This window comes from Phyllostomus hastatus, unplaced genomic scaffold, assembly GCF_019186645.2.
Source record: "Phyllostomus hastatus isolate PE091 unplaced genomic scaffold, TTU_PhHast_1.1 phas_contig_477, whole genome shotgun sequence".
Classification (NCBI taxonomy): domain Eukaryota; kingdom Metazoa; phylum Chordata; class Mammalia; order Chiroptera; family Phyllostomidae; genus Phyllostomus; species Phyllostomus hastatus.
This window is the reverse complement of record NW_025333889.1, coordinates 597,196-707,632: the sequence shown is the minus strand read 5'-3', so window position 1 is coordinate 707,632 and position 110,437 is coordinate 597,196. Positions and strand designations below refer to the sequence as shown.

At 68.0% G+C, this 110,437-nt stretch overlaps 3 protein-coding genes across 23 annotated transcripts; 1 reads left to right on the top strand and 2 right to left on the bottom strand.

Moving 5' to 3' along the window:
* Positions 1-2,024: 2,024 nt before the first annotated feature.
* KIF1A (kinesin family member 1A) lies at positions 2,025-68,812 on the bottom strand. 21 transcript variants are annotated; one of them, XM_045845536.1, is made up of 51 exons: positions 68,717-68,812; positions 54,173-54,341; positions 50,749-50,825; positions 49,574-49,753; positions 48,937-49,002; positions 48,235-48,413; positions 47,413-47,524; positions 45,875-45,952; positions 45,226-45,291; positions 44,815-44,832; positions 41,941-42,016; positions 41,144-41,222; positions 40,238-40,380; positions 39,847-39,873; positions 38,383-38,594; positions 37,321-37,400; positions 36,990-37,065; positions 36,327-36,406; positions 35,961-36,067; positions 34,987-35,070; positions 34,430-34,610; positions 34,221-34,293; positions 33,904-33,997; positions 33,168-33,316; positions 32,666-32,844; positions 30,951-31,088; positions 29,924-30,184; positions 24,867-24,985; positions 23,275-23,360; positions 22,659-22,797; positions 22,295-22,466; positions 22,083-22,173; positions 20,878-20,996; positions 20,691-20,746; positions 19,944-20,052; positions 19,651-19,717; positions 19,460-19,544; positions 17,963-18,068; positions 15,768-15,794; positions 12,436-12,459; positions 11,178-11,292; positions 10,212-10,345; positions 9,540-9,601; positions 9,028-9,173; positions 8,357-8,557; positions 7,879-7,956; positions 7,418-7,548; positions 6,402-6,557; positions 5,700-5,892; positions 5,480-5,598; positions 2,025-5,183 (listed from the first exon to the last, which is right to left on the bottom strand). In XM_045845536.1, the coding sequence occupies exons 2-51, from the start codon at positions 54,276-54,278 to the stop codon at positions 5,141-5,143; spliced, it is 5,499 nt and encodes a 1,832-aa protein (XP_045701492.1). In that variant the 5' UTR covers positions 54,279-54,341; positions 68,717-68,812; the 3' UTR covers positions 2,025-5,140. The 21 variants fall into 21 exon arrangements, with proteins under 21 accessions (XP_045701492.1, XP_045701497.1, XP_045701493.1 ...); XM_045845541.1 differs by having other exon boundaries at positions 38,383-38,516; XM_045845537.1 differs by lacking the exon at positions 68,717-68,812 and adding an exon at positions 67,929-68,029.
* A 16,488-nt stretch (positions 68,813-85,300) lies between these two features.
* AGXT (alanine--glyoxylate and serine--pyruvate aminotransferase) lies at positions 85,301-93,524 on the top strand. The gene is made up of 11 exons (XM_045845669.1): positions 85,301-85,634; positions 85,729-85,921; positions 86,811-86,875; positions 87,488-87,588; positions 88,502-88,572; positions 89,652-89,736; positions 90,729-90,827; positions 91,440-91,509; positions 92,339-92,434; positions 92,582-92,710; positions 93,198-93,524. Exons 1-11 carry the CDS (start codon positions 85,404-85,406, stop codon positions 93,303-93,305), a joined length of 1,248 nt encoding a protein of 415 aa, XP_045701625.1. The 5' UTR covers positions 85,301-85,403; the 3' UTR covers positions 93,306-93,524.
* A 2,500-nt stretch (positions 93,525-96,024) lies between these two features.
* MAB21L4 (mab-21 like 4) lies at positions 96,025-104,744 on the bottom strand. The gene is made up of 5 exons (XM_045845823.1): positions 104,104-104,744; positions 100,424-100,649; positions 98,813-98,966; positions 97,245-97,601; positions 96,025-96,460 (listed from the first exon to the last, which is right to left on the bottom strand). The coding sequence occupies exons 1-5, from the start codon at positions 104,594-104,596 to the stop codon at positions 96,368-96,370; spliced, it is 1,323 nt and encodes a 440-aa protein (XP_045701779.1). The 5' UTR covers positions 104,597-104,744; the 3' UTR covers positions 96,025-96,367.
* Between the last annotated feature and the right edge of the window lie 5,693 nt (positions 104,745-110,437).

The window sequence follows — 110,437 nt, the reverse complement described above, 5'->3', positions numbered from 1 at the left end:
GGCTCCACAGCCTGGCAGCTCCCTGCACCTGGGCCGGGTCCCCACCTGGGCGAGGGTCCCTGGCTCTGCCTGCACCGGGGCCACATGCCACCAGTCCCCTCCGTGGAGGCAGCCATCTGTGGGGCCAGGCCCCCCGCACAAGGGAACCAGGGGGGCCACCAGGGCTGGTCTGGGCACCCCCGACTCAGAACGAGCGGAAGGGCCCACCTCCCACACGGGGTAGCTGGTCTGCGTGGCGACCGGCGCAGACAAATGCAGGTGCTTCTTCAGGAAAGCCGAGTGGCCCCGCAGGGGAGCTCAGGGGCTCCGACCCCAGAACACGACGCACTTGGCACTTGGGGGAGAGGCCGGTCGGCCCCTTGGCAAGTGGGGGTCACCCGTGAACGCCACCCACAGCCCACTCACAACACAGAACGACGTCCTCTTTTCCTTCTCGTGCCCCGCTGCCTGTCACGTTGCCAGCACGGTGCTGACTGGGACGGGCGAGGGGACACCGGCCTTGTTCTCCCCCGAGGGGGCCCTCCAGGGTCTGCTCGTGGAGTATGCCGTCCGCCGTGGGACTTCTGTAGCTTTCTTTGCCAAGTCCAGGGAGTTCCCTCGATTCCTGACTGGTCCCTGCCCCCGAGGGCCTTGCTGGGGAGGGAGCTCCGGGTGCAGGCCGTGGCCATTTCTCTTCTGTCCCCACAGTTGGTCTTTGCACCCCAGCGTGAAAACTCGGTGGGGCTCTTGGTGGTGAAACCCATCACCGTGTGAGGGTCCCCCAGCCGCGTGCCCCCACGGCCAGCCACGGCTCCAGCCACATCTGCCCCGGGAAAGCCGGTCTCAGCGGTGACTCTGTGCTTGTTACTCCAGGTTTGGGGTGCGGCCTGCCCTGCGCCCTGGATGTTCCGGCAGGTGCCAGAAAACTCAGTGACTGTCCGTGTGTTCGGCCTTTTCTCAGGGTGAGGATAGGACTCGAGTCGGCGGCCAGACTCTTCCCGGGCCCTGCGGAGGGGGGGGGTCCCCGAATGCTTGCACCTCTTTGGGAAGACCAGCACCCACCAGAGGGCGCTCACGTCTCTTCTCCGCCGCCCCCCTCCCTGCGGGTTTTGTGTTTGAAATGGGGCTGTTCTCTGTCTGGTTCCCGAGTCCCCGGGGACTGTTCACCTGCGCTGGACGCAGTCACGGGCCATCAGCGAGCCTTCCCGTTCCCCCGCAGCACCTGTCGGACGTTGGACCTTTCTGCCGACGGCGTCTGTTTTTTCTCTTTTCTTTCACGGATCGGGGCTTGGTTTCCTGTGAAGTCTTTCTCTGCCCTTGGGTCCACAAAGTCCTTCTCCCAGAAGTTTTATAGCCTTTGAGTCACATTTACACCTATTGTAGATGAGCTACTGTGAGTTCATCTTGAATACGACCTCAGGTTTATTTTTTTCATATAGATGCTCCAAACTTTTAAAAAACATTGTCCTTTTTTCCTTAAATTGCTTTTTAAAAAAAAACATTCATTTTAGAAGTTATCAGAAGTGATAGTGACCTATGTTTTCGGCCCATGTACAGCCCTGGGAATTTAGAACGTGTGAAGATAGATTTATGGCACCAGCACCGTTATGAGGGGACAAAAGCGTGCTGTCACCCAGAAGGCCCCCAGGCCACGCCCCTGACCACGATCCCTGGGGACCACTAGCATGTTCTACACCAACCCGTCTTTTTGAGGTTGTCATGTAAGAGGGGGCCTGCACAGGGTCCCCTTCAGAGATGGAGTCCCCGCTAGCACCCACACTCAGCAGTGCACGGAGGGATGGACCGGACGGCCCAGCCACTCACCTGCTGAAGGACGTGGGCCGTAGCCAGGTGCGGAGGGAGGTGGGCAGGCGCTCCCACGATCAGCACCCTCTGTAGCTCCCACCCCGAGGCTCTCCACCCCCCACGTCACCCCAGGGGAGGCGGGTGCTGTCCCTGGCAGCGCTGACCACCTGGCCCGCGACCATTCTCGCCTCCACTGACAGACGCCGCAGGACACACAGAAGAGGCCGGCAGTCGGGTGCTGCGTGGGGAGTGAGTTTATTTCTCAGGTGGACACACACAGCACGGGGCCTAGAGCCTAGCGCTCATTCGGTTCAGGACGTCAGGGGGCTGGGGCCACTACATCGGGATGGATGGAGGTCACGGAGCAGGGGCCGGGGAGTGCCACACAACCACGCGGGGGCGAGCCACAGGGGACCTCGGGGGACAGGCAGCCACGGGGCAGACAGGCCCGGGAAGAAGCCGCAGCCTGCTGTGGGGAGGAGCAGCGGCGTGGCCGCCCCGCTCACGGCTCCCGAGCCCTGCACCAGCCCCGCCCCCAGGGCCGGGGCCCTGGGTGTGTGCCTGTGTGTGCGAGCGCGTGTGGCGGTGAGAGGAACATTGCCGTCTTGTGAGTGATTCCTCAGAGCGGGAGGCCTTGCCACTCACGAGCACCCCAGCAGCCCCTGGAAGCGGACAGGCCACTGGAGCCCACGCTCCACTCTCTGGGGACTCTCCCTAGGCTGACCCACCCCCACCCGGGACAGAGAGCCCGCTGCGGACGAGGATGACCATCCCGCAAACAGAACAAGGTTGTGGCCGGGGCAGCGTCCAGCATCCAAACAAGACCCTCCGAGAGAGGAGGCTTTCCGGACCCTTCTCCCTTTCCCCACTCAGCAGAAGCAGCGGCCTCAGCCCAGCCTGACTCTGCTCTCTGCACCCCACGAGGGGAGGACCCTCAGGGGCTCCCGATCAGCCTCACTTCGCAGATGTGGAAACTGAGTCCCAGTTCACTGAACGCTTGTCCCAGCTGACGTGACACGTGGGGAGTTCCAGGCATGGAGGCCAGGCTTCCCGATCCTACACGGGTTTCCGTCCAGCGGCTCTGGGTGTGCGGGCTCCCCCCAGGCCCTCCCAGGGCAGCAGGCCGGTGAGGGGACACCAGGCGGGCCACCCCTGGCTCTGAGTCACGGCCAAGGTGGCTCCAGGCCAAAACCAAACCCTCCCAGGGGCCTCCATGGCTGTGGAGGCTCCTGACCTTGGGGTGACTCCCAGGAACCCTCGAGGGGCCCCTGCCCTGGGCCCCGCTGGTACAGCAGGTGCTCTGCAGGCTGGCTGGCCTCAGGCACCTGTGCGCGGGGCTGAGTCCTCAGGCTGGCTGACCTGAGGGGGCCGGGGCCGGGCTCTCGGGAACCTGGACGTCTTGGGACAATGCGCCACCTCTGTTCCCTGCCACAGGGCGGTCCTAAAAGCCAGAAGGAGTCCTCCGTCCAGCCCACCACCTCCTGCAACGCCTGTGGGGGGCAGCCCAGGCCTGTTTCTGGAAAATGCTTGGGTTCAGCTCAGGAAGTGACCCTCGCCTGGGATCTCCAAGGACAGCAGCTGAGCCTGCGCTCCCCCTGGCATCGTCCCGGGCCCTGGCGGACCGAGGGGCGTCTCCATGAGGAGATGAGCCCGGGGCCGGGGGCGGCAGGGAGCCGCGGGGGCCACCCTGCACCCCGCCCGAGCCCAGGTCTGGGAGGGCGCTGCCAGCCCCCAGCGGTGCACGCGGGCTGTCGGAGGCCGCCACCACAGACCGAGCCCCCTTCCCAAGGAAAACCCCAACCCTGTCACTCGGGCGGGAGCCAACACCTCACGTCCCCAGCAGAGAGACGGGTCTCCAGGCTCAAACTGTGAGAACGTCCCCAGGTCACGTCAGTGCCACCACGCAGGACAGTGTGGGACAAGGCAGGGCCTCAGAGCTGCTGGCTTCAGGCTGGGCTGGGGTCCTCCCAGCCAGGTGGGGGCAGGTGTCTGTGAGCTGTGCCCAGGTGGGTGGGCAGGGGGCTGGAAGGTGCCAAAAATGCCACGGACAGCGAGGCTGGGCGTGCACCTGGGGCCGGATGACACGGCCCTCGGCTGGCCACAGTGGGGACAGTTTTACAGTGTTGCTTTGTTTCGTTTTGTCAGCAGAAAGACGCCAGATGTGCCTTTGGTTGTGGGAGCAGGTCACGGAAGACCCTCCAGGCCCCGCTGGTTTCTCTGATGGGTTCTGGTTTCTCTGATGGGTTCCGCACCCAGGCAGGGCATGCGGTCTGACTCTGCGCTGGGCTGATGCCTCCGCTGGCCTGGGTGTCCCATAGGCACAGGGTCTGTCGAGGGGACCCAGGGGATCTGGGACAAGGCTGGAACAACCGGGGACAGAACCTCTGACCAGAAGGGAGAGCCCAGCATCACGTGCCCTCACTGGCCCGACCCGCGGTGTCCGACTGCCCCCCCTCCCCCGGGAGCTCTCTCCTCTGGGGGCACCGGGGGAGTCAGACCTTCTCCTCTGGGGCAGCCCTGCGCTCGCCCCGCTTCTCACAGCAGCTGGAGGGGCTGCGGCACAAGCCCCTCGCTGCCTGGACATCACCCCGGACAACTGCAGCGTCGCCGGGCCACAGGACTCCACCGTGGGACGTGGTCCCTTCTCCCAGGCCTCCCGGGGCAGCCCCCGCCGGCCTCCCGGTCTCCCACAGGTTCCCGCCGGCTGCCGTGCAGGTGTGACGTGGGCTGTGCCTCCCGCCAGAAGTGACACGCGCCCTTCTGTGCTGCGTGGACGTCGGGCAGCAGGGCCCGGACACAGGCACACCCCCAGGGTGAGGGCCGGGCCCCGAGGTGCCGGCCTCCCTGGGGTCTGCCGTGGCGGCTGCCCAGCCTGTCTGTCCCTACGAGGCTTGGGGGATGCGTGTGGGAACAAGCGGGAAGGGGTGCTCTGAGTCCTACAGGTTGTTAGAAATAAATACTTATAAATAGAACACAGTCTTAGAGTTAATTTCTGAGTGGACTGTCTCCGTGTCGCTAACTACTGTATATTAATTATAAGTCTGTCTATGCTTAAAAAAATATTAGAATGTCAGCGATGCCCCCTGACTGGGGCCCTCCGGCCCCCCCCCCCGTGTCTCCCAGCCCTTTCCCCCCCAGGGCACGTCTCAGAGAAGAAATGACAACCAACGAGGCTTCCGTGGAGACAGGACAGGTCCGTCAGGACAGGTCGTGTGGCGCAGGCCCCCCGGCCAGCGCAGCGTCCCTGGGAGGGGGGCGGGTTGGCCGGCCGGGGGAAGGGCTGGGGGTGAAGACAGACGGACGGTGAGGGGCAGGCTGGGCCCACTGGGTGTCGGGAGGGCGGGGTGTCTTCCGTTCAGACCCTCATCTGGGCAGCCCTCCTTCTGGAGAGCTTGGAGCTGTGAGAGGGTCAGGGGAGAGGCCGAGGTCAGAGGGTGTTGGGCAGAGGGGAAGCCGCAGCCGCCACCCCCCCCGCTTGGTGGGGGGGCCCTCTGGTTCCCTTATTCCCTGAGAGACGAGATCTCTGTCACTTGTCACTGTGACCCCCTAAGTGACAGGTGTGGGGGGCTGCCTAGTCCCTGCAGGAACAGTCCCGCCCAGCCACATGCACCGATGGCCTCGGGGTGCCCCCAGGCCTGCACCCTCCCTGTGCCCTGCGCAGGCGGGAACCCCGCGGGGGCCCGAGGCGGCGTACCGTATGGTCCCGGCCAGGAGGGGGTTGAAGGCGTACAGCCAGTCGTGCATGTCCTTGTCGCTGCTCGCCTGCAGCAGGATGCCGCGGTGCTCCGTGCAGACCGCGAAGGTGTGGGGCGTCTGCGGGCACCGTGCGGTGAGCAGGCGCCCCCTGGCCCCGCCCCCGCACTGGGGCAGCCCCTGCCCCGCCCCTCCCCCCACTCCCGCTGCCGCCGCCGCACCTTGAGCATGGCCTGCTGGTCCTCGCTGTACTCCACCTGGGCGGCGGACAGGTTGAGCACGAACCGCTCCACGGCGTCCTTGTCGCTGTTGTACATGTAGGCATAGGGCCGCCGCACCACCACGTAGCGCTTGGCCCAGCCGGCGGTGTGCGGCTCCAGGAAGTGCAGGTACCCCTTCTTGGAGACGATGGGGCTGCGGGATGGCACATCTGCTCGCTGGAGCCCTCCCGGCAGCCAGTGGGCCGTCCCCCCCCACCCCCCGCCACCCCTGACCCAGCGGGGCCACCACGGCACAGGTCAGAAGGGGGCCTCCGAGAGGAAGGGCTGTGCCCGAGGCACCAGGGCCGGCGGGACCCCCACCCGGGAGGCTGGAGACTACAGCCCCCAGCCTGTCCCTGAGCCCCAGTCCCCGGCGGTAAAATCTAGAAGCTTTAAAAACACCGAAGCTGCCCCGACCTGCCCCACAACCACGACCCACCCCTGAGGCATCTCGGGCCACCAGGGCCCTCGGACGGGGCACAGGGGCCGCACTGGCCGTCTGCAGACACAGTACAAGCGTCTTTCTGCAGGTTTCTGCTCTGCGTCCCTGGCCTGGGGCCTGGGGCCTGGGGCCCGGCTCTGACCTACGCGTCCTGCCAAGGTCAGGGGACGGGCTGGCCGGTGACGCCTCGGCAGAGCCCGTGCGGGACAGCCCCTGCGCACCTGACCCGGATCTCCTGGATGTCAGGCACCAGCAGGCGCTGGGGCTCCTTGTCCGCCTCCGGGGCCCGGGCGGGGGAGGGGGTCTTCTTGGAGTCCGCCTCCGGTGCTGGCTCTGGCTCCGGGCTGGCAGGTGGGGGGGACCTGGGCTGGGGGGTCCTGGGAGAGGGGAGAGCGGAGCTGCCGCACCCGTGCCGAGAGCCCCTTCACTGGGCCGGGGACCACTCCCTAGCAGAGCGCCGTCCTGTGGGCCCTCGAGCCACCTGCCTGCCGCACCCACCGCCACCGCCTGGCCCACCTTCCTGATGCCAGGACTGTGCTGGGCGCGGTGGGGCGGGTCCCAGCTGCAAGGGGTTCCGCACCCTTCTCCCGGGCGTCTTCTGCCCCTGCCCTGTCCCCCTCACAAAGGTGGCTGCAGTGGCTCGTCACCCCCAAAAATCCAGCTGAAGTTGCCCCGACGTCCTCAGGGGCCATCCGTGCAGAGGGAGCCACTGGGCCCTGGCACCCTGCTGCCCGAGCGACAGGACCCAGGGGCCAGGAGGCCTGTGACAGGGCTCGGTGCCATTTTCCAAGCTTTAAGCAGGAAACTGAGAAATGCGGGGGGTTTTAAACTCGGGTGCTCAGGCAGAGGCAGGCGGCGTTAGCAGTGTCACGGGGGCGGGTCTCTGCCCCGCCCCGCCCGGTGGCCCGAGTCCTTGTTTGCAGGGCCAGCTCCCTCCGGGTCGCCCGAAGTCCCTTCCCCGCCTGTCCTCACTATTTCACGGTCGCCGCCGTGAAAAGTTTCTCGTTTTGGGCTGCCCTGGCCCCTTCCTGCTCTCACTCGCGGCTGACGGAGTGTAGGCTCCGGCAGAAACGGGCCCAGAAAGAGGGTGAGGACGCCACGTTCGCACGGGCCAGCAGGGCGGGCCCCCGAGACCTGGGTGTCCGTCTCGAGTCGCCAGCCCCCGTGCCCCGGCACAGACACCGGCAGCGGTGGGCTCGAGGCACCGGCTGCTGCTCGGGAGCCGGGGCTCACTCACCTCAGGTCTGTGGCTCCGGCTCCGTATCGCCCTTCGACCAGGGAGGGGCAGGTAGAGGAGGGGGTGAGCGTGGCTGCCCCCAGAGGGGACACAGACGGGTCCCGCAGCAGGGTGACGGACATCTCAGAGAGCTGCGGGGGGGGGGGAGAGTCATTTGCGGGGGACACAGGGAGGGGACAGTCTCTGGATCCTCGGGGAGGGGACACCCGTGCAGTGGCTGCCTCCTGCCCCTCAGCTGGCACGTCAGGGTGCCGCCACCTTGACCACAGGCGCCCCCCGCCTGGTCCCCCCAGCCCCTCGCAGCCCCGCCAGGGACTCGTGGATGCAGGGACCCGAAGAGCAGCGAGGACCGTGCTGGGTGGGGGTGGGGGAGGCGTGGCCGAGCCCCGACCTCAGGGTGTGTGGCCCGAGGGCGGCAGGGACGCCGGCGTGGGGGCCGGGCCGTGAGCCGGGGCGCCCACCTTGCTCTCGCTGGCGCTGACGCAGACGTGGCTGTGCGTGTACTCTCTGTTGAACGTGTGTGTGAGGAGGCGCAGGCACTGTGGGGACAGCGAACGCCCGGTCAGGAGCCTCCCGGCACCCGGCCCGGCTGACAGCTGGGTCCCCAACAACATGGCAACTGGCCAAGAGGCCTGGCATTGCAGGTCACCGTGGCCGGCACCTCCAGGCCTCCAAGAAAATGGGGTGAGCTGGGGAAGCCTCTTTGGGGGCTCCCAACCACGAGAGGGGCTGGGATGGGGTGATGAACTCCCTGTCAGTTTAGGTATTCAAGAGAGGGCATGCCACTGCTTGGGAGGATGCCGTGAAGACCCCCCAGTTCCAGTGTGGGTGCAGTGGAGGCGGGGGGCAAGGGGACCCCATAGACAGATCCTCCTCCTCCCGGCGTCTCCCAACCCCGACAGGAGCCGACACAGACAAGGCCAGGTACCAGGGCCCTACCTTGACGGCCAGCTCCCGCTGCCTCTCGTCAGGGGTCTCCAGGGGCGAGGGTCGACCGTCGGCCGAGAGCGGGGAGGAGGCGCCAGAGGAACTGCGGGACTCTGAGTCCTCGCTGGAGGCGGGGGACAGCGTCTCGGGGACGGGCCGCTGGGTGGTCTCCAGCTTCTCCCGCAGCAGCAGGTAGTGCCTGGTCTTCTCCACCTGCACACGGAGCCGGGAGGCCTCACCTGCTGCGCTGGAGCAGCGGCGGGAGGGGGGCGGCGGGGGGGGAGGGGGCGGCCGCCAGCAGCTGGCTGAGCCCGGGAGCCCCAAGGCAACCCCTGGGGGAGCCGACTGACCCGAGGCCAGGCTGCCTCCAGGACGCAGCCCCCACCTGCACCGTGCGGCCAACACAGCACCCTCCCTCCGTCCTGGCCTTGCACCCAGCGTGTGCTGGCCAAGAGCAGGTGGGCGTGGGCACTCCAAAACCAGCTTCCCGGGGGGCCCGAGGGCAGGCACGCTGTCCGTGGCGGCTGGACACCAGTCCCCTGACCCAGGCCGCACAGGCGCTGGCCTGCCCCCTTGCCCTTCTGGCTGTTCCCTGCATTGAGCCCGCCTGGCCTGTGGGGGTGGCCAGTGCCCCACGCTCTGCCCGCCGCGGCCTGGGCCCCAGGGCCCTGGCACAGACTCACCTCCTGCAGGAGGCTCAGCTTCTCCAGCTCCCACTGGTGGTCCAGGATGAGGCTGTCACTGCGCGGCCTCCAGCCGGCCAGGTTCTCCTCGCCCCGCACGTAGGCCACGGACGTGTCCAGCACCCGCCGGCGGCGCCGCTGCATCCCTGCACAGGGGCACCCGAGGGGCCACGTCCCGACTTGTGACCACGCCCCCTGCCCCACCGCCCGCCCTTGGTGCTCCCCGGCCTGCAGGGCCACCCACGCTGGGCTCACCCACAGGAAGTCGTCTGGCACCACGTCCCGTGGGGATCACGGCTGTGACCTTCTGCCTGCCCGCCCTCCCTCTGCTGGGCCTCTCTCCTCACTGTCCCCAGCCCCTCAGAACCCCGGGGACCTCCCAGGGAAGGGGCCCCCAAGTGGCAGCTGAGCTGAGGTCGTCCAGAATGGCCTGAAGACCCCAGGTGAGCGCCTCAGAGTGCCACACCCCCGCCCCCACCGCCAGCGGCCGCAGGGAGCAGGGGGACGCCTACCTGGGCTGCCTGCGTCGGCCACGTGGCACAGGCTGAGCTCGTACACGCCCGTCACTCGGTTGCTGTGGGAGCAGCGGGCACCGTCACCAGGCCCAGCCGTCCACGCGGGGCGGCCGGGTGTCAGGTCCCCACGCTGCAGCCCTGCACGGACTGGTCCCACCCCCGACTCCCTTTCCTCCGGAACCACCACTCCCTCTGAGGGCAGCCCACCACCCCTCACGGAACCCCCTGGCGGCCAGCCCAAGGCCACTGAGTCCTGAGCCTACACTCCCTCCTCCCGCTGCGCCTGGAGTTGCCCGGACACGGGAGTCCACAGCCCAGAGCAGGAGGGAGTGTGGGGGCACGGCTGGTCCTGGCGTCTGGTGTCTGGCCCTCGGGCACCACCAGCCTCCGCCCAGAGCCCCTGCCCAGCCTGGGCCCCACGTTTACCCAGCCTCTCTCTCCCCGGACGGCAGATGCCCGTGGCCCCCAGGGAGGAAGGTCGGCTAGCAGGGGGAGCAGTCTGGCTTCCCAGCACCCCACCATCAGGGCGAGTGAGAAGGGCCCAGAGCAGGGGCCCAGCCAGGGCGGCCAAGCTGGCCTCTCACGCAGGCCGGTCCGTGCCCCAGCGCCCCCCCCAGGCAAGCCGGTCAGCCCTGGGGACCGGGACACCCGGCCCATCCCGCGGCTCACCTCTCAGAGGCCCGCAGGCTCCCGCTGCCGAACAGGTTGCGGATGGAGCGCGAGGCGGGCAGCTTGGCGTCGCGGGAGTAGAAGACCATGCAGAAGTCCTTGGTGACCACGGCGGGCTGGGCACAGTTCTCCATCTGCGGGGGCCGGGGCGGGGAGGGGGCTCAGGCACGCGGACCCCCTCGCCGGCCCCCACCACAGCCCAGGCCTTCCCGGCCCCGGCGTGGCCCCAGACGGGGGGGCGGGCAGGCTGAGAGTCTCTGCTCCCCACTGGAGCTGCCTGCGGACTGAGACGGCCGCCCTGCCCCACCCCCCCTCCCTGGGCCGCCGAGGGCCGCGTTTCTGTGCGGGGACGCCGAGGGTGCTGGACTCAGGCTTCTCCACCTCAGGCCTCGGCTGCCTCGGCGTGAAGTCGGGGACACGCCGCACGGGGCGTTTGTGAGAAGCACCCACGTACGTTCTTCGTTTTCTGGAAGCTCAGCCGTCACCGCTGACAAAGCTGAGGGCGCCAGCACCCGGCACGTGTCCGGGCAGAGCCCCATGCCACAGGTCAGGTAACCAGGCTCCTCGGGGAGGCTTTGCCCTCAACCCACCGCCAACCCCAATCTTCCAGGTTGGATTCTGGCTACTGCGCCTGCTGGAAACGGCCGTGCTCCCAGCCCGCTCCTGCGCCTCAGACCCTGGGGGTGGGAGGAGGCGTCTGTTTTCCCACTGCCTGGAACCCAGATGCAATGTCCGGTGGGGCTGCAGCCACCCCGCACTGCTGAGGATGAACCCACAGGGTGAAGTCGGCAGAGGGGGTGGGCTGAGCATGGCCTTCAGAGTGCAGGCCGTGACGAGGACTCGGGGAGGCAGCAGGGCTGCGTGGGCTTGTGCAGGGCTCACTCTGCCCTCCTGCCCCGGGCAAACACCTCGGGCGTGAGCTCTCGGGGGGGGGGGGGCGGTGGCGTCCAGGCAGAGCGGTCTTACCTCAATGTAAGCAGAGAGGGTCATGTAGATCTTCTCTCGGTACGGGGTGACGCGGTTCAGCAGCAGAGAGTTGTGCATGGAGCTGTCCCACGCGGCCTCAAACTGGTAAAAGGTCCTGGGGGCGGGGAGCAGAGCGGAGGTAAGAAAATGACGGGCAAGCCACTCTCAGGTGGGACGGGGACATGCAGAAGGACAGACGGACAGAGACGTGTGGGCAGCCCACCGGAAGCACCGCCCGGGCCACAGGTCTGGAGGCCCAGGGGGCGGGGTCCGGGAAGGGCCGGCCCTTCCTTACTCAGGACGGGGGGAGGGGCGGAGATGCCACCGCGAGGTGAGCCCAGCTGTCACCTCCGCCGTGGATGGGTGGGGGCATGCGGTAGCCCACGGCCCTCAGGCTGAGGGGCGGGGAGCGTGGAGAGGACAGAAGGAGGGAGAGAGGGCAGGAGGGGCCTGGGGGCAGGAAGGAGCCTCGTCTGAGGGGGGAGGCTCCACGGTCTCTCCTTGGACCCTACAGAGCCTGCCTGGGTCTGCACAGCCCTCCAGGGCCCATGTCCTCTGTCACCGACTCGCCTTCGGGGGGGACGGACCCTGGGGGGATGCTGGGAGTGGAAACCAGGCGGCTGACGCAGACCGCTCGCCCGCTGCCCACCGTGGCCAGGCTGTGCCCTCGGGTGGGGCAGGCAGGGCCTCTTCTGCTGCCATGGCCCGCCAGGAAGGGTGCTGAGCAGAGCCTGAACCAGGGGCCGGCAAACCCCCCGAGGCGGCGGCCACTCGGGCCACCGATGGCCGGGCCCCTGGGCTCTGCCTGCACGTCGTCAGGGGGAGACCGGCCTCCGTCCCCCCTGTGGCCGCCCCGTGGGCCCTGGGCAGCACTGCCAGCCCTTGCCTCGCCCTCTTTCCTCCCAGCATCCTCACAGAGACGCGGCTGAGGAGCACAGCAGCGCAGCAGCAGGGCCGGGGCACAGACCCCCCATGGCCCGGCCCGGCCCGGGAGTGCAGAGGGGGTCCGGGAGCCGGGCCGTGCGGAGCGGAGGCAGGGCTGTGGCCACCCGTCTCTCGGGGGCACAGCCCGGGGGCGTGGGGGAAGCAATGGCACGGGGTGGGGCCGCTGTCGGGCACATGTCACTGCAGACGGAGACCCGGAGGAAGGGGCGTGAGGACGGCAGGGTGACGGACAGACAGGGAAGAGCACAGGGAGCACAGGGAGATGTCGGAGGAGAGAGGAGCTGGAGGAGCGGGAGAGAGACGTGAGCTGTACCTAGTGTCACCTCCGAAGGAAACGCTAAAGGCGAGGCAGCAGGACACACGCACACACACAGAAGAGACCACGTGTCAGAGCTACGTCGTCACCCGCCCGGCACGGGCTCCCGGACACGGGCAGACACGCCACCGCAAGCCCCACCCACAGTGTCTGCGGGGAGGGCCTCGGTCCGTTCCCAGCAGGACTGGGCGGGCCCCTGGGGCTGTGACCGAGACCTGGAGGGGTGCTGTCCCCCCAGGGGTCTCCGAACACCTGGGCTCTGCGGGGCCAGGCCTGTGGTCAGAGCCGGAGGCCCGTGCAGCCCAGCCTGGCACAGACGTCCCCAGACCGCCCCGCTCCAAGTGCCACGTCCCAGCTGCCCCCACCCTGCCCCCGGCCCAGCAGTGGACACCCCTCCCCACCTCACAGAGACGCCCTGCAGGTTGGCCCGGGGCCCCGCAGCCCGTGTGACCATCACCACCATGGCCTCTCGTCCCTCCCGGGTGCTAGGAGAGGCCCAGCCCTGGAGGCCAGGATGGGTGGCCTGCTGGACCCTGGGCCTGCGGTTGGAGAGGCAGGCCTGCCTGTGCACACGGCCCCACAGAGGCCCCCAGCTGGGCTAGGGTGGGGCTTTGTCCTGGTCGGATGCTGGTGGCCTAGAATGTCTCGTAAACCCTGACTCTGGGGGGGTCTCCCATGTGGGGTGGGGTGGGGTGGTGTGGGGGGCCTTCCTGGGCCTTTCACTGCCCACCCCCCTGGCGCCAAGAAGGCCAATCAGACTGGTCCAACCTGGCACAGCCATAATGCTGCCCCCAGCCCCACGCCACCTCCTGCAGACCAGCCCTCGGCCCTCAGCCAGCCGCGGCTTCACGGAACCAGGGGCCAGACCTGGAGCCCAGGCCCCCGAGGCCTCTGCAGGGGGCGGGTCTCGCCCAGACCCCAAGTGAGAGCGGGTGGCAGCGGGTGTGCGCAGGACGGGGTGAGGGGCAGAGCGGCAACCATGCGGGACACCCCGGGCTTGCCGGGCACAGCATGGGGACCTCGGACGGGCACCCCTCAGTCACGAGGTGGGAACAAAGACCCAGAGCAGCCAGGAGGGTGCAGCTGGGAGGCCGGGAAGGCCACACCAGGACCCCCACAAATGGCACGGGTCATCTCGGCCTCCCTGGGCAGCAGGCCACACTGGGAAAGGGCCCCCCCCACACCACCCCTTGCTCTGTCCCCCTTGGCACCCAGCCCGTCGTCCCCCAGAGAGAGAGGCCAGGAGGATGTGCTGCCCAAATGCAGGGCCCCGGGGCCTGCTGCGCCCGCCACCACGTGGAGGCTGGTTAGACACTCGGAGTCCGGCTCCGTCCCAGACCCGCGGGACCCGCTCGCTCCCCACCTGCCAGGAACGGGGTCTCAGCAAGACCCCCACGTCCAGGCCCATCCTGGGGAGGCTGGGGCAGCGCCAGACTGGGCCACCAATCGGGGGAAATCAGACCCCACACTTGGTGGGATGGGGTGGGGGCACCAGGGGCCACCGGGCTCTCCCTCCACGCCACAGCGCTGGAGAGGGTCCCGGGGACACTTCTGCTCTGGGCAGGAGCGAGGGCCCCTGTGGGGGGCCGATGGAACGGGGCGGGGGGCTTGAACCCAGCGTGACGAAGTCCCCCCCCGTCCCCCTCCTGGGACCCGTCCAGGGGGCTCTGCCCGTGTGTAAGGGAGACAGACCCCTGGCACCCTAGTGCAGCCCCTCGGGAAAATGAAGCCGTCCGTATAAAAACGCGCTTCTGCTCAGAGGCGGTCAACGCCTCTCGAGTCAACAAGGGGTGTTTCTCACAAGGCACCGCCGGCACCACCAGGGCTCAGACTCACAGCCACTCCCGTGAGTCCCCGTGTCCCCGGACTGAGAGCTTCTGTGTGTCGTGCTGTGTGATCCCACTGCCTCAGGCAGGGGGTGTGCTAGCCCCACCGTGAGCAGCGAGGAGAACAGGGTTCTGGAAGGTTCTGCCACTTGTCCACACTCACACAGCCAGCCAAGGTCACAGCCCAGTGGCTGCAGCCCAGTCGGTGTGGCCCCTGGCCCCCGCTCCAGATGTCTGGAATGACACCCTCCACCACCGCTCCCACCGTCCACTTGTCCCCAGAACTGTCCAGCACAGTGACTCCTGCCCAGGACGGAGGCTGGAGCCTGACTCCGGGGGCCCTGACCTTCGGAGGACAGGGAGACGGCCTGGCAGGTGCAGTGCCTCAGCCTTCTGGGCCCCCTCCCGGACCGGCCAGCGGACCGCCTCCTCCAGCAAGCCCTCCCGGCTTCCTGGGAGAGGCAGGCCCCACTCCAGTCCCTGCAGGGCTGTGCCCCCTCCTCTGCAGCCACCACCTCTGCGGGGCTCTGCCTCACCAGGCTGGTGTCCCCGGGGAGGGCCTGTCGCAGCCGTTGTCACTGAACAGGTGCAGGTGTGCGCACGCCCTCGGGAACACCGCAGCAGGGACCCTTCACAGTAGCCATCTGGCCAGACCCGTCACAGCGGGGCCTGACGAGGACGCAGCCTCAGGCGGTCCTGCTGCGCCCACCTCCCCTCGAACATTTGCACCGGAGGCCGACCTGCCACGTGCTCTCTGGAGACGGCTGACCACAGAGCACCCTCCAGGACCACCGTGCAGAGCCTGGCCATACCCAAAGGGACTCAGAAGGCGATGGCCTTGACCCTCCACTTGGAACAGACTCGAGCCTCCCGGACACATTCTGGGCTGGTGGCTGCGGCTGTCTACCCCCAGGGGCCTCGACTGGGTTTGGCAGGGAGTCGAGGCCCCCAGCCCAGGAACCTGTGTCTCCAGGGCGTTTGGACCTGGGACCACCGGAGTGAGTCTGGAGCCTGACTGCTCTACCCACCCCTCCTTCTTAAAGCGGGTGAGGCTCACACCCGCAGGGGGAGAGGGGCAGAGGTGGAGGTCGGCAGGGTGGCTCCTGTCTGCCCCTCCCCCCTCCCTCTTTCCTCTGCCACCTTTCCAGGAGCCTGGCCGGCCAGCCTGCATGCGGGGCACCTGCTGCCCTCCGGCGGGGAGAGGTCAGGGCAGCACGGGGCGGGGGAGGTCGGGGCAGGGGGTGGGGGGGAGCCAGCCAGTGTCTATAGGAGGGCAGCCAACTACCAAAGCAGCAAAATCAAGAGTGGAGCCAGAGAGACTCAGCCAGGGAGGAGAAGAAGCAACGAAAAAATCAAGAAGGTGTTCCAAGGAAATGAACTGAAGGAGATGAGGCGGGAGGGAGAGATGCCCAGTGGAGAGGGGTCCAGAGAGCAGAGATGGAGTCTCAGGGCTGGGGCGGGGGTGGGGGGGTGCTGAAAGGAAACCGAGGGCACAAATGATACCTAGGCATGTCCGAATCAAGAAACTGCCTGCAAAACACAAACGGTCACAGGTTAGTGCGGCCCTGGGGCAGTGGGGGCGGGGCAGCGGCAGCGGCAGCAGCAGCAGAGGAGTGAGGGGCGGCCCACTCTGAGCCAGGGGGCTGCAAAGCACCGGGCCTCGAGCAAGCGGGGAGGCGAGGCTGTGGCGAAGCGTGCGGCCAGCCCGAGGCCTGAGCCAGGCCTGGGGTCGCTGAGCCTCAGCGTCTGAAGAGGGGGCAGGGCCTCCTGCTCGCCCTCAGGGCAGCGGGTCCATCGAGGGGCTCCGAGCACGTCAGCCAGGGTCAAGGAAGAGGGAAGGCCTGAGGAGGGGCCTGCTGGCCTGGCCAGCCACGCCTCACAGCGGCCCCTGCCCGGGGTCACCCACTGAGGAGGGTCCCCAGGCTCTTCCAGGCCAGGTGGGAGATGGGGCTGCCCCAGACGGGCCAAACCAAGCACGGGGCCTGCACCCCAATGGTCTGCACCTTCCTCTGTCCTGGGCCAGGGCCCTGACCTCAGGTGCTGATGGGGCTGATGGGCCCCGGGGCCGCCTCCTCCTACAGCCCCCATGGTGCAGGGCCAACACACATCAGTGATGGGTCCAGGGGCCTCCAGGCGCAGGGCGGCCCGAGGTCCAGTCAGGAGCTGCCGCCTCCTAAACCGAGGGCCGAGGCCCCCAGCAGCCAGAAGACCCACAAACAGCCCTCAGTGCAGGGCGGGAGGCCAGCAGGCAGCATGTCCACCCCTTCCCTTTGCCCCCCACTCGCTTCCTACCCGGCGGATCTAGGGGTTGCCAGCAGCCAGGGGAAAGCTGAGGTTGCCCCCCAGGCCCAAAGTGTCACTCCGCATGGCACACGGACCCCTCCCGGGGGCACATGCCCTCCCGGGAGTCCCTTGTCCAGGGCCCAGGCCAGGCGCCCACGTCCCTGCAGCGCCCCCGTGTGGATGGGCAATGAGGCTTTGCTGCCGGGTCCCTGGGTTCGTTCTCACAGTGACAGGCCCACCCCTGTGGGCCTCCCCTTTCTGCTACCCCAGGTGTAGCCCCAGCCTGCCTGTCATGGTGCCTTGTCCACGTGAGAACACCCCCCAAGACTCTGTCCCGTCTGTTCAGGACTGCAGGGTGAGTTCCTTCCGGAAGGTTCCAGGACAGGGCTGAAACCAAAGCCTCATCTGCCTCTGTTGGGGTCTCTGCCCCACACCCACCAAGCTGCCCTCCTGAGGGATGGGCCCCTCAAGCCCCCTCTCGGAATGTCTGGGCCCCAGAGTCAGAAGAACGGGAGGCGGCGCCCCCAGGACCCTCACCCTCACAGACACTGGCTCTCCGGGGATTCGGGCCTGGACCCTGCCCGCACACGCAGCCCCAGCCACGGGAGACACCCGAAGCTCCAGCGCCGAGGCAGGTGGAGCCCTTGGGAGCGGCCGGTCTGGGCCTGGAGCACCCTGCTCACCCCCCACAGCCCGGACGGCAGCCCCTCGGACACGGCTGAGCCCACCGACGTCCCCCCTCACCGGGCGTGCTCAGCTGTGGCAGTTGTGAGCCCCCAGCGCCCCCCCCTTGGCTCCAGCAGCTCCCCCTACATCCCGCCCCCGGCTGGTTGGTCCCCAGAGCCTCCAGTGCCTGTCACTGCCCCACATGCTGGGACTGCCCAGGCTACGAGGAGACTCTGGGGAGTTTGGAAAGGGCTAGCCCAGTGACGCGAGGAGTGACCTGGGGTGCCGGCCCAGGCTGCTGGCCGCCCACCCAGTGTGCCCCTGGTCCGACTCCGGGACCCTGGCCAGTTCCCCGCCAGAGGCCACAGCAGCACGGTTGGGAGACAGGGGACACTTGTCCGCCCACGGCCCGTGCTGCCCACCCACCCACCGGACTCCCAGACAGGACCCTGCTCACCCCCGCGACTGCCCCCAGCCCCTCTGCCAGGAGGCCGAAGAAGGAAAACGCGCAGACGGGCACCCAGGGACTCGAGGCCCAGCCCCCGCCCGCCCCCCTCCTGGCCCCTCAGGAGCCTCACAGGGGCCCAGACGCTTCAGGACCAGACGCCCCAGCCTGTGAGGCCGGGCCCAACATGTCTTTGTCAGCCAAAGGCTCTGCAGGCTGACATTGCCCCACACCCCGGGGTCCCCACCCAGACAGACCCGTCACCGGGGACTCAGGAGCAGTGCCCGCAGCCCAGGGCACTCACCGGTCGTCCTGGGGCGGGTGGATGTACCCGGACGAGAGGATGTTGAGGGACAGGATGTTGGGGTCGATCAGGGACTCGTCCGTTTCTGGCGTGTTCCGGATGCGACCTACAGCGAGGGCGATGGGCCCGGGTCACTTCCAGGAGGGCAGGGGGCGCTGCTGGGCCCCTGCTCACTGCCTCTGCCTGGGCCCAGCTTCTGAAGGAGGCCCATCAGGGAACCGACCCCCCACGGGCCCCAGAGCCTCCGGCCAACGGCCATACGGCGGCTGATGGGGGGCTGGGGTGGGGGCCGCAGCCGTGGGTCAGAGCACAGCCAGGCTCCGCTCTGCCGTCCGCCTCCCGCAGGCTAAGCTCTGAGTCCCCAACCCCGCCCCCTGCCGCCGGCACCCCATCCCCCACAGATTCCAATCGCTCAGCCCAAAACGCACTGGCCTCCTACCTGCTGGAAAAGAAAACGTTAGCAGGACGAGAGGGAGACAAGGCTCCCTCTTCTCGTTACATGGTAAGAAATAAAGGGAGAAAAGAAACACCGCCCACGTCATCACACGCCTCTGCGAGGGGGGGGGGTCCCCACAGAGCCCCTGAGCCGCCCCCTGCGCCGAGGGGGTGCTCGGTCGGCAGCAGGAGCCAGATCCATGGAGTCAGGGCCCTGCCTGGGGCCCCGCTTGTCACTTCGGCTCTGGCAGCCACAGGGACAGTGGCCCCTCTGCCTCTTCAGGACGGCCACGTCCCTGCCGCCCCCCGCAGAGCCCTCCACACGCCCCAGGGACGCAGCCACAGCCACGCCCAGGGCAGGGACAGGGTGGCGGCCTCCTGCTGATGGCACGCGGGAGTGGACAGTGTGTCCGTGCCCTTGAGTGGACACTGGGAAGAGCCACCCTTTACAGGAAGCAAAGGCAATGTCTCCAGGAGACCAAGTTCACAGCGTGACGTCACGGGAGCAGCCCTGCATGGACTGAAACACGCGCGGCAGCCCTGACCCCCGGCACTGCCGACGGCGACCTTCCGGAGAGAAGGGCCTGCGTGGGGGTGTGACCGCTGAGACGCGGTGACACTGGGACAGGAGCCCCGGTCTGGTCTGCCCGTCCTACAGGGAGAGGCCCCAGAAGGCGCATCTGTGAGCCTTGGAGCGCCTCGGAGCGCCCACCGACCCGCAGAAGCCACAAGAGGCTGGGGGGGGGACACAGCGTGGCCACCAGCCGACCCCCGGGTCTCGGACCGCTGCCTCCAGGGCTGAGAGAGGAGAAATCTCCGGTGTCTGAGCCACCCAGCACGACGCGGCTCTGCGATGGCGGCCCCCGCAAGCAGCCCCGTTTGGAATCAACCCTGCCGCCCGGGCTCTCTTTGGCAGGGTCAGAGGCCCAGAGAGACTGGGTGACGTGGCCCAGGTCACACAGCAGCCGAAGCAGAGCTGCGGGTAGAACTCAGCAGGGATTCGGTCCACGCTCTTCCCACCAACCTGGGCCCAGCGCCCACGGCCGACCCGCCCCCACTCACCCACGACCAGCTCGCGCACTTCCTTCCAGCGGATGTGGCTGCCCGTCTCGTGCAGCAGCGTCACGGTTATCCGTCGCTGGATGCCCTGCCGGGAGCCAGCAGAGGGGACGGGGTCAGGCGGTCAGGGGGCCTGGGGGCCGGCGGGGCGGGGGAGGGGCACGAGGCGGGCCGGGGCAGAGAGGCTCTCGCACCTGGTGGAGCAGGAAGGTCCCCACGCACGGCATGCCGCCGCGGTGGTCCACCACTGCAGGGATGTAACTGGAGAGAGAGGGAGGGGGAGGTGAGGCCGGGGCCGGACCCCTCCTGCCGCCCACAGCGCTGCCTCGGGGCCCGAGCGGAAGGGGTGAGCCAGGAAAGTGCTGGTGAAGGTGGGGTGGCCGGTCCGTGGAGACCAGAGTCGGCCAGCCCCAGGCCCTCTCCGCCCCCCACCGCAGCCCTCGGGGGTCCCAGGGCCCCCGCCAGGCACACGGGGCAGGGGACGCACTCGCCATCGGCCTCCAGCTCGCAGATCTCGAAGTGGACCAGCAGGTCATACTTGCAGTGGCGTGGCCCGGGGCAGGGCCGCGTCAGCGTGCTGAGCTTGGTGGCCGGCACTGGGGACAACAGGAGAGAAGCACGGGCTGACAGGAGGCCAGACCCACGGTGCGTTGAGGGCTCCCTCGAGGAGGGTGGGGTGGGGGCGCGGCAAAGGCAGCGAGGGCACTCCGCTCCACGGAAAACCACCAGCAGCCCCCGCCCCCCCGCCCCAGGACACGCTCGTCCGAGCACAGGCAGGGCCCAGCGTGTCTGGCTCCGGATGCGCACGAGCACCCGCTTCTCCGAGCCCAGGGGAGGAGCCCGTGGCCACACCCACTGATGAGAGGGTGGTGGCCGGAGACCCCAGAGAACCCCAGTGGGACCCCGGCTCCACCACGCTTGGGCCGCGGCCCGCGGCTCCTGGCCAAGCACGTCGTCCGCTCGGACGAGTCCCGCCCCCAGGCCAGATGGACAGGCTGAGACGCCCCAGCCCCACCCTGCCTTCCTCTCGGGGCCCCCACACTTCTGCCGCCGGCTCTAGGGGCCCCGGGGGTACACGACACCCTCTGGGGCGTCTGTCTCCGCCTGCTCCTCGTGCCCAGGAGGGGGCCCTTACTCCACGGGGACCCCCACCCCCGAGGTCGGGCGGGCGCAGGGCGGCCCCAGAGCCTGGGCGCACCGGCACCCCAGGCCGGCACCCCGGTGCCCGGCCTACCTGGCTTGGACAGCGGCATGACCCGTGGGAAGTGGCGGCGCGAGGGCCTCAGGGGGCTGTGGAGGAAGCGGCGCTCGCGTGAGGCGTCCGAGGGGGCCTGGGCCGGAGCAGGGAGCCCGGAGCCCGCCCGCCCCCCCTCCAGGCCCAGACTGGCCGCAAGCCCCTCGACCGGGAGGCGAGGTGGGACCTGAGCACGTCCTTGCAGAGTGGCGGGAATGGGCGCTGCTGGTAGTGGCCGAAGACCTCGAACACCACGGGCTGGCTCTTGACGTACTCGATGAAGGACCGGGTCACCTCCACCGCGATCTGGAGGGTGAGCGGGGGTGGTCGGAGGGCAGCGCCGGCCCCCTGCCCACGGCAGGGTCGGTGCTTGTCGCCCAGGCCCCTCCGGCCCCGCCTGTCCTCTGTCACCCCCCCCCAGTGGACAGAGCACTGGGTGGGCAGCCCTTGTCTCTGTTCCCAGTACAGATGGGGCTGGGCCGCTGGGCCAGCTGCCCTCTCACAACACAGCCTGACGAGGGGACTGAGGTGACCAGGCTGCCTCTGGGCTCTGGTCTGACCTCTGGGCAACCCCCCCCGCTCACCAAGAGTTGGGGGTTGAACTGTGTCCCCGCCCCCACCCAGCATCTGCACTTAGAAACAAGGTCTTTACAGAGGTCATCAAGTCGGAACGAGGGTGTCAGTGTGGTCCTAACCCCGTACGACCGGGGTCCAGGGTCCTTGTGCAAAGGGGCCTCAGAGCACCGAGGAGGCAGGTGCAGTGGGGAGACTCTGGGGGGACACGGGGCAGAGACAGCGCGGACGCCCCTCGAGGACGGGACCAGGACAGCGCCCCCCTCAGCCCCTCCCCTCCGGACCGGGGAGGCGGTGAGCTCCGGGGGGCCCAGTGAGCGCCCTCCCGGCCTGCCTTGTTCCCCAGCTCAGCTGACACCACGTGCCCCGCCCCCCGTCACGGCAGGGCCAGGACGGCCACACCGCCAGAGGTCAGACCACAAACCCAGAGACCGGGCGGCTGAGGTCAGACCCCCGGGCCGGGCCAACGGGTCCTCGCCACAGGAGCAGCCCCCACTCCCGGGGGACCCCGCTCCCCGACGCTCTCCTGACTCTCCCCAACCACGGCCACCACAGACACTTGGCGTCCAGGGTGCTGGAGGCTCCTGGCCGGGGGCTCTCTGGACTTACTGCCCCCACCCCAGTCTTCCACCCAGCGAACGCCCGCCTGGTGCTGGAGGCCCTGCGTCCACACGCCCCGGCGCGTCCAGCACCTGCTGGCACCCAGAAAAGGGGGAAGGAGCCGGGAGAGACAGGTGCGCGTTTCAGGGAGGCCTAGCGGAGCCGGACCCCGGAGGGCCCCGCAGCGGGCGGGGGAGGGGAGGGGCTCTGAGGACGTACATTCTGGACGTGGTAGAAGCCGAGCGGGGGGCCCCGCCCCGTGTTCTTCAGGGGCTCCGTGGAGAAGGCCTCGTCGTGGCGATGGATGAAGCTGCAAAGCGGAAGGATATGTTTGGCCGGGTCCCTGGGACGCAGCTGGGCGTTGCGTGGAGCCCGGCCGCCCGCCCGCCGCCTCCCCGCCGCAGGGCCCATCCCGGCGGGCTGAGGCTCACTTGAACTGGCAGAAGATGTCGGCGTACTCCGCGGAGATGCTGGACGCCTGCAGGACGGTCACACGGAAGGTGAAGGTGCTGCCCAGGCGCAGGTGGTCCAGGGCGGCGTCCAGGGGCCCGTCCAGGGTGGCCTTCTCGGGGCTGTCGAGCAGCAGGCTTTCCGGAGGCAGCGCTGTGGGCAGCCCAGGGCACAGGCAGGTGGCGGGACCCGGGGGGCTGGGGCCGGGGCCAGACCCAGAGCCCATGCAGCTTCCCTCAGGGGCCTGATCCCAACTGCTCTGGGCGGAGGTACCCCCCAGGGCCGCCCTGTGGGCGGGGCCAGGCGGCGGAGGCCCGCCCCCTCCGTGGGCGCCCCAGGACTTACCCGAGCAGGTGTTGTTGTTGACCTCGTCGGCAGAGGGCCCCAAGTCCGCACCCTGGCCCTGGCCTTCCACGATGCGCAGCTCTTCCTGGGAGGTCCCGGAGCGTGACATGCCCCCCGCCTGGCAGCACTCAGACTGGAACTGTGTGGGGCGGGGGCCGAGTTGCGGAAAGCTGGCAGGGGGAGGCCTGTGCGGGCCAGAGCTGGGCGGGGCCTTCACAGACACGCCCCCTAGCCTCAGGTGCCCAGGCTGTCCGGCCCACCCGGCCTCCATGGGGGGGGGGGGGGGGGGGGGGGCGGGAGGCCGTCAGCTCTGCCCCAGCCCAGGGCCCTCCCTCAGCCCCTCCCCCCTCCCTGGGGTCTTGGTTCTCGGGGTCCTTGCCCACCCGGTTCTCTGGCCAGGGGCACACGCAGTCTGCCGGCGCCCCTCTCCACCTTTGCCCCTCGCCCCTCCCGTGCATCCCCAACAGCGCCCAGCCCCCGTGAGAGGGAGAGTGGTGGCGGAGGGAGCAGACGCTCCGCCCTGGGCTCCAGGCGTCGGACACGCAGGTTCAGGACAGGGCGGCGGGCGGCGGCCGGCCAGTGGGGGTGGGACAGGAAAGAGCCGCCGGCCCGGTACCTTCTCGAAATGCTGGTCGTCAAAGGAGATTCTGGCAGTTCCCGACTGGCGGACACCCGAGCCGTAATCTGGGGCCTCTTCATCGGCTGCCGTGGGACCGAGCAGATGGTCAGGGCCCTGCTTGCCCCCAGGGGGTGTGGCAGAGCCCGCCCCCCCAGATCCTCCTGGTTTCACCGTGGAACGGCACCTGTCCCTCTGCCAGCACCCTCGCAAAGCCACCACGACCCCCAACCTGGACACAGCGCCCCACACGCTCCCGAACCCCCTTCCTCGGCAGAGGTCAGCAGCTTCCCACTGGGACAACATCATCCAGGCCCTTCTCCTGTCACCTGCAGGACCCTGGGACCTGCCTTCTTCTGCTGGTGTCCCTGAGCCCCAGCTTCAGCCACTCTGGTTAGCCGTCACCCCAGGAGGCCTTGCAAACCGGGGGGCCTGCCCTTCTGTTCGGGGGTGCCGGCACCCTGAGCTCTCCAGCCTGGCTGCCTGTGGGCGCGTCCCACCATCGCCCTGGCCAGCCCGGGGCCGCGCACGGCGGGGCACAGGGCTCTGTGCAGGGAGATCGGGGGGGCTGACGGCAGCCGTGGCCGGGGGTGGGGACAGGTGTGACTGCTGTGACCACGGAGGCGGGGTTTCTGCTCTGGGTTATTTTTATGTTCCTTCTTTTCCACCAGGGCCACGAGGCAGAGAGCGTCAGGTGCGGCCCCAATACAGGCAGCGTCACCCTATAAAGCAGCCTGCCCAGGGGGACCCCACCCAGCTGGGACGGAGCCAATCAGGAAGAAGAGGAAGAATGAGGGAGAGCCACCCAGCCCGCAGGGACAGGGTCCCCTCGAGGGGGGAGGATGGCACCTGGTACTCCCAGCATCCCTGCCCCCCCAGTGCCATCCTCGCTCCCCTCCAGGCTCCCCCTTCTCGGCAGGGTCCCGGGGGGCTCGAGTGGCCGGGGGTGCTGTAAAGAGGAAGGGCCCGGGCAGGGGAGGGAGGGCTGACCATCACAGCAGGAGCCCCAGCCCCAGGTCGGCCACGCGGGCTCCGAGCCTGTACTCTGGAATGATCCCTCTCGCCCTGAGTGACCTTCGGCAGGAAGTCCACGCTGGATTAATGGGTCAGTGAACCAAGCTGGGGGCCCAGGGGAGGGGGGGCAGTGGGAGGCATCCCCTCTGCAGCAAGGCCCCCCGGCCCAGGACTGAAGCCGAGGGATCCAAAGGAGGGGTTCCCGGGACAAAGGGGGGCTCCGAGGGCCACTGTGGGTGGGTGGGGCAGCCAGTCCTGGGGGGGCTCAGAGAGAGCGAAGGGCGAGTCAGGAGAGCGCCCAGCCCTGCCCTGGGCTGGGGTGTCCGTGTCCGCCTGGGGCTGCCTGAGGGGAGGAGGCGCCTGAGCCAGAACCGGCTCGACGGCCCTGGGCTTGGCCCGCACAGCCCCAGCGGGCCCCGTCACCCTGGGAGAGTCGGGGGGCCCGAGCCAGGAGCTGGGCGTCGGGGCTTCTCCCGGAGTCCCCACCTGGGGCCAGCAGCGGGGCGGGTGGGGGGCCCTGGGGGAGGCTGGCTGCTCGCCGACCCCACCTGTGAAGGAGCCCGCAGCCCCGCACACACCTGAGATGGCCTGGACGGCCACTCGGAGGAAGCCCTTCACCTCGCCCTTCTCGCTGACGATGGCTACGCGGTGCACCAGGGGCACGGGGTACAGCAGGTTGCTCAGGTACACGAAGGCCCTGGGAGGGGAGAGGCCGCGGTCAGGGCCGGCCCCGCGCGGCCGTGGGGGGCGGTGGCAACAGCGCGGCCGAGCTCACGACACAACACTGCGAAGCGGAGCGGAGCGTGGGGGCCGGGCAGCAGGCGAGGGCGAGGACGGGCGGGGGTCCACGGCAGGCGGAGGTGCTCAGAGGACGTGGGAGGAGGAGGCGGCGGCGGAGAGGCCCGTGCACAGGGGACAGAGGTGTGGTCAGCAGGCAGGGGCCACACCTGCGGACGGGCGAGGGGGCAGCTGAGGGGTGCAGCCTGCCTCAAGGAGGAGGACCTGGGGGCCCGGCCCCCCTGTGCTACGACACTGGCACTGGTGCTCTGGCAGTCCCCCGACACCCGCCCGCTTCCCAGCGGCCCCTGAGGCTTGAGGGCTGGATGCCGGATCAGGGCTCGAGACTCCTCCGGTGAGGGAGAGCGGGCGCTCCGCGGTGCCAGCCAAGATGGGACGGGCCCCGGCCCACGGAGGGCTGGCCGGACAGACACCCCTAGGCCCCACGGCACCGCCTGCTGTGACCCCACCAGCTCCCCAGAGTGCCCAGAGCCCTCCTTTCCCCCGGCAGTGCCAGCTGGAGTCAGGACAGGCTGGACAGAGGCCGCGTCACCCAGGCGCTGCTGCAGTCCCCAAGCTCGTCCATGGGCAGGGGTGGCACAGGCAGCCAGGAGGACAGATAGGACCTGGAATACCTGGTGCTGCCCTGGGTGGGTGGGGGCTGACATGGAGGAAGTCTCCCCCGCTGTTCGTGGGCACCCTGGTACAGAGAGGGCCTGCCCGCATGAGCCCCAGGGGACAGCCCTGCCCCTCACACTCCAGCTCAGGACCCTGCCTCCCGAGGAGCCCACGGCTGCTCCTGCTCCAGCCCCGAGGTGCAGACACCTATAACCCTGAGCTCCCGTGGAGCCCAGGGGTGGGGAGCCACTGGCGGAGGGGCAGGCTTTGACACGGGAGGGAGGGAGGTGTCGGGGAGGAGGTGCCCGGGAAGGGTGCGGGAGGCCCAGCCTCTGTAGGGGAGAGGGGCAGACGAGGGCAGCAGCAGGGTGGGGGCGTGGGGGACGGGGAAGGGAAGGCTGAGCCTGCTGGGCAGGTGGGCGTTGGCCCCCGGGTGCATGTCCACGAGCAGGACACAGCGGGGAGGAGCTGGGGGCTGTCACCTGTCACCCTGCCCTTCCCTCAGCTGCTCCAGGGTCTGACAGCACCCGAGCTGAGCCACTGGCCTTGCTTCCCACTGCGACCCAGGACGCTGTGCTGGACGCTGCTGTGACAGTGGACAGACAGGGCCATGCCGGGTACCCCGACTCCGAGGCCTGGCGCCCCCTCAGGTAGGGCTGCTGACCTTGACCCCCTGCCTGCCAGCCCTCCCCCAAAACCTGGGCACCATCCACTCTTATCTTCCAAACACATCGATTCCACTTCAGAAACCTCTGAAGTCCGTTGGCGGGTCCGTTACCACTAGCCACCCTTCTGCTCACCTGCGGCCCCCACACCTGAGGAGACTTGGGGTGCACATTGGACTCCACCCTCAGAGACATCCAAGTTCCTTGCTTCACCCAGCCCAGCTGCCCAGCTCCCATTCCAGCCACACAGGCCCTCCGTCCATCCCTAGCCCTGGCCACGAGGGGAAACTAAGGCCCAAAGACAGGTAGCCCCTCCAAGGGTGTCTACCAGGCAGGGACCAGACAGGTCAGGCTGGTGGGCTGCTTCCAGCCCCTGCCTGGGGATGGGGACAGTGGTGGCCTTCCCTCCTGGGCATCTAGGCGCCCAGCCAAGGGCCTTTGTGTGTACCTAGGTGGGGGCCAGGGGGCTGCCACCAGGCTGGAGGGGGAAATGGAGGAAGCCCAGGATGCAGGCTGAGGGGCCGGTGAGGACCCCACTCTGCACTCCTCTGCTAGGCCCGTGCAGTCCCACCGCACTGGTGAGAGCTAAGGGGGCCAGGCAGGACAGCCCGTCCCTGCAGGGCCCCTGAGTCCCACCCAGCCCTCCAGCCCCACCCACCATGGGGCAGGGCCCACTGCAGAAATCCAGGTGTTGGAGGCAGAGAGACACTGAGAAGGCTCCCAGGAGCCCCAGGTGCTCACAGAGGGGTCACAGCCTGCCAGCTCCCACCTGCACGCTGCGGGGAATGCATGGGAGGACCTTCGTAGGGACTGGGTAAGGGCACGAGGGCCCTTCCTCAGTGCAGCCTCAAGGAAGGGGGCCCGGGGCCCACAGCCAGCAGGGAGAGCCGAGATCAGGGCCACCTCAAAGCCCCTGGCCGGCCCAGGGCTGGCGTCCAGCGGTCCCCACATCCCCAATACTCAAACTGTACCCTTGGCAGCCGGGGCTCACCGGGGGCCAGCCCTGGGACCTTTGCTCCTGCCACACCCGGGGCGGGCGGCGCGCCCACACCTCCTGGACACCAAGATGCCCACCCTTCACACACCGGCACCGCAATCAGCAGGACCAACCCACAGCCCTGTCAGGCGCACAGAGCACACCGGGGACCCACAGACCCGGCTGCCGTGCTGGGGCCGCGTCCAGAGGAGGCAGAGGACACTGTGCGGCACCTTCCTCCTAATCCTGGTCCCCTCAGTGACAGTGACAGGCACACTCCATCAGAAGGGACCCTGGGGCCCGGAGGCCATTGCACCGGCCTCGAGGGATGGCAAGCTGGGGCAGAAAGACCCCACACCCCGTGCAGAGCCACCCCGATGGACAGCACTAGGACGTGAGGGACAGAACACAGTGCAGAAGCCACCAGACGTTGGCAGGGCCACCATGGGGGTCAGACAGCCCCCACCGGGAGGCCCTGCCCATACATGGGGCGGGTGGGGGGCAGCTCTCAGCCCCTCTGGCAAAGATTCAGGCTGTGCACCCCGGGGCGCAGGGCGCACCCCACTGAGGTCTGGCCTCGACAGCCCCGAGGGCAGAGGGACATGGGGCAGGTGGGCACCCTCCCTCCCATGGGCCGTCACCTCTCCTCCCTCCCCCAGTCCCCCCTTCCTGGGACCCGTGGGCCCCTCGCCCTCCTCTGTGCGCTCCCCTGCACCCAGGTCCTGAAAGTGGCGGTCCAGGCACGAGGGACCATGGGGCACAGCAGTTCCTCTGCCCGGTTAGCCCGCCCCCCAGCTCACCCAGCACCCCAGACGGCCCGCGGCAGGGGCCCCGGGTCGGGACAGGACTCGGGAGGCCCACGCGGGGGGCCGCCCACAGAGGGGAGCGCACCTTGAAGCAGGCTGGACCCGCCCAGGGAGAGGAGGCGGAGGCGCGGAGGCGGAGCCGTGTGGCGGGAGGGAGGAGGCAGCACGGGCCACGAGACCGGCGAGGCGCAAAGACGCATGCTGGGCCAGGACAGCCTTTCCGAAGGGAGACGAGAGTGGGCGCCCCCGTGTTGCTTAAGCTTTGGAGAGAGAGCCAGCAGCTACCGGAAGGGTTAAAGGAGACCAGGGCCGGTCCTTCTGAAGGCCTGGCCTGCGCAGCTGCTGAGCGGGGAAGCCAATTCTTGCCAAACGAAAAGATCAGGACATTTCCAAAAGAAGCCCCTGGCACGCCGCCCGCGGGCGGGGCCGGCCTCTCGTGGGCAGCTTTGCTTTGGTTTGGTTGTTTTGTGACATCACGGGGCCACAGAGGGAGGTGTTGGAAGGACCCAGCTCTTTCCAGCCGAGACTGCAAGAACCCACACCCTGTTCCTCCCGGTGTCCTTGCTCCCCTGGGCCCTGTCCCCATGCCTGCCTGTCACCGGAGTGACGCCTGGCCCTAGCGGCCAGGGCGTTCTGAGAGGCTGCCGCTCCCTGCTGGGCTCTGCAGATGGAAGCCCAGGCCAGGGCGCCCCTGAGGGGGAGAGGCACACACGTTCGTCCAGCGTGTCACGCGTGGAACCCTGGCTGGAGTCATCCAGGACGTGTGCCCCCGGTGGCCTGCTTCCTTCTGAGAGGACGGCCCCGGGACTCCCCGTGCCCGCCCCGCTGTGCGGGTTTGCCACAGCCCACAGCTCTCGGTGCTGGCGCTCGAGGTCAGGACGTGCAGAGCTTCCCTCGGCCTGGCCCAAGGAGGCCACCTCAAACCCTAGCACTGGGTGCTGTTAAGACTGTCTTACACCTCTTTGTATCGGAACCTGTAAAGTCCGCATTTCGTGAGCTGTGTTTCCTCCCACCACAGTGGGCTTCTGGACCTTTCCTTCGTCAGTCAGGCTTCCCTCCCTTCTGGGTGATAGCGGAGGTGGAGGTGGCTCTCTCTGCTCCCCACGCCCCCCGCCCTCACCTGCAGGGCCTCTGCTCCACCCAGGACACAGCAGCTGCTCCCCTCTGCAAGGGGCACGGCCTGCGAGGGCGCAGGGCCAAGTGCACGCCCCTGTCTCTGGCCGTGGTGGCCCGGGAGGTCGGGAGGACATGCCACCCTCACTTTAAGACAGACACAAGTCCGAGGGAGGCAGGGTCCGCAGGGCCCCGCAGCCTCAGGGGGAGGCCTTCCCACTGCCTAGGCAGCACCGGCCCTTCCTCCCTGCCCTGCAGCACGCCCCCTGCCCAGGGGAGTCCCCCCAGAGGCCTCCATCTCTTCGGGAAACAGGGGAGCATGGGGAAGCGGCCCGAGCTGGGGGTTAGGGTCCAACCCCAGGGCCACAGGACCTGAGGGGCGGCCCGCCTCCAGCTTCCCGCAGGCCCCTGCAGGGGCCCTGCACAAGCACCTTTCCTGGGGTTCCAGCGGCCACCCCCCAGGTTCTCGGGCCCCTCTGCCGTGTAGTCCCCCCTGCGAGGAGCTGGCTGGCGGCCACGCTCCGGGGCGGTGGAGGCCTCGCGCCCCCTCCGGCCCCTCCTTGGACGCCAGCCCCAAGCCCGGGGGCCGGGCCCGGACGGCGGTCGGACCGTGCCCGCAGCAGTGCTCCTGCGCCAAAGAGCTGGCTCCTTCCCAGCATGCCGTCCTCAGCCTCACCAACCTTCCTACTAAACTGAACAGGGGGGGCCGGTCGTAAAACGGGTCCCGGCCGTCGTGAAGCCCGTGCTCTGGGGAGACGTCGTCCTCCAGGTCCTCCTCCTCCTCCTCCTCCTCCTCCTCCTCCCCCAGGCTCTGCTCCTCGGCAGGCGCGGTGGCGTCGGAGTCGGGGCTCGAGGAGGTGGGGGAGGGGGTGAGAGCAGCCATGCGCGCGCTCATGCACGTGTTGAGAAGAGGGTAACTGCTGCAGCCAGAGATGACTGAGCTGGGGTCAGTAGGACAAGACAGAGAGAAGTTAACACCAGCCACGCGCGGGGCGCACGGGACGGGGGCTCCCGGGAGACCCAGGCCAAACACACAGACCACCAAAGACTCTGCCTCAAAAGACAAGGACTGAGAGTGCACCCCCCCCGCCCCCGTCCCAGGCTAAGAAGGAAACTGCATGTGTGGCCGGTAGAAGGTTCTGGAAGGTTCTGGAGGCAGCAGCGGTGTGATTCTGGCCTGGTGTGGCTGAGGTCGTACGAGGACCTCGTGTGCCGGGCCACGTGGAGGGCTCTGAACGCCATGCCCCATCTCGTGGGGTGCAGGGGCTGGGCCAAGACCCCAAACCAGGGCAGGGAGGCATGGGACTGGGGCTCTGGGGTGACATGACCCTATGTCCCCGCTCACACCCCACAGCCACCAGGCGACCCGGAAAGTCTAGCTAAGCCTCACACATTCACACACCCACGGACCCGTGGGACCTGGTGGCTGCAGCCCACAGAGGGCGTGGTGGCAGTGATGAGACCCCTCTGTGGCCCCTTCGACAACGGGGCCCGCTGATCAGACCGAGGACAAGGGCGGGGGAGTGGGGATGGGAGCAGGCGTCTCAGTGGCTCCTTCTCATGGGGGCGAGGGCCCAGTGGGGTTCCATCTTGGGAGGAGGCCGATCCTGCCCGCACTGCGGCCTCTCTCCTTCTCTGTCTCTCTCTCAGTCTCTCCCCATCTCTCTCTGTCTCTCAGCCCAGGGAGGGAGTGGGGGAGGCACCCACCTGCCCACCAGCCGGAACCAGGGGAACCGGTCGTAGAAGGGGTCCCCGCCGGTCACCACGTTGTCGCAGTCCTCGATGACGCTGGAGGGCACCTCGGCCGCCCGGTCGTACATCTCTCGCATGAGATCCAGGCGTTGCCTGCAGGGGCGGCGGAGATCAGTGTGGGCCCGCGGGGCGGCCACCCGGCGCCCCTCCCCCTGGGACGGCGGGCTCGGCCGTGGCCACAGCATCCCACTCAGGGTCATCTGAGGCTCAAGCCAGTTTCCTGGCAGACCCCTCGCGGTCCCCAGAATCAGTCAACCGTGAGCAAAGGACTTCCAGTTAAACCTACGAGGTCACCACTAACTCCTCCCAACTGCGGTCAGGTGACAGCGAGGTGGTTTCTGCAGCAGGATGGCCAGGAACCAGTGGCGGGGTGGGGGGGACACGGAACGGGAGGTGGGGGTGGGGGTGGGACGAGCCCACACGGAGGGGCGTGGGGAGCTCGGGATGCTCTGGGAACGAAGGGCAATTTGGTGACAGGGTGCAGAAAACGGCCCTTGAACAATTACTACCCCGGGAAAACCCACATGGTGAGGGAGAGAGGAAGTGCGGTCGTCTCCCTCCACGGCTCAGGCACGACGGAAGGTGGGCCTTTGTCCAAATGGCGGACAGCAGCCCCCGAGACGGGAGAGGGTGGTGAGTGAGAGTTTGTGTGAGTGCGTGTGCCACCAATGTGTGAGTGAGTGTGATCCTGACGGGGGAGGGCTGGTGTGTATGAGAGTGTGTGAGTGAGTGTGAATGTGACTGGGGAGAATCAGTGTAGGAGTGTGTGTGTGTGTGTGTGTGTGTGTGAGATGAGCCATACAAGAAAGGAAGGTGTGGGAGAGCCCATGGGTGTGAGTGTACAAATGTGAGTGTGTGAGTGTGCCCCAGGCTGTGTTAATTCTACTTCCCATTCTCTGTATTTGACGGTGTTCTGACACCTCTGGGGCTCGCTGGCTGGGGAGGATGCGCATCCCGGGGTAGCCAGTCCCCAGACAGTGGAACCCTGGGAGTGAGTTTCACACACACACACCAGCCGGCTCCCTGACCCCGTCACCCCGGGGCCAGGCGCCAGGCAGCTGGGGGCAGCCCTGCGCCCCAAAGCCCGCCCATCATCCCAGCTGGCCGGTCCTCGCTGCTCGCCCCGCCCGCCTCGCCAGTGGAAACCTTGGTGGGGGCCACGGCCCAGGCCTGTCCCTCACCCCCGTCCCCCTCCGGCCGCCCTGTGCTTCCCTCCGGCCCCGTGTGCTGGCCTTCCTCTCGTTTCTGGGGACTGTGGACAACGGGAAGCTTTTCTTCAGTGGCGCTGGCCTGTTGTGCCTCCCTCAGTCACATTTATAAATAAGGGCTGGACGCACGTCACAGTGAGCAAGCAGGGACCAGGGAGGCGGACCCTGGCAGCCCAGGTGGGCCCGTCCAGGCCCCGCGTGCCCCCTGCGCCACCTCCCTGCAGCCCCGCCCCACCCAGCCTCCTGCGTAAAGACACGCTAGGCGTCTCCACTGCGTGGGGGGTCCGGGGAGAACACGGGCTCTGTGTGAGGCCTACGTACTGATTTGCTTCTGATTTTAAGAGACGAACACGGGAAAAAAGCCGCCCTGAGACGTGTGCGCCGTGAAGCCGACGCCTGCCCCCCTTTCAGTGGCTCCCCCCACACCTCAGCCCCCACCTCAGCCCCCACCCGCCGCCACACCTGAGCTTCTCCAGCGTCCAATAGTGGGTGGCCCCGTTCTTCTGGTCCTGCACCTCCACGGCCACGATGGTGCGGGGGAAGGGGCGCGTCTCCCGGTCTTTGGCAGCCTCCGGGGGCAGCAGGTCCGGGGGCAGCGGGGAGTAGAGTGTGTCCGTGAGGAGGACGAACTGGAACTGGACCTGTGGCAGGCACCAGATGCCCACCCATCAGCCCCGTGGCGGACGGGAGCCAGGGCCCCAGGGGCTTCCTGTCCACCTCGCCAAGGTCACAGCTGCGCGTGGGGATCTCCGGCCCGCCTCCGAGGAGGAGCCACACCCGACCACCTCCTCGCCTGGGTCAGCTCCCCGCCTCTCTCCTCCAGCCAGCCACCCTCCAGGGGCCCGGGTCCCCCCGCCCCCCCCGCCCCCGCCATCCCCAGGAGCGGAGGAGCCCAGAGTTGGGTCCAACTGCAAGCAGGACGGGCGAGCCCACCCTCCGAGACGAGGCGGCTGGAGGGGCCCACCTTCTTCTTGAGCTCGACGCTGATGGCGTTGGCCTCCTTGAGGAAGATGGCGTTGCCCCACAGCAGGTCCCGCAGCGACGTGAACTGGTACCACTTCCACTTGCGGAAGGCCCAGAGCGCCAGCTCGCACTCCCTCTCTGTCCACTGGACTGTGGGGAGAGGCCGCAGGGTCACCGAGGCAACGCCGAGACAGCCCACGCTGGGCTGGGCTGGGCTGGGCTGGGCTGGGGGCTGAGTCTGGGTCCTCCCTCCCACCCAGAGCCCCCGCCTTTTGGGTAGTCGAGTCCAGACAAGAGGATACCAAGGTCACATAAGCACAGAGATGCTGCTGACCCGCAGACCACAGGCCGAGCTGGACATGAATCCCATGGCCACCCTTAGGCCCCATAGCAGTGCGGGGTCAGCCGGTGGGCCACCCCAGCTGATGACCAGAAAAGGAGTCCCGAGGGGAGGAGCAGTGAGCTCATTCCGGGGGAGGACCAGCCCCTGCGGGCAGGACCCGGGTGAGTGGGCACAGGACGCCCGTCCTGTCCTCCCCCTCGTCCAGGCTGCCGCCTCCAGAACCACACATGTGTGCACACATGTGCACGCATGTGGGGGTGCTTTCCTGCTGCAGCACGGCCTCCCTGGATCCTGTCTCCCGGGGATGAGGCCTCTCCCCGAGTGACAGGGGCACCCCAGGGAGCAGCCCGGGGGCCAAAGCACCTTCTGGGAGACCAGGCTGGGGAGCCCTCACCTTCATCCTCCGGCTCCTCCTCCTCCTCATTTGCCTCTGGGAAGAGCCTGGAGTCCATCTGCCTCTGCAGCGCCTCCAGCTTGCTCTCGTAGTCCTGGGGGGGAGGCAGGGCCTGGCTCCGTCTGCACCCCGCAGCTGCGGCCTCCCACCTGCCCAGCACCGGACTCGCCCCACCACAGCGACAGCCCAGGACGCTGAGAGTCGGGCTGTTGGCAAAGCAGGGACCCAGCCACCCCACCCAGGCGTGGTGTGGGGCCTGTGGGGCAGGGGGGCTTCGGGGGTGTGGGGGTCTGTGGGCCTGGAGGGGCCGCCCTCACCAGCCTCTGCTGCTCCAGCAGGTAGGTGGCCTCCTCCCGCTCCCGGCGGTACTGGTCCTCCAGCTCCTGGAGCCTGCGAGAGTGGGGGGGGGGGGTGACTGGGCGGGGTGGGCGACACGGGGTGGGCGACACGGGGTGGGGGGCGGGTGACCAGGTCGGGGGGATGTGGGGCAGCTCGGGCTGTGCGGGCAGGCTCCCCGCGGTGTCACCTCTGCTCCATCTCCTGCTTCATGTCGATGCCCTGCTTCTCCAGCAGCTCGCGCTGGGCGAAGGCCCAGTCCACGGGCTCCGAGGGCGTCTCCGCGCAGGGCGTGCGCTCTCGCTCCTGCCGCGCCTGCTCGGGGTGGTTGAACCGGAACACGTGGCTCTTTCCCATGATGATGCGGTTTCCTGGGGACGGGGGGCCGAGCTGGACCAGGGGGGCCTGCAGCCTCGGGGGCCTCAGGGCGGCAGGGGCGGGGGAGGGAAGGCTCCCAAGCACTGCGCACTCCAGGAACTGCCCCAGGGCCTCAGCCCCCTGGCACTCCCCCCTCCCCCCACCAAGGCCTGACCGGGCCTCCTCACTCGCTCCAAATTCCCCTCCTTGGCCCCACCCCTTTTGCCACCCTGGGGGTTTGCAAAGCACACTCCTGGGGCTTCTCCCGCATCCTCATCTGTTCTGTGGGCCCCTGAGTGCCACCCTCATGCCAGCCTCACCCCCCAGCCGGGTGCCCTGACCGGGCAGGCACCACCAGCAGAGTGGGTCGGGGCCTCCTGCCAGCCCTACCTGACCGCAGGATGCTGGGCTCTGTGACCTTCTTGCCATTGACATAGGTGTCTGCCCCCTCACAGGGCTCCAGGGTCACCACGGCTACAGGACAGATGGGGCAGAGAGGGGACTGTCAACGCACTGCCATGCCCTCTGCCCACCTGCAGGGTCGACTCCCCTGGCCGCCCATGTGCAGCCCCCACCACCACTCCTCCTGCGGCAGCCAGGCCGGACTGTGGGCGGCACCTTGTCTGGGCCCTGGAGAAGCTGGGGGGGTGGGGGGTGTCACGCTGATCAACAGATGAGGAGAGTGGTGCCCGAGGTGGGGGTGCTGTCAGAGAGCCAGGAGCCCGTGCTGGCCGACCATTCACCCTGTCAGGGTCTCCAGGTGGGCATGGATGGAAAACAGGGGCCACCACGTCCCCGGGAGTCCTGGAGCCCCTCTGGGGAGGGCAGGCTTTGGGGACAGAGAATTCTGGGAGAGCCAACATCCCCCGTATTGCTTCAGGCCACCACCCAGAGGTGTCCCGGTCACAGAGCAAGCTTCAGCCACCGGTCTGCAGCCCAGAGGCTGGCCGGACTCCTGCCCTGAGCTGGGGGCTGTGGGCTCCATAATGAGATTCTGGCCCAGCAGCTGCTGCCTGGAACATCACACCCCAGACAGGTCCCGTGCCCTGGGCCGGTGGAGGGGCAGGGTAAGGCACAGGTGACCACCCCACAGCCAGCAAGAAAGCGTGGCCCAAAAGTAATGCTCCACCCTCCACTGGCTGGCTCCTCAGGGCTCGCTGTCCTCCCGCCCAGGAATAATACCCCGACGCCTCAGCACGGGAGAGAGAACCCACACCCAGCCCAGCGCCAGAGCCTCTTCTGACGGAGGGGTTCCCGGGGCCGACAGGGAGCTGGGAGGTGAGCCACCAGCCCCGGCTGACCCCGCAGGCCCCCCTCAGGCCGGACACGCGGCAGCACCCGGTGGGGGCGGAGGGCAGCCATACCTTCACTGCCCCCTCTGGAGTCGCTGCGGAAGACACAGTGCTCCTCCTTGATGAAGTGCCCGCTCAGGACAATGTCCTGCCGCCTCTCCCCGTCCTCCCGGCCCACTCTGTGGGGGGCGGGGCAGGGGCTCAGTCAGCGACGACGGGACCGGGGCTCCCTCCCCACTCCCCCTGCAGCCTCTGGGGACACCCAGCTGGGTTGTTATGGGAAACACCCAAGACGCACATGAGTGGGGGCACAGGGGATGCCCCCAAACATGGGAGCCACGCAGCCCAGAGGAGCTGGAAGCATCGGGCTCCAGGAGCAGGGACGGATCCTCGCCCCCACCCCGACCCCACCTGTGAGCCCACCCCCCTCCACCCCACCTGGTGAGCCCGTCTTTGATGTAGTAGAGGAGACACTCGGACATCAGCGGGTCCTCATTCAGGTTGACGAGATGCGGTGTCTGGGGTGAGAGGGGGGTCAGCTGCTTTGCAGGGAGCGGGAGCCCAGCACTGGCCGCCTACCCGACCTCTCTCCCCATGCGCCAGACCACCACCCACCCTGGGTCTGGCCTCGTGGAGGACACAGTGTCCTCCCAGGCTGGCAGGGAAGGCAGGACACATGAAGGAAAAGGTTCCTGAGGAAAAGCCTTTGGCGGGCACCCCAGAGCCTTGGGTGCGGGGACAGCCAGGTGGCTGGCTGGCTGGGTGCTCAGCCTTGGCACTCGGGGAGCTGGGCTTCAGGAGCAGCCGGGAGCTGAGCTCTCAGCTGAGGGCCCAGGGGCACTTGGGGTGTGGTGGACCCTCAGATATGCAGGGTGCAGGCTGGGTCCCCACACTGGCCCCGTGCCACATCCCATGAGGTCCTGGGCACCCAGGAGCTAGGGCTCCCGTGGGTCCTCAGCCCAGACCTCGGCTCCTATGGCTCGAAGGGCCCCCTGGGGTGCGCCCCCTCCTCCCAGAGGCATAGAGGCCCTTCAAAAGGCTGCAGGTGGCCCAGCCACATTCCACCCACGGCAGCCCCACGGAGCCAGGACCTGCTCCTACCTTTTTGGGAGAGAACACACCCAGGGTGCCGCCGTCCTCCCTCATGGCCACACCCATCTCAGCCAGCAGGGCTTCCCTGGGGGGACAGAGTCGGGGTTGGTTCACGCCCCAACAGGCCACAGGACCTGCTGCGTCCCCAGCTGGATGGACGGGCTCCGGCCACACAGCCCGTGCAGCGCCCAGGTACTGTGACCCGTGTGGTCAGTGAGTTAAGGTGTCTGCTCCCCAGGAGGGACTGACCACCTGGTCAGGGACCAGGTCAGTGAGATCACAGTGGCCGGAGGTGGGGTCCCTGGGAGGGAGGGGCCAGCCCCGAGTCCCCACTGCCCACCTCTCCATTCGAATGGCTTCCGTCCGCCGCAGCTTTTCCTCCCAGGTCTCGTTGAGCTCGGCTATGATCTTCTCCGTCTCCTGTGGGGACACACAGAGCAGAGAGAGGTCAGGGGCCGGGCCGGTCTGCAGGGCACCAAGTCCCCAGTGCCCAGTGCACCCTGGCAGCACGATGCAAGAAGGATCCACGGCTGAGCAGTTAGTGTGTGCTCAAAACCACGTGCTTTTTAGCCCTGGCTGGTGTGGCTCAGTGGATTGAGTGCCGGCCTGAGAACCAAAGAGTTGCTGGTCCAGTTCCCAGTCGGAACACATGCCTGGGTTGCAGGCCAGGTCCCTGGCAGGGGTGCATGAGGGGCAACCACACATCAATGTTTCTCTCCATCTCTTTCTCCCTCTATTCCCCTCTCTCTAAAAATAAAACTGTGTGTTTTCCTGTGGACACCCCCAGAGAACAGAGGAAAAGGCAGAGTAGCCCAGGAGAGAGAGAGGCCCAGGCTGGTTCTGATGCACAGATGCCCGTCAACATTTCCTGCTTGCTTCCAGCCCCTCACCCGGGGCGGGGGGATGCGGTGCACCCCAGGTGGGCCCTGTGCTCCAGATCCCCCATACCAGTCTTGAGTCTGGCCTCCGTGACTTTGAACCCTAACCCTGACTTCTGTTTCCAAGATCTAAGCTTACTCTCCACCCCAGGAAAACAGGATGGAAAACCTAAAACCAGCCTGGCCCATCGCTGGGGGTCAGGGAGTGAGTGCAGGCACAAGGGGGCCAGAGGAAAATGTTCACAAGCACAGAACACCTGGGAGGGGGCACAGAGCTCCTAGGACCCCCCTCCCTTGCCAGCAAGTAGGGGCCGTGTGGTTCTGGGCGGAGAGCGGAGAAACACGGAGGGGACCCCGGGGGCACCACCTGCAGGACTCACGGCACCTCCGACCAACCCTACTCCTGCCGTTACAAGAGGGCTTGGCCTAGGCCCAGAGCAGGGCAGCCTGGGGAGGCGAGACCCCACGCCCAGGGCTCCAAGCCCACCCCGTTCTCAGGGCCCGCTGCCCCGCCCCGCCCTCACCTTCAGCCTCTCGATGGCCTCCTCGCTGCCCGGGGCAAACAACAGGCGCTCGTGCAGGCTGGACACAGAGGCCGCGCGGCTGGACAGGGCCGAGAGTGAGGATGAGGGGCTCATGCCCACCAGCGCGTTGGTCACTGTGGAGAGATTGTCAGGGGCTCGACTCAGCTCCGCCCAGCCGCGGTTACAGTTATTGTTGTCCAGGTCGGACAGGTCTACGGGAGGGGCGGGGGCAGACAGGTGGGAGGGAGAGAAAAGAGACACGAGTTGGGAGACTGCAAGAGGCAGGCGAAGGCAGAAAGCAGGAGCCGCCAGTGGGCACAGCTGACAGGCGCCGGGCAGCGCATGCAAGGCCACCTGCCGCCCGAGCGATGGGCCCGGCCCCCAGGCCCACTGCCCTCGGCAGCACGTGGTCACCAGCCAGCGGCCCTCAGCACCCCTTGCTGCACCCCCTTGGCCGCAGGCCTCTTTGCTTCCCCTGCACCTGCAGGCCGAGCTCCGTGTGACCCAGGATGCCCTGCAGCCTCTGCCCTGAAGCTCCGCCAGCTCCGTGAGGCTCCCACCCGCTGCCCTGCTTGCTACTCTTCACCGGCAGGTGCGCCCCAGGGCCAACGCTCATGTGCCTCCTCTTTGTTGTGGGCGCCCACCCCGTCCCCACCCCTTGCCCAGCCCAGAATGCATCTGGCAGAGTGAGGCTTTGCCGTCCACTCCAAAGAGTCCCCTGGAGGACAGGGGAACTGTGGGGCTCTTCGGGAAGCCCCTACTCCACCCCGAGAGGCTGCACTGCACTTGGGCTTCCTGGCTCTGGGGACCCAGGGCCCCCAAAGGCCTGGCTAGGGGTTGGGACTGTGATACCCCTCCTGGCAGAAGCAGAAGCAGACACAGAGCAGAGCCAAGCACATGGGACAGCGTGGGGCACCAGGGAAGCCGAGGGCGGCCTCCCTCCTCCCCCACCCCTGGGGTCGGGAGGCACTGAACTGCGCCCCTTGCCCAGGGAGCCCAGCCCAAGGCCGGCAGGGGTCACAGGCTGGGAGGATCTGGCAGCAGTCAGACCCCTGGCATTCTCGGGGCAGGGGAAGGGGCCTTGAGGTGTGTGGGGCCAGAGGGAGGCCAGAGCCAGGGTCAAACGTGCCCTCTGGCACTGACACTGGGCACCTGCCAGGCCTCGGGGAGCACATGGTAGTCTGAGAGCCTGAGCTCAGCCACTTTCCGCCTGAGGAGGCCTTGGCTGCCCCTTGCCTCCCTGTGCCTCAGTTTCCCATATAGACAGGGGACTGGACCCCAAATCTACTAGGACAGGAGGGTGCCTGTGACTGAGGCCTGCTGGCCCAGCCCCTAAAGAGGGGGTGGGCAGGCCCCGCCCTGCCGACCCTAGGTCACGCCCCCCCCCCACACCGGGCGGCCCCACACCCCCGAGGGCAGGCGGGCGAAGCGGGGAAGCGCAGGGAGCAGCACGGGGATACACACATTTGGGTCCTCCGGGCACAGTGTTGGCTGGGTGGGGGGCGTGGGGGAGGGAGGAGAGACAGAGAAACAGAAGAACAGTTTGTCTCTGGAGGGTCGCAGGCCGGGCGTCGGGCAGGTGGCCGTGGTCTTCGGTGGGGACACAGGGGCCCCGGCACCCGTGGTGTGCCGACACGGCTTCCGGGGAACCATCTCTGGCCTGACTGGGCCAGCACCGAACCCGAACCATGCAGCCCTTCCAGGCTGGGGCCGGAACCGCGGCCTCCCACCCAGGGAGCCCCGACCCACCTCGGCCCAGGGGATGGCCCCAGGACGAAGCCTGGCTGGCCCAGGAGGCCCCTGGGGACCCGCAGCCCGCCTGCCCTGCCTGGGCCTGGCACACGCAGACACTTACTGTCGGTGATGTCCCCGAGACCCTGGGCGTACAGCAGGTCCCGCAGCCGGGTCACCTCGTCCTTCAGCTCTCGGATCAGCTTGTTGTTGGGGTCCTCGTTGATGACGGCGTTGCAGCGGATCTGCTTAGCCCGGTCCGCATACCTGGGCAGCAAAGGGATCTGTGGGCTGGGCTGTGCCGGCAGGCCCACAGGGTCTCCCTCGGGGAGTCGCTGGCCAGGGACCCCCAGGTAAGGTCACCCTGCCCCAGCTGGCCCACTTGGGGAAACCTAGGCCCCCGGAGGAGAAAGGACAGGCGGCACCTCTTCCCCGAGGAGAGGCCTTGGCACATGGGCCATCGTCCCAGGGTGGAAGGACCCAGGGGGAGGTGGGAGAGTGCCCCTGGGTACGCATGTCGGAGCCCGTGCTGCGTACAGCACGTGCACGTGTGGGTGCAGATGGCAGCACGTCCCTGTGTGGGGACTGGTGTCCTCTTTCTCTTTTCTACTGCTGGTGCTCAGTCACGGGGGGCCAGAGACACGGACCAGGCTTCCGGGCAGCCGCTGGCAAGGTGGGGACCCGGGCTCCCCCTCAAGGACACCCCCCAGCCTCCGGAGGGACCTTTACAGACACAGCTTCGCCCCTCTGCTACTTAAAGACCCCAGGTGGCTCCGGTGGCCAGAAGGGGTGCAAGCCTCCCAGCCCACCAACACAGCTCTCCCAGCCTCGTGCCATGGGGACCCCGGGCCCCTCGGAGCCCGCAGTGCACCCCAGGGGGTGGTGGGAATGGAACGGGTCCCCTGAAGGCCCAGGCACCCCTGGCGGCCACTGGAGCCGCTAGGAGTCGCAGGCGAAACGGCCTCCCCCGCAGGCCCCCCCCCGCCCCCCCCCCTCCGAGCCTGTGGCCCCGCCTCCCTCGAGAACGCACCTCAGCGTGCTCAGGGTCTCGTCGTAGTTGATGTCTGCGGGGCTCAGGGCCGCCACCATGGCCGTCCTCGAGTTCCCGCCTGCGGGGAGAACGGGCCGTGCAGAGGAGGCCAGCCTGCTGCCCTGCTGCCACGTTCTCCCCGCTCCGTGACCCCCCCCGCCCCCGCATTTGCAGCCGGAGAGGCGGAGGCCCAGAGAGGTAAACCGAGTCATGGGCCAACGGGGGGTGGGGGGGACGACACAGGAGCACCAGAGACCCCCAGTTCTCCACGTTCGTTAGGCCAGCGGGGGACTCGGTTCACCGCCCTGGGCATCACACGGAGCTGGGGGGACCCCCGAGGTCACATTTGGGTGGGGGGCACTCCAGCCTCCGCCCCCCGCCTGCCTCTCACTGGCCCAGAACGCAGGCTGCGAGAAGGGGGGGGCTCTGGGGCAGCCTCCCGACCCTCGGCCAGCAGGCAGGCAGGCGGGGCTCCCCAGAGAGTCCCGGGTCCCTGTTACAGACGGGGAAACCGAGGCCCAGGGCGAAGTGCTTGGGCGGGGCGCCACAGACCTGGGCCGGGAGCACCAGCAGGGGCCGGGGGGGGTGTCCCTTGGCCCCGCGGGCCGTCCCAGTCCCCGACACCCGCTGTCGTTAACCTTTCTGGGGCCACTGTCCTGGGCCCCCCCCCACGGAAAGACCCCCCAGGTTCGCCCCGGCCCTGGCCCAGGAAGGGGGGCGGGCCGCCGCGTCCAGGCGGGGGGGGGGAGGCGGGGAGCCAGAGCCCCCGGCGGGCAGGGCGAGCCCCGGGTCCTCACCCAGGTTCTCGCGGAGCAGCCAGGTCAGCACCGAGTCCCTGTAGGGGATGAAGTCCGTCTTCTTCTTCTTCTTGTTCTGCGCGGGGGGGGGGGGGGCGAGCACCCAGGGTCAGCCCGACCTGAGCGGCGCGGGAGGGCAGGCCCGGGGCCGGCGGGCGGGGGTCCCCCCGCCAAGGACGCGGGGCGGGGGGCGCGGCAGGGCTGCGGGTCCGGGCCGCAGAGCCAGACTCGGAGCCGCTGGGCGCTGCCCGCGTCACCGGCCGGAGCCCGGCCCTCCACGCTGCCAGGGGCACACGCCCGAGCCCGCCGGGCGCCCCCTCAGACGCCGGCAGCGGCTCCCCCGGCTCCACGGGAAAGGCCCGCGGCTGAGCGGGGCGTCCCAGGGCCCCGCCGGCGCCCGCCGGCTCCCGTCAGGCTTCCAGCCCCCGCCCTCCGGGGCCAGCGCGCCCGTCCCCCCCCACCCCGCGCCCTCCGCGAGGCCCGAGCGCCCCCTGGTCGGCGCCCGCTCCGCTCGGCGGCCCCGCGTGCCTCTCGTCGGGCGAATCCACTCGAAATACGGGCCGCGGCCCCCGCACTGGACCGCCGCGGCTGACCCACGCCGCCGCCACGCGGCATGAACACTCAGCCACTCCCCGGCGCCCGCTCCCTCACGCGCGTGGGGCCTCGGGCAGGACGCGGCCCTGGCCCGGACCCCTCCCGGGGACGCGCCGACAGGCGCCACCGCCGGCGGGTGCCGCTCCGCTCGGGCCCACGCGCGCGCCACCGCGGGTTGGGATGGCCCTCAGGGGCTTCACTGGCCCTCGGGGGCGGGACTGGTGAGCGCCCCCGGGACGCGCCGCCCGCCCGCCCGCCCGCGTGGGGTTGAGAGACGCCGGCCGGCCCCTGTGCGTGGGTGTGAGGGTCCGCGCCACCGGCCCGGGGGACACTTCCTCCCCTTCGGAAACGGGTGGGTGACGAACTCTATTTCTACTTTTAAAGAGAATTTCATTACTGAGGCTGCCTGTCTGCCACGTTTGTCCTGTCTCCACGGTACACGCCCGGCCATCCCTCAGCTCCCTCAGCTCCCTCAGCTCCCTCTGCGCGGAGCCGCGGAGCCGCCTTCGGCCCCGCCCCCGCCCGCAGGCCCCGCCCCGCCCGCAGGCCCCGCCCCTCTGGCTGCGGCCCCGCCCCCCTCCACCGCCTCAGCCCGCACGTCGCCCGCACCCACCGCCCGCCGCGCGGGCCCTCTGGGGGCCCGGCCGAGACCGCGCCAGGGGGCGAGCCCTGCCGAGCGCCCGCCGCCGCTCCCCACTACACCGAGGTCAGCCAGTCCCGGGCGGCGGGCTCGGCGCCTCAGCTCCGGTCCCGTGTTCCCCGCCGCACAGGCCGTCCTCCGCCCGCTCCTCACTCGGAGCCTCCTCACGCGGCTCCCGAGCCGGGTTCCGTCACAGCCCACGGGTCGCACCGCGCCTCCCGGTCCCTCACAGCCGCTCTGACTCCCTCCGCTCCCCACGCGGGCCCCGCACGACCCCTGCAAACCCTCCCGGTCCCGCCAGTGCTCCAGAGGGTCCCGCCACAGCCCCGCACGGCCTCCCACGCGGCCGTCACACGGTCCCCGCGCAGTTCCCACCACGGCGCCTCCTCTCACGGTTCCTCCGGCGGCTCTTCACACCGCGGCGCCCGCGCCCTCACTCACGTCCCTCACCCGCGGTCACCGCTCCACACACGGAACCCCCCCCACTGCCCACCGCTCCCGGCACGGCCCCCCTGCAGCCCCCACCCCCGACCCGCGTCCCCGCAGACCCCGGTTCCCCCACACGGCCCCCCCGCCAGTCCCACAGAGTTCCTCACGAGCCACCCCGGGCGGCCTCGCGCCGCCCCCCGCGGCTCCCGAGTCCCCCCTCCGCCCCCCACAGTTCCGCACACGCGTCTCCGCGCGACTGCGGCTCCTCACAAGCCGCCACGCGGCTCCACCCACAAGCCCACACACGGCGCCTCACACAGCGCGTGCCCCCCGGCTCCTCTCAGGCCCGGCCCCGCCCCTCAGCCGGCCCCGCGCAGCCCCCCCGCGCTCGGCCCACGCAGCTCGCTGGGTCCCTCACAGGAGCGCTCACGCCGGCACTCACTCGGCCCCCCGCACCGCCCGCACCGCCCCGCGTTCAGTCCCCGCGTTCAGTCCCCGCGGGGCCCCGGCTGTGCGCACACAGCTCCACACCTGCGGCCCCTCACGCCCCCCACGGCCCTCCGCGCCGGCCCTCACGTGCCCGCGGGCGGGTTTCTCCTCAGACCCTCTCCGCTCCGGACACAGCCCCTCACGCGGTTCTCCAGAGCCCACTCACCCCGGTTCTCACACTGTCCCCGCCACCTCACACGCTTCCTCCCGCAGCCCCGCAGCGTCCTTCGGGCCCCTCACACCGTGTCCCTCACGCGGTTCCTCACCGTTTCCGTCCTGGTTCCACCCGGTCTCCCCGCCTCGCTCCCGCGCACTCGTCCCCACGCAGCCAGCCCCTCACACCGTGTCCCTCACGCGGCCTTCCCCAGTTGCCCTCACACAGTCCCGTCCGGCTCCCCCGAGGAGCCCCGCGCCCGCCCCCCGCCGTCTCCCACGCTCCCCCGGGCAGGCCCCCACGCGGCGCCCCGCCCCGCCCCCGGCCCCGCGGCCGCGCGGACTAGAGGCGCCCCACTCCCGGTCTCCGTCACAGCCCGCGTTCCCTGCACAGCAGTCACCCCGGCTCGTGGGCTCCGCGTCCACCGTCCCGCCCGCACCGCGCGCCCCCAGGGCCGCTCCGGGCCGGGCCCGCGTGCTCGCCGGCGGAGGGCGCGGACGCAGGGCGCGGACGGAGGGGCCCCGCCGGGGCGGACGCCGCCTGGCCCGGCGCGGAAGCGGCCGCTCACCTTGTTGGGCCCGGAGTCCTGCAAGAGAACAGGCGGAAGGGGCGTGAGGACCCGCGGCCGCGGGGCCGGCCCGAGCCCCGCCCGGCGTCCGGCCCCCGCCGCCCCGCCGCCGCCCGCCAGCGCCCCCAGCACCGGCGCCCGAGGCGGCGGGCTCTCCTGGGACGGGGCGCCCCCTGGCCGGAGGCGGGGTGACCCCCTGAGCGCACGCCCCCGCCCCCGCCCCCGCGCGGGCGCTGCTTCCTCCGGGAAGGCGGCCGGGGTTGCCCTCCCAGGACGGACGCCCGCCCTGGCTCCCGCCGACCCTCCGGAGGGCCGGGAGCAGCAGGACGGGCTGCCCGAGGGCGGCAGCACCGGGGGCGGCTCCGCGGTCCAGCCCACCCGCCCAGCTCCAGGAGCGCGAAGCCGGCTCACCATTTCGGCCAGGGCGGAGATGACCTTCCCCAGCGTGGTCAGGGACTTGTTGATGTTGGCTCCCTCCTGCGGGCGGGGGAGACCGCGGGGGCGTTAGGGACCCCCGGGGCCTGGCCCACGGGGCTCTTGGGGCACAGGAGTCCCCCACAGGAGGCCCGGCCGAGGCCAGCGGGCAGCACGGTTTGCGCGGCTCCTGCTCCTGCTCCCCAGAACCCTCGCAACACCCCCCTCGGCCCTGCCGGCCGCAGTCTCAGCGGCGGGACCAGGAGGGGACCCGGGAGGATAAAGACTCTCCTCCCGGCCCCCGAGACTGCTCGGCCAGACCGGGCCCCCCAGGACGGCCCCCCCAGGACGGCCCCCAGCCCCCCTCCCAGCGCGGAAGCTCAGGCACCGGCGGAGAGGTGCTCCGGGCCGCGGAGGCCCGGCCTTCCTGCCGGGGTGGCCTGCTGCTGCTGGCCTCTCAGCCGTGCCCCCCCCCCCCCACCCGGCGCTCACCCTTGGGGGCGGCCCCACATCCCGCGCCAGCCCCAGGAGGAGCCCCCCGGCCGGGCCCACCCCGGAACAAGCCCGGACCAAAGACGTGGCTCCGCCTGTGCGTCCAGGTGCGGGGGGCCCACCGCTCCCCGCGGGCCCGGCGCTGGGGCCCTACCTTGAGACGCGTGCCCTTCGCGCCCGTGGAGTCGGCCCGCTCGCTCCCGGCCAGGTCCACCAGGCTGATTTTGCTCACCTGCAACGGCAAACGTGTCAACGGCAAACGTGTCAACGGCAGGGGACGCCGCGCGGCCGCCACGAGGCCCCCCGCCTCCTCCGGGCACCGCCGACAGGGCCCACCTGCGGAGCCCGGCCGACCCCTCCCTGGGGGCAGACGCCTCTGACCCTGCCTTCCCTCCGCACCCCTGCTCGCAGCTCTCCCGACACGCTGCCCGCGGTGCGACGCCCCCTCCCCTAGGGGGCTGCAGGCCCCCCGGCCCCGGGCACTCGGCGCTGCGGCCGCACTGTTCTCTGCACCCTGGACGCTCTTCGCGTGCTCGTGCACCGGCTCCACACAGCGCCCGTGAGGAGCGGCCTCTTGCCATCACCCATCTGCACGGACAGGCACATCATCTGTGCTGGGGTTGGGGCCCGGTTCCGGTGCCCCGGCCACGGCTCAGCTGCCTCGTGCGCCGGGCGGCGGCCCCAGTGAACATGACCGTGGCCTGGGGTGGGCGGCCACGGCCTTCCTGAGCCAGGGCCCCTGTGGGCATCTTGCCCGTGTGTCAACAGGCGTGGACATCAGTGGGGCCCTCTGGACGCCCTGAGCCTGCAGGGACAGGAGGGACGGGTCCCTGGCCCCACTGGGCCATCAAGGGCCTCCAGCAGGATGGTGCCAGGCCGAGGTGACCCCAGCACCACCAGGACTAAGTGGCGCTTTCGTCCCCAGCCCTTCTGAGGATGCCATAGTGCTGCCGGAGAGGACCAGCCCTCCAGGACGTGTCTGGGGTGCCCTGGGCAAAGGCCCGGACGTGGGGCAGGGACAGGGCACAGCCAGAGAAGACCCGACGCCATAGGTCAGAGCTGCTGGGGGACACGGACAGGCTTGGCGCCAGCCCTGCCGCCTCTTCCCGGGGCCCACAGACTGCGTGTCCCATAAGAGCCCCAGCAGAGGACACCGCGGCCCGGGGCCACGGCAGACACTGCGGTGCGTGGGAGGGGCACCCGGGCTGGGAGCCGGGGCAGGACCGCTCAGCACAGCCCCTGCTTTGTGCTTGCAGAGGCCAGGGCCCCCGGCCACCTCCGAGACGGGCATTCACTCCGGCTGAGACTGCCCGGCCTTCACTGCTGTCCCGCAAGGGCCCCCGGGGCATGCCGGGCCTGTGGGTCATGCTGGGATGGAGCCCTCGGCACATCCCTTCTCAGCCTTTCAGTCTCCACCAAAACCACCTCGGAGGAGGGTCCCATGGGCCCTCCACTCCCAGTCCCTCCCACACCCAGGTGGCGTCGAAGGCCTGGATGCGGTGGCCTCGCGGGCCTGCCCAGCCCCTCGCCGAGGCTCACGCCGGGCCGGGGGCGGTCAGTGCCAGGCGCCCAGGGCAAGGAAGCTGCCCCTGCCTCAAGGCCGGTGTGTGGCTTCGCCTCCGCACCCTGCCTGACCGGCCTGACGCTCCCCCTGCCCGAGGTGCCCCCCACGCCTGCCGAGGCCCCGCTCACTTTCTCTGTGGTGATGTCAGTCTCCGCATCGTGGCGCTTCTGGGTGAAGATGATGTTGAAGACGGCGTGGGAGCGGCTGCTGGTCTCGTTCATGTTCGTGGCCGCCACGGTCCTGCGGGAACAGAAGCCACCGTGGTCAGATGCGAGGGACACTGGTGGAGCTGCCCTGTCGGGCCAGGTCTCGGGGTGTCAGAGCCCCCAGGCTCTCGGGGCTGCCCTGCAGGTGGGCGTCGTGCCTCCTGTCGGCGGGGCAGGGCCCACACCCGCCCGTCCACCACACCCGTCGCGGGGCCCTGGGCTCCCAACTCCAGCCTGCACTCAGGGTGCTGCGACTGGGGGTACAGAGTAGGGGCACAGGAAGGGGCACTGCTGCCATGGTGACCAGGGCAGACCCTCCCGGGCAGGGAGGCCCAGGACAGTGAAGCCCAGTGAGACCTACTGCCATGGCCAGCACTGCCTGTGGCTGACCCTGCCCCCAGGCTCCTGCCCCGTCCACGGGGCCATTTACCCTCAGAGCAGGCGGGGCCGGACCTCAGTCTCCTCATCACTGGGCCCAGCAGGGCAGCTGCCCGTGGGACCACGACCAGGAGGGGCGGCCCCTGTGTAGGTGACGGTGTCCCCCTGTATGGGGGGTGTGTGGCAGCTCCCTCTCAGGGCGGCAGGGGTCCCGAATGGCCTCAGGCCCCAGAGGCCCACGCCTCCACGGGGCCACCTGACGGGGCGCACAGGGGGACAACAGGTGCCCCGGGGACCAGGCCTCCTTGCACAGACTGACAGCCGCGGGCCTGGTGGGGGTCGGGGGGCGAGCCAGCCCGCACACACCTGGCCTTGTTCCCTGAGTCCATGAGGTCCTGGATGTCATTGTAGGAGGTGACCGCCAGCTTGGAGAGGTCCTCCACGTAGGGCCCCAGCAGCGGATGCTCCCTCACCCGCAGGTTGCCCTTGTTCTTGGGGTTCAGGAGGTCGCGGACGCGCTCACAGTATATCTCCATGTAGCTGACCTGCAGGGCAGAGACACGCTGTCGGGGACCCCCAGGAGAGGAGGCGTGGGGGCCATCCTCAGAAACCCCGAGATGGGCGCAGGGGTGGTCGCCAGGGGCTCCTGAGGAGGGGTGTCCTGGCACATGTGGGGTCACCCTCCAGAACCCCTGACGGGGGTGTAGGGACCACCATCAAGGGCTCGAGGTGGGGAGTGTGGATGCCGCCCGCTGGGTAGGGGGAGGTGTGCAAAGGACTCAAGCCCCTGTGAGTGTGGGAGTTGGGGGTGTCAGCCCATGCCCCCCCCCCGCCTGGCCCTCCCCCACCCACGGCCATCCTGGGGCCCGCTCCAGTGCAGTCACCCTCTGCGCCCTGCATGCCCCCGTGCCCTGAGTGGGTGTGGTGGCGTGGTTGCCCCGTGCCCTGAGTGACCAGCTAAGGGCACAGACTGGTGGCAGGGACGCGATTCACGTCAGAGGAGAATTGCCGTCCGAGCCTGCCACCCCCAGCCACGCCCTGAGCACGGGACGCTGGCGGGAGCCCTACCTCCACGGAGTAGGACATGTTGTCGTTGGTTGTGTCATTGATGCGGGAGAACAGGTCCTCACAAAGCTGCAGGGACCAGAGACACAAGGTCAGATGACAAAGGCCTCGCCCCTCAGGCGCCAGGGGTCGCCCGTGCCCTGGCTAGACGCTGCTCTCCTGGTTTCTCCCACAGTCTCAGGGTTCATCTTAAAGGCACCGAGGCACCTGCAGCCCAGCAGCTGCCTTCTGCTGCTCCCCTCAGCGGTCCCCGCGCTGACACCTGACACTCTCCCACGCATCACCTGCCCACACCGGACCGCTCCATCCCCGTCCTTGTCTGCCCAGGGTGCGGGTTCTGCCACCCTGCAGACCAGCCGGCCCTCTCCACTGGCGTGGCATGGGCCAGTGTGGCTCCGGAGACCCACCGGGGCGGGCCGGGGCAGGGGCCAGGGGCCCAGCAGTGTCTGAGGTGTCCGTGTCTCAGCCTCCCGATAACTGGGCATCCCTTCCTGCCCAGACCACCAGTCCCCGCAGCCCCCAGATGAGGGTCCCTCCACCGGCAGTCCCCCAGCTGCCCCAGGCCGCCCCCACTGCCCTGGGCGTCCTGCCCGCCCTGAGCCCTCCCACCCGCCGCCCGGCCCCTCCCGGGCCGGCGTGCCTGCGGGATGATGCCCTGCTGGTCCTTCTCCTGCTTGCCCATCATGGTGTAGGACTTGCCGGCCCCTGTCTGGCCGTAGGCGAAGATGCAGACGTTGTAGCCCTCGAAGGCATGCTGCAGCATCTCCTCGCCGATGTCCCGGTACACCTGCTTCTGAGACGCGTAGTTGACGTCCTCAGGCTGTGGGGCGAGAGGGGCTGTAGCTGCAGGAGGCGGGCGCGCCGAGTGCTCAGCCCACCCCGTGTCCCTAGGACCCACGCCCCGTCCGGGGCCTCTGAGGCACCACGGCCAGCCCTGGCGGAGGGGTGCCCGGGTGCCACCCGCGCCAGGGGAAGGGACACGGTCCCTGAGGGAGGGTCGGGAGGAGCCAGCCAGGCCGCGGCAGCTGGAGCGACAGGGACCAGCGTGTGCAAAGGCCCAGGGCCCTAACGTGCGGTGCGGTGCAGACGGCGAGGCTCAGTGTGGCGGCCGTGGGTCAGCCCTGGGGCCCAGGGCCCAGCCGTGGGCCTGGCCATTGTGTCTGGACGCTGTCCTGACAAGGGGAGGAGGAGGAGGTGGGGCTGGACGTGCAGGTGGGATGGGGGCTCTGGTGCTGTCCTGGGGGCCAGACAGGCGGAGAGGTGGCCTACACTGGGTGTTGGCACTGGGGCCATGGGACCTGGCGCCTTCTAGAAGGATTCGAATGGTGGGGGATGGGTAGGGTTGGGTGTGGACTGCAGAGGGAGTGGGAGGGGGCGGGTTCCCCAGGATCCCTGGGGAAGTGCAGGTTGAGGTGTGCTGCGCACCACGCCAGGTGGGCCAGGCTCAGCTGTGGACGTGGGAGTGGGGTAAGTGCAGGGCACCGGGACACTGGTGGGAGATGGATGCACGGCTTGCACTCTGGGGGCATGCCCACAGGGAGCTGACGGCACCTTGGCCCCCATCTCAGCCGGGACGCTGCGTGTCACCACGGCTCAGGGCAGCCTTCCATGCACAGTAAGACAGGAAACCAGGTCCCTCCTTGTGAGCCTCACACCTGCCCCCTCCCTGCCACCCACCGGGCCCTGCAGCAGGGAAGGGTGGGCATCGCCTCACTTAGAGGGGCCGAGAGACCGGGCAAGGGCCCCCCGGGGGGGGGCTGCTGAGTGGTGTCCACACGGCCTCGTCCCACCGCCCCTGGGCCCCGCCTGGCTTACCGAGGTGTGCGACCAGTAGGAGTAGTCGAAGCTGAAGCTCTTGGGTGTCTCCTTGGGCTGTTTGGGGTTGACGATGGCTGTGGGGAGGGGACAGGAGCAGTGGTTGGCGGGGTGCTGCGTCCACACCGTGTGCCCAGACACGCTGGCCGTCCCCTCACAGGGACACAACTTACTCCCCGCCCCCCAGGAGTGCCCCAGCAGGTGCCTTCCCGGTGTGCACCCTCGGGCTCCAAGCACTGTCCCCGCACAGGCCCCGGCCCCGCTCCTCAGAGGCAGTGCTCACGGGCCACCAGCATCGGCTCAGCAAAAGAGGAAGGACACCACAAACCCAAGACGATGCCGTCACCCACCACCTGCGCCTCCTGGGTGTCCCCGGAGAGCTCTGGTGCTGCCCAGTCTAACGCTCGGCACCCAGCGGCAGGAGGGACCTCGGCCCCAGGCCTTGTCTGGCCACCCTGCCCGCTGTCCACTGTCTGACCCTGCAATGTCCCTCTTGGCAGAGACCCTTAGGCCCCCCAGCCCCACCCCCCACACTGCAGGCACATTCCGTTTGGGCTTTCACATCCGCCGGGAACTCAGACAAAGCCCGGTCAGCCATGGCTCCAGGACACCCGGGAGGCCATCCCCACCCCATCACCCGTCTGAGGAAGCAGCCCTCCCTCACCGCCCCCATATTTGGGGGTGCAGGCCACGTGCCCAGCCCTCAGCTGAGGTTCCTCGGGGGGGCGGGCCGGGGGCTTCGCTTCCCTGGGTGCAGCGCGGCCTTCAGGACCCCACACGCCTGCCCCCACCAGGCGAGCTGTCACCAGCACCAAGAGAGCCAGACCCTCGAGATCTCCATGCGGAAGCCCCAACCCAGGACCTCGGAAGGTGCCCTTAACTGGACATGGGGCCCTGGCACATGTGACCGGTCAGACGAGGCCACCCTGGAGTCAGACGGGCCCTAGTCCAACACACCTGAGTCCTCATGAAAGGGGACCTTTGGCACAGACGTGCACACAGGGGGGAGGCATCAATAAGCCGGGGGACACCCGGGACGGCCACAGCCTCCAGGGGCCGCAGAGCCAGGGAGTGGGTCCTCCTGCAGGCCCCAGGGAGAGTCCACCCGCCCGAGCACGCCCACCCAGCCTCCAGACGGGCCATCCACGCCGCCCGTGCGGTGCTTCGTGCGGCAGCCCTGGGAGGCCAGCACCTCCCGACCCTCCTGCAGCCGCCCGGCCCCAGCCTCCCAGGCAGGCAGGCCCCAGGGCCACCAGCGCTGGCTGAGCACCCAGTTCCCAGCACAGGTGCCCACCGAAGCCCCGTCCCCAGGGCCGGCCTGGCTCTGGGCTTCGGACTGCTGGCTTGAGGCCCCCTGGGATACGACCCAGCGCCCTTGGGAGGCCACAGGAAGGAACAGGTGGCTGACCATCGCATCCCTATCTTCGGAGCTGAGAGGGGCCACGGCCACACGGACTCCGGGAGCGAGGCCAGAGGGAGAGAGCTGCCAGGTCCTGCTGGGGCCTGGGGACGCGCCCACCGCAGCCCCCGTGCAGATCCCGCCGGCGCCATGGAAACAACAACTGCGGGCCCCTGACACAGGCAGCTGGGCCGGGCCTCCACCAGCCCTGCCAGCGAGGGGCCGGGTGCCCTGGCTCGCCCCACAACGCCCACCTCCGCGACCTCACCTCCTCACCTCCCTGCCTGCGGGCGGGCCCCAGGGCAGGCCTGGCCCCGCCCTGCTCCCCGCCACGGGCGGCCCCCGACACAGGCTCTCTGAGCCGGCGGGGCCCCCGTCTCCTCTCCGCACCCCCGCAGCCCGCTCTTCTCGTCCACGGGACACCGGACCTGCCCCGGGCGCTGGCCTTGTTCCGACAGGGCCGTGGCGCTGGGCTCTCTCCCGTACGCCACACGGGGGCCGTGAGCTCCCCGAGGCGGGAGCCCTCACAGGGACGGGGCCCAGGTGTGCGCAAGGGACTCTGCACAGGTCGGGCGGGGACGGCCTCGAGGACCGCCTGCCCTGGGGCCCCCAGAGCCGAGCTGCTCTGGCCCTCAGGAGAGTATTCCCACCACGTGTGCGAGTGCTCGTGTGAGAGAGAGACACAGAGACAGCGGCCACTGCCCCAAACCCGCGGACTCGGGGGCGGCCCAGCTGAACGGAGACCGGAGCCTGAGCAGGGCTCCGGGGCAGAGCTGGCTCAAGCCTGGTCACCCGCCCGCCTGCTCCGGAGACGCCCCTCCCGCCTGCCCTGCAGATCTCTCCCGTGGACCCAGCTCGGCTCACTTGCCCCACGCGCCTCAGCCCGTTCCCCGCCCGTCACAGCACCCTGGCGGGACGTCAGCCCCGAGCACAGTCAGCGCCAGAGCGGAGCCCGGCCCGAGGCCATGCCCAGCAAGGGCTGGCTGGTGACGCCAAGGGGCCCCACGGCCACCTCCCCCTGCCTGCGCAGCACAGGTGACGGCCGGACCTCACGGAGCCCCGGTGTCCCCACCTCTGCGGTGGGAGCCGTCCTCATCCCAGGGGGATGGACCACAGGGGCGGCAGGCGGGGTCACCGCCACGACCTCTCCAGCACACGGCCCCTCTCGACCCTCACAGGTCGGCCTCCGGGGGCGAGGGCAGCTCCAATCTACCCCAGTGGAGCCGTCGGGGAGCGCCAAGGGGCAGCAGGCCCCGCGTGCTTGGCGGAGCGCCGCCCAGGGTGCCGCTGGCCTCCCGACCGCTCCTCCGATAAAACGGCCTCGGCCACGGCCACCCTCCCGCCTGGGCTCTTCCGTGCCCAGTGTCACTCCATTTGGAGCCTAGAACATTCTAGAACAGTGATGGCAAATGAGGCCTGACTTCTCAGATGAGTTAGGCCTCGGGGCTGCCTGGGGCTGCCCGCAGATGCCTGTGTGGGCGGAGAAGGGGCCCCTGCTCTCGGCGCGGGTGCGGCTCAGGCCGTGAGCTCTGCCCCGTGTCTGCACGCAGCAGCCGTCCACCGCCCACGTGTGTGACAGGAAGAGCCGCGGGGGCTCTGGGAGGGCACCCGCTCTTCCCCTCCAGCAGCCTCCAGCAGCCCTAAAGTGCACGCCCCCCGGGACCTCACACCGTGACCCTGTTTGGAAACAGGGCCTTTGCAGCTTGGCCAGGTGTGGAGGTGCAGTCACACCGGAGTGGGCCGGGCTCTGGACCCAGTGGTCGGTGTCCCCAGAAGAGGCCTCGTGACGGCAGACGCACTGGGCCTGCCCCCTTGATCTCAGACTCGGGCCTTCCGCACAGCAGAGACCACATGCCTGTTGTTTTGCGGCACACGGTCTGCGGTCGTCTGTAAGTGGTGCGCACCGGAAAACCCGCCCGGCGCGTGGACGAGGAGGGAGCCGGGGCCGGACCCGGAGGCAGGACCCCGCCCGCGTGTCAGCCCCGCCGGCAGCCCGCCCGCCCGTCCGCCGCGGTCTGTACTCACTGGTGGTGCTCCCGGACATCTGGATGATGCACTTGGAGTCGCGGCTCATCTCCCGGGAGTTGAAGGGGCGGACGCGCACCGCCACCTTCACCGAGGCCCCAGCCATCTCGGCAGCCTCTGAGGGTCGCTCCTGCGGGTGGGCGCGAGCCCCGGCGGGCGTGGGAGACCCCTTGGGGAAAAGGGAGACGTGAATCAGAAGGGGCGTTTGAGAAGGCAGAACAGGTGCTTCTGGCTGGCGGCTGAACCCAGTCCCGTCCAGATCCTCACCGCCGACACCACACCCACCGCGCCAGGGCCCAGCCCACAGAGCAGGGCCGGAGGGCGGCTGCAGGCAGGAAACCGCACAGGTTTTAGGGAGAAAGCCGATGGGAGGAGCGGAGCCTGGGGACCCGGAGCCTAACCAGGAACCGCCACCCCGCTGCAGGGAGCAGACAGACTCCGGGCTCCTGGGAAGGCCGGCGTCCGGGCGGGACCGACGGCGCGTGTTTGGGGAGGTCACCGGCAGGTGCGGGAGACCCTGTGGTGGGTTGAACTATGTCCCCTCAAAGCTGACGTGCGGAAGCCCAAGCCCCAGGAAGGGTGACCTCACAGCGTGACCGTGTTTGGAATTGGGGTCCTGGCAGATGTAACCAGTTGAGATGCGATCACACTGGAGTCAGGGGGGCCCCTAACACACTGTGGCAGGTGTCCTCATAATAAGGGACATCCGGACACAGACACTGCCCTGTGAAGACAGAGAAGGGGTGGCGCCCCGACGGCCCAGGAACACCGAAGACCGACAGCCACCACCAGCAGCGGGAGAGACTGCTGCCGCGGGGCCCACACTCCCTCCGGCCTCAGGAGGAGCCAGCCCTGCCGGCACCTTGGCCTTGGACTCCCAGCCTCCTCCAGACTGGGAGACGGTGGACTTCTGTTGTCTAAGACACATGCCGGCGGTGCTTTGTCACGGCAGCCCTGGTGGACTAATGGAGACCCCAGACGCTCAGCCCACTCTGTGAGCATCCGGAACTGTGCCCCCCCATCTCCCCCACCAGGCGGGGTTGCGGGGCCAGAGGATGCTGTCTGGGAGCCCGAGGCTCCGTCCAGCCTGGGCCAGGGGCTCCGAGGACCGGCTGAGGGTGAGTGGGAAGCACCCACTGAAAAGGGGGTGAGCCTCGCCCGGAATGCCCAGCAGGGCCCCCAGCCTCGGCCTGCCGCCGCCACTGTCACCGCAGAGTGCGGGGCCCTTTGTCGGGGAAACAGATCTCGAGACCACAGCGCCCCCTCTGGCAAGAAGTACATGGACTAAAACAAACAGAAAGGAATGCGGCAGAAAGAGACAATGCAGCGAAGAGGGGAAAGTATCCTTAAATACCTTAGAAGTAACATCATCAGCAAGAAAAGTGACCGCTCCCGGGAAGGGGGGAAGGATGCGGGGAGAGAGCTGCTGCCCTGCAGCCCGCAGCTGAGACGCTGCGGTGCCTGCTCTGAGGCAACCCCAGTGAGGGTGCGGGTGCGACCTTCACGGCCCTTGAAGGTCACCTTCACTCACCCTGAGGATGCAGCGCCCCCTGAGCACGCAGGCCCAGGTGGGCTTGAGAGGGTCGGACCCGGACACCGAAAGCCGGCAGATCAGAGGTGAGTGGGGCACTCAGTGCCCCAGACTCAGCGAGATTCAGGTGAGACGGGGAGTGGGGCCAGGAGGGGGCTTCCCTCTGGGAATGCCCCAGGCTCACGGAGCAGCAAGGCCTGGGCTCGGTGAGGGGGTCCCACACGATGCCCCATCCTTCCCCCTGCAGGGGCGCAGCCCCTGGGCATCCACCACCTGCCCTACACGTAGGGCAGTGCCCGCCCGAGGCGCCCAGAGGAATCCGGGCAGAGGAGCCAGCCGCCGGGGGGCAGGAGCCCCGTTGCAGCAGCCCTGGTTCTGCACCCGCCGTCACGAACCCCGGGCTCCACACAGGCCTTGATCCCAGTGAGGGGAGAGCAAGCTTCACCCAGCACAGCGGACTGGGGTCTGCTCCCCATGTGCCAAGATCAGGGCAAGGGTACAGAGAGGGCTAAGTGCCGTGGGGGGCCAGGGAGGCCAGGGGAGGGGAGGGTGGCACAGTGCTACCCTCTCTCCAAAACAGGCACGCAGGGACTGGTGTCACTGTGGGCAGCAGTGCAGTCACGGGTGTGAGGAATGACCCACCATGCCAGGGCACGCAGAGACCCCAGCCCCACTGGTGGTGGGAAGGCAATTCACAGGGACCACCTGGGCTACCCAGGGGACCGGGTGACGCCCTGCCGAGCGAGCCGCACCCCCGTGGCTGAGCCCGAAGGGGAATTTTCTGCCTCCCGGTCCCCACTTTAGGAGAACCTGGCCCAAAGGTCCCCTTTCAGCCGTGTCCCAGCCTCCTATCTCTGAGGACAGGTGGGGCCCTCTGGCCATGTGCTCTGGGGGCCCCAGGAGCAAGAGTAGGAGGAGCGTGTAGAGCCCTAGGTCCATGCATATCCGGGCCTTCGATCCCAGCCTCCGCCCAGGGCCAAGCTCCTCCAGTCCTCAGAACTCCCCAGAACAGGACACACACAAAGCAGCACTGTCCCCCAGGCCAACGCGGCTCTTTCAGGGGCCACAGGGAGAGAAGGAAACCCAGACCAGCCAACCACTGGAGGCCAACAATCACAGGACACGGGCAGAAGCCCACGTGGGTGGGGTGCAGAGTTCACTCGGGGGCTGGGATCGGGCCCAGCTGCCCGCACGGCCCCCACAGCTGCAGCACAGCCACCCTCTCTCGCGTCCACGAACAGCCCCCGAGGGCTGGACTGGAGGGATGAGCCTCTCGGAGCACCCATGACTCCTTGTGCGGGAAAATCTTCGCACTCTTGCAAGTGAGGAAAGTTTTCGGGCAGTTGTCGGGCTGAGGTGGGGACAGTAAGAGCACGGTTGTGAATTCCTGATGAGAACATGGATTCGAATGAGATTTCCAGCAAGCTTTAAGCAACACGCCCTGTGCCTTTAAAAAACAGGAAAAGGCTGTATTCTTTGACCCATAACAAGCACTATAAAATAGGAAATTACCACAAATGAAGAAAATACTTATGAAAGCAGATGTTCAATTCGATATTGCAAAATTTTCCGTTCTCCTCCAATGTAGCTATTTTAATTCAGTGCAATTCCAATATGCACCATATCCAACATATCCTAGCAGGATTTTCAGAGCAGTCTGGCAAGAGTTTGGAAGAGAGTTTTGAAAAATAAGAACAAAGAGGGGGAGTATCCCTCCCCAGCTACCACATGTACCGTAAAGCTAAAATAATTTCTGAGGTCTAGCAGCGACACATGAACAGTTAGCTCCATGAGAAAGACCGAGCTTGACCGCGTGCGCACAGACAGACGCGCGCGCACATAGGCGCGCGCGCACAGGCAGACGAGGCGCGCGCGCAGGCAGACGCGGGCGCACAGAGAGACGTGCGCGCGCAGACAGACGCGCGTGTGCAGGCAGATGCGCGCGCGCAGGCAGGCACGCGCACGGGCAAGCCCAGAAGGTGCTTAGGCAGCATCTCAGGCAATGGGGCGTGACTACCCAACTCAATCAGTGTGGACTAAATACTCCCAGTAAAACAACGCGATCGTCAGAACAGATTTTCAAAGACTGTATTCTGTCGATAAGAGACACCTTTAAATAAAAGACACAGTAGAGATTGAAAACGAAAAAATAAAAATTTTGGATGTGCTTGTTCTGTCAGGTACTGAGAAGGAAAAATATTTTGGGTTGGCCAAAAAGTTTGTTCGGATTTACAGCAACAACAAAAGACACATTGTTCGTTTTCACCGGTAACTCGATTGAACGACATAGACTCCGTCTTGTTCCACTGCCTTTCGCCATGTTTCGTGCAACCTCACAACTCCACCTTCCCAAAAGTGTTTATCTTTCAAAGCAAAGAATCGTTCCAGGTGCCTTTTGCAGTCTTCCAGGGAACTGAAATTTTTCTCCATTAAGAGAATTTTGTCAAGACCGAAATAAACGGAAATCCGAAGGCACAGTGTCTGGTGAACACGGTGGATGAACCGGAACTTCCCGGCCAGGCTGTGAGAGTTCTGCCCGGCCACCGGAGAAACACGCGGTCTCGTGTTCTCCTGGTGGAAGATTCTGCGTTTTCTGTGGACTGGTTCTGGACGCTTTTCACCGAGAGCTGCTCCCAGCCGTCTAATCGGAGCGGTGCTGGTTGGAGTTAGCCGTCTGGTTTTCCGGAAGGAGCTCCCGACAGAGGGCGCCCTCCCAACCCGCCGACAGAGGGCGCCCTCCCAACCCACCGACAGAGGGCTCCCCCCAACCCACTGACAGAGGGCGCCCCCCAACCCACTGACAGAGGGCTGCCCCCCAACCCACCGACAGAGGGCGCCCTCCCAACCCACCAACAGAGGGCGCTCTCCCAACCCACCGCACACAGCACCGCCTCCGCGGGACGAGAACCAGCCTCCGGTGCGGCCGGCGGTGCTTCATCCGATGCCCCACGACCTCTTCCGTTCCATGTTATTGTAAAGCATCCACTTGCCATCTCCCGTCACAAGTTGTTTTAAAAAGGAGATGTTTTTGTGGCATTTAGGTAGAGAATTGCATGCAGAAATACGGTCAAGAAGGTTTTTTTTTGCTTAACTTGTGTGGAATCCAAACATCAAAGCAATGAACATAACCTAGCTGGTGCCAATGATTTTCAACACTTGATTCAGATATTTTGAGCATGTTGGCTGTCTCCCACGTGGCAGAATGTTGATTGTTCTCAACAAATGTCTCAGTTTGATCGCTATCAACTTCAACAGGTCTACCTGACCCAGGAGCAACATCCAGCAAGAAATCGCCAGCACGAAACCTCACACACCGCTTCTGACACGTTCCATCAGCCGCAGCACCTTCTCCACACACTGCACAAATCTTTTTTTGTGTTTAGTTGCATTTTTACGTTTCTTAAAATAATAAAGCATCGTATGCCAAAAATGTTGTGTATTTTTTTCCTACTTCAATATTAAAATGCCTACACAAAAATCCCTCAATTTTGGTAAGTTTTTTTTAATGCACACTGGCATGACAGCTGTCACAATACAGTCCAACGATATTGTTTTGAATGAAGTTAAAGACAAATAAGAGCTGCCAGAGCCATCTTCGGGGGAGGGGGCAAACCGAATGAGTTTTTGCCCAACCCAATATACTGTACACATTCCCTGAAAGTGCATACAGAACATTTAGCAAAATTAGCCATAGGCTGGTCATAATGCAAACGCTAACAAAATTCAATTTAAAATTAAAGTCTTAAGACATATATTCTCTGACTGTGGTAGAATTAAGTTATGTATCAATTTAAAAAAAAAGAAAAGAAAGTACAGAATCCCCCAACCGCTTGAACGTTAAGCAACACAATTCTCAATAAGCCACGGGTCACAGAAAATCTGACAGGACATTGGACGACGCTGGGCTACACAGTGAGGACCAGTGCGCCAACGCTGCAGCATGCCTTGGAGGCAGCGCCCCGAGGAAACGCACGGCTTCAAAAGCACGGGGGCTGGGGGGGGCCCCTGTGAGGGCCCTCCCATCATCCTCAGGTCCACCCAGACCCCAGCGTCCCTCAGGGCCTTCAGGCCTGGAAGGTTCGCCTTGAGACCCAGTGGGTGTGACCCCGCAGCCGAGGCTGTGCCGGGCAGGGCTGTCATGGGCACCACTGGGGAGCCGGAGGTTTCCAGAAGGCACTGGCTGGGTGCATTCGGCAGGAACAGGAAAAAGGAGTCAGTCTCTGGGGGCGCTGACTCTGTCCAACACGGGGGTGCGTGTGAGCGACAGGAAGGAGGGCGAGGAAGACAGAAGAGGAGCCCGTGGGGAGGAGCCCCGGGGCTCTGACGGCCACCAGCCAGAGGAGAGAGTGTTCTTGATCCCTCCGCCCAAGACATTCGGTGGACACCCCAAAGCAGCCAGTATTCTGGGAGCTAAGCATCCCCGGAATAACTCTAGAAAAGCTTACAATCCGGTTTGGGAGGATCAAGTTAGTCCTCAGGCGATGCAACTGCCTGCGGAACCAAAGCCCGACACACTCTGTGGGGGGAAGCCTGGTCCAGGCCGTCCACGGCACAGACTGTCTGGAACCGGTCGGCCTGCAACCAGGACAAACATTGGTCAACGGGAACCTGAATTTTCCTGCCACCATTAAGGGAATAGCTCAAAACTCTACCCACCAAGGAGACTGAGCAGACTCACACAGTTTTTACAAGGAAGTTCCACCGTACATTAAAACAAAAACAAAAACAAAAACAAACAGGTAATTCTAATCTTACACAAACTCTTTAACAGAACAGGAAAAAGAGGGAGAGAGATTAAATCCCCAACTCGTTCCCTGAGGCTAGAAGGAACTTGGTATCAGATCAGACACACAAGAGTTGAGAATGATCCACCTCCCTGATGAGCACAGGTACAAAAGTCAGAACCATCAGCAGGACATTCAGGGAGCGAGCAAGCGGAGAGGATCACGCGGCACAGGCTCATCCCGGGACACGGCTGTGGGAAGGTCGAGTGAGGCGGAACCCTAGCGCAGCTTCGTGACGTGACTCACCACAGACCACGTTCAAGGAGGGGAACCCGCACGAGGTTCTCAGCAGGTGCTGAGGGAGCGTTCTGTAGTTTTCAAAACTCACTTATGATCAAATTCTGAGTAAAAGGAGAATAAAACAAAACTCCTTTAATCTCATAGTAGGTATCTGCTAAAAAACCTACCCAATATTCACACTTAATGGTGAAACACTGGGAACATTTCCTTTAAATTCAGGACCAAGTTTAAAATGCCTGCTGTCACCATTTCTAGTTACCTCGCAGCGGAGAGCCCAGCCAGAGGGATGAGGCAGCAGAGACAAGTGACCGTGAAAAACACGGGTTGGAAAGGAAGAAGCAAACATCGTTACTATTTGCAGGCTGTTAGCTTGTCTGCAGGAATCAAGAGCTTCCACAGATAAACATTTGCAGCAGTGGGAAGGTTCAGAAAAATTGTTAGAAACCAACCCTGTTGGTTTAAACTAGAGACAAAGAGTTTTAAAAAATATTTTTAAGGTACCATTTAAAAAATAACCAAAAGTATAAAGTACCTTTATAGGAATAAATGTCACAAAAGAGGCATATAACTTTCATGAAGAAAACATTTGAACTTTACAAAAAATGTGATAGAAATTCTAAATAAAAAAAAAACTATAACCTATTCATGGAAAAGACATTTCACTATCCTAAAAATGCTTAGTTTCCCCCAAATGAATCCAAAAAGTCAACGTAATTTCAAATGAAATTTCCATCGTATTTTTTAGGAAACGTGACAAGTTGCTCCTAAAAATGCATGTGGAGGTTGCTAAGATCACCAACAACGGATTGGAAGAAACAGCAAGAGGACGGAAGGCACCATGCCCCGCCGACTGTCTCCACATACAGCTACAGGAACTAAGGCGGGGGCTGGGGCGAGGCAGGCGACCACCAAAGTCACAGGGGCCCCGGAGACAGGCCTACCACAGACACAGCCGCTCCAGGATCTGACAACAGCGACCTCACAGGCCAACGAGGAGAAGGAGGCCTTTTGACCCGGCGGTGCTGAGGCAGCTGGTGCTACGGTGGGGATGTCTGTGTCCCCGGACGGGCGTACGCTGAAGGCCTACTCCCCACACCGGGGTCTGAGGAGGGGCCCTAGGGAGGTGCCTGGGGTCACATGAGGTCATGCGGGTGGAGCCCCACGAAGGGATGGGTGCCATCGGGATCCTGAGAGAGCGTCCTTCCTCTCTCGGCTCTCAGCCACAGGCGCCCCAGGGGAGGGGCCTCCCCAGACCCCGACGGCGTTGGTGCCCCCACCTCGGATGTCCAGCCTCAGAACCGTGAGAAATAAGCAAGCCACCCAGTCCGTGGTCCTCTGTGACAGCAGCCTGAACCAAGTAAGACGACTGGCTAGCTGTCCGGAAAAGTACAAAGTCTGACCCTTTTTTGTGCCCAGACAAATCCCACGTGGACAGAGCACCTACGTGTGAACAAGAAGCTGCGGAAACGCAGAGAGTGACACCTCCGTGCTGCCCTTTAAGAAGGACGTCTAACCCACGGAAAGCACCGGAAGGAAGAGCCCAGACATCGGGATGCTGTTAAACAGGCGAGGAGAAGCCCCCACAGCTGGAGACAAGGATTTGTGTGCCCAACACGTAAAGAGAAGACCAAACCAAAGAAAAAAGACATAAAAGAAAAAATGGGCAAAGAGATACGCACAGGCAGTTTCCCCCGCAAGGTACGCGACCCCCACGGTGCCGCAGAAAGCGGGGCTCAGGACCACCCCACGAGATCCCACTCCAAACCGTCGGCCCCGGGAAGCTGGGGGGATGGGACGGGAAGGGGCGGTCCCCTGGGCGAAGTCCAGGGGCACAACCACCCTGAAGACAATGCAGTCCCTCGTCTGGCTGCAGACCACGCGGCCACACGCCTGGAGACGGTGCACAGAATCGCAGGAGAAACCCCCAGACTCGAGTGTCTGTGGCAGAAAAGGGAGGAGTGGGAGGAAGCGGGGGGCGGAAGGGGGCGGCCTCACCGGCCACCGGCCCGGATGCACGCCTGCAGTCCCGTCCCTCGGCAGCTGCCCAGGCGTGAAAGCGGAGGGAACCGTCGTGTGTGAATCCTCGGGATCTCACAGACACGGTTCGGACAGATGCAGACTAGCATCTCGTGGGACACAGCCCCCAGGGCACCAGATTCCGAGTCAGACCTTCCGATGGGGAGAACCACGGATTCTGGGAGCGCCGGGTGCTGACGCCACGGGTCGGGCGGACCTCCAGGCTGTCCGGGAGTGAAGGGACCGGGTGCTCCCAGGACCTCCCCAAGCAAAGGCCTCACGCCTGAGGTCGGTGTAGGTGCCTGGTTGTTTGATGACACGCCCTTTGTTCGGGTTTGCGCGCCCTCACACGCACCCGTGTTAAAGATGTGGGTTCTTCCGAGAAGTCTTGCCGTAAAGGGGAGTGAGAACTCAGGCTGACAGGGCAGGGCACCAGGGCAGTCCTTGAGGGGGGGAGCGGGGGGCGGGGTCACTGCATCAGACACACCCCACACCCCATGCTGGAGGGCAGGAAGAAGGGCGCGAGTCCCCCTAACGGCGCTGAGGCAGGAGAAGGGAAGAGGACACTCTTTGGGGTCCCCTGGGGAAGCTGCTGGCCACTGGGGGGGAGGCGGGCAGTGTGAGGAGTGAGGTCCAGGCGGTCACAGGCCCACGGCCGGGCCCCCGGGCACGGAGGTGCAGACCAGAAAGGGCGCCCGGGGTGCGGGGAGTCCTAGAACGACCACACCCCTCTCCCCACCCCCCTCCTCGGGGGCGGAGGCCTGTGATCCGGCCAGGGGGACGTCTCCAGTGTGCGGGCCCGCACTCTGCATTCTGTTGTTACGGGGGGGGGGCAGCCGGGCAGCCAGTGCCCACCCCTTCAGCGAGGAAGGTCTGCTGCTGCCCAGCCCTGACGGAGCTCCCGTCAGAGCCCCCTGCAGAGCACAGCCCCCACGCGCAGGAGCAGGCGGCACACGAGCCCGGGAGGGAGGGAGAGAGAGAGAGGAACCGCGGAAGAGACGCAGAAACCAGCAGGCGAATCCTAAAGCTTGGTGGCCGTCCGCAGGCTGTCGCCAGAGGACACTACATTTTCAAAACGAGAGGAAGACACTGAGATGGGACCGGTTCAAGACGAGGAAGTCGGAGCTCTCGGAGATGACATGTGAACGCTGAGCACAAAATTCCCCCCCCCAAAACAAAACAAACCCCAAACCCTCGAAAATGAGGCCAAAAATGATCCGGAACGCAGAGCAGAAACGAGGAGCTGGAAGGACGCTGTGAGGGAAGGGCAAGCACATGGCGGACCCGAGCAGATTTCAGGGGAGAGAACAAAGGGAGGGGGGGGAGCGCAGGGGCTGATGGGAGAGCAGAGCCGGGCCCCAGGGGAGAGGGCTGGACCGGCACCGGGACCGGCACGGGCAGACCCACCCGCCGCCCGCCGGCAGGAAGCCCCGGACAGGAGGCGCCCCGAGAGAGCCTGGCTGCTGGCAGAGGCTCCCCAGATGCACCGGGAAGCGGCCAGTGCTGACGAGGGAGAGGGTCTGCCAGGAACAGGTGTCAGCCAACCTACCGCCTGCCCAGCGAAGGACAGAGCGGGGACGCTCTCCCTCGGCCACTCCGGAAAGTCACGCAAGGGTGTGTCCCGCAGACCAAGACAGGACACCAGGAAAGAAGCCGCTCTGAGGTCCGAGACACAGACGCCAGCCCCGGATGGAGCTGGCTCCCGGGGGTGGCGGGGGCAGGAGGAGAGAGTGTCGGAGAGCTGGGGACAGGGGGGGACAAAGGAAGTGCATCCAACGTGAGAGAAGACAGCTCAGATCTAGGCAAAGAGAACACCAAAAACGTCCTGCCTGAGTGTGAAGCCGGAGCAAGAGGGAGGGACGCGGCCCTAAGGCTCCGCCCCCCCCGTCTGGGTCTGGTCTCCTGCACCTGCTCATCCCCCCACGCACCAGGGACCATGCCCACGGCATGGCCCTGGCCCCAGGGGTGGGTGGAGAATGACACTGAGCAGCTGAGTGACCCCCTTGCCTCCGCCCCATGGCCTCGGGCATTCACAGTCCAGCCCTGCCACACACCAGCCTGGCCTGAGCTGGTGACAGGTGGAGGAAGAACCTGAGGCCCAGGGGTGGGACCCAGGACACCCCACACCCCTCCAGGGCAGTCCTGGCTGTCACCGCCTGCCCCTGAGGGAAGGCCAGAGGCTGGGCTCCAGGGGAGCGGGGCCTACAGGAGCGGCCGGGGCCACTCCACCTACAAAACCAAGAGCTGCGTTTCAGAAGACCTGGAAGAAGGGACCCCGCAGGCCCTGAACGGAGACACACAGAGGGCCCCACCCTGGGGAGGCGACAGCTGGGCCCTGGGAAACAAACCACGTCCGCTAAACCTTCCCAGGCTCCACCTGGAGCGGCATCTCCAGGCCCGGGCCGTGCAGAGCGCTGGGCAGGCCGGGGCCGGCGGGGCGGAGGGGCGGGCCGGGGCTGCAGAGGGGTGCAGAGAGGGCCACAGAAACCTCCGGAAGGCAGGGGAAGCTGGGGCAAGTCCCAGGTCCTCCCTGACCAGGCACACCCTCCTCAGGAGCCGCGGTCTCCAAGCCTGAAAGACGGGACACTACCGCCTGCCTCGGGGGTCTCGGGGGGCATCAGGTGAGGGGCTTACATGCTGTGTATACTGCAGGCTGCACCCAATAAATGCCCACACTCTACCTTCCCACCCCCAGCCTGCAGTGGGGCCGGGGGGACGCCCTGGGGGCGCTCATAGGGGGCTTCAGGGTGGTGGCAGCCTTGGGGGGAACACAGCCGCTGCAAACTGTGTGTGTGTGTGTGTGTGTGTGTGTGTGTGGCGACAGGCATGTAGTGAGGTGAGTGTGCCGGTGTGGGAGCCCGTGTGGGAGTGTGGGCGGGGTAGCTGCTCCAGCCCCAGGGCCACGTGGGGCAGGGCGAGGACCAGGAGTAGGGAACCGGGCAGGTGGGGTCCAAGCCTGCCTTCCTTAGACCCCGGGAGCTAAAGTCTGAGGGGGGGGGGATAGGGACACTCCCCTCCCCACGGACCAAGGGTTAGGGGGTTACAGGCAGGGTGAGCTGGCTGCAGAGAGGAGGCCCAGCCGCCTAGGCAGAGTGTCCAGATGGAGGTGACCCTCAGGCCCACAGGCCGCGCTGGGGAAGCTGGGGGAGCGCAGGTGTGGGTGGTGTTGGGGGCCGGAGGCCCTCACGAGGGGCTGGGAGGGGCAGGGGGCTCCGCCTCAGCTGGCAGCTGGCTCCTTCACTGGGCTGGGGGCCCTGGGGGTCCCGGGTCAGCCAGCGCCCCTCAGTCAGCAGCCGGATCAGGACTGAACAGGACCGGTCACAGTCAGGAGCCCAGCAGAAGCCCTGCTAGGCCAGGTGGGGCACTGGGGCGCAGGGTCTGTGGGGTGCAGGGTCTGTGGGGCGCAGGACCTGCTGGGGGTCCTGCCCCAACCCTGGGCATGCCTGTGGGAGGCAAGGGGGACCAGGTGGGCACAGGTGGTCAGCCAAGGGAACAGAAGTGGACGACTGCACTGCCCCCCAGCCTGGCTGTGCCCCCAAACTCCCCAACCTGGCAGGTTTGGGGCAGGGTGCGGTCCGGCCCAAGAGTTCTGGGATGCTCCAGGGCATGACAGAGACACAGGGACAGTGGGGGTGACACAGTGGATTCTCTGGGGCCTCCGGGGCGGTGAGCCCTGTCCTGGGCTAAGCACACTGAGTGGGCTGGGCAGGGGGACAAGCATGTGCCCATCTGGCTGTCACTAGCTGCTGAGTGACCCCTGACCGGCCTCTCTGCACCCCGGGGCGGCGGCTCGGGCCCTCTCGGCTCTCGGAAGCATAGGGTCGCCTGGGCACCGGCCCTGGTCAGCCCATCCTACAGGCCAGGGCAGCCTCCCCCAGCCCCCACGACCCGGGCTGGGATCCCGGGGCCCCTCCAGAATGTCCCCTGTCCGCCCCACCCAGCTCCCGCCCCACCCAGCTCCTGCCCCACCCAGCTCCCTGCCCCGGCTGGCCTGTGAGAGCCCAGCGGCCTGCAGAGGCTCCTCCATCCGCCCCATCTCCGCCTCCCCCACCCCACCCTGCCTTCCCCAGAGCCCACGGGAGACCTCCCCCCCCCGTTCCCACGGGACACGGTCGGCCGGGCCGGCACAGGTGGTGACGTCAAGGGGGAGGGGAGCGGGCAAGGCCTGACGTCTGGACCTCTCCTCCCCGAACATCTGGGTACCAGGCCCAGCTCGGCCGGCACCGCTCTGGGCTTTGGGCAGGACCTGTCTCCGCCTGGGGGTGGGGGGGGGCGCGGCTGCAGCGGGAGGCCCCCAGGAGCAGTCTGGGGCTGGGGGGCGCGCAGCTGGCCCCAGACAGACGGTCCCCGCAGGGGTCTCCCTGGCAGCCTCGGGGCTGACTGCACTGGAGGGGATATCAGCCTCGCTGCCCTGGCCACACACCAACGAGGACACCCCGGTCCCCGTCGGATGCTCACCTGCACTGCGGACGCGGCACCTGCTGCAAACCCGACCACCCTCGGCCCACAGCCACACCTGCAAAATGGCCGCCAGGTGCAGCCCCAACCCCCCGCGCTGGACCCCGTGGTCTCCCTTCAGACCGGCAGCCGCCTTCTCGGCCGGGAGGCCGGTGGGCGAGGGGGCCCTGGCAGAGCCCCTCTGCCAGCCGGGAGCAGGGCGGGGAGGACAGGTCGGGTGTGGCTCCTGCGCCTGCGCCCCCGGGGCTAAGACAGGGGTGTCGCACCGCCAACCCCCGCCCCCCAGACCCAGCCCGGCAGCCCCAAGGGCCCTCTGATCCCACAACGCGGGCAACCCCTGGCGGCGGCCGTTCGGGGAGGGGTCCGCCGGTCTCCGGGGGAATATCCCCGTTCCTGGGGCCGCGGGCGCGCATCGGGTCCGCGCCGGGGTGACGTCGCGCCCGCGCCCTGCAGGCCCCATGACTTGGCATTCCCTCCTCCCCCTCCCCCTCCCGGCCCTGCGGACCGCCGCCCCCCCCTCCGCCGCCCCCCCAGCGCCCCGCCGACTGCGGACATCCCCCCCAGACCCCCCGGGAGAGTGAAAGCGGGGGGAGGCAGCTTAAAGGGGGAGGGCGAAGGTCTTCCCTGCGCTCTCCCTCCCTGACATCCGAGCCCGGGTGCCTGCGGCCCGGGGGGGGGGCCGAGATGTAGTCCCGCAGCCCCCTCCGCGCCCGCTGCCAGGCCGCACCTGTTACCGCGGCGCTGGCCGCACAGACTCAGGCCGTGTCCGCGGGCGGCCCCTCCAAGCGGTTGGTCTTTCTGGAAAGGAGCTGGGGTCCCTTGGGAAGAGGACACGGCTGGGGAGGGGGTGACGGGCAGCCCCCGAAGTGCGCACGAAGCCAGCGGCCCGGTCCTCCCGCCGCAGCCTCCGCGCGCCCCGCCCGCCCTCGTGTTTTGCTCTGGATCCAACATCTGCCCTCCCCCACCCCGGGGACCAGGGCAGCCCCGCTCGCCCCGCGCCCCGGGCGCCCTTCCCCCGGGCCCCGCCGCTGCAGCCGCGCCCCTCCCCGGCGCCCCCTTCCGAGCCCTCTCCGCCCCTCCCGCGCCCCTCCCCTCCCCGCGGGTCCAGGCGCAGCCCGCGCCGCACCCCCGCTCTGTGGCTCCGGGAGGGGCAGAGCCAGGGAGGGTCGCGGGAGTCTGGAGATGTCCCTGACGGCGCTCGTCCGCCCCCCGCGACCCCCGCCCATCCCAGCCGAGAGCGCCGCCGCCGCCGCCGCAGGGCCCGCAGCGAAGGGGCCTTTCCGGAGCGCCCTGCTAGGCTGGAATGAAGGGCGGACACCCCTGAATTTGCCCCATTGTTATCCGCGGGGACGGAGGAGGGTGGGGGAAGGGATGGCGCCGCGCGGCGCCAGCGGCATGGGCCTGGACTAGGACGCGGGCGCCGGGCGCGAGCTCCCCGCGGGGGCGCAGTCCGAGCAGGTGCAGGATGCGGGATGCCCGGCGCGGCGGAGGAGGCCGGGCGGGCGGCGGCCTTACCTCTCCGGCGTCACTGGCGGCGTCCCGGCATGGGCGCGAGCCGGGCTCGGGTCCCTGCGCACCGAGCTGCTGCGGCTCCGGGGCTGCACTGGGCGGTGTGAGGGCGGCCCCGCGTGACGGGCTGCGCGCCCCCCGCCCCGCCCCGCGCCCCTCCCGCCGCGCTGGTTGGCTGCGCGCGGCGCCCGAGTCCAGCCGCCCGCTGGTTTGTCGCGCGGGGAGAGGGACGGGCGTCGCGGCCGCCGCGGGGATGGGGCTGGAGCTGGAGCCAAAGGGGGCTGGGTCCCGGCCGTGACATCACCGCTGACGCCGCGACGCGCTGGATGCAGAGGTGGGGGACTGACCCCCAGGCTCGGGCGAGACGGGCCCTTTCCCTGCGCCGGCCCCGCGCGCCCGCGCGATCTGGCCCGGAACAGGGACCCGGCGCGCCCAACCCCCGAGACCCTTACCCAACCGAACCTGCCCGTTGACCCCGCGCCGGGCCCTCTGGAATCTGACCCTTTTCTCCTGCAAACCTGCAATCTCTCTCTACCTGCCCCCCCCCGCCCCCCGCCGCGAGGCCAGCAGCACAAACGCGTCCTCTCGCAGGGACGAAGCTGGGAGGGGGGCTCCTTCCACCAGGGGGCGGCAGTAGGGGCAGGATGGGAACACGTACTCGAGCGTAACAGGTGAGTTCGGCCAGAACACTGGACCGAACCAGAGTCTCGGGGACAGCCCTCCCGGCGGGATGATGCAACCCTCGGCCCTGCGGGTCCGCCGTCTCCTCCGCCGGGCAGGACCGGGGAGACGGCACCCCGGCGCGCCCCACCCCTCCGGGTCCTCGGCCCCGCTGTCCTCACACCCTGTCTCTCCAGCCTAACTTCCCGGGGCCACCGAGTGACACGCCGCTCTGGGTCCCCACTGGCAAACCCGGGCCGCCGTCCATCACCAGCCCCTCTCTGGGCCACCAGGAACAGGCTGGCACCCCAGTGTGCGCCACCAACCTCCGCCCGCCGCTCGGCGCCGGGCGACTTGGACAGAGCCCCGGCCAGCTCACCCACCGGAACTGCGGCGGGGAGGTGACGTCACGCCACCTGGAAGCCCGGCCGGTCCCTTTCCATCCCTGCGCCTGCCGCCTGCGTCCTCAGCATCCCGGGGCTCAGCCCCCCACCCGGCGCCCCGCCGGGCTCCGCGCCACCTTGGGGCCTTGCTCGAGTAGCCACCGCATCCTCACGCGGCACGGAGGGCAGGAGGCGCGGCCCCCCGTTTGCAGCATCTGTGGGGCACGTGCCTTGAAGGGACCGTCAGCAAGGGAGGCTGCCCTCCACCGCCGCGCCCTCCAAAGCCCCACCTGCGTAAAGGAGAAATTGTTTGCCCTCCAAGCTTTTAATGGAAATACACTATCTGGGACCCCGGGAGTGGGGAGGGGGCTTTATCATTTCCATTTCTATTACACTCATTGATCCGGCCAAGTTCTCTCCTTGGACCAAAATGGTCACTTTACACGCTTTTAAGAATTAATCCATTTCATTGAGGTTTTAAAAACGTCAGCATATCTATTCTTGTACCTATTGTTTCTGTACTTATTTCTCCTTTTTCACGTGCAATTTTACTTGCATTTTTCTTTTTTTAAGATTTTATTTTTATTTATGTTTAGAAAGAGGGGAAGGGAGGGTGAAAGAGAAACATCAGTGTGTTGCTTCTTGCGCCCCCAACGGGGGGGGGGCGGGGGGCGGGGCGGGGCCAGGCAGAGACCTGGTGGGAAACCCAGGCGTGTGCCCTGACTGGGAATCGAACCAGTGAGTTTTCAACTTGCTGGCAGGTGCTCAGTCCACTGAGTCACACCCGCCAGGGGTTGCATTTTTCTTTGGTAACATTGTAAAACATTTCAGAGGACTAACTTCTAGTTTGGTGAATGTGCTCATCTTTCCCTGGACCCCATTTGTTTCTGTCCTCGTGTGTTACAGTGTTTCCTTCTCTCTAGGTTCTTCCGACGTGGTCTGCTGTTCGGATGTGCGCTAAACGCTTATCTCACTTATTGCTAAGCTTCTCGTTTTCTGACAGGTCTACGCAAAGCTACAAAACTCCCGCCACAGCAACTACCTCCCCGAGTCTCACAGCCTGGGACGCCCGGTGCTTTCACTATCGTTCAGGTCTAAACATTTCTTAACGTCCCTGGTAAAACCTCCTTTTAGCCCGTGGGTCACTTAATGATGTTATTTACTTGCCATGGAGTTTCTTTTATCGTAGTCTTGTGTTGCCGGTTTCTAATGTAATTGCACTCTTGTTTGAGAGCGAGTTCTGTGTGCAGTCAGGATCCTGGCGGAACGCGGATGGCACACTCAAACGCGGTGACTGGAGATGTGTTTGCTAAAGGGCATGGTCACAGAGGTGCGGGAATCACCGGTGAGTGACACTGTGGCCTGGGGGGGGAGGAAGGGGGTGGCCCTGGGGGGAGCAGAGGCCGCAGCTGGAGGTGCAGCCAGCCTTGAGGGGTGCAGGCTGCACACCCCCGGCCCTCACTCCCCCTCCTTGCAGGGTACGGTAGTGCCCCCTTCGGCTGGACACGGGCGCCGCGGCCGAGTCCCTTTAGGGCGGTCTCTGGCACCTGGGGCGCAGGGGGCTGAGAAGCACAGACGGAGGGGCAGCTCAGCCCGCACGGGATTTTGCCCCAGGAATAAACGGAAGCTTCTTTAGGGCCAGACGCACGGCCCGTAAATATTCTGCATCTCTGTTCGATGGGCATCGAGTCCTGCACACAGCTAACGGTTCGGGATCGGAGTTCCTGCGACTCTTTGTCCACTCGAGCTGTTAAGTGGTTGGTTTTAGGTTAAATTCTCCCGTTACAATGGTTGTGGCATCTTCTCTCCCCGCGGTTCGGGCTGCCACCAGGTGCTGCTCACTGCAGCCTGTGAGGCACCGGAATGATTCTGAGGGGCGCGGCCTGCCCATCGGCCTGCTGGGGTGGGCTTCTTGGTTGTTGGGCGTTTTCTGTTTTCATTTTTTGCCTCAGATTTGAACGTTACATATGAAGATGTCCACCCAGTTTCCTCTGGTTCGTTACTGGTCTCGGGTGTCTTTCGCCAACTGTTTCTTTCTAAACTTTGTATCTTTTCGTGAGTGTATCTCTTTTCAGCAACCCGGTGTGGAAGTCTTTAAATGTAATCTGTTTGTACCTTTCAATTGGATTTAACTTACTTACATTTATAGTAACTAGTTACATTTACAGTAACTAGTTACATAGAGAATTAGCTTGGCCATCTTACTAAGAATTTGCAGTCACTGTGTAACTTGTATTTCTCACTGAGTATAGTGAGTTTTCTTCTACTGGCTTACCTTTATTATTTCTATTCTGTGGCTACTGCCCTTGATTTAAGACCCTTTTTCTTTTTTTAAAGATTTTATTTATTTATTTTTAGAGAGAGGGGAAGGGAGAAAGAGGGAGGGAGAAAGAGAGCGAGAGAAACATCGATGTGTGGTTACCTCTTGTGCGCCCCCTACCAGGGACCTGGCCCTCAACTCAGGCCTGTGCCCTGACCAGGAATCGAACCGGCAACCTTTCGGTTCACAGGCTACAAAATCCACTGAGCCACACCGGCCAGGGCAAGAACCCCCTTCCCTTGTTTGGCCCGTGTGCCCCTGCAGCTGCATCTTCCCCTGACAGTGAAGCACTTTAGCTTGGACACAGCCCTTGCTCCCGGCACTGTGGCTATTGTCCGGAGTTACCACGCGGAGTTATCGTGGACGTTACCTCTTCCTTTTCTTGTTGAAGACGATGAGTATATATTCCAGGATGACATCATCCTTGTTTCCCACACCTCTTGCAGCTTCTCCTGCATGGTGTTACTTACGAAACACAAAGCATTATGAACGTGGCTCTGGGGGTGCACGGCCTCCGGAAGCCCGGGATTGCTGAGGACACTCTCACTGTGCTTCCAGCCTGGCTGGGTGTAAACCTCCACGTGGGAAGTGTGATTCCTTCAGTACTTAAGAAACATTACCTCGTGGTCTCCTTGTACTCGGTGGAAAAGTCCAGCATTCACCGTCCATCAAGTTCTTACGCCATGGTCTTTGGGGGTGTTTCTAGAACTTTCTAACAGTGCAGATTTCTCTTTATCTCTCCTACTTGAGGCTGTGAGCCCTTTCACTCTGCGTGCAGTTGTCTTCAACTCTGGAAAACGCGTCTCTGTTGTTTCCAGACGTGCTCCCCTCCGTGCTGCAGCACGTTCCTTCTGTCGGGGCTCCTGGCCCTGCACGCCGGCCGGTCTGTCCCCTGGGTCCTCGCTCTTCCCTGAATTCTTTCCGTCCCGTCCCCAGGGCCTTCCCGACGTCGTGCGGGATCCGGCGCCCCTCCCCCCACCGAAGTGACCGGGCGTAAGTCCCGCGTCTGCACGCGGCAGCCTGGCCCGCCCGCTGTTCTCCCTGCCGGCGGACGCAGAGCGCAAACTGGCCTCACTCCACCACTCGCGAGTGGGCCGGCCCGTCCAGCGAGGAGAAGGAGCCCCTCCCGGCCGCGGGAAGGGGAGGCTTTGGAGCCGGGAAGGCGGCCGGGAAACTTCCACGGGAGACGGAGCGTCTCCGGCCTGGGCCGCGTCCTTCGGGGGAGGGGGAGGGTCTTCGGAGATGGCTGCCTGGGGCCTTCCAGGGCTGGCGCTCAGGCCAGGTGTTCAGCCGGCCAGGTGACAGGGACACGGCCCGTGCGACTCCATCTGGGCCTGTTGTCGCCTCTCACCGCTTTCACGCCACGTTGCGACGCGCCCTCCGTCTGAGATGCCGCCCGCCTGTCCTCCCAGCTGCGTCCTCTGGTCCGAGAAGGCGCCACTCCCGTCCCACCGCGGACAGCGGCGGCGACTGCTCCAAGCGCCGGGACCGGCCGGCGCCCCGCAGGCCCCGTGCAGACGGCGGCAAAGGGCCCGGTGCCGTGGGGAACGGGCTCGCCGCCTCCGCTCACTCAAGGACCGGCGGTTGCGCCTGCAGACGGGCGGGCGGCGTCGGCAGGCACCGCTCTCGGCGGGACATGCGCGGGTCCGCGGAACCGGCTGGGCCCGCGGGTTGGGGGTCCGGGCCGACGGCTGCGGGGCGTGGGGGCGGCGGCCGGCGCTCTGGGCCTCGGCCCTACCGGGAATCCGCCGCCGGGCCGCGCTCCTCCGCGGGGCCACCGCGCAGGAGGGGACCTCGCGGCCTGGACCACCTGCGGGACCCCGAGGCCGCGCCACCGGAGGCCCCGCCCCTGGACGCCCTGCTCGGTTGCTCTAGCAACGTCCTGGTAGCCGAGCCCGAGACCCGCGTCGCCAGGCAACGGCGCTGCCATAGCGACGGCGGGGCGGGTCCAGGCCCCGGACCCTGGAGTGGGGCCGGGGCCGCGGGGGCTCTGTGCGCTGCAGCCGCAGCGCGAGGCGGTTCCCGATCCCAAACGGCATTTTTCACAAGGGGAAGCGGAGGGAAACGGAGGGGAGCTGCCCCGTGGCAGGCCTTGCCCCCCCCCCCCCGCCTTTCAGGCTTTCTCTGCAGCTCCTTTCCCTGAAACGGAGGGTTCCCGTCCTCCCAAGCCCCACGGGGACGCCTCCTCCACGCAGGCTTCCTGCCTCACCCCTGTTTGGAGCAATCCCATGATCCTCTGCAAGCTCGTCTGCTCCGTCCTCTGAGAGTTTCCGGTCGCGTGTAAAGTGGGCACGGCGCGTGCTCCTTGGGGTCCCGGAGGGTAGAACAACCGAGAAACCAGGCTGCGCGCGAACAGGCGGGGAACCAGGCCACAGTCCCGGGCAGGAGGCCGTGGCCCAGACGCCCAGCTGGGAGGCCAGCACGCGTGCAGAGCATTCGGAACCTCAGCGGCGGTGGGGACTGGTCTCCTGCAGACCCGGGGCTGCCAGGACGGGGCGGGGGCCGGACACCAGCCCCCGGTCTGCGTGCACACAAGGAGGAGGCCTGGCAGGGTCCCGGGCACCGGCCCGGCATGTGCAGCGGGGCTGAGGTCCAGGAGCTGGCCAGGGACTCATGTCCGAGGGCTGGGACTCTCCACCAGGGTGACCGGAGGGCAGCCTGAGCCTGGCCGGAGCTCCACTGACTGGAGGAGTCCACTAGAAGGGCCGACGCTGCAACACGGACGGGCAGCCAGGGGGACGGCCTCCGGCCGCACCAGTGCAGGCCTCCCTGCCCTCTCAGTGCAGCTCGGAATCTGCAAGGTGCTTCTCTGTGAGGGACTGAGCTCGGCTCACTCGCACCGCCCGGCAAAGGTCACTCAATTTCTCGGATGAGAAAACAGGCGGAGAGAGTTGAAAAGGCCCCGGAGGGTCAGAGGGTACCTGAGGTCAGTCCAAGCCAACCCCTGGCCCAACACTCTTTCCACGACTCCGGGAGCTTCTCTGGGGCCAGAGCGGCAGGGCAGGCGGCAGGCAGGCCTGGGGGTGGTGGGAGGCAGGCTCCCGGCGGCCACCCCGGGCTCGACCTGGCGGAGGCTGTTCCCTGGGGCCTGGGCCGCCGAAGAGGTGCCTCTTCACAGTCCCTGGTCTCAGCCCTGCAGAGCCACCCAGGGGGCCGGACCGGTGTTACACAGCGTCCTAGCCTGCAGGACAGGGCATTGCCAGGTCCCCGTCTTGGAAACCAGGAGCCACAGGTGGGACGGAGCGGAGCTGGGAGACCCCCACCCATCACGGTGGAGGCTGGCAGGGCCCCAAGTGAAAGGGCCCTGGGCGGCCAGTCTGGGGGCCCCCAGGGACCTGCGCTGGCGTGCACAGCTCTGCTGGGCTCTGGCCACGTGCTGGGCAGGGGCTGCTGACTCAGGGTCCAGCCAGCAGCGGCTGGCAGCCAGCTGGCGGGGCTGGGGCCAGACCCGCTGCGGGGACGTGTGTCCGCAGAGCGGCTGCTGCCAGCGGCTCCCCAGTGACCCGGACCGGAAGGCAATGCTGACTCTTTGAAAGTCGACAACGTCCCAGTGTCCCTCCGCTTTCTCCCCTCCGGGCCCCTCCGCCGTCCCCGCCTCAAAGGGCCTGCGAGCTCTGAGCTGAGGCTGGGGCTCGTGGAGGTTGTGCTGCTTGTTATGTGGGGTTCGAGGGTCGACCCTGCCTGGGCTGGGGCCCTGGAGGAGGTAGCAGGCTGGGGCCCTGGGCCGGGGCCCGTCATGAGCCTGCACACAGGGCGGGGCAGGACAGGGGCTGAGAAGGGGCCCTGGGGTGTGGTGTGTAAGGGCACCCAGCGTGTTACTAGGTGCCCCAAGCCTGAGGGACTGCGTGGACACAGTCCTGCCCAGGGCACGTCTGCATCTTACTGAAGACCGAGAGACGGACACTTCCACAAGACCTCACAGCCCACGGGGCAGGGGGTGCGGGGCGGGACCCCCTTCACACCCAAACCCTTCACTTTCGTGGCCAGCCGCGGCCCTCTCTGCCCCTGACCACCCCACACCGCGCTCTCCGGGAGGAAGACGCCCAGTGCCACTCCTGCCTGGGCTCGCCCTCCCTCCGCCGGCCCTGGGCCCCCGTGCACCCTGAGAAAACAGTGGGTCCTCGAAGTCCCTGAGGACACCTGAGGGTGCAAAACGTTTCCCTTTGAGGACTTTTTTATTCAGGGAGACAAAAAAATATTTTGCTCAGAGTGAGATTGGGTAGACAGGGAGGGTGGGACACAGGGGTCGTGCCGTTCTTGGTCAGAAACTGCAGAACACTCAGTGCGGTGCGGGCAGGTGCCCCGGTAAATCACCCGTCACAAATCACCCGTCGCAACGGTGTTGAAAGAGCCTTAAAAAACAATTCACCAAAGCCGAACGCAGCCTCTCACAACACCACCAGCTGGCACACGGATGCAGATGGGCTCCTAGAACACTCACCGAGCGGGGGAGCCTGCCCCACAAGGGGCCCGCCCTCCAGGAGGTACTTCTGGGTTTGGGGGGCACCTCCTCACACAGTTTCAGCTCCTCTCGAATGCACGCCTGGAAGAGGAACTGCTGTGCGCAGAAAATGTACGTATTTAACTTTTAAGGCCCTTTGGAGGTACAGTTCCCCAACGGGGACGCACGTAGGCGCTTCGCTGCCCGGCGGAGCGGGAGGCCGGCGGGCCTGCGACCTCGCCCGCATGCTCGGGCGTCCGTGTCCCTCCGCCACTCAGGAAGGTCCGCCCCCAGAGGGCGAGCAGGGCTGAGAACTGTTTTCTGTCCCGACTGCCCATGTCGAGTGTTATCTCGAGTCTCTGCCCATTTAAAAAAAATGCTGCCTGTCTGTCTCCTTTTTACCGGCTGCGGATTCTTCACGTGTTCCGGAGACAACTCGTTTGCCAGTTAGGAGTGCTGTGAGCCTTTCCTGCCGCTGTGTGGTTTGCCTGTTTGTTGATTATTATTATTATTATTATTATTATTACTATTATTCTTAGTTATTATTCTTTTAGAAAGAGGGGAAGGGAGGGAGGAAGAGGACCATCGATGCAAGAAACATCTGTCGGTTGTCTCCCGGACACGCCCCAATCCGAGACTGAACCCACGACCCGGGCAGGCGCCCCCACCAGGAATCGAACCAGCGACCTTTCGGTTTGCTGGACGATGCCCAGCCCACTGAGCCACACCGGCCAGGGCAGTACCTTTTATGTTTTAAAAAACACGAGATCTGAAGCAAATGTAGGAAAATGTTGACATTTGTTCAATCTAATGGTGAGCCCATGGATTTTGAACCCTTTCAAAATATTTAAAAACATATTAAATGTGTAATGGGAGACAGATTCCAATCATAGCCACAAGAAAAATCTCGTGTACCTAAACAATAGTTTTAACAACAAATAGATAATTTTTAAATTTTAAAACATTGTAAAAGTTTATTGAAGACAGAATTAATCTGGACAGTTGAGAGATGTCCCACTTTTCTGAAACATAAGACTAAGTATTGCCAGTTTAATGCAGTTTCCATAAAAATCACAAGAGTACTCCAGGAACGTAAGTTTATTCTCAACTTGATCTCGGCAAAACAAATAAGAGTGCATCGCTGAAAGCAAAATGAACCGAGGGGAGATGACGAAGGGAAACGGACCTTTCTTACGACAAATCAGCCTCCAAGCCTTGAACACTGAAACAGTTCAGTGCTGGCAAAGGAACCGGCGGAAAGATAGGCAAACAGACATAAGTTAACTCAGCTTTTGACACAGGTGGCGCTCCAGACCAATAGGAAAAGCCAATGTTCTGAACCATGTTCCTTGAGTAAAGAATCTATTGGGGCAGGAATTCCAATGGGATCCAAAGCCTGAAATAAGAAATAACATTTCTGGTTATTTTTGTCTTACCAAAAAAAAATCTGTTTTCCGTTGCCTCGGGCTGCGCAGAGTGTCTCCAGAGCACGAGGGACCCAGAGGCCGTGAAGGGCAAGCCCGGCAGGCAGACGAGGCGGCGTCCCAGGCTGGGACGGGGGCGTGACAGAGCCGACCAGAGGCCGAGTTCGGGGTCCCACAAGTCCATGGGGGGGAGCCTGAGGGCACACAGGAGACGGCCTCTGTGCCCACAGCACCCAAGGCCCCTCACTGTCAGTGTGCATGTGCGTGTGCATGCATGCACAGGTGTGTGTACACACGTGTGCCTGCGTGTGTACATGTGTGCTGTACTTGAGTGTGCGTGGGTGTGCGCCCATCCCCGGGGCGCCTTCTCTTCAACTGTGTGCCCTAGTTGCCGTGGCCACTGTGACGACTGACCACAGACGTGCTGGCCTCAAAGCGCAGAAGCGTGTCCTCCCACCCTTCGAGGGGCCGCACCCAGCGGTCTCGCTGGGCCAGGATCGCGGCGTCGGCGTGCAGGGCCCCTCCAGAGGCTCCGGGGGCGTCTGTCCCTGCCTCTCTCCGCTTAGAGAGCCACACGCCTTGGCTCGGGGCCCCTGCTGCCACTCGCGCCCCGTGAGCCTTGCTGCCGTGGCCACAGCATCTTCCGCCCGAGCCTTGGGGGGACCGTGACTCAGGCGGCGTGCAGGCCCCTGCGTAGGTGTGCGTGCAGCAGGGCCGGGGACCAGCCGCCGGGCGACCTCGTTTCCGTTCCACTGAAGTGTGTACGGCCTCCCTTCTCATTTTGTCCTTTAACTGCCTCAGGCCCGGTGGCCGTGGCCGCCCGCGGCACGACCGTCCCATCATTAACACGGCCGACATCCTGGGCCTGCGGTGCGCCTGCCTGTCCCCTGCACAAGCTGCAGGAGCCCCAGCCCTGGCCGGCCCCCGGGTGGGACCCCCCGGACCTTTCCCTGTGCTGGTGTCGGTCTCTCCCTGTCTGTGTTCGCCCCGGACTTGTGTTTCTCTCTCTGCACCACGACACACTGGTCATTTTCCTGAGGAACCAGTTGTCGGACCCCTTTGTACGGAGGGACGGACCCCTTTGTATGGAGGGACAGATCCACGGGTGAATTCCTCCTGGCTCTGAGGCCGGCTGATCGCCCCCCAGGGGAACGCCCTCGAGGGTCTTCCGTCCCACCTGGTCCCCAGGACGTGCGGCTCACGGCCGACAGAAGGTGGTCTGGAGGCCAGCAGGAGGTCAGCAGATGACATCGCAAAAGCAAAACCGGCCTCAGAAGTGGCTGTAATTAAGTCTTTTCTTGGATCTTGGCAGAGAGAGGCTGACCTTGGAGGAAGGAGTTTGGGGATCGATGCCTTCCTCCTTTGTCTGCCCAGAGGGCGGGGGTGGAGCCAGGAGGCCAGCCCAAGCCCTGAGGATGGAGCGTTTGCTAAGCTTTCACCGGAACGAGTGTGGGCTCAGAGTCCCGTGGGCCGGCCACACCGAGCTCCGCTTCCCGAGGCGGATTCAGGCTCCCCGTGACCGGGCCGTGGAGGAGACAGGTGGAATGAGGGTGGGGGCGGCCGAGGGGCTCCAGGCAAAGGCCTCGCAGAGGCGCGGGCGCACCAGGAATCCGGAGACAGAGGCAGGGCCAGCGCAGCCCTGCTGGGGGGAAGGAGCTCCCTCTGCTGGTCAGTGCGGAACACGCGCCCAGCCGCACTGTGGTCTGAGCCGCGTCCTGGGAGCAGGAGGTAGGTGCCTGGAGCTGGTCTGGAAACGGCAGGAAAGGGTAGCAAGGTGCCCCTCAAGGGCATGTCTTCCAAGTCACCCTGACCTCCGGGCACTGTCCACTGGGGTGGGGGGCGGGGGTGGCCTGCCTGGCCCGGGCTCCCTCCAGTGGAGAACCCACTTCCCAGGAAGACCCCACGTGGGCAGAGCCCAGGGAGCCCCCACTCACCAGGAACGCCAGGGCACCCCACCGCCCCCGGCCACCCCACCAGCCTCCCCTTCCCCCCGGCCCTTCTGCACTGTGAGTGGAGGCACCTTGGGCAGGTCACGCCCTGCTGCGTGCCTCAGTCTCCCCGTCTGTAAACTGGGGGGTTAAAAGGCTGCTTTCCTGAGAGGGTGGGAGGGCTGGTGAGTTCAGTTCTGTGAAGTGCCCAAGACAGGGACTGCAAGGGGCAGGCAGGGGACCCGCCCCCCACCCCCCACCCTGGGCTGTTGGTTTCAGCCCTTCCCAGGTGGATCTGGCAGAGGAGGGGTCCCAGCCGCCACCCCCCGCCCAGGACTCCTAGGACCCATGCTCCTGGCCGGGCTGTGAGAAGCTTCCCCTTGGGTCCTGTCGCCTCCCCAGCCTCCTCAGCAGCCTCCTGGGCCCTCTCTGGGGCCTGGGGACTCGACAGTCCCGCTGGCGACGGCTTCCCGGGGGCACGTGCAGGGGACAGGTCGGCAGGAAACCCGTGACCCACACAGCCCCTGAGCCACACACGCCAGGTCTGGGGGGCGGGGCAGCACAGGAAGGATGTGCGGACATTCCCAGGACCCCCTGGGCAGAGACGAGGGGCCAGCGAGGGCTGGGAGCCGCCCCCCAGGCCTCCCGGCACGGCTGGGTGCAGGTCTGGGCTGAACCCAGGGGCGGGTCTGTCCTGAAGGGGGGCATCTCCTGCCTGGGGATGACCCTGCTCGAGTGAGCACCTCCTGCCCTGCTCCCGTTGTCCCTGTCCCCTCTGCCCAGAGGCCCCCGGGGGCTGGGGGCAGTGAGGGACTCAGGGAGAGGCGGCCAGCTGGCAGCGGGCGGGGGAGCCCGGGCATCCGGCGCAGGCCTGCAGACCCAGAGCTCCCCACGCAGGGGTGGGGGTAAGGTGTGTGAATGCAGAGTCTCGGGCCCCCCCCCCGGCTTCCGGAGCCAGAGTGTGATCGCCACGAGCTCTGAGCTGTGTTTCCACGGGAGCGAGAGGAGCGCCGTCACCCGTAAACGACTCGCTCAGCCGCAGGTGAGGCTGGGGCCTCGGGGGAGGCCCAGGTAACACACCACCTCTGCCGAGACCTGTCCCGGACAACTGGGAAAGCCAGCTGTCTCCGGAGAGGCCGTAGGTCGGTGCCGAGGACGCGTTTCAGTGTTGCCGAATACTCAGGCTGTGGGGGACGGCCCACCTGTGCGCCCCCTGGGAGGTGTGGGTGAGCCGCATCACGGCGTCTGGGATCAGCCTCAAAACTCGGGCAACACTGGATGCGTGGAGGCGAGGGCCGGGCCCCGGTTGAGGAAACCAGGGCGTCGGCTGCGCGCGCGTGAGGTCGGCGGGGGTCGGGGGGGGGGGCACGCGTCCTCCGTCCAGATGGAGAATGACCCTCGAGACTCACAAATGTCATTGAAGACATTTTCTTTCTTTTTTTAAGGCTTTATTTATTTATTTTTGGAGAGAGGGGAAGGGAAGGAGAAAGAGAGGGAGAGAAATATCAATGTGTCGTTGCCTCTCTTGTGGCCCCCACTGGGGACCCCGCCGGAAACCCAGGCACGTGCCCTGCCTGGGAATCGAACCAGCGACTCTTTGGTGTTCAATCCACTGAGACACACCAGCCAAGGCTGCAGATATTTTCAAGCTGTGATTATTTCCGCCCGAGCCACCTGTCCCTGCCTGTGAGCGTCCCCACAGACTCCGGCCACGAGAGGTCACTGTTGTGTTGTGCTGCTCACCCCAGAGCCCAGCTGTGCTGGGCGTCCGTCCCCGTGGCCCCTGGGGCCAGCACACGGTCCCCCACCTACCCCACCCAGGGTGGGGCCCAAGCACAGGTTTTTGGAGTGGGGGGAGCTGGGACCCCAGACCCACCCCCTCGCAGCCTTCCCGTGCTCGGCAACCCGGCTTCCTCGGGCTCCCGCCGATTTCCGCCGGTGAGAAACACAGCTCCTCTGGCCCACCCAGTCCTGCCGAGCCAGACCAGGCCCCGATGCCCACGTCCGGGACCCCTGCCCTCCTGGCACAGAGGTTCACTTGGGGTGGGGCAAAGCACCTCCCTTTCCAGGCTGTGACCCGTCCCGGCCCCCGGTGAGCTTGAGGTTCTGGTGGTCTCTCGGGATACACACCAGTGGGCCTTCCTCCCGCCAGACTGCGTGTGGCTCCCTGGGCCTGGCCCACCGTGCACCCCCACCCCCATCCTCCACCCCATTGACCTTCCTCCCGGCCAGCTCTCGACCCAGAACCACCCCCACCCCCCCCACACAATGCTGTGGCCCCGCCGGCCCCCACGGCCACCTCTCAGCCACCTGTGTGCTCTCTCACCGACTCTCTCAAAGTCGTCGGCCCGCACACGGTGCACGGTGAGGGACGGCGGACACGCAATCGCTGAAGCAGGAAGCACAGCCGCTCCCGGGACGGGCGAGGAGGGGCTGTGGCTCGTCAGGCGGGGCAGAGACAGCCTGTAGGCACCGAGCCCCGTGACGTGTGGACAGGAAGTGCAGACTGCCACCCCCCTGGGTCCCGGGTCCGGGCTGCGAGAGGCCGGGGAGCCCTGGGCGGTTCTGGACCCGGTTCTGCTGTGTTCAGAGCAAGATTTTAAGTCCACATGTCAATTAAAGATACCCCCTCCCCTCCTCCCCTGGCCCTGCGTGTGCTGACATGTAAACTCAGCGTCTCGGGGACACCCAGCAGGGCCCGGCGGCCGGCAGAGGGGCCACAGCGGCCCGAGCGCCCGGGGCGGCTGCACCCTGCCCTCACTGCACCGCTGGGCGGGGCTGGGTGCAGACCTGGAGGCTAAAGCCGCCGTTCACACTTCTCCTGTCAGTTGTGGAATACCCGAAGTTAATTTTTTACACTTTGCTGGGCTCCCCCGTCCTTGGGGGGCAGGACCTGGGAGGCCTGCCTGGCAGGGAGGGGGTGCGGAATGGGCACCAGGCCCCCGTCTGCACCGCACGCCCCTCCCGGAGCCGCCTCCTCCTGGCTCAGGGCCCTGGCGGGGCGGGCCCTGGGGTGGGCTGGCCACCCCTCGTGGAGCTATGACCCACCGCTCCCAGGGTGGGTGCGGCCTCTGGCCTTGGTGTCCACGCCGGAGCTACCTGGGCCACCCGGCCGGGCGGCCCTCCTCCGCAGGACTCGGGGAGGGGGCTGCAGCGCCCACCTCCCTCCCGGCCGTCCGCAGGGCCCCACGGCTCCCAATGGGCTCGGGGCCTGAGGAGCCACCCCCGTCGATTGCGACAGCTCCCCCGAGGCATCGGCCCAGGACACCTGTTTGCAAACAAAACACACACCCCCCCCCACCGCTCTGCCCTCCCCGGACACTCCCACGTGCCAGGCCGGGCACGCAGCTGCTCTCGGAGTGGAGTCCCGCCCGGGGGGCAGGGGCAGTCGACAGACAGCGTGCCCCATGGGGCGTGGGGCGTGGCGGGAGGGTGTCAGGTTCACCCCAGAAGATCAGGAGGGAACAATGTCAAAGACCCTGTCCAGGGTCTTAACGCCTGCACACCTGACGCACGCGGAGGCCGCCCCGGGGGTCCGAGGGGGGACTGGGCTTTGAGACTGTGAAGCGCTGCCCCAGGGCGGGCCTGCCACACGTCTGGGGGCCTCGAGTTTCGGAGGTCACTCGGGTGGCCCCCCGCAGGCGTGAAGGGTGCACAGGTGCTGACGCAGGACAAGTGGCTGTGCGCCCGGGTCCTGCAGCAGCACAGGGGAGACCAGAGGCGGCAGCTCCCGGGGCCCCTCGGAACCAGAACGACGGCCTCCTCGGGCCCCAGCTCACCTGGCTTTGGTACCTTGGCAGCCTGAGCCCAGCGACTCCACGCTAGCTCTCCTGCAGGGGCAGCTGAGGCACTCAGGGGAGGGGGGGAGGGCGGGGGGTTGGGGGGACTGGGGTGTCGCCATAGCAGACGAGCTTTCCGGGCAGAGGGACAGCCCGTGCCGGGGCGCAGGTGCCCACGTGAGGCTGGAGTGAGGGGGCAGTGTGCTGGAGGGCAGGCAGGGGACAGAGCTGGGGACATCCCCTCTGGACAGGCTGGTACAGCAGCCCGGGGGGGGGCACAGGGGGAGGGGATGTCGTCACCCTGGGCAGTAGACACGGAGGCAGAGCCAGAGCTGATTGGAGGGGGCTGGCCCTTGGGGAGGCGGCTCCGTGCCCCCAGCAAGCAGCAGGTCCCCAGCCTCAGGCACAGCCTTGGGGCTGACACCCTCTCAGGGCTGTGGCGGGTCAGCACCCGCTTGGGCGAGCCTGGCACCTACCTCACGGTGACTCGCAGAGGCCTCCAGGCCACGGAGGCCACAGCGGAGCCGGGCCTGACTGCCAGCTCCCTCGGGGGTCTGCTCGGCCCTCCTCCCACCTTCGTACCCGAGCCCCCGGCAGGCCCTCCCCACCCTGCCCGGCCCCAGAGTCGGGGTGCCTGTCCGTTCCCCAAGGCTCCTCTCCCAGGTCCCCGCACGCCCCCTCGACGGGGTGCCACCGTCCCCTCGGGGCTGCGAGGTCCCCAGGTGCTCGGGCTGTGGCTGAGCTAAGACGAGTGGGGGTCCCCGTGCCCCTGGGAGGTCACACGACCCCAGCCCCGGTGACAAGAGCTCGATGGAGGGGCCCTGCCGGGCTCAGGAGCGAGTCCCCAGGGGGATGCCTCCTGCTGGGCCTGAGGGGGCGGCGCTCCCTCCCTGGTCACTTGCCGCAGCCCCGCCGCTCCCCTGGCGACTGTGGCCCAGGGTGTCAGCCCCCCACCCAGGCAGGAAGTCCTGGCCCCCCGACCCAGGCACCCTGGGAACGCAGGGCACCCACGGTCTCCTTCACCGGGGGCCTCTCTGGCTTCCCCAGACGGCAGCCGGCTGTGCTGGGGGGCCGCGCCCCGGGCCTGGCTCCTCCCCCTGCAGGGACCCTGGACCCCCACTTATTCTGCCCACCCGCCGACTCGGCAAGCAGAGGGGGCTCCCCTGCACGTGCACTGGTTAGACGTGCAAGTGTGAACCCGAGGACCTCCAGGCTCCGAGGGGCGGGGGGTGTACTTGTTTCCAGGAGGCTCGGGGATGACAGTGTCCTCAGTGTGTGTGCACGTGTGTCTGGACCGATCTGGCCCGCGGCTTGCTTTGTAAACACAGTTTTATCTGCACACAGCTGCACCAGTCTGGCGGCTGCTGCTGCTCCACAGCACCCTGGCTGGGACACAGACTGGGAGGCCTGCCAAGCCCGACATATTGGCTCTCTCGTCCTTTAAGAAAAACGCTGGGGCCCCCAGAGCCCTGCACGAGCACTGGGAGGGCTCTGGCTGGCAGGGAAACTGAGTCAGGAGCCCAGCCATCCTCCCAGGACCCCTGAGCAGAGCCTGCAGGAGGGGGCCGGCGGGGAGGCTGCCCCGGCTCTGCTCTGCATTGGCTGCTCTCCGAAGCTCCTCCCCCCAGGAGGGTTCAACGCCCGGGGTGTCAGGTGCCGACTCCAGGGGTGAGCACCGGCGAGGGGCTGGGTCACAGCCCCAGGCAGGCAGCTCTCAACACCACCTGCAACCGCCGTCCAGCGAGGGGCCGCTGGGAGATGCTCCGCGCTCTGACCTCGGCCAGGGCGGCCCTGGGGTCCCGGGCAGCGGGCTGGGTGCGGACCATGGCCTCACACCCACTGCTGGTGGCCCCCCCGGAGGTCCTGCTGAAGCCCATCTCTGTGCCCCACCGGCTGCTGCTGGGGCCCGGCCCCTCCAACCTGGCTCCGCGCGTCCTGGCGGCCGGCGGGCTGCAGATGATCGGCCACATGCACAAGGAGATGTACCAGGTGGGCTGGGGGCGGCGGCCGCCCCTGCCGGCCCCTCCCGGCGGGGGGACAGGAGCTGGGGGCAGGCCCTGACCCGCACACCCACCGCCCGCAGATAATGGACGAGATCAAGCAAGGCATCCAGTACGTGTTCCAGACCAGGAACCGCCTCACACTTGCCATCAGCGGCTCGGGGCACTCCGCCCTGGAGGCCGCCCTGTTCAACCTCCTGGAGCCCGGGGACTCCTTCCTGGTCGGGGTCAACGGCATCTGGGGCCAGCGGGCCGCCGAGATCGGGGAGCGCGTGGGTAAGGGCTGGGGCGGGGGTGGGGTGTGCCCGCCGCGCCAGCCTTCCCATCCCCTCCTCGGGCAGGGCAGCACGGCCCGGCCCTCCCCGGCCCTCTGGCCCCCCACCTTCCGGCCGCTCTGCCCCGAGGTGCCATAGGATGGGGTTTTGGAGGTGGAAGTCCCCCTCAGAAATCCCAGAAACAGACGTCCTCCGGAGCCGCCGAGCACGGAGGAATGGACAGGGTTCGCTTCCAGAGCAAACCGTGGGGAGACGGGACTCGGGGGCAGCAGCGAGCCCCGAGTTTAATGATTGACCCTGCATCCAGCGCCACAGGTGTCCGCGCCGTCCAGTTAATGGACAACTTCGGACAGCTGCGGGGGCTCCGACCCCTCACCCAGTGCCCTTTCACCCCCAAACTGAGGGGGCGGAGGCCAGGACCCCAGGGGGCTCTGACTGCCCCCGGCTCAGCCTGGACAGGCCCCTGCCCTTCCCCACCCCCACCCAGCCTCAGGCTCTGCCCCGAGGTTCAGATGGTCCTGGGGCCGCGGGGTCTCCCACACACAGCTCCGGGGCTCGCCCCTCCTCCACCCCTTCCTTCCCTCTCCCCTCGCTCGCTGGGGAGGCCCCGTCCACACGGCCTTCAGCAAACTCAAGTTTCTCTCCCGTGCCCCGGAAGCCCGGCCACGGGGCTCGGGGAAGGCGGCCCGAGGAAGGGGCGGGCAGCTGGGCCGGACGCCACTCTTGGCCTGAGCACACCCCACTCCCCTCTCCCGTGTGGCCGGGGCCGCGGCTGGGCGGCCTGCTCAGCACACCCCTGTCCCTCTCGGTGGCCCCTGTCCCTCACCGTGGCTCCTGCCCCGTGTGCTGGGTCAGGAGAGGCTCACAGCTCACACTGGCCCTGCCCCCAGGAGCCCGCACTCACCCGATGACCAAGGACCCCGGAGGCCACTACACGCTGCAGGAGGTGGAGGAGGTGCGGGGTGTTGCCAGCCATGGGGAACAGAGGGGCGCTGGCCAGCCGGGTGGGCTTGGGGCTGGGGGGCTGCGCGCGGTGGCTTCTGTGCCAAGTGACCCCCCACAGGGAGAGCACTCTGGTGCCTGGGAGCAGGTGGCAAGCCTGAAGGGGGGGCGGGGTTCTGCCTGGCAGGGAAACTGAGTCAGGAGCCCAGCCCTGTGCGCAGGGCCGGAGGGGCTGGAGGCGTGAGGTGGGGAGCAGGACCTGCCCCAACTCGCTGGGTGTGGGCCCCTCCCTGATAGGGGTCCGTCCTGGCCAGCCCAGACCCTGGGGACCCGGCTGCCCTCAGGGAGGTCCCAGTGTCCCCACGGGTGGGGCGGGAGGCAGAGGCCCCTGTCCCTGGTCTCTGGGAGGAAGTCCCTCTCTTCCAGAGTGAGCCCTCCTGCTGAAGTCACCAACCCGCCTGAAGTCACCGGCTCCCGCGCACAGATGGGGGGCCGCCCCCACCCCGGGAGGGAGGGCATGTTCGGGGGGCAGAGCCTGCCCTGCCCCCACCAGGAAAGTCCTTCCGTGGGCCCTGGCTGGCGGGGGGGGCCTCTCCCTCCACAGCTGTCCCTCTGTTCCCCTCAGGGCCTGGCCCGGCACAAGCCGGCGGTGCTCTTTCTGACCCAGGGGGAGTCCTCCAGCGGCATCCTGCAGCCTCTCGAGGGGTACGGGGAGCTGTGCCACAGGTGAGCCCGCCCCCACGGGGGAGCCCATCCCCACAGGGGAGCCGTGCGGGGGGCAGGGCCCAGGTTGGGTGGGTGCGGTGCTGGCAGGTCCCTGCGGCCTGGGTGGTAGCTGGTGGGCCGAGTCCTTTGCTGCCCCCACCCAGCGTCTATCACGGGGTGTTGGGGTGCAGGCAGCCCTCGGGGTTGTCCTTGTTCTTTGCTGAGTGCGGTGGGCCCCCCGCTCCTGAGAGCAGGATGGGGGTCTCTCCATGGCCAGGTGCCCACACCGTACTCACTGCCCTCCAGGTTCCGTGGCTGGGAGGGTTTGAGGCTGACCCAGCTCCCCAGCTCCCAGGGCTCAGGGGACCCTGCCCCCCCTCGCCTGAGATCCCAGAGCCCCAGGGCAGCCTCGACCGTCCACGCCCTCCACCGGCCTCCCCACCCCCGCACGGGCGCACGGGGCCTTGGAGGAGCCAGGGGCTCCCCCACCCCATGGCCAGCTGTCCTGCCCTGCAGAGCTGGCCACAGGCTGCAAGGATGAGCCCCTCATGGCCAGGCAGGCTCCTCCACGGGGATCCCAGCCCACCTGCCCCCCGAGTCCTGTCCAGCGACTCAAGCTTACTATTGTGACCTGGGCTGTGACCCGGGCTGTGACCCTGAGGGTTCCACCTGTCCCTCCGTGCCAGCTCTGCCTTTTTCTAAGAAAACGTGGAGGCCGGGGCCAGGCTTTGGCTACCGCTGTTCCTGGACTCTGCCATCTGGCCTCTGACATTATGGTCAGCCGGCTGCTGCAGGAGGGGGCCCAGCTGGCACTGAGTGGCCAGGGCCCATTGGGCCCATTGACACCCTTGGGCCTGAGCCCTCAGAGTCCCCCTGTGTGGGGGGACCCTGGGGCTGCAGCCCCACCTGCCTCACTGGACGGCCCTTCCCCCAGGTACCAGTGCCTGCTCCTGGTGGACAGCGTGGCCTCCCTGGGCGGGGTCCCCATCCACATGGACCAGCAAGGTGAGGGCCCCCTGGACTCATCAGCACCCAGGGCCTCTGCTGGGTGGCCAGGCGCCGAGGTGGGGGGCGGGTGGAGCTTCTCCGGGTCAGCGTGCTCTCAGAGCCCCTGCAGGTGCAGCAAGGGGGGCAGGGCCGAGGGCCGTGATGCCTCTGGTCGCGGCTGGGCCTCCATGCCCCCATCTGCCCTGACCCCCCACCAGCCTGTCGCACCCAGTGAGCTCCACGGTCAGGTGGCCTTGCAGGAGACCCTCCTGGGACCACGGAAGGGGCTTCCCGGGCCGACACTCACACCACTGCTCTGCACGGGCGGGGATCAGCGCAGGGCGTCAGGGCGTCCCCAAGACTTCACACCGCACCTCTCAGGCTGGCCGCCCACCGCCGGGGAGTGAGAGGCCGGGCTGAGGCTCCAGCCCCAGACCCTGGAGCGCAGGCCCCGCAGACAGTGTGGCACCCCTCCGGCCCAGGGCACCCCGCCGCGCCCGCCCTCACCGCGCGAGATCACACGAGCTCACCACACTGCCCCCCACCCCTTGGTGGACTTTGGGGCTCTTCCAGGCGTGAGGCTGTCAGGGCAGAGCTGGGAGGGTGGTCCTGCCCAAGCCTGTGGGCGCTCACTCGAGGCCGCCCCCCGGGGGCCCCACCTAGGAGATCGGAAGGTGGCCGCAGCCCGGGCTTGCTCGGCTGTCTTCCCCACGGCCCGGAACCACGGGGCCCTCGGGGTGGGGGTGGGGCTGTAGGTGTTTTGTGACCGACCAGGGGCTCGGGCTCCCAGGTGCGAGCAGACCAGCCTGCCCCCGCCTCCCTGGCCTGCCCCTCCCACAGACACACTCTGGCACGGTGCACGGCCCCCCCCCCACCCTACCCAGACCCTCGCCGTTGCCCACGACACGCCGCGCCTGCCCCGGGGTCAGCGTCCCCCCCACGGGGCAGGGCCTGGCCCTGTGGGAATGCCCCCTCACTGCCGACACCGGCGGCACGGTGGGTCCCCGGCTCCCCCAGGACGGTGGGCCCTGAGCTCCGGGGGCACCCCCGCCGGAGGGACCCCGCCTGGGGGCTCACCCTGCGAGCCACCCCCACAGGCATTGACGTCCTGTACTCGGGCTCCCAGAAGGTCCTGAACGCCCCCCCAGGCACGGCGCTCATCTCCTTCAGCGACAAGGCCAGGTGAGGGGCTGGGGCTGCACGTGCTGGGGGCCTGGGGGCCCCCGGAGGGAGGGACGGCCGGGGAGGGCATGGCGCCGCGGACGGGCTCCGAGATGCCCCTAGAAAGCTTGTCACGGACCCTGACAGGTGCCCCTGCCCCCTCCCCACCCTCACAGGTGTGACACAGCTCCAGGTCCCAGGGACCGGGCGGCTGGGCACGGTGAGGGCCACGCACGCACGTGGGGCAATGGCCTGGCCAGCCCGCCTCCCGGAGACTCCCCCGGGGAGCCTGGGCTTGGTGTGGGAGGCAGGGACTGGATTTCCAGGAATCCCCGGCTCCAGGCCAAGGGCTGGGGCCCAAGGCTGCCCCGCCCCCTGCTGCCGCCAGCCCGGGCTCAGCGTCTGGGAGCCAGGGTGGGCTGGGGGAGGGGAACCAGCCCCAGCAGCCCGTGAGCGGGTGCTGGTGGGTGCCATTCGCCAGGACAGAGGCCGCGTGGGGTGGAATCGGGGATTCCGAGTCTGAGTGACCTGGAGGGGCAGCTGGGCTGGCCTGGGGAGGGGGCTGCCACCTAGAGGCCCCTCCGTGACACCCAGCGTCACAGATCACGCCCCAGGGTGTGCAGGCTCCGGGAGAAGGGGACCCGGCCTCCATTTCCCCTTTGTGGTTTTGGTGTGTTTGGACTGGACAGCGCAGCAGCTGTCCCTCCTGCCCTCAGCGATGACCATCTTCCACTGGCCTCCGACTCGGGGACCATGGCCGGACGACTCCCGGGGCGGGGCCGGGAGAGGGGGCCAGGCCCGGCCTCCACGTAGCAGGGTCGCGCCCAAGTGGCAGAGGCACTGGCCAAGCCCAGGGGTCAGCAAGGCTGGGCTGCCCGAGGGGCGCACAGCCCACCTGGGCCTGTCCCGGGGTCCCCACTTCTGAGAGACAAGGGCCCCTGGGTGGGGGGGGATGGCCACCCAGACTCTGCAGCCGGACAGGCAGGTGCTCAGGCCGGCTCCCCCCCCCCCAGAGATAAGATCTACTCCCGGAAGACGAAGCCCTACTCCTTCTACCTGGACATCAAGCTGCTGGCCAACTTCTGGAGCTGTGACGACGACAAGCCCAGGACGTGAGGGGCGGGCGGGGGCGGGCGGGGGCGGGCGGGCTGGTGGGCAGAGGGGTGCGGGGCCGTCCTCCCAGGGCCCCAGCCCGCATCAGGATTGCTCGCTGGGTCCCGAGGCCCCGTCCGGGCCCCCACCTGGCTCCCCACTTGCCCCCGGCCTGGGGGCTCGGGGCCTGAGGCACGGCCTCCGCCCTTTCCCAGGGCCCCGTCCCCCCAGAAATCCCAGCACCGGACGTTTGCACTGGACCACCCTTCCCCATCTCCAGGCCTCAGCTGACCCACATCTCAGAAGAAGTGGGCAAACCAGGGGCTGTCTGTGAGGGGGCTCCGGCCGTAACCCAAGGCGCCCCATGCCACCCACGGGGACAGGAGCACCAGGCACCGCGCCCCACCCAGTGGGCCGGGCGGGGGGTGGGAGCCAGCCGGGCAAGCAGCCCGTGGGGTGCGGGCAGCACCCCCTCCGAGCCCCGCTCCTGCAGACCTGGCCGCCCTTCCAGCTCCGAGTCCGTGATCCCGGCCTGGAGTGCTCCCCTGGGAAGGGAGCTGACCGGTCCTCCCGGAGCCTGACCCGCCCGTCCCCACCCAGTGACCCGGACCGCGCCCGGTCCTGTCTTCCAGATACCACCACACCACCCCCGTCATCAGCTTGTTCGGCCTGAGAGAGAGCCTGGCACTCATCGCGGAGGAGGTGAGGCCTGGGCGTGCTGGCCGGGACCGAGGGTGGCGGGGGCAGAGCCGGTGTGTGCTGGGGGAGGCAGTCCGAGAGGACCCCGCCGGCAGGAGGGGCCCGGGAGCGAGGCCAGCAGCCGGGTTGTGAGTTACAATAACCAAAGTTCAGCAGCCTGGGCACCTCCCTGCTCCCAGGTGGGGGCTGGGGCCCGGCAGAGACGGTGCCAGGAGCCCCACCCACACAGGCCGCGCCGGCTCTGCGGCAGCGGGTTCAGGACAGCACACAGGGCGCGGCACAGCCACCTTCGCTGTCCCGACCGCCTGGGGCCACGGCCAGCCCCCAGCCCCCAGGCTGCGGAGACAGGGCTGAGGGCGGCCGGGGCGAGCGGCCAGGAGCTCCGCTGGCCGCGCTGTCCCCCACGCCGTGCTTACTCATAAGTCACCGCCCCAGGACAGAGCTGGCGGCCACCAGCACCCAGCTGGGTTGTGCGCTCCCAGGGGTGGCTCCCACGGTGGGCGGGGTGTGAGCTGGGCAGGGCGGGAGGAGGGTGAACTCCCATGGGGCTGTGGGGTCAGTGTGGGAAGAAGGAGGCGACGCATGTGCCCCAGAAAGTCCCCGCCCTGCCCCGGCCAGCTCTGCCCTCCCCTCCCCAGGGCCCCAGCGCTGGCTGGGCCCACCCCTCGCCCAGACCATTTCCACCTGCCCCGAGGTAGCCCCTGGGCCAGAGCCACCACGGTCTCAAACCCGGGGCGGGGGGCTCATGGGGGCTCTCGAGGGGCTGCCCCCGGGGGTGCACACCAGCTCCCTGCCCCCGGACCCCCGCCCACTGGTGCCTCTCCCCGAGCAGGGCCTGGAGAACAGCTGGCGGCGCCACCGGGAGGTCACCTCCTACCTGCAGGAGCGCCTGCAGGAGCTGGGCCTGCAGCTCTTCGTGAAGGACCCTGTACGTCCAGGGGGCGGCAGGGGCGGAGCGGGAGTGGGACCTGGCTGTCCTCAGGCCCTTCCTCAGCCCCGAGCCCCCCAGCCCCACCTGTCGCCCCTCTGAAGCCCCGGGGCTGTGGGGCTGGTGCTGAGCCGGCCTGTCCCGCAGGCGCTGAGGCTGCCCACCGTCACCACGGTGGCCGTGCCTGCCGGCTACAACTGGAGAGACATCGTCAACTACCTCATAGACCACTTCTCCATCGAGATCACCGGAGGCCTCGGGCCCTCCCTGGGGAAGGTGAGGGGGTGGCCGCACGGGCCCCAGAAGCTGGTTGCCCCCACGTGGAGCACAGCTGTGTCCAGGCCGAGGTCGGCGGTCGTCCCGGAGCTGGGCCGGCAGGGGTGTCAGGAGGGGACGTCCCTCTCCGGACCCCAGGGGTCTGTGCAGGGGCAGCCAGGCAGGCGCAGACCCCCGACCCCACCCGGAATGCCCTTCCTCCCCCCGTGTGGCCCACCAGGCAGGAGCCCAGCTGTGCCCACTGAGAGGGCGACTCCGAGTGGCCTTGGCGGACGGCCGCCCCGGCTGCCCTCCCCGAGCTCTGCGGCCTGGCCTGGGCCCGGGGCTCCCTGGTGGCTGCAGGAAGCTCCCGCCTGCCTGCCCCGTGTGCCCTGGCGGGGGTCCCCTCGTGGGGAAGCCCACCCGGCTCTGCCCAGACCTCGGCCAGGGCCAGGCGGGGTCCTGGACGGAGGCCGACACCACCCCCCCGCCCCCCGCCCACCCACAGGTGCTGCGCATCGGGCTCCTGGGCTGCAACGCCACCCGGGAGAACGTGGACCGGGTGACCGAGGCCCTGAAGGAGGCGCTGCAGCGGTGCCCCCGGAGCCAGTTGTGAGCCAGCCGCCTGGCCAGGCCCCCCCCCCACGTGGGGGCTGGGGGCCCAAACGGGGTCTGCGAGACCGGCAGGCCGCTGCCAGCCTCCGGGGCCCTTTCCTTCCCGGTGGAACTCCCTGGAAACGGCCCTCGGGGCCCGGGACCCACATTCCTCCCCAGTGACCTGCAGCCCCAGGGCCTGGCCCCCCGGGAACATTCAATAAAGAGCAGGCGGGCAGTCCGTCTGTCTGTCCTCTCCATGTGTGGCTGGGCCGCGGGAGGGCCGGGCAGGAAGGCAGTTCCACACCCCCTGGGCCTGGGCCGTGGGAGCTGCAGGAGCTTTGCTGCTCCTCGCTGGGGGCCGGCAGACGGGCGTGCAGAGCCCCAGACCTTGCCTCCCGGGGAACCCACAGCCCCAGGCCCGGCTGTGGCCGAGTCCTGTGGATGGGGGCAGGGAAGGACCTGCGCCTGGTGACCCCCTGGGGCCCCAGCCGCTTCCCCCTCCTCAGCTGGGAGCCCTCTGACCCCTACCCCTCAACTCCACCCCTCCCTCGGATCCCCGCCCGAGCCTCCTCAGCGCCTCCCCGGGGGGTTGGATCTGCAGACCCGGCCGGCCTTCCCTGGACCACGCCCACATCTGCAGGTGCTCCCCCGGCCTGAGGCCCCCCAGGGGAAGGCCGGCAGGGTGGGTGCCCAGCCAGCCGCAGCCCCGTGTCTGTGTGGATGGAAGGGTCGGTCCGGCTCTGCCGTCACTCACCCAGCATGGCTGGAGCATGGAGCACAGGGTGGACTGGAGGCCGTCCACCCCACGCTGCTGCTCACGGCCACCGGGGAGACAGGCACTGAGCGCAGGACCTCGGAGGGCCAGAGGGTCTGGAGTCTGAGGCAAGGGGGGGGTGCGGCTCTCCCAGGGGAGGCCAGAGAGTCTGGGGACCTGAATGTGCAGGGCCCGTGGGTCGCCTCCAAGACGCTGGCCTTTGTGCTGAGAGCAGCCCCGTCGGGGCAGGGTCCCCCAGAGGCAGACACTGGAAACTCAGTACCGAGACCACCCACTGGCAGGCCCCCGGCGCCCCCCCCCAAGTCAGGCCCCGTCCGATGTGCACGGCCACCGCTGGGCTCTGCAACGACGGGTCCGCGTTCACGGGCGCACACACAGCCCTCCCTCTGGCGCGCCCCTTCCTCACTCGGCCCCTTGTCGCTGCCGGAACGTGGCATGTGTGTCTGCCGCCGGGGGCTGTCCCAGTGCAGGGGCACGCCACCGTCTGAGTGTTCATTCACCCGCCCGCTGTGGACGGACCTCGGGGTGATGTCCCCCGGGGGCCACCACGTGTGACCCGGTGACGCGCGTTCTTAGACGGGCTTCCTGTGGGCAGCAGCCACTCATCTCTCCTGGGGGCACCGAGAGGGGAACCGCGGGGTCCCACCCGGGCTGAGGCAGGTCGGAGGCTGGGAGGCCTGGCAGGAGGATCCAGGGGCGGCTGCCGCACTGCACGTCCTCGCCGGAGTCTGGGGGCTGGGGCCCCGCCTCCTCACCGTCACTCAGCCCCTCCTTCCCCTGAGGGGTGGCGGCCTGGGGCTTCCCTGCGGGCGTCCCCCCTCTGAGGGGAGTCAGCCCGAGCGCCCTACGTGCATTATTCGACTCCGTCTTCCTGGTGCCGACCTGCGGCTGGGGGCCGGGGACTGTCAGAGGCGGTCAGGAGCGTTTTCCCCTGTTCTGCGGCTGACCTACATCCATTTGCTTCTTTTCTTTTTTAAGATTTTATTCATTTATTTTTAGACGGGAAGGGAAGGAGAAAGAGAGAGAGAGAAACGCCAATGTGTGGGTGCCTCTCGCACTCCCCGCACTGGGGACCTGGCCCGCAACCCAGGCCTGTGCCCTGACTGGGAATCGAACCCACGATCCTTTGGTTCGCAGGCTGGCGCTCAATCCACTGAGCCACGCCAGCGGGGGCTCATCCATTTTCTGAATCAAATCTTTCGAAGAGCAGGTGTTCTGAGTTTGGACGCAGCCCTACCTGTGTGCGTGCTTCCTTTCGGGGCCTGCCCCATTGGCGTCCTGCCTGGGAAACGCCCACCCACTCTGTGGTCCCAAGACACCTTCCCCTTTCCTTGCCGAAGGTGTGGCCCCAGCTGTCTCGGGGTGGTGGGTGCTCCGCGCTGCAGCAGTCTCTCGCGTGGAGTGCGGTCAGGGCCGGAGCACGATTTCATCCACCCCGACCCCCAGTCGTTGGAGCCATGCCCCTTACACAGACTCCCCTCCCCCCCCCTCAGGGGCTGGGCCCCTCTGCCTCCGGCCCCCGCCCGGCCGTGTCCTGGGGCCACTCCCTCCCAGTCGCTGCAGCTTCCCCGCGGCTCTGGGACCAGGGGGCGCACGCCCTCCAGCTTTGCTCTCTGGAAACTGGGTTCCCTGCCCGAGAGCCTTTGAATTCCCCTGTGAATTCTCGAATCGTCCTGTCTCGAGCGTGCTGGACTTTGGTGGGAATGGAGCCACGTCAGAGTTTTCCAGAGAAACCCCATGTGGTGCCCATTCCGCCCCCCGCCACGGGACCCCAGCCCCCGGGCCTGCTGGGCGGCCCACCTGAGCTTTGGCCCGCTCAGAACTAACAGCCTCCGAGCCCCCCAGGCACCGACGCGCCCCCCCCAGCAGGTGGTGCCGTCTCCACTCGCCCCGGAGGCCGCCCGGCCCCGTCCTGGGTCTTGGCGGAAGCTGGGGCGGGGGTCAAGGACATCTGCCACCCCTCGGAGGTGCACTTGTTTATTCAAGGTCAGGCACATGGTGCTCCGGCTCTCGGGGCGGCCCTTGGACCCGGGTCCGACGAGCCCTCAGGTCCCCGCCTCCGGCGCACACCCCGTTTTCAGCATCTAGACAACCTCACACAGGATGGACAGACGCGGGTCACAGGAAACCCCTCCCCCGGGCCTCGCCCCTGGACACAGGCAGCTGCCCCCGGAGGCCACTGTCCGCACTCTCAGGCCCAGGGACTGTCTGCTCCTCGTCCGCCACCGCCCACCCCAGGGAAGCCCCCGCCGGCGTGCTGGGAGCCTCGGCAGGGCACCGTGGCTGCGGCCGAGCCCGGGGCCCGCTCAGCTGGCCTCGCCGCCCACCGTCTTGGTCTTCCGGAAGATGCTCTGCATGGCCGCGACCCGGTCCTGGTCCTGGATGTGGAAGACCTGGAACTGCGAGCGGGGCGGAGGGTCACAGGGACGCCCGGGGGTCTGTCCGTCCCAGGGCCGCGGGCACCGCGCGGACCAGCCTCGGCTCCCTGGCCGCTGGGCCCTCCCGCCTCTGGGTCTCCTCCTGGAGGGCCCCTCCCCCCAGCCTTCCTCACGAGCAGGTGTCCCCGGACGGGCCTGACACGGAGGAAGCCCGGCCAGGTGCTTGTTGAGGGCCAAAGGTGGGTCACACCTCACCCCGCACCCCCAAGTGCGCCCAAGAGGGGACACATGTTGGCTCCTTGGGGTGAGGGTGGGTGGCCCTCGGGGAGGAGCAGGAGGGGCCCCTCTGGGGGTGGGGGGACGGAGGACCAGCAGAGCTGGTGGAACCTTGGGGCAGCTGGGGGCCGGCCAGGCCCCCCCAAATGCCCGGGGACGTGGCAGGGGACTCTGGGTGCAGGGACGAGGCAGAGACCTGCGGTGAGGCTGCGGGGGCCACGCTCCTGCACGAGGAGCGGACCCGGGGTGGGGCTGGGGCCCCTCGCCCCTCGCCGAGGGTCTGGGGAGGCTCCGGGGTGGTGGGGACAGGCCTGGACAGGCTGCTGCCCTGGTTCCCGGCCAGCGGCCCTGGGCCTGTGGGGCCCCCTGGTGGGCAGGGGGCAGTCGTGGCCTGCCTCACCCTCAATGTCCCCGAGACACTGTCCAGAGGCCTGGCCTGACCCAGCCCGACTCAAGCGCCTGCCCTTGGACGGGGAGGGAGTGGGGCGGGCCGGGGCTCTGCCCCCACCGCACGGGACCCCGCGCCCACCTTGTCCAGCAGGACGTCGAAGTAGGCGGTGGCCCAGTAGGAGGGGTCGCTGGCGGGCAGCTGCAGCAGCGCCTTGACCCCGTGGTCGATGCGGGGCGGCGGGCTGGGGCCCAGGTGGGTGGCGTGGATGCGCAGGGAGGCCTCGGGCTGGCTGGCGAAGCGCTCCACGCGCTGGTAGAGGGCGCCCAGGTCGAGGCCGGCGCCGCGCAGCAGGTTGCGCTCGGGATGCAGGAAGTGGGGCAGCTTCTGCGTGGCCAGGCAGCACAGCAGCACCACCAGCAGCCGGTAGACGGCGCCCTGCAGCTCCGCCCAGTCCTCGGGCGCCGGGAAGAGCGCCGAGGCCCAGAGCAGCACCGTCTGTGGGGGGGGCGGGGGGGGGGCTGTTGCCTGGGGAGGGGGCCGGGTGAACAACCAGGCCCACCAGCCCCCCCGGCTCCCCCCCGGAAGCCCCTGCCCACAGGCCTTTCCCGCTCTTTGTACCCACCCGGGTGTCCCAGTGCAGGTCCCGGGCCCTCGACACCTGCGGCCCCCACCCAGGCACCTCCCGTGACTCCCGAGGGGGCGCTGCCGCTGAGCAGGACCCCACCAGACCTCCCCCCGCGGCATCCCCACCCCGGCCACCAGGCCGCCAGGGTCCTTCCCAGGGCACCGGAGCTTCCTGTACATCCTCGGGGCCCCCCTCCCTCACCCCCACCCACTGACCCACCTGTGTGCCCAGCACACGGGGTCCGAGTGTGTCTCAGGGTCACAGCCGGACCCGCCTGGCTGCCCCGGCCACCCTCTCCCGCCTTGGCCCTGAGTCCCCCAGCCAGGAACCCCTCTCCCTCTGCCGACCCGCATCACCCCTAAGTCAGCACAGGGGCCACCAGGGGGCAGACCCCAAGGGGCCCCTCAGAGGCTGGCACCCCCTCAGGGGTGAGGCGGGGCCCTGAGCGGGGCAGCGAGTGGCCTGAGGTCGCACGGGGGGCCCCGGCAGAGCCGGCTTTTGCACCAGGTTGAGTCAGGTCCCCCTGAAGCCCCCACTGTGGTGAGGGCAGCACTCCGAGGACACCCCTGCTTGCCCGCGCCGCCCCGGGGGCCCCGCGCCGCTCTTCCCAGCACCATTCTTCCCCAGCCCGAGGGGGACACGGTTCCAGCACCCCCCAGAGGCCGGGACCCCGCTGAGAAGGGGGTCCAGGACTGGCGACAGTCACAGACCGCAGGCCAGAGTGGGGCGCTGGGACGGAGGGGCCGCCCAGGGCCGGCCACACGGGCTGCTGGGAGCAGCAGCTGTGTGCTGCCCAGCCCCAGGGTCCAGCTGCAGCGAGAGCCCATGGGCCAGACAGTCCAGGGGCCGCTAGGGCAGGTCCAGGTGCCACCACACTGGTCAGCCGCACGTGCCAGAGAGCCTGGGCCTCGCTCCCCGGGAAGCCGGGCGAGGCCGCGGGATCCGCTGACCTGGAGCGCGCTCCGGGCCGTCCACTGGCCGGAGCCCGCACAAGGGTCCGAGCTGGGGCCCCTCCCCGGCCCCCTGGCGACAGACGCAGGCTGAGCGGCGAGGCGGCAGGCTCGCTGGGCCCCCCACGTACCTTCAGGTGGCCGAAGGTCAGGCCCGGGCTCCGGCCGCCGTCACGCCAGCTCTCCTGGTTGACCCGGTCGAGGATGGAGAGGCTGTCCAGGCGATGGCCCGGCAGGGTGCCCAGCGCGCCCAGCAGCCTGGTGAGCAGGTAGTCCGTGGAGACCCTGGGAGGCCGGGCGGACACACCCCTGGGTCGGCATCGGGCCCCGGCCGGCCAGCCGTGCCAGCACCCGCCCGCACGGCCCGTCCCCGTCCCAGGAGAGGAAGCCCCTCCCTGAGGCGGGACCCTCCGGAGCCGCAGGGGTCGGCCCAGGGCAGCCGGACTGCACCCAGCCGGGCTGCACGCGCGTTTTAGGACCTGCGCAAAGGGCTGTGCCCGTGACATGCCTGGGTGTCACGTAGACACCCAGGCCCCCGAGCGCCGGGGGACATGGGAGCTTCCAGATCACCAAGCCTCCTGTGGGGATGGGAAGGCGCCCCTCTCCCTGGCCCAGGGTGGGGCAGGCAAGGCCCCTGGTCCCTGGCAGAGTGTGGGTGGAGCCCCTCGTCTGCCCTCCACGCCCCAGTGCGGAAACTGGGCTCCCCTGCAGCTGCAGACCGCAGAGGGCTGGGCATCTTCCCCCGGTGGCGCCCACGGCGCAGGGCGGCACGCCGCAGAGCCGCTCGCCGGGTGTGGGTGCCGGCTGGGGGCGGGTGGGGTGGCGCCTCAGGGTCCCCACTGTCTGCGCAGTCTCCACGCCGGACGTCGTCTGCCCACCACGTCTGCGCCGCCAGGGCCCGGGAAGGCCGCTGACCGCAGAACAGGCCTCCACTCAGCGCAGCTCTCGCCCTTTCTTAGGGGCTGGGGGTCACTGCCTGCCTGGACGCAGCCCTTGCTCTGGGCACCGAGTGCCCGGGAGCGGCCCCCCGAGCCCATCTGAGCAGCAGGAGGGGCCCGAGAGACTCTACTGGGTCCTCCGCCGCTGAGAGGTGACTCAGGCATAGAACCACTCTGGGTGGGCGCTTCACCCGGGCCTGAGCGGGGTAAGGCGTGGCCTGGCCAACCACAGCCACCCGCCGTTCAAGCGTGTGGATCGGTAGGGTCTGCGGGGGAGCTCAGCCACAGCCGTGCCCACCTCCCTCCCTCCCACAGCACCCCCCCATCCCAGCAGACGCCACTCTGACTGAGGGTGGAGACTGGGGACCCCGGGAGAGGCCGCTGGGCTTCTGGGGTGGGGGAGGGGGTGCAGGACAGCACAGCCGGAGGCCTGGGGGAGGGGGCTCCTAGAGGAGCACTGAGCTGGGAAGAGTGGCCCCCGTGGAGACGACGGAGACGCACGAGAAGCCCCGGGCTGCTTGGTCTCGCCAGGACCCCGACCCCCCACCCCGCTGCTCCGGGGGCCTGTCCTCCTCGCTGCTTTCCCACACGGCGCCAGGGCAGAGGGTCCACCCGGCATGACCTTCCACGCTCTCGGGTTCCTCCGCACAGCCTGCTCCCCTAAGCTCTGAGGGGGCTCCCGCACTCCCCTGAGACCCCATAACCTCTGGGTGGTACAGATGCCCATGGGGCGGGGGTGGGCAGGGAGCACCGGGGTGGGACCCCCTTCCTGCCGGCCCCCCGGACCCAGGAGGGGCCTCCTACCTCCAGAGCTGGGCGCTGGCGGGCACCAGGGCCACCTCCTGGCCGACGATCCGTCTCAAGCTGCCTTCAGGGAAGCCGGGCACCCTCAGGGCGCCCTCCAGGGCCGGCACCCTGTGCTTGCACCGCACCACCGGCAGCACGTGGAAGCGGATGGCCCTCCAGCCGCCGGACACCAGCAGGGACAGGTGCAGCTCCTCCTCCCTCAGGCTGTCCGCGTTCAGGGCACCTGCAACGACCGCCCTCCGGCTCTCACCTGCGCCTGGCCCCGCCTCCCCAGGACTCGGGGGACCCGCACCGCGGCCCTCTGGGGCCCACCGCAGCCCACACCTGCAGGCCCCGCCCCCAGACGCCAGCGTCCACCGGGAACCGCAGCCTGCGGGGGGCCGGCCAGCCCCGCAGGGCCTGCAAACCGTTCTGGGCGGAGCCGTGCCCCCCAGACTGGCGTGTGGAAGCCCTCTCCCGGCAGCCCGGGCTGTGGCCGTGTTTGGAGACGGGTCCCTGGAACGGCGGGGAGGTGGGAGTGGGCCTCGGGGCGGGCGCTGGTCGGAGAAGCCTGGCCCTTGTGGGAGAGACGTCGGGAATCCCACCCAGAGAAGGGCCGTGTGGGACGTGGGAGAGGCCTCAGGGGAAACCTGCCCTGCCCACACCTTGGCCTTGCCCTTGGCCTTGGCCTTCCAGCCTGAGGACGGCTGTCCCAGCGCCCGGTCCGTGGTGTTTGGCCTGGGGCCACCAACCAAGGCAGCGAGGATGCTCACAGCCCCCGAATGACAGCGGCACCTGCTCTAGGTGCTCCCCAGGGCACCTCCCCAGGCCCCCGAGCCCCAGCTCGGTTCCCCCTCGGCGGCCATGTCCCTTGCGGCCCTGTCTGCTGCAGGACAGGCAGCCGCGGCGGCCCAGACCGCACCAGGAGAGGCCGCCAGCCCACACGGAGCAGCTCTGCCCCGGGCGGGGCCCTCAGCCAGTGGCCCCAGGTGCTGCCCCGTCGGTCGGCTGGACCCCAGGCCCCACCTGCCCAGCCCTGAGGGCCTGCACAGCAAGAGGCCGAGCCCCCCAGACCATGCTGAGCCCCGCCTCTTTTGAAGGGGAAAGTGAGGAGGGGTCTCCACACTCGTCTCCGAGCCGCTGGTCTGTCGCTCTGCACCCCAGGGTCCAGGCACCCCCAGGGCCTCCTCGGATTCAGGAAATGACTCTGGGTGGGTGTGTTCAGTGGCCGGCACCCCCATCTTGGGCCTATGCGCCCCCAGACACTGAAAGCTCTGGCAGCCCCCCTGCCGAAGACAGTCTTTGCTCCTGGGTCACCGTGCTCAGCCAGCATGGTCGGGGGTCAGGTCCCACTGCCGGGCAGCCTGGTGCCTCTGGGACCCTGGGCCAGCCCCCGGGAGCAGCCTCCGGGGCCCAGGAGGGCGGCAGAGACTGGGCTTCTGACTCACCCACCCCCTCCCTCCCTTCCCTTCCTGTTCCTTGGAAGCTTCCGGGGAACTCCCCACCCTGGTCAGGCTGGTGCCCGGGAACCCCCACCTGAGACACACCCCCCAGAAGGGACCCAGACACAAGGGCAAGTCTGCTGGGGCCGGGGTGGGGGGGGAGTTCGCGGCTCGAGCGGCTGACAAGCCAGGCCGCCCTGAATTCCACTCCACACCTGGGGGAGGGGAGGGGACAGAACCTTCTGGGGGAAATGCTCCCCGCTCTCCCCCCACTCAGGCCCTGGGGGGGCCCAGCCGAGGGATGCCCAGGAAGGGGTGGCCGAGGGGCCGCGGGGAGGTGGGGACACTGGCCCCCCACCTTCTCCCTCAGTCGCCCTTCCCCACGCCCCGCAGGGCGCACGGCCCACCCCGGACAGTCCACGGCGCCGGGGGCCCTGCAGGGGGAACCCACCCCGTCTGCCCACCCTCCCCCAGTCCCCCGCAGGGCGGCTCAGGGGCCACCCCCGGGGACCCAGCCCTGGGCAGGCCGTGTCCCCCTCCCCCCGCCCCCCGCTCCATCCCCCGGACGGGCCTCGCTCTTCCCTCTGAGGGAAGAGAAGGGTGCAGTGACCCCGGCCCCTCCCGGGGCACCTGTCACTCAAAGCCGCGGGTGGCTCCATTTCCTTATCTACCACTGGTCACACATTCCGTGAAATGGTGACTTGGAAGGCGGCCAGCCACACCTGCCTCCTGCCCTGCCACTCCAAACCAGTCCGGCCTGGTCTCTGGGCTCCCAGGGGCTCCCAGGGTTGCAGGGGGGGTGGGGGGACAGCCTGAACTCGTCACCTGCAGCTGGAAGCAATGCCTGGAATCTCCCGGCGTGCCCTGCGGCCAGAGCCTGCCTGTGGCTGCCCTCTCAGCCGGGACTGGGGGTGCGGGGGGGGGGCCGGCCGGGGGGGGACCTGGGGAAGGTGTGGAGGGGCCTGGCTGCCCAGCGAGTCCCCGAAGGAGCCCGGGTGGGGCGGAGCCTGGGGCCCCACCGACGGGTGAGTGCGTCTCCCAGGCTGGACCAGGGCCTGAGGGTGACAGGTCACCATGCGCCGTCCTCGGGGAGAAGAGGTCCCGCCAGAGCCCCCGGCGGCAGTCAAAGGGCTCCGCGATGGCCAGACCAGATGTCTGTGGGGCCCAATGATGGGCCCGGCCGCCCCCTGCGGGCAGCATTCTCACCCCCAGACGGCGGTCACCACCCCCGCCCCCAGTCGCCGGGCAGGTCTGGGGAGCGCTGGGCTGGGGAGCCACCCCCGTGAGCTGCAATCTGTCCAGACGCCCGGCCGCCTTCTGAGCCTTCACGTCGCCATGGAGAGGAAGAGCCCTCCCCCAGGACCCGCAGGAGGGAGGCTGGCCTGGGGGCCATGGTGGCCAAGGTCCCCCAGGACCCGCAGGAGCCCGGATGGCGGCCAGAGCGGGCTCCCCACGCCCGGCAGCCCGTCCTCCGGTCTCCGTCCTCCAGGTGGCTGACCGCCCCACGCGCCGACCTCACAGCAGACGTGGGGGCCAGAGTGATGCCGGGCGGCGGCCCCCCCAACACACCGCTGCCCTCCCAGGGGAGCAGGACATTCCACCTCAGCCCCCCACTGCCTGCCAGGACGACCTGATGCCCTTCCCGGACGCCCAGGCCCGCTGTCCTGCGCCTGCCCTTGCAGCCCCTCACGGTGGGGCGGGGGGGGGGGGCGAGGGAGGGCAGGCTCTGGAGGCCGAGGCCCGATGCTTGGCTCCCCGGGAGGGCTCCGCCACAGGGCCCATCGGGGCCCGAGACGCCACTCCGCAACTGGGCCCACGGCTGAAGCAGACCTGTGCACACCCGTGCGCATCCGTGCACCCCCTCACACGCGTGCACACTCACACGCGTGCACACTCACACGTGCACTCAGAGCCCTCCCACTCTGGCGTGGTTCGACCGGAGGCTGGAAGTGGAGACGGCTGCACGGACCGTCGGCCCGGCTGGGACTGACCGTCAGCCTGGCTGGGACTGACCGCCAGCGGCTCAGGGACCCTCGGGAAGCTGACCAGCCAGCGGCAGCCCGTGGGTCACGGTCTCCAGCCGCTTACACAGTGACAGCGTCACAGCGTCACTCCAACGACCCCCTCGGAAACCTGACACGGAACCTGTGCTCGCAGACCACAGCGCGTGTCCCCGACCCCCACGCGGAGCGACCCCACGCATGTGCACACACGCACACGCACACACACGCATGCACAGAGCGGTCCCTCTGCTACCTGGCGCGACGAGGCCATGCAGCCTGCAGTGCACGATGGCGGCCACCAGCAGGTCCCTGAGGAGGCGCAGGACCTTGCCGGGCGCAATGTGGCCGCAGCCCTGGGCGCTGCCGTCCGAGGAGGAGGAGGCAGTGAAGACGTCGTCCGTCACCCACGGCTCCAGGCCGGCCCCTCCCCTGGGGACGCCCAGGCGGCAGGACGCGGGGCCGTCGCCGCCCGCCTCGGCGGCCCCCAGCTCCTCGCTCAGGAGGGCTCCGGCGTCCACCCTCAGGGGCACCTCCACGACCACGGGGCCGTCGGAGGAGCGCAGGGCGAACTGCGCGGCCTCCAGGTCCCGGGAGTAGTCCACCAGGAAGCGGGGGTCCCGGCGGTGCACACGCTCCAGCACCGTCAGCAGCACGTCCTCCGCGCGCTGGTAGTCCTGCGCCCGGGCCGCCGCCCGCGAGCGGATGGCCTGCAGGTAGTGGTGCCACAGGGGCACCTGCACGGCCATGGCCGGGGCCCGGGCGGGGGGCGCTGCCCCCGGGGGCCCGGCTGTGAGGACGGGCGGACGGGCGGACGGACGGACGGACGGCGGGGAGGCGGCACCTGCCCGGGAGAGGAGCGGCGAGTCCGCGGGCAGGCGGGGCGCCCAGTCCCTGCAGAGCAGAACTCCGGAGCGGCTGAGCTGCGGCAGGTTAAATACCTGAACTCGGCCCAAGCCTTTGAAGGGAGGGTGAGTCAGCCACCAACAATGGGGAATGTCTGGGGGGGCCAGGAGGGGCCAGGGCGGGGCCCGGCTACACGGGGTGGGGGGCCTCCCTCGCGCCGCCCTGCCTCTCCTATCAAGATGCACGCAGCTGAGCCTCCCACCCTCCCGCCCGGCTGTCCCTGGGGGTGGGGCCCTGTTTCTGGTGTCCCCGCCCCCCTGCCCCCCGCTGACCTGCGTCCCAGTGGCGGCAGCCTCAGGGTCTCTGTGCCATCGGGTCCCCCGCCAGTTTGGGGGTTGGACTCACGGCATCCCCTTGCTCTGACTTGAAGGGGGAGGCCCCGGGTGTGGGGGCCGCCCTGGGGCCACCGCCTCCCAGCGGCCCGTCTCCGAGACAGCCCGGGAGCAGCCAGCCCCAGGCCAGGGCTGGGGGCCGCATCTCCGTAGCAGCCTGAACATCCCCACAGACCCTGCACCCGCGTTCGGAAGCTGGGAGACTGGGTGCCCACTGAGGCCCAGGTATGAACCCCGCACCCCCCGCCCCCGCTGCAAGGCCTGCGTCCATGCTCCCCTGCCCCACCCCAGCCCTGTGCCCTCGGGGTGCCCACCCCCCACCCTGCCCGGCCTCGAGCCTGAGAGGAGAACCCACCTGGGCCTGGAGCTGGAGGGAGTCTGGCTCTCGGGAAGCCTCCTTGGCCCCGCCTCTCGGGGCAGGAGAGCTCTCCCCGCCAGCACCTGCGCTGGGCACCCTGCCCGGCCCAGCCGCCTCCGTGCTCAGGGCCCTGCGAGTCCCAACCGGCAGGTGGGAGCCGCCCCCGGGACCCTGGGCTCCTCTGGTCTGGCCCCGTGTGTCAGGTGCCCCTGCGGGCGCTTCTGCAAACAGCAGACGTGGAGGGGGTCCCATGGAGGGGGCTAACCCGGCAACGCCACCCACAGCCCCCCCCCCCGCCCGCCACCCCGGGGAGCTGCGTGCCTGAATGGGAGCCGTGCACGGACCCAGGGCCACGGCTCTCACTCGCTGGAACCTGGACGCCCTTCTGAGGAGCTACAGCCGCAGTGAGGGGTCTCTGGTTCCATGCCTCCAAGGACGGGGAGTCCACTCCTGACCGGGGGGCCCAGGACACAGCCAGGCAAGAGACAGATTTCCCGCCTCGCACCTGGCCCAGTCCCGGCCTCCAGGCCGGGCTGTGCGGACGACGCACAGTGCTTCCCAGACATGCTGGCGAGGGGGGGCCCTTCCACCCAGAACCCCGCGTCTCGGCCCCAGGCGAGGTGTGACGGGGGGCGGGGGGGGTGCTGACCGAGGGGGAGACCCCCGAGGTGACGCAGCAGCAGGCCGCCGCGGGGACCCAGCTCTCGGGTGCGCCCGTCAGCCGGCCCCTTCGGGCAGGGGACACGCAGGACCGGGTGTGGGGGAGCTGGCGGGGGACCAGCCCCCAGGGCGAGGGAGAGGCCGGCCACGCGGGAAGACGCTGTCTTGCAGAAAGCGCGTGGTCGCGCTGGGCTGGGGCTGTGTGGGCGGACCTGATGGGGCGCCCGGGCGTCTGTGGGCGCTCAGGGCCACCCCAGGAGGAGTGTCGTCGTCTGGAAGGTGCCTGCCGTGGCACAGCAAGTGGGGGGCAGACGCTGAGCCTGAAGATTTCTGAGGCGGGAAGGAGGCCAGTGGTGGCCCCAGCCCAGGACAGGGGCGGGCACGGGGCCCTGGGGACAGGAGGGCCCCGAGGGCCTGGGCACAGGGCTGGGGGAGGGGTCGTGTGGGGAAGGGACCTCAGTGGGGCCACACAGGCAGCAGCTCTGAGGCCCAGGGGCGGGTCGGTCACCGTAGGGCTGGACTGGAGCCCCCTCAACCCGGCCTCTGGGCCCCGGGACCCACGAGGCCTCCTTTGCGGCTTCCGGGGGTGGGAGAAGAACCTGCCCAGGTGCTGCGGACAGGGTCGTTGTTTTTTTTATTGTGACAAATAAAATGTATCATCTGTCCATTTTTTAAAGGTTTTATTTATTTATTTTTTAGAGAGGGAAGGGAGGGAGAGAGAGAGAGAGAAACATCCATGTGCTGTTGCTGGGGGTCATGGCCTGCAACCCAGGCATGTGCCCTGACTGGGAATCGAACCTGTGACACTTTGGTTCGCAGCCCGCGCTCAATCCACTGAGCTACGCCAGCCAGGGCTCATCTGTCCATTTTTAACTGCACAGCTCAGCGGCTTCAGGTCATTGCCGCTGCATCACCGCCAACATCGCCGCCAACATCGCTGCCCGTCTCCGTCTCCGGGGCTCTCCCCCCGGAAACCAAGCCCTGTCCCCAGTAACACACCCCCAGCCCCTCCCCCGGCCCCTGGCACCCACCGCCCCAGCCTCTGTCTCTGCGAACCTGACCCCTCTGGGGCCCCCACACATGCGAGGACACAGGGCCAGTGAGCTGAGCGGCCACAGAAACACGGAGACCCCAGGGCCCACTGATACCCACGTCGGAGCCTCCGTCAGAGCCTCCTTCCCCTCTGAGGCCGAGGCAGGCTCCCCCGTGTGGAGGGACCGCACCGCCCCTCCGTCCGTCCCTCCATCCGTCCGTCTGTGGACACTGGGAGCCCACGTGCTGTCCCTGTTGTCTCCGATGCTGCTGTGAGCGCGGGCGAGCGGGTGTCTCTCCCAGACCCTGGTCTCTGCCCCCCTGTCTGCGTCCCGGGGCGGAAGTGCTGGGCCGTCGGGCAGTTCTGGTTCAGTTCCGGGGCCCTCCCTCCCGGTGTCCGCAGTGGCCACCCCCTTATCCATTCCCGTCGCTGCGCGCAGGGTCCCCGCGTCCCCACATCCCCGCGGGCCCTGAGAGTTTCTGGGGTGCGGACGGCAGCCGCCCTGATAGGCGAGGCGGCCTCACTGGACGAGGTCTTCGTTTCCCGGGGGGTCACTGCTGGGGTGCACCTTGTCCTGAGTGGGGGCCAGTCCCGTGTCCTCTGTGGAGCAGTGTCCACCCCGGTCCTCGGCCCGCGTTTGAACGGGGCTGTTTGGGTTTCTGTCGCTGACTTAGGAGAGTTCTTTTGTGTGTTTGACACACAAATTCTCACGTCGGATACGTGATTTTCAAATGTTTCCTTCCGCCCTGAGGGCTGCCTTCCCATCCCCCGACACCACCCTTCGATGCACAAGAGTTTCAAATGCATCCGATCTGTCTCTCTTTCCTCTCCCGCCTGTGCTTCCGACGCCGCCTCTGAGCTGCTGCTGCCAGGCCCCGAGCCCCGGGCCGGCGTCTCCCTGCCAGTTTCACAGCCTCGGCTTGCGCCGTCCTCCCGCCGTCCTCGCGCCCTCAGCAGAGAGCCCCCAGCCCTGCACCAGACCCCTCTCCTCACTGCCGCCCCCTGAGAGCCAGGGGCAGAGGGCAGGGCCCATGGGTCCCCCCAGCACCCCCCACCCCCAGGACCACCCCCACAGCCAGCCCGTGGCATCGTCGTCCTTGGACTGCCCTCTGACCGGGGCAGCCCAGGGTGGGCTCTGTCCCCAGCAGCCCTCTCGGGACTGACCGCAGCCCGGGGTCCTCCCCGCAGACGGGGCTGCAGCCCCTGGAGCCCCCTGGGCAGGGGGCCAGATGCCCACAGAGGCCCGCAGAGCTGGACGGAGATGGAAGGGCCCAACCGTGTCCCCGGCTCTGACCACCCTTTCACAGGGCCTCCGGCGCTGTCCCGGAGCCAGGCCTCCGGCGTGGACGGGCGTCGGGGGAACACAGACGCACAGGCGGGGACCGGCGGCCTGGGACACCCACCCATCCACCCACCGGGTGGCAGGACAGTCGGCCTGGGCACCTGCCAGCAGATCTGGGCAGGGCCCGACCGGCCTGCATTTCGGAACAACCGGAGAACGCACCGCCTGCCTCCTGCCCGGCACCTGCAGGGGCTGTGAGCTGCGGCCCCGGGCAGGAGCCACCCCTCTCCTGCGCGGCCTGTGCGCCCTGTCCTCCGGGGGTGCAGACGCACCTGGGGAATGTGCGGGGCCCGGGGCAGAGTCCCCGAGAGCACCGGTGGCGCCCGGAGCACAGGCCGACCCAGAGCTGTCGGGCGGGCCTGCGGCCCGGAGGCCCAGAGGGGCCGGGGCAGAGCTGCCACATTCCTTTGCGGCCTCTCACCCTCTTCCCCGCGTGTCCTCCGCGTGACCCGCCTTCGGAGCACACGCCAGGACCGAGTGTCCGGCTCCCACAGGCCGGTCGGTCAGGGCGGGAACGGGAGCGGCCGAGCAAGGGCGGGAGCACGGGCCTCGCACGGGGACGCGCCCTGCTGCCCCGGAGTCCTGGGGCCCCTTCCCCCCGGCGAGAGGGTCTGCGTCCGGGGTGGCGCGTTCTGGCGCCCCGGGGGTGGCAGGGGACAGACGAAGGCGAGGCCGCTGAGTCCTGCCTGACCCGGGCCCCGCCCGGCCCCACGTCCGCCGGCCACACCCGACAGGGGCCTGGCCGGGCCAGGACAGGGGCCTGCCCCAGGGGAGCCGGGCACCCAGAGTGCGCGGGTGACGCGGCGGGGCGGGGGTGCCGCTCAGCGAGGCTCCCCGCTCCCCGGGGAGGAATGGGGACGAAGCCCAGCCGTGCGTGGGCCACCTCCGCACAGACAAGGGGGGGGCCTGAGCGGGACGGGCGGTGGGGGGCCACAGCGTCCTGAGCACCGAGTGCCCCCCGGAGCCCCAGGGAGCGGGTGGGTTCGGGGGCCCTGCCTCTGGCCCCCTCCCCCTCAAGCAGGGCACCAGGGACCCCGAGGACATCAGGACCAGGACAGAGCACAGGTGCCCCTTCGGTGAACTTCAGTCTGAGGACGTGGCCCAGGCCCCGACGGGCTCCCCCGACTCGAGGCAGCACCGGGGGCAGACTCGCTCCCCACTAGTGTCCGTCCCCCCTGGGTCACCCCAGAGGGACACACCCCATCCCCAGGGCCCAAAAGGCCTCCTCTCGTCGAAGGGACAGACACTCGGGGGCAGGCCCACCCCAGCGCTGCCCCCCCCCCCCGCCCCCAGGGGGATGCCTGTGAGCTTCAGCCCGGCTGGGGCAGGTCCTGCCCACACAAGTCCGGAGGGGCGGGCGGGGCTGGACGCCTGCTGCGGGTCTTGGAGGCCTCCTCAGCGGTGGGGGGGGGGGGTGGGAGGCAGACTGGGGGAGTCCCTGCTGGTCCTTTGTGTGGCTCTGGGGAGGTTCCGGTAAGTGAGCAGAAATGACCCTCCCCCGGCAGGTGTGAGGCACCTCACCCACGTTGCAGCAGCGTCCTTTCGGGAAACTGGATTCCAGGAGGCGTGGCCCAGGGCAAGGCGAGGAAGACAAGGGCCCCCTGCCCAGGCCTCGCCTCGCTGGTCGGCTGCGGGCCGCGCTCCCTCGAACTCCAGGTTCCTTTCCAGACCCTGGGGGGAGAGTAAGAGTCTGAGTCTCCAACGGCAGGAGGTGGCAGGCTGCAGGCCACCTCCACCGGCGTGTGGCACCGGCACTGGGCCCCTCCCGGGCCACTGCCCTCTGGGGCGGGGGGGGGACCGGGGGAGAGGCCAGCACCGCCCTGCGTGGGGTCCTTGTGCAGCTGGACAGCTTCACCCAGGGCGTCTCCAGGTCTCCAGGGAAACGGCTTCCAGACAACAGCGTTCCTAGTCCCCACGGCAACAAGGCTTGCACTCCTGTTTCCAGGGAAACCGAGCCGT

Bases quoted from the DNA above. Each gene is read 5' to 3' on its own strand.
- KIF1A (XM_045845536.1), bottom strand. From the start codon at position 54,278: ATGGCTGGGGCCTCGGTGAAGGTGGCGGTGCGCGTCCGCCCCTTCAAC. The intron at 15,795-17,962 runs GTGAGTGCCCTG...TGTGTTTTGCAG, and splicing joins CACCCGCCCCAGGACGACCG to GCAGTTTCTTGATTCGGACA. The intron at 6,558-7,417 runs GTGAGTGAGCCC...CCCCTCTCCCAG, and splicing joins GCCGGAGCCACAGACCTGAG to GACCCCCCAGCCCAGGTCCC.
- AGXT (XM_045845669.1), top strand. From the start codon at position 85,404: ATGCTCCGCGCTCTGACCTCGGCCAGGGCGGCCCTGGGGTCCCGGGCA. The intron at 86,876-87,487 runs GTGCGGGGTGTT...TGTTCCCCTCAG, and splicing joins CGCTGCAGGAGGTGGAGGAG to GGCCTGGCCCGGCACAAGCC. The intron at 90,828-91,439 runs GTGAGGGGCGGG...CCTGTCTTCCAG, and splicing joins GACGACGACAAGCCCAGGAC to ATACCACCACACCACCCCCG.
- MAB21L4 (XM_045845823.1), bottom strand. From the start codon at position 104,596: ATGGCCGTGCAGGTGCCCCTGTGGCACCACTACCTGCAGGCCATCCGC. The intron at 98,967-100,423 runs GTAGGAGGCCCC...CCGGCCTCCCAG, and splicing joins GCCAGCGCCCAGCTCTGGAG to GGTCTCCACGGACTACCTGC. The intron at 97,602-98,812 runs GTACGTGGGGGG...CCCCCCCCACAG, and splicing joins TGACCTTCGGCCACCTGAAG to ACGGTGCTGCTCTGGGCCTC.